General features: G+C 44.5%; 4 protein-coding genes and 2 non-coding genes across 23 annotated transcripts; 3 read left to right on the forward strand and 3 right to left on the reverse strand.

The window, feature by feature from the left end:
- On the forward strand, positions 11,442-19,497 carry LOC100525099 (L-amino-acid oxidase-like). Its single transcript, XM_005661160.3, has 6 exons — positions 11,442-11,747; positions 11,988-12,100; positions 13,378-13,579; positions 14,001-14,069; positions 15,661-15,797; positions 17,835-19,497. The coding sequence occupies exons 1-6, from the start codon at positions 11,520-11,522 to the stop codon at positions 18,664-18,666; spliced, it is 1,581 nt and encodes a 526-aa protein (XP_005661217.1). The 5' UTR covers positions 11,442-11,519; the 3' UTR covers positions 18,667-19,497.
- Positions 35,287-35,358, reverse strand: TRNAE-CUC. Its single transcript has one exon. It is a non-coding gene; the product is annotated as a tRNA-Glu (tRNA).
- TRNAL-CAA lies at positions 35,645-35,750 on the reverse strand. The gene is made up of 2 exons: positions 35,713-35,750; positions 35,645-35,690 (listed from the first exon to the last, which is right to left on the reverse strand). It is a non-coding gene; the product is annotated as a tRNA-Leu (tRNA).
- On the forward strand, positions 52,346-60,860 carry ZNF692 (zinc finger protein 692). Of its 8 annotated transcripts, none has more exons than XM_021083389.1 (13): positions 52,346-52,497; positions 53,123-53,310; positions 53,623-53,654; positions 53,987-54,010; positions 54,155-54,250; positions 54,780-54,828; positions 54,921-55,046; positions 55,379-55,600; positions 55,688-55,765; positions 55,863-55,941; positions 57,388-57,502; positions 60,133-60,232; positions 60,375-60,860. In XM_021083389.1, exons 2-13 carry the CDS (start codon positions 53,135-53,137, stop codon positions 60,670-60,672), a joined length of 1,395 nt encoding a protein of 464 aa, XP_020939048.1. In that variant the 5' UTR covers positions 52,346-52,497; positions 53,123-53,134; the 3' UTR covers positions 60,673-60,860. The 8 variants fall into 8 exon arrangements, with proteins under 8 accessions (XP_020939048.1, XP_020939050.1, XP_003123649.2 ...); XM_021083391.1 differs by having other exon boundaries at positions 55,382-55,600; XM_003123601.5 differs by having other exon boundaries at positions 53,987-54,250.
- Positions 61,373-76,996, reverse strand: ZNF672 (zinc finger protein 672). Of its 9 annotated transcripts, none has more exons than XM_005661164.3 (5): positions 75,789-76,982; positions 75,302-75,424; positions 71,908-71,963; positions 65,498-65,619; positions 61,373-63,945 (listed from the first exon to the last, which is right to left on the reverse strand). In XM_005661164.3, exon 5 carries the CDS (start codon positions 63,719-63,721, stop codon positions 62,327-62,329), a length of 1,395 nt encoding a protein of 464 aa, XP_005661221.1. In that variant the 5' UTR covers positions 63,722-63,945; positions 65,498-65,619; positions 71,908-71,963; positions 75,302-75,424; positions 75,789-76,982; the 3' UTR covers positions 61,373-62,326. The 9 variants fall into 9 exon arrangements, 7 of the variants coding, with proteins under 7 accessions (XP_005661221.1, XP_005661224.1, XP_005661222.1 ...); XR_001306970.2 differs by lacking the exon at positions 61,373-63,945 and adding an exon at positions 64,659-64,820 and having other exon boundaries at positions 75,789-76,996; XM_005661167.3 differs by lacking the exon at positions 75,302-75,424.
- SH3BP5L (SH3 binding domain protein 5 like) lies at positions 86,714-100,903 on the forward strand. Of its 3 annotated transcripts, none has more exons than XM_003123598.6 (7): positions 86,714-86,843; positions 87,309-87,921; positions 93,796-93,858; positions 94,028-94,156; positions 96,188-96,349; positions 98,221-98,394; positions 99,005-100,903. In XM_003123598.6, the coding sequence occupies exons 2-7, from the start codon at positions 87,739-87,741 to the stop codon at positions 99,449-99,451; spliced, it is 1,158 nt and encodes a 385-aa protein (XP_003123646.3). In that variant the 5' UTR covers positions 86,714-86,843; positions 87,309-87,738; the 3' UTR covers positions 99,452-100,903. The 3 variants fall into 3 exon arrangements, with proteins under 3 accessions (XP_003123646.3, XP_005661226.1, XP_013850053.1); XM_005661169.3 differs by having other exon boundaries at positions 86,730-86,853; XM_013994599.2 differs by lacking the exons at positions 86,714-86,843; positions 87,309-87,921 and having other exon boundaries at positions 93,793-93,858; positions 93,947-94,156.

Below are 121,647 nucleotides of genomic sequence, written 5' to 3' on the forward strand. Positions count from 1 at the left end.
TTTCCCTTATTTCATCACTTCAATTGCACCATATTCCCAGAGGCGTTTAAGGTAGCACAGAGCCTGGTACCTTTGTGGATGGCTTGCTCAATCACTGTTTAACTGTAAATTAAGAAATGCAAGGGAAAACAGACCATCCAAGAAAGACGACAAAGTTTCCTTTAGGCCTATTTCCAGTCCACCAACCAGGAAGACAGGTACTTTTCCTGTCTTCCCCAAGTAAACTAGTCCTTCAAGTGCTTCAGAAGAGGGCATAGTGGAGTCAACTGCGATGGAGAGATAGGGAGTCATCTTCCTAATAATGGTGAAGAGTGTCAGTCAGTGTCCCACCTCTTACTTCCTGGTCCTCTCTGTCTGGGAAGGGAGGTCCAATTTCTCCACTCACACCAATGTCATCTTCAGGGAAAGAGCCCTTACAGAGGTTTTTGAGGCTATGGCTCCCTGCCTGAGAGGTCAAGGGAGGAAGGTCTCAGGAGACAGCTGGTGGAACGGAACTGACCATCTGTCTACCTGAACTCTCCCTCCACAGCCAGTCTTCCAGTGGAATTTTGGTATCCTGGCCTCTGGATACCTTGGGAGGGGAAGGATATCCCGCACCCCTCATCTCATCCTCACCAAGGCACAGCTTCATTCCTGAAGAGGTTCAAGAATGATAAAGGGACTCGTTAAAAAGCTGAGGTCTGTCAAGGCATTACCTCTGCTCTGACATCCCAACAAAATCCCCAGAAGCAAGTCTAGCCCCACCTCAAGGGCGGTGGTACCCATTTGCCCTTACTCCTGAGATTTGCAAACAATGATTTTGCTGACTTTGTAATCCAAAGTAGAATCTGAATACTTATCAGTGAAAAAGTGAATAGGTAAAAATGGTATATCTATACAGTGAAATGTGATTCATCCTTAAAAAGAAGGAAATTCTGACATGCTACAAAACGCATGAAATGTAAAGACATTATTTACATGTTCACTTACATTGAGTGAAATAAACCAGTAACAAAAAGACAAACACTATTATTTCCCTCATATAAGGATCCCAGAATAGTCATATTCACAGAGACAGAAAGGAGAATGGTGGTTACCTGGAGCAAGGCAGAGGAGGAATGAGGAATTAGTATTAACAGGTACAGAGTATCAAATTGGGAAGAGACAAAGATCTAAAGATGTAGGGTGGTGATGGTTTCACAACAATGTAAAAGTACTTAATGCCATAGAATGCACACTTTAAAATTATTAAGATGGTAAATCTTTTAAGTTATGAGTCAGAGGACACACAAGAGGCTTTTATCAAGAATGATAGAGGGACTTGTTAAAAAGCTCCATTTTACCCACTACCAGGGGAAATGGGAAATGTTGATGCAAAAACTGAGGATGGATGTCACATAGCTGGTCACAAGTCAAGCCAAAGTTAACCCTCAGACTCCAAAGTTTCAACCTTCACCCTCAAAATCTGTGCTCTTTACCTAGGACATGAAACACATTGCAGGTTCATCCTTCCAGGGGCCACAGAAGGAGAAGGCAAGCTTGGAGCTCAGGATTCATCAGTTTGAACTGATAGAAATTGAGGAGAAGTTGGGATGAGGATGGCTGTAATCTGGGGAAGATGAACAGGACTCCTGGGGCGCAGGCACTCTGGGGTCAGGTTCCTGATCCTTGTGACTTCCCATTAGCTTCACCCCAAGAATGCAAGATGCTTCCCAACAGTCAGGGAACCCTCGGCTTCCAGGGAAATGAGAGACTGAGCAGCACCTCCTAGCCTTCCCCAACCTGCTGCATCTCTGCTCCCAGAGCACCTCATAGGACAGAGACACAGTCTTGCTTCTGAGCTCCTCAGGGTTAGGAGTGCCACTCCACATAGAGGTGGTATTTTAAGAGAAAGGGAGACAAAATAAACCTCACTAAGCAAGCAGAAAACCTACACCAAATATATAAACTGATTCATAAGCAATTAATTGTTCATCTGCAGCTTTTTTTTTCATTTTTTATATTTTTTTTTCTACTATAACATGGTGACCCAGTTACACATACATGTATACATTCTTTTTTCTCACATTATGTGTTCCATCATAATTGACTAGACACAGTTCCCAGTGCTACACAGCAGGATCCCATTGCTAATCCATCCCAAAGGCAACATTCTGTATCTATTTACCCCAAGCTCCAAGTCCTTCCCCCTCCCTTCCCTTCCCCCTGGGCAACCACAAGTCTATTCTCCAAGTCCATGACTTTCTTTTCTTTGGAAAGGTTCCTTTGTGCCATATATTAGATTCCAGATATAAGTGATATCATATGGTATGTCTTTCTCTTTCCAACTAACTTCACTCAGGATGAGTCTCTAGTTCCATCCATGTTGCTGCAAATGTCATTATTTTGTTCTTTTTATGGCCGAGTAGTATTCCAATGTGTATATATACCACATCTTCCTGATCCAATCATCTATCAGTGAACATTTGGGTTGATTCCATGTCTTGGCTATTACGAATAGTGCTGCAATGAACATCAGAGTCCATGTGTCCTTTTAAGTAGAGTTTTGTCCAGATATATGCCCAAGAGTGGGATTGCTGGGTCATACGGTAGTTCTATGTATAGTTTTCTAAGATACCTCCATACTGATCTCCATAGTGGTTGTACCAGCTTACATTCCTACCAACAGTGCAGGAGGGTTCCCTTTTCTCCACACCCCCTCCAGCATTTGTTATTTGTGGACTTATTAATGATGGCCATTAATGATGGCCACCATACCACTGGTGAGGTGGTATCTCATTATAGTTTTGATTTGCATTTCTCTAATAATCAGAGGTATTCAGCATTTTTTCATGTGCTTGTTGGCCATCTGTATATCTTCTTTGGAGAAATGTTTATTCAGGTCTTTTACCCATTTTTCCATTGGGTTGTTGGCTTTTTTGCTGTTGAGTTGTATAAGTTGCTTGTATATTCCAGAAATTAAGCCCTTGTCCATTGCATCATTTGAAACTATTTTCTCCATTCTGTAAGTTGTCTTTTTGTTTTCTTTTTGGTTTCCTTTGCTGTGCAAAAGCTTTTCAGTTTGATTAGGTCCCATTGGTTTATTTTTGTTTTTCTTTCTGTTGCTTTGGGAGACTCACTTAAGAAAACACATGTAAGGTTGATGTCAGAGAATGTTTTGCCTATGTTCTCTTCTAGGAGTTTGATGGTATCTTGTCTTATATTTAAGTCTTTCAGCCATGTTGAGTTTATTTTTGTGCATGGTGTGAGGGTGTGTTCTAGTTTCATTGCTTTGCATGCAGCTGTCCAGGTTTCCCAGCAATTCTTGCTGAAAAGACTGTCTTTTTCCCATTTTATATTCTTGCCTCCCTTGTCAAAGAGTAATTGACCATAGGTGTCAGGGTTTATTTCCGGATTCTCTGTTCTGTTCCATTGGTCTGTCTGTCTGTTTTGGTGCCAGTACCACACTGTCTAGCTTCAGCCATCAGGCAAACAAAAGAAATCAAAGGCATCCAAATAGGAAAAGAAGAGGTAAAACTGTCACTGTATGCAGACGACATGATACTATACATAGAAAACCCTAAGGACTCAACACAAAAACTACTCAAACTGATCAACAAATTCAGCAAAGTAGCAGGATATAAGATTAACATTCAGAAATCAGTCACATTTCTGTATACCAACAATGAAATATTAGAAAAGGAATACAGAAATACAATACCTTTTAAAATTGCACCCCAAAAAATCAAATACCTGGGAATACACCTGACCAAGGAGGTAAAGGACTTATATGCAGAGAACTATAAAACATTAATCAAGGAAATTAAAGAAGATGTAAAGAAATGGAAAGATATTCCATGCTCTTGGGTTGGAAAAATTAACATTGTAAAAATGGCCATACTACCCAAAGCAATCTATAGATTCAATGCAATCCCTATCAAATTACCCATGACATTTTTAACAGAACTATAACAAACAATCCAAAAATTTATATGGAACCACAAAAGACCCAGAATTGCCAAAGCAATTCTTAAGAACAAAAACCAAGCAGGAGTCATAACTCTCCCAGACTTCAGGCAATATTACAAAGCCACAGTAATCATCAGCAACTTTTAATAGAAGTTCAAAATGGGTAGGGACATGAATCCTCGTGTTAGAGCAAAATGGGATTCAGAAACAACACACTAATCATGTCATAACCAAAGGACACAGCAAGTCCAACAAGGCTCAGAGCCAAGAAAGACAAAGGGGACATGTTCCATCCACCTTCTCCAACCCCCCACCCATAATAGGGTGGATGACACTGACCCCAGATGTGCAGGTGGAATGAAAGGGCAGAAAAGATGGGTTTCCAGGAGGAAGAGAGCATCCCAGAGACAAGGTGGCAAGGGCAGAGTGGGGTCTGGGCTACAGGTACCACCAAAATGGTGGACCTTCCATTGCACCCCGCAATCCCTCCAGAGGGCAGCTAAATGCTGATGGTCAAACCAGAACTTTTCCTCTATGCATAGTTCTTGAGAGAAGGAAGACCAGGTTTCAAGGTGGAGAGATTAGTCATGCATGGGACCACCTCAGGGAACCCCAAACCACTCCTATAGGATTTGCTGGAAGATGAGCACAGGACCTGGATGGAGGGATGTGATGAGAGGTAGAAACCAAGGGTCTGCCCCACCCAAGCTGCTCCAGTTTGCCTGGTCCTGCTGGGCCACTGACTGGAATGCTTTTGCACGTGCATCTATTGCATCAGAAGGACTTCTTGGACATCTGCTGAGGGAAGAAAACAAGTCTCAGCATTTGGTTTTCGCTAACAGCCCTGAAATCCAACTCTCTTCTCCCTGCACTCCAGCAGTGTCTGCCAGTGGAGAACTGAAAAACAAGAGAAAGTGAGACCAGGGAGCCTATCAGCATGGGGACAGGAGCACGACAAGCACATCCCTGTCCAGGACTCTGAACTCTATCCACCCTCCCCATTGTTGACAGGCAGGCTCTGGCCCTGACCTGTGCACATGCCCTACCAACAAGCAGGCTCTCAGGTATGTAGTCCCTCACCTTCTCTCACAGCACAGCCTTTAGGATGAACTTGAAACACCCTGTAAATAACCCCTCCACTAACCAGCCTGCTACCCCCAAAGGGAGTATGTTCACATCTTTCTGGCTGAGGCCTGGTTTCCTTCCATCTGGTCCAGCACACTTCCCTGGCCATATCTTCCATGGGGCTGGCTTTTGGTGAGCTGATACAAGGTCTGGGGCAGGAAAGGACAGATCCCACATCTGTGAACAAAGGAGGGACCCCTTCCCCTGCATCCTGTCATTTTGCCTTCTCATAAGGGTGAAATCGTCCGGAGTGGACCCAAGTACAGACTGTCTCCCTTTTACCTGGGAGTTGATGCAGACAGAGGAAGACACATTTGGCAAGCTGGGTCTCTACCCTCCTGAAGGGTGCTCCAGGCCTGGAGTTCTGTGGCAGCCCTTCCTCAGCACTGCACACATTTGGAAGCTGATCTGCTGGTTGGGTCTCAGATGTGTTCCTGTGTGCATATCTACGTGCATGTCTACATGCACACCTGTGCTGTCAATGCAGTACCAGGGCTTGAATCAGCTGTTGGTCACATTTCTTCCAGTCCGTAGCCTTGTGTGGGTTTCCCCCAGGAAGTGTGTGCTCAGAAGACAGGCAGGGCTGGGCTCACCCTCATCTCATTTATAGTCTGCCAAAACAATCAGGCTTGCTTAGAGATTCCCTCACTTCCCCCTTCCCACATGAGTCTTGGCTTCCTCATTGGAAATAGCCTCCAGGTGTGTGGGTGGGGAGTGAGTTCTATAACATCAGAGCTATATTAACAGGAGTGATGTCAATCCCACACCCTGGGCCCTGGAAATAAGGGGACACTCACCAAAGAAGGATGGATGTTCCCCAGAAATTCAACAGTGGATATTTTTAAATCTAAAAATCAGAATTTTTTGAACACTCTTCTGTTGCAATTTGGCTATGTTTTTCTGAGAATTTCACTTATCAGTGCTTAGGGCTTCTAAGGCTGTAATTACCTCCTAGAAGTAACACGAATGCGCTATGGGACAAGGAGGTTCTCAGCAGATGTTAGCCTGAATCCCCATCAGCTTTACACATGACTGCCTGTTCCTCCTTTCCTTCTGGGCTCCAGCACCTGCCCAGATCTCCTTAACCCTGTGCCCTCTTCTCTTACTCCAGAATGCTTTTCATCACCTGACATACTGTATAGTTATTCTGTTTAGTTTCCCTCTCCTCTGCTATTATCTCCCTTCTCCTTTTTTTCTAACTTAGAAAAAAAAACAATTTTACTTTTAGCATATGGGTACACTGTTACGGTTTAATTTTTTTAATTTTTACTTGGGTATGATTTTGTATATAGCACAGTGCAGATATCTCAATAGACGAGTTGTATGCATTTATAAACTTGGGTGACAACTACCCAGGTGATAATATAAAACATTTCCATCATCCCAGAAATTTCTCCTATGCTCCTTTCCTATCAATACCCTCAAGAGATAATCCCTACTGTTACTTTTATCCCCAGTATTTACTTCTGAATGTTTTAAAACATTGCGTATAGTTACATAATATGTTTCTTTTGCTCAACTTTAGGTCTGTGACATTCACCCCTGTGTGATGTATTATCAGCAATTAATTTCATCTTAGCTGTTTAATTGCTTTTTCTGCTGAGTAGTGTTGTAGGAATATATTTTATATACATTGTTTATCTTTGTGAGTTTGAGTTTGGGGCCATTGTGAACATTTCTGTCTATATCTTTAATGGACATATGTACTCATTTGTGGATATATACCAAGGAGTGGAATTTCCAGATCATAGTGTATACATATATGTACCATTAGTAGATAGTGACAAACAGTTTTCCAAAGTGATTGTACCAAGTTACCATCAATGCTGTGTGAGTTTCCATTTGCTATGCATGCTGGCCAGCACTTCCTATAAATCCTAATTAAATCTTTTAATTTTAGCCATCTCTAATGTCTAAGGGATGGGAAGAGGAATCTCACTGGGGTTTTAATCCACATTTCCCTGATGACTAATGATGATGCCTATTTATTTGCCTATCCTCTTGTAAAGTTCTGTGTGTTTTGTTCCATAGGGAATCCCAAGCACTGGAGCAGGGTGTTTAGTAAAGATGTGCTGAATGAATGAGTAATAAATGAATAAACAAATGAATAAGATCCATCAGAATAAGAGATGCTTAAGCTTGCCCTCACCCCTGGCTGACACTATTCCTATTTCCAAAGATGTTCAGCACTTTGAAGATTTGACTACTTTGGTTGTTGAGAGTTGTGGTGGAATAGGGGGCACTTTGGGAGGTGATTAGAAAGATCTGAAACAGGATGCCAGCATTCCTGCTGAACAGCTTGGCTAGAGCATTGCTGAATATTGCCACACATGAGGCACCCCTCCATGGCTCTAGGTTTCATAGAGCAAGTTTGTTGTGTCAGAAGCAGGTACTGATACATTTACACATTCACTACTGCTCTCCAGTCTGTATTTTCTACTCAGTCAAATCCTACTCCTTCTCGCAACCCCAGGCTGCCCCTGGCCTTTGTGCTCTCGTCACACTCTGGGCCACCCCAAATCTGCACCGTCCAGCAAAAATGTGCCGAGGAAGGTGACAGTTCCCAGAACAAGAGGGCTACAGGGAGTATAGCAGGCTTGAGCCCCCAAAATCAGAGGTATGCATGGAGAACAAAAATACAATGGGGACCCAAAAGAAGAGGAAGTACAGGGCTCACACCCAGAGTTAAGAGCAAATCTATCCTGAAAATCTTGAAGCACAGGAGTAGGGGGTAAGAAAGGGGCCCTTATGGGAGGAGACAAGTTTAGGGTGGAGGTGAAAAGAAGAGCAAAAACACCTCCTGAATTTAAAATGGTAGGTAATAATTCTCTGGCCTCCCTGCTGGCTGTGATGGGTATACAGCCCCACATCTCATCCCTGCGTTACTGATGAAGTATTCTTTGAGCACCACTACATACCTGCACTCCACTAGGCATCCTAGATAAATAAAGAAGCAAGTACCCTGATACCATGTAGTTCACAGGCCAGCCAAATAGATAAAGGCATATTTGTGCAAAATCAGAGCTTTAGTAGAGACAAGGGCAACATATCCCAGGAGACAAGGGGGTTAAATCAAGGGGCTGCCATACCCTAACTTGCACTTAGAACCCTCACTCTGGTGGTAGCCAAGGGAGAAAAGAGGAGAGCCTGATGCAGTGACTATTGTGAGGGATGTGGAGAGAGCACTTTAGTTAGGTTGGGAAGGGCCTAGTGAAAGACCGTGGGGACGCAGAGTGAGGGGGCTGGAAATCCTGGAGGTGAAGACTCAGAAGAAGGAGGACTCGAATCTACATCAGGGTTTCTAGTCAAGCAAACTGGAGAGGCAAGGGTTCACTCAATCCAGGTATGGGAGACAAGGAGAAGCAGATCTGGCAGCAGGTGGAAAGCACAGGATTTTGCCTGATTACCACCCCCCAAGCCTAGCCTCCCCTCTCCAGCATCTCCTCGAGGCCCCCAGAGCTGATGCAATTAAAGGGGTGGTAGCCAGGAAGTTCAAAAGCAGGAGAGAATATATGTCCTGGCTCTGCCCACATCTCTCAGACAGACCTGAGCCCCAGCAAGACTGGCCTGTTGGGCTGAGCTCTCTCCAGAGACCTGAAACCCAGGCCAAGTATCTCTGAGTACCCACAGCTATCCTGCCAGGTCAGGGATCTAGGCTGTACCTCCCCTACTGCCCTGCCCCTGGAAAGTAGAGCAGGATGACTCTGCTTTTCAAACCAATAACAGAAATGTACAATATGTGTAGTTTGGAGAAGACAAAGGGAAAGAATTTCTTGACGTTAAAGACCTAATGTGAATGGTTTCCATGGTTTCACTCACATTTTTTCATTCATTCAGCAAATAGTCACAATGGAGCTGCAGCTGTACCAGGTGCAGGGCATAACCAAGGTGGACAAGGCAGACTGGGTGTCTGACTCTCAGAGCAGGCCTCTGGACTGCTCAGTGGAGCCCCCACCCCAGAGACGAGATGCAGCAGATCTTTAAGGCAGTGGTTGATTAGCACAGGAAGGTAAAGTGTATATTGAGGGCTCTGGGTCTGGTGTCAACTTAGCTTGGTAAATAGTGAAGATCTCTGTGGCACCGGGGCCAGCACAGGCTCCCTAGCCTGGTTTCTTCTTGGCGAAATCTAGAGCTCTGTGGGGTAATTTAGGCAGACGCGTAACTCAAAGAAGTATTGTTCTGCTCTCCTCTTTAGCAAGGGAGGAAGACTGATTTTCCAGGGCAAGGCAGCCAGCCGATCAGAAAGTATGAATAACTGTATGCAAATTTCCTCCGCTCAAAGCACTTGTGTTTCCTAGAAGGCCCAGCTCTGCATCTTCTGATTTCTTAAATGGCTGAGCACAATGATGGAATTGCTTACAATTTTCAACACTGTTTCCCAGCAACACAGCTTTATGGTTAAAATATAAGTATCACAAAGGAGTGAAGAAAAAAATAGACAAAACTTGTGATTTCAGGATGGGTCAGATTCCATTTCTCAACTCAAGGAATAGAGGAGGGATAAGACCCACTCTTTTCCCTTGAATAAAAAGTGGATAGCAGAGGGTAAAGGAAGGCTGAATTCTGAAATGTATGTACATATAGTAAGATAAATTATAAAGTCAGGAATGTGGGTTCTCAGAGGGAGGCTGGAGAACCACAGGAGGGCAAGAGAGAGAGAGCAAATAGAGTCTACCTTTAGATAGGTGGACTAAAGGACATAGAGAAAATCTGAACTGGGCACTGCCCCCAAGCCTGAAATCTGCAATGAAATGCAGAAGCCAGAGAGAGGCACTGGAGAAAGCCTCAAAGCATTTGTCCATGCATCCTTTCTTTCCTATGTCCACCCATACATTCATTTATTTGTCTACTCATCTTTTCATCCATTTGTCCATCTGTCCATTTGTCTACCCCTGCATCACATGAGTATGTCACGTGTCCACTATAAGCCAGGCTCTGTGCAAAAGGGATTGATATCCAGTGCAAAATGGAGAAGACAGGAGACTGAGCAACTGCCTCACATTTTATTTTGTATGAGAATAGGAAGAATCACAGAAAACTGTTGATGGTGATGAATGGAATGGGGTAGGGGAGTGAGGCAGTGGGTGTACCAATGATTTGTCCCTTCATGATTTTCTTTTTCTGTAATGCCACTATACCATCACAGTCACAAATGAAGGGGGAAAGTTGGCCCAAGTTAAACACAAATCCTAACATTGGAACCAAGAGTACATCCATGCATTGCCTGTGTGGATTCATATAAAAAAAAATGAATGCAGTTTCTAAAGGTGTGTTGGGGTGAGTCTGACCTGAGAGCCAGAACTAGACCCTCTCTTCTCTCTGCTATAGGGAAAAATGTAGAGGGAAACTCGATGACAAGTATTAGTCTACTCAGGCTGTCAGATCATAATACTACAGACTGGATGACTGAAGCAACAGAATGTCTCACCATTCTGGAGGCCGGAAGTCTGAGATCAAGGTGTTGGCAGAGTTGGTTCCCCATGAGGCCTTTCTCCTTGGCTTGTACATAACCACCTTCTCACTATGTCATCACATGTTCTTTCCTCTGTACACACCTCCTGGTGTCTCTCTCTGTGTTGAAATTTCCTCTTCTTGTATGGATACTAGTCAGATTACATAGGACCCATTCTAATAGCCTCATTTTAGCATAATCACCTCATTAATGGCCCTATCTCCAAATACAGTCATAATTTGAAGTAAGATTAAGATTTCAACACATGACTTGATGGAGAGATACAATTCAGCCCATAACATTGAGTTTAGTTTCAACAACAACCACAAAAACAATGGCAAGAAAATGAGTCACAAAACACACATCTTTCATAGGCTCTCAGAGGGAAAGTATAAGTCAGAACAAATGGAACCCTGCCCTAGACAGGAATGGAAATGTAGGCTCACAATCAGGCAAACTCTTTAACTTCATAGTGAGCCTTGGCTATCTTTGGGAGACTACCTCACAATGTCTCTCTGGGACTTGGGAAGCTCGTACCCTGCCATGCCCATCTCAGAAACGGTTGACATTATTAAATGATCCCTTTATACTCTTTATCCTCACCTCCATTCTTCCACACCACTGAGTTAGGTCTTCTCAATGCAACAAACAGTCTATCAACCCTAAGGGGGAAATGGGATACCCAATGTGGTAGGAAGGTCCACCTTACCTGACCCCTGTTGGGCTGAAAGCTTGGCCTCCCAGATGCCAGTACAGCTGGCCATGGGCAGGCACCTCTGGCAGGGGTATATCATGCATCATTCCTTGAGAGAGGGCTTCAAGGGGACAGTGCTAACCATCTCAGATTCTGGGGATGACCTGGTAGTCCCAGGGACTAAGTCACACTCTAGTACGGAAGGAAGCATAAGGGAGTGTCAGGATGTTGCATCACAGCAATATAACTATTCATCAAAGCAAGGTTTAAGACCAGCAGGACTTCTTGGTCCCCAGCTATTTGCCAGCCATCTCCACAGCCATGTACCTAGGCTGGCTGGCCCTCACTCTCCTGTCTGTGCTGAGCCTGTGTAGCCAGGCCTTCAACAGTCAGCTTATCAAGTGCTTTGAAGACCCCCAGTATGAAGAGTTGGTACAGCTGGCCCAAGATGGGCTTGGGAAGACGGCTGAAAGGAAACAGATAGTGGTGATTGGGGCAGGCATGGCTGGGCTCACCGCTGCCAAGACCCTGCAGGATGCTGGCCACCAGGTACATGATGGGGTGATGGAGGGTCCTGCATGGGTAACTTGGGAGAGAGGGAAGTAAACAGTCTCAGAAAGCTGAGGGGGGGGGCCCTAGGTGGGGGTAGAAGGGCTAGGAAAACTGGGTGGTTTGACCCTATAACAGAGGGAGGAGACCTGGGAAGAGGCAGGAGGGCTGTGGGAGTTAGGCATGTTAGGAGAGGATGTGGCCAACCTCAATGAGATAAAGAAAGGGCTGTCTTTCTAGGTGACTGTCCTGGAGGCCTCAGCACGTGTGGGTGGCAGAATAGAGACACACAGAGTGCCTGGAGCACAGTGGTATGCGGAGCTGGGTGCCATGAGGATACCTGCCAACCACAGGTACAATGGGGAGAAGAAGGGGTGGGTAGGGAAGGCTGTTGTCTTATTTGTACCCCTGGGATTTTAGTTTATGGTAGTGATGAGTGGCCACAAAGAGGCTATGCTGCTGAGAGAATTTCTTACATTTCCAGGGAGAAGAGAACACACCACACAGCAAAGGGCATCAGGGATGCATTGGCATGGTCAGGAGGCAAAGACAGGAGCAAAGAGAAAGCACAGGCCATGGCTTTTATTGCAGTTTCTGAAGGAAAGGCAAGGCAGAACAGAGAAGACAGCTTAGGATTGGCTGGTTTGAATAATTACAGTGGGCTTTGGGATTTAGGAGTAGTCTCTAGTTGGCTGGTACCTGGTCCTGGTGAGTTAGGGCATGGGAAATATTGATGGGAGCACGGCCCTGGATCAGTCAGTATGTAAACTGAAAGGAGAGTTCTAGACAAACTGATTTGCAAGAGAGATAAACACTTTGGTGATGGTTCGGTCCTGTGAATAATGAATGTCAGATAGAATCTAAGAACACACAGAACACACAATTGGAACATACAATTAGAACATTAGTCAACACTGAGGCCAAGACAGATAATGCTGAGTGGGATTTCTCTCCTGGAAGTCAGCAGGGCTGGATCTGCCCCAACTCATTTGGAGGCTCAAATCATGGAACTTCTCCCAACCTCAGTATTATAATGAACATACTGGGCATAATGGTAATCACCCTGCCTGCCTAGAAGTCCACATGGAGGATCACAAAAGATAATTGGGATGGGAGAGCATCTTGAAAAGTCAAAAAGTGGCTTGCTAGCTTTGCTAATAATGGGCATAATGAGTGCCCTTGGGAAGGGTGTGGTATCTGGTGGGAACTGCAAGACCAGAAACTGGCACCAGGCTGCATAGGAGGGACATCCTGAAAGAGGATGCTCCACCCTCCAGGTGGAGGATGCTACCTGGAGGCTTGAGAAGGATGCACATGGCCTCAGAGAGGATGAGCTCCGAGGACCCTGCAAGTGTGTTCTTCATGTCATTTCCAGGATCTTGTAGCCAGAAGTCTCCTGCAAAGTGAGAGCAATCTTGCTCAAAACAGAGAACTGGCCTGGTGTGATATAACAACAAAAATGGTGGCCTTTTTCCCTCATGGCCTGCTACCATTAGTGTCTTATAATTCTATATTTGGATAGAGGCTAGTGGCTCCAACAATCCATGGGGAGCAATGACCACAGCCCCTGGAGCAAGAAGGGCTGGTAGCTTCCTTGTCCCTGCTGAGCTTCCTCTGATTCACCCTACAGGCTCTCTCGTGAGTTCATCAGGAAGTTTGGGCTAAAGCTCAGTGAGTTCTGCGCCTTCAACAACCAGACCTGGGTGCTGATCAACAGGGTGCGACAGCACACAGGGGAGGTACAGGCCAATCCTCACCTGCTGGGCTATCAAGTCAGGGCAGATGAGGAGGGAAAGACAGCAGAACAACTCTTCCAAGAATCACTGCGGAAGGTGAGCCCCAGCAGAGAGTGTGAACATACCCAACCCTCTGACCATGTCCAGTCACTCAGTGGGGCCAGGCTTTCCTGCCTCATCCATGCCATTCACAGTGGCCTCATTGGCCTACAGAATTGTGTCCAGCACTGGACAAGAAGATAGACTTCCCACCTCTGTAACTCCCAGGTTGATGGGGGAGCTCTGGCCCCTACATTTACAGTAGTATAGTCTGTCCAATTGACAGACTGACACTAGGACATTCAAATTAGCTGCAGAACATGGTCTTAGAACTCAGGATAGAGCAATAAAGCAAACTTTGGACAAACACACAAGTAGAAGCACAGGTGAGCGAGTGGGAGTATGGGGGCTGGACTGGGTGGTGATAAGTATCGAGTTGGGGTGGAGTTTGGTTCTCACCTCCTTCCTCCATGCCCAGGTGGTGGAAGAGCTGAAAAGCAGTAGCTGCAGCCAGGTACTAGAGAAGTATGACTCCTTCTCCACCAAGGTCAGTCCTGGAACCCTCACTTCCTGCTGCCCACAACCCACAGAAACTATGGTGGGACCTCCTGCCCTCTTCCCAGCTTATAGCATCAAAAGCATGTTAACCCTTGACCCAACCTCCCCAGCAGGCCAGAGGGAGCCTGGGCACAGACCCTACTCCACACCCTTCTACCCATGGCTCAATGCTGCCCAAGAGGGAGAGGGAATCCTTCCCCACCCACGTCGCCCAAATTGCTGCTATTTATTACTCAGCCAAGCACATCCTCAAGGCCTTGGCACTGGCTGTTCCCTCTGCCTGGAATGCTCTTCCTGCAGATATCCACATGGCTTTCCCCTATGTCATATCTCTTTAAACTGAGATTCCTCCCTTTCCAGCCTGGCACTCTCCCATCTCCTTTCTCTACAGTATTTTCTACCATAAGTCTTATCAGACTATATTTTACTTGTATAATTTGTTTATGGTATGCTTCCCCTGTTAGAATGTAAACTCTTAGAGGACAAGGGTAGGGGGAGGAAGGAAAAGGAAGAGGGGAAGGGAAAGAGGGAAGGAGGGAAGTAAGGAAGAAGGAGAGATATAGAACTTGGAGAGTAAGGCAAGCTAGAGAAGATTCTCAGTCTTCCCCCCAACTCCCTTAATCTTCCACAGGCCCCCACTCACAGAGGTGGGGTACCTACCACCCTCTCTGGGTTCTGGTTGTCCACACTGCAGGTTTTGCAATGTGTCTCCAAAATTTTCTGATGTTGCTTTACATGGGATAACAAAAAGGTTTAATAGAGGCGTTTTGCCCCAGTTAAGGCTATGCCAGCCATGCCCTGTCATCTTGGCAGTCCTTGCCATGATTGACCCATGAGTGCCCAGCCTCCAGGGCTGCTTGCACTGGTGGCAAGAGTACCAGCTCAGCCCTGGACACCCCTCAGCCCTTGGAAAGCTGTAAACTTGGCCGCCCTAACAAGTGAACCCCTCCAATGGGTTCTGTTGTGTGCACTCTGGCCTTGCCTGGGAGAAGGGAGCAGTGGTAAAGCCCAGGGCACAGCCCTTGATGGGAACACCAGAAGCAGAACCTCAGGGTCACTTGATGATGGGCTGGCCAGGACTATAGCATGACAGTGAAGAATGAAGGCAGAGTGAGAAAAAATTCTCAGTACTCAGATTCTTCCAGGTCAGTGTAAGAGTCCCCTTACAGGGAAGGACAGCAAAATCAGGCTAGGCCCAACATACTTGCACATTGACCACAAGAAAGGGCCTCAGTTTCTTCATCTGTAAAACAGGAGTGATAAGCTATTTCTCAGGATTTTATATGACAGTCATGACAGGTGAAAGGCTCATCAGAGTGCATGTACATGGGAAGTGGCACTGAGAGTTAGCTATCTTCCTATTAGTAGGGCTGAGGAGAACATTTTGAGACTATCAGACCCCAGTATGCCAGGCAGACTTTTGGCAGTCCCCAGGGGCCCAGCAGAATGAACACCTGTCATTCCACTCTGCCCAATTCTATTCCTCCGGGCCCCTAGGCGAGAAGCAAGGACTCTTACATTGGCTTCCAGACAATCTGACTCCCCTTCCTTATCTCCCTGCACATGGTCACCGGCTGCAGGAATACCTGATCAAGGTGGGGAACCTGAGCCTCGGGGCTGTGCAAATGATTGGGGACTTGCTGAATGCAGATGCTGGCTACTACGAGGCCTTTATGGAGACCCTTCGTGGCATCATCTCCTTCTTCCAGGAGCCCAGGTGGGAAATGGGGTGGGGAAATGGACATGAGTTGGCCAGTCACTAAACCAGAACAGTGATAGGTAAATGAGGTGGAAAATCTCAAAAGAAATGGGAAAGGGGAAATCAGGAGTTACCAAATTCCAGTGAGCCCCAGAATCACTAGGGGACTTGTAAAACACATATGGTCGAGCCCTACCCTGAGTCTTTGATTCAGTAGATCTGGGCTAGGATCTGAGAACTTGCATTTTTGACATATTCCAAGGGCTGCTGCTGCTTTATATCTTTCTGTCTAGGAGCCCCACTCTGAGAATCTCTGGCTAAGAGAGTCACATCAGGAAGCTACAGGTCTGCTTTGCTCTGGGCCTCACCTGCTCTCTCATTACTGATATGAGGGTCCTGAGAAGGGGCACTCACTGTCTTTCAGCCTAGGAAGATATAGCACGGGTGTTAACTCCAGACCCAACCGCCAAACCCCTGGCCACTGTCAGGATGATCTGGGGCTGCAAAGACAAAATAAACATCAATTTACCCTTCCTCAGGGTTCTGTGACCAGACTACTGCTTAAAAAAAAAAAAAAAAGGCTACAGATATTCACAAGAGGACAACAGACCCTGCAAGTCTTCAGTGGCCAAGGGAACTAGTTCAGTTATTTTAGCATCTAAGCTTCTTTTCCCACTAACATGTTTTTCCTACCTCCCAGAATTTTCATTCAGAATAAATCCATTAAAATTCAAACCAAGTACCCTCTTAAAGGGAGAATGGAAGGAAGTGTCTTAAGACAGATTGAGTGGGAGAACTTAATGATGCTGATCTCAGAGAGAGAGCACTGAGTGATGGCTTGAAATGAGATATTAATTTCCTGCTCAGGAATTGAACCTGGGCAGCCTAGATGGAAACCAGGAATCCTAGCCACCAGACCAACTAGAGACTAGAAGGATAAAATCAGAGTTCCCCTGATTCTTGCCCCCAACACCCCCCACCACCTCTACACCAGCCCCCCACCCCCCGGCTAGTTGAAAGCAGGAATTTTTCAAGGAGGCAAAGACTGTAAAAAAAACAGGTACACAGTTTATTATTGGAGACACAATACAACATGTGGGAGAGTACGCAGAGAAGTAGCTTATTTAATTAAGACAGAAGCGAAGCAGTAATACACACCCAAAAAAGGAGTGCTGGTGCAAGTGTCCTCCTAAGTAAAGAACATGCTGTAGAGGTGATTTAAATCACTTATATAGGACAGTTCTTCCAGGTGTTTTTCTCCTTTGGCCAATTATCTTGTTTTATTTCTCATACCTGATGGGACCTAGGGCCTCCCAATAGTCACACATATTTTTTGGCCAAGGTGGATTCCAGAGCAAGGGGTTATGGGGCAGTTAACAGGACTTACTGCTGCCTAGTATACCCTCCATTTTTGACCCCTAGGAATCCTTCTGCACATGTGTAGTCAGGGACGTCTCCTTGACCCCAGGAGTGACTGACATGGTCATCTTACCTTTTTATAGCTGCAGAGCTCAGTTCCTGCCATTAGCTTTCTCCTTAAAGCGCCAAAGAAAAACAAGCTCTAATTTACTTAGCCTGACAAGTCCCAGCTGTTCTCAGCTCAGGGGTCCATCTACCTCCTACCTCAGTAGTTCATGCCTTGAGGCTGGGTTCTCGCCAAGGGAATTATGAAAGGAGCTGATAGAGCCTGTAAGAGCCCTCATTCTTTGTCAACCCTCCAGCCAGGCATCCTGTCTGGAGGTGACCACTTGCGGAGGAGAGAGTGTGACTGAGAGTCAGGCATGATCCATGTTTCAAGCCTGGGGCTCTGACAGGTGGCTGTACCTGCCTATCCCTTTGAATGCATTTTTCTGATTTTTTCAGCCCCAAATGGCATTTATTTCTAGTCCCCTGGAGCTAAGAGCCACCCTGCCTGGCAAGCCCTTCTCTTGCCCGTGACTTATTTCCCTAGTACATAGGCCAGAGTCCCAGGCTTCATACAGTACAAATCCATCCTCCTCCCAATCTTGTCCATCAACCTGCTGCCCTGTCCCTCCCTTTCCTGCTCTCTTTCAGGTTCGATGAAATTGTTGGGGGCTTTGATCAGCTCCCCCAGGGCCTGCATGCTGCCCTCTTGCCTGGAACAGTCCACCTCCACTCACCAGCAGAGGAGGTAGAGTCATATGGAGACAAAGTCCACGTCACCTACCGAACGTCTGACCCTCTGCAACCCAGAGCACATCTGACCGCGGATTATGTGATTGTGGCCACCACAGCCAAGGCTGCCCGGCTCCTCCGTTTCCAGCCTCCTCTCTCTCTTGGTAAGGAAGATGCACTGCGATCCGTCCACTACAACAGCGCCACCAAAGTGATCCTGGCCTGCACACAGCGTTTCTGGGAGCGTGAAGGCATCTTTTCGGGCAAATCCATCACTGACCGGCCTTCCCGCTTCATCTTCTACCCCAACCATATCTTCCCCAATGGCACAGGGGTCATCCTGGCCTCCTATACACTGGATGATGATTCCTCTTTCTTCGCTGCCATGGACCATGCCCAGGTGGTCAACATTGTCCTGGATGATCTGGCTGAAGTCCATGACCTCCCCAAGGAGGAGCTGAGGGCCATGTGCCCCTACTCCAAGGTCAAGCACTGGAGTCAGGACCCCTATTCCATGGGAGGTTTTGCTTCCTTCACTCCCTACCAATATGTGGACTATGCCCAGGAACTTTTCAAGTCCGAAGGGCGGGTCTACTTTGCGGGTGAGCACACAGCCCTGCCTCATGGCTGGATTGATACTGCCATCAAGTCAGGGCTCAGGGCAGCACAGAGCATCCAAGAGGCTGTGGGCCTGGCTTTGAAAAAGGGCCCCAGAGACCCAAAGGAACCCCACTCCAAAATGGAGCTATAGCTACACCTGAAACTAACACAGTGTTATAAATCAACTGTACTTCAATTTAAAAAAAAATGGAGCTATAGCCAACTTCATGACACTAGGAACTGGAGTAATTCTGGTCACCATAGTCCATTAGGAAACATCTCAAAATCCACTGTCTCACTTTATCTCTGGCTTTTCCCAAAGATACCAATCAAGAGGTGGCATATAAGGCCAAGGAACTGAGTCTCTCTAATATTTGGCCACCCATGGATTTATTGGCAGTGACTCAACAACAACAATATGGAAGGTAGTGGTTAAAACAGTAAAGCATTCATTAAATTTAAAGCTATAACTGTTTTATCTATGTTCTGGGTGGCATCTGAATAATTATAGAATTGAGCACAGAGAATTAGACTTTTGATTTCCAAGGGACTTTTCTGGGGTCCTTGGCTCTTTTTTATTCCTTTAATATGAGTCTAGCCCTACCTCCCTTCCCCATGTTTACTCCTCCACTTCCTGGGACTGAATTTTAAGAGAAGTTGGGAACTTATATGTAGGTAAATTTGTGGCCAGCAACATGCTTGATGCTTTTCCATACTATCAAAGCAACCCTTATGTAAACATTCTAACATTAATCCACTTTATAGATGAAGAAAGCTGATTCTCCAAGAGGTTAAATAACTTGCCTGAGGTCCCATGTGCTGGTCCAGAGAGATCAAAACCTAAGTCATCTTACTCCAAATCTTCTTGATTCTTCTATTCTCATTGACTCACTCTTTTGTGTTTCTTAAACAATGATTCACCTTGGAGACATTCAGCAATGAATACATTGAATGTTTGAGTTAATAAAATTCTCAGAATGCACAGCATCAAGGCTGTATGATCTGTCCTGCATCCCCTTCCCATACTCCTGGATCTTCTTTGCCTGGCAGCCCTGACAGTTGAGGAGGCAGATAGATGGAGTCAATAGAACATTCAGGCAGACATATTCATGACGTCTAAAGAGGTCCATCATTTGGCAGTGACCTAGACTGAATTATGTCCCTAAGGGACCTCTTGTGAGTTTGAGTACTCACACAGAGGAACACAGGAAGGGGTCTTGAGGTAAAAAGACAGTTCATTACCAAAGGCAAAAATGTGCCTTCAAAATCAGCTGAGAAAGTGCCATTCTCCTTAGAGTTTGAGAGTGGGATGGAACAACGTTACCCAGGAGGGGAAGGCAAGATGGCAGAAGAGTAGGGGGACACACTGGCCCTCTTCCACAAACACAACAAAAACAACCACATCTACAGGTTAAAGGACTCACACAGAACAGCAATTAATCGCTGGCAGAAGAACCTAAACTCCAATAATGGCAAGAATCTCATGACATAACTGAGTAAAACAAGAGAAAAGAGGAGAGTGAGAGAAGGGGAATCGGGGCTGAATGGGCATTCCCAAAAGGGAACTGTGGAGAAGAAAGGAATCCCACACCCTAGAAAGTCACCTTCTCGATGGAAAGATCAACCAAATCAGAGGGATCTCCAGATGCGGAGAAGAGTGCAGCAGTTAAGTCTGAGATCTGAAGAGCAGAATGAGAACCGAACAGATCATCTGAACTACTGGCACAGTCACCAAAAACTGAGATGCGTGGGTGGGGGCTGGGCACCGAGACCTCGGCTCTGGAGGTTAGTCCCCGGGAGTGGGCTGGGGTGGGCGGTGCGGAGACTGCTTGGGGGAACAGGAACTGGCTTGGCGGGGCAGGGACTGCCTGGAAGACTAGAAAGCTGAACATCGTGGGTGGAGGGAGCAATACACTAAGGGCTGGGGAGTGCAAAGCCACATCAGAGGGAACCTGGGAGAAGAGCTGGATCTGCAGGAGAGACAAGGTGCCAACGTTGGGGAGGGAGAGGGGGAGGGGTGGGCCACCCATAGAATACTCCCCACACCATAGTGAGCTCACTTGTCTGCCAGCTATCAGAAAGCTGTGCTTCCCAGTGCATCCCACTACCCCTGCCTCGCACACACACACATCAGACCTGAGGCTGCTTGCCATCCTAGAGGACTGGCCTCAACATTTGCGGGAGGCTGACCACTGCAGAGGCTTTCCCTGCCTTGGCCTGCCTGCCCTATGGAGGGGCTACACCCCCGCGGAGCAGCACCCAGCACAGCCAGCCCCCTGGAAAAGGCCTGCAGCCCAAAAAATATAGAACAAGCTCAGCCCAGCTGTGTAAAATCTGCCTCCATTGCGGGGCAGTCCTGCCAATTACAGCTGCACTGGGGAAGAGCCCCTTGGGTTCTCAGTGGCCCAGCTAGCCCTTCCAGTCCTCAGGGGCTGCAACATTCCCATGGAACAGCTGTCCAGCACCATCAGCCCCCTGGAAGAGCCCCACAGCCCAGAAACACCAGAGCAAGCTCTGCCTGACTGCGTGAAATCTGCTTCCATCGCGTTGGGGACCTCCCAGTCCCCTCTGCCCTCAGGAGGTCCTCCTTTGCTTCAGAGAGACCCTGTCAGCCCTGCCCATGCTCAGAAAAAGCCACACTGCCTCAAAGAAGACCGACAAACAATGCCAGCCCTCAGGAAATATTCCACAGCAGTACCAAGGCAAACCCTGCCCAGCCACAGGGAATACAACTCCACCAAGAAAAAGAAACAGGGAGTTCCCATCGTAGTGCAGTGATTAACAAATCCGACTAGGAACCATGAAGTTTCGGGTTCGATCCCTGCCCTTGCTCAGTGGGTATAGGATCTGGCGTTGCGGTGAGCTGTGGTGTAGGTCACAGACGTGGCTCGGATCAGTGTTGCTGTGGCTCTGGCACAGGCTGGCAGCTACAGCTCTGATTAGACCCCTAGCATATGGGAACCTCCATATGCCACAGGAGCGGCCCAAGAAATGGCGAAAAGACAAAAAAAGAAAAAGAAACAACAAGAAAGATGAAGAAGCTGAAAACCACTCCCAGTTAAACCAACAGGAGAACTCACCTAAAGCAGCCAACAATGAAACAGAGCTCTGCAGTCTGACAGACTTGGAGTTCAAAAAGGAAATAGTGAAAATACTGAAGGAATTAAGAGAAGATATGAACAGTAATGCAGATGCCCTCAGAAAGGAACTAGAAAATAGAAGGAGGAGCCAAGAAAAACTAGAAAATTCATTTCCAGAGATACAAACTGAGCTAAGAGCAGTAAAAACCAGAATGGATAATGCAGAAGAACGAATGAGTGATGTGGAAGATAGAATAATGGAAATCACCCAAATAGGACAGCAGACACAAAACAATGTAAGAGACCTATGGGATAATATAAAGTGGGCCAATCTATGCATAATAGGAATTCCAGAAGGAGTAGAAAAAGATAAGGGGATGGAAAATATATTTGAAGAAATTATCGCTGGAAACTTCCCAAATCTAAAGGATACTGAGTTCAAGATACGGGAAGCACAGAGGGCCCCAAACAGGTTGAACCCAAATAGACCCACACCAAGACACATTATAATAACAATGGCAAAAGTTAGTGATAAAGAGAGGATCCTAAAGGCAGCAAGAGAAAAGCAGAATGTTACCTACAAGGGAACTTCCATAAGGTTATCAGCTGATTTCTCTACAGAAACACTACAGGCCAGGAGGGAAAGGCAAGAGATATTTAAAGTGCTAAAAGGAAAAAATATGCAACCTAGAATACTCTATCCAGCAAAAATAGCATTTAAAACAGAAGGGGAAATAAAAATTTTTTCCAACAAACAAAAGCTAAAAGAATACAGCAATACAAAACCCAGGCTAAAAGAAATATTGAAAGGGCTTCTCTAAACGAAAGAGAAAGGAAGGAAAGAAAGGGAGGAAACAGGAAAAAAAAAAAGAGGAAGAACTAGGATTGAGGAAACCACATTCAGAGAGCAGTCACTCAAATAAGCCAGCATACAGTTTTAATCATGAACATGTTTAAAACAAAATTAAATTAAAAAGAAAAAAAGAGGCATCAAAATCATAAAATGTGGGCAAGGGAAGTAAGGAAATAAATAGAATCATTTTAGAAATTTTTTCCTTTTTTTTTTTTTGTTTCTCTTCTTAAATTTAGTATAGTAATGAAGTGTTTGAACCTACAGGACCATCAGGCTAAAACACACAATTATGGGGTTAGCATACTTAAAAAGCAGGGAAACCACAAATCAAAACCAAACACTGCATTTGCAAAAAATGAAAAAAAAAAAAAACTCAAGCAGAAAATAATCAAAGACCATCCAACCAAAAAAAGAAAGGAAGAATGGAGAACCATAGAATCAACTGGAACACGAGGTTTAAAATGGCAATAAATAAGCATCTATCACTTATCACCTTAAATGTCAACAGACTGAATGCACCAATCAAAAGATACAGAGTGGCTGAGTGGATAAAAAAGCAAAAATCTTTAATCTGCTGCCTACAAGAAACTCACCTTAGGACAAATGACACATATAGATTGAAAGTGAAGGGGTGGGAAAAAGTATTTCATGCCAATAGACATGACAGGAAAGCAGGAGTTGCAATACTCATATCAGAAAAAATAGACTTTAAAACAAAAGGCATAAAGAAAGACAAAGAAGGACACTATTTAATGATTAAGGGATCCATCCAAGGAGAGGATATTACTATCGTCAACATACATGCCCCAAATATAGGAGCACCCAGATACATACAACAAGTATTAGCAGACATAAAAGGAGAAATTGATGGGAATACAATCATAGTAGGAGACTTTAACACTGCACTCACATCAATGGACAGATACTCTAGACAGAAAACCAATAAAGCACAGAGACCCTAAAGGAAACAATGGAAAAGTTAGACTTCATTGACATCTTCAGGACACTACATCCAAAAAAAAATAAGAATACATATTCTTCTGAAGTGGGGATGGAACATTCTCAAGAATCGACCACATATTGGGACACAAAGCTAACCTCAATAAATTTAGGAGCATAGAAATTATCTCAAGTATCTTCTCTGACCACAATGCCATGAAACTAGAAATCAACCACAGGGAAAGAAATGAGAAAAAACCTACTACATGGAGACTAAACAACATGCTACTAAAAAACCAATGGGTATGAGGAAATCAAGAAGAAATTTAAAAAACACCTTGAGACAAATGATAATGAAGACACAAGCACTCAAAATCTATGGGATGCCACAAAAGCAGTGCTCAGAGGGAAATTCATAGCGATACAGGCCTTCCTCAAAAAAGAAAAAAGATCTCAAATTGACAACTTAACCCTCCACCTAAATGAATTAGAAAAAGAAGAACAAAAAAGACCTAAAGTGAGCAGAAGGAAGGAGATTATAAAGATCAAAGAAGAAATCAATACAATAGAGATTCAAAAAACAATAGAGAAAATGAATAAAACCAAGAGCTGGTTCTTTGAAAAGGTAAACAAAATTGACAAACCTCTGGCCAGACTCACCAAAAAGAGGAGAGAAAAAACCCAAATAAACAAACTTAGAAATGAAAAAGGAGAAATCACAACAGATACTGCAGAAATACAAAATACCATAAGAGAATACTATCAACAAATAGATGCCAACAAATTTGACAATCTGGAAGAAAAGGACAATTTTCTAGAATCTTATAGCCAGCCAAAACTGAATCAAGAAGAAACAGACCAATAGAACAGACCCATCACTAGAATTGAAATTGAAGATGTCATAAAAAACACTCCCTACAAGTAAAAGTCCAGGACCAGATGGCTTCACAGGTGAATTCTATCAAACATATAAAGAGGAATTGGTGCCCATCCTCCTTAAACTCTTTCAAAAGGTTGAAGAAGAAGGAACACACCCAAAGACATTCTATGAGGCCACCATCACCCTAATTCCAAAACCAGACAAAGACACCACCAAAAAAGAAAACTATTGGCCAATATCTTCGATGAATATAGATGCAAAAATTCTCAACAAAATTTTAGCCAACCAAATCCGACAATGTATCAAAAAGATCATACACCACGACCAGGTAGGGTTCATCCCACGTTCACAAGGATGGTTCAACATACGCCAATCAATCGACATCATATACCACATTAACAAAAGAAAATTCAAAAACCATATGATCATCTCAACAGATGCAGAAAAAGCATTTGACAAAGTCCAACATCCATTATGATCAAGACTCTCGCCAAAGTGGGTACAGAGGGAACATTCCTGAATATAATCAAAGCCATTTATGAGAAACCCACAGCAAATATAATACTCAATGGGGAAAAACTGAAAGCCTTCTCACTCAAATCTGGAACAAGACAGGGATGCCCACTCTCACCACTGCTGTTCAACATAGTTTTGGAAGTCCTAGCCACAGCAATTAGACAAACAAAAGAAATCAAAGGCATCCAAATAGGAAGAGGAGAGGTAAAACTGTCACCGTATGCAGACGACATGATACTATACATAGAAAACCCTAAGGACTCAACACAAAAACTACTCAAACTGATCAACAAATTCAGCAAAGTAGCAGGATATAAGATTAACATTCAGAAATCAGTCACATTTCTGTATACCAACAATGAAATATTAGAAAAGGAATACAGAAATACAATACCTTTTAAAATTGCACCTCACAAAATCAAATACCTCGGAATACACCTGACCAAGGAGATAAAGGACCTATATGCTGAGAACTATAAAACTTTAATCAAAGAAATCAAAGAAGATGTAAAGAAATGGAAAGATAGTCCTTGCTCCTGGGTTGGAAAAATTAACATTGTAAAAATGGCCATACTACCCAAAGCAATCTACAGATTCAATGCAATCCCTATCAAATTACCCATGACATTTTTCACAGAACTACCACAAACAATCCAAAAATTTATATGGAACCACAAAGACCCAGAATTTCCAAGGCAATTCTGAGAAACAAAAACCAAGCAGGAGACATAACTCTCCCAGACTTCAAGCAATATTACAAAGCCACAGTCATCAAAAGAATGTGGTACTGGTATCAAAACAGACAGACAGACCGATGGAACAGAATAGAGAACCCAGATAAAAACCCTGACACCTATGGTCAATTAATCTTTGACAAGGGAGGCAAGAACATGAAATGGGAAAAAGAAAGTCTATTCAGCAAGCATTGCTGGGAAACCTGGACAGCTGCATGCAAAGCAATGAAATTAGAACATACCCTCACACCATGCACAAAAATAAACTCAAAATGGCTGAAAGACCTAAATATAAGATGAGACACCATCAAACTCCTAGAAGAGAACATAGGCAAAACATTCTCTGACATCAACATCATGAATATTTTCTCAGGTCTGTCCCCCAAAGCAACAGAAATAATAGCAAAAATAAACCAGTGGGACCTAATCAAACTGACAAGCTTCAGCACAGCAAAGGAAACCAAAAAGAAAACAAAAAGACAGCTTACAGAATGGGAGAAAATAGTTTCAAATGATGCAACGGACAAGGGCTTAATCTCTAGAATATACGGGCAACTTATACAACTCAACAGCAAAAAAGCCAATCACCCAATGGAAAAATGAGCAAAAGACCTGAATAGACATTTCTCCAAGGAAGATAAACAGATGGCCAACAAGCACATGAAAAAAATGCTCAACATCACTGATTATTAGAAACATGCAAATCAAAACTACCATGAGATACCACCTCACACCAGTCAGAATGGCCATCATTAATAAGTCCACAAATAACAAATGCTGGAGGGGGTGTGGAGGAAAGGGAACCCTCTTGCACTGCTGGTGGGAATGTAAACTGGTACAGCCACTATGGAGAACAGTTTGGAGATACCTTAGAAATCTATACATAGAACTTCCATATGACCCCACAATCCACTCTTGGGCATACATCTGGACAAAATTCTACTTAAAAGAGACGCATGCACCCATTGCATGCATGTTCATTGCAGCACTATTCGTAATAGCCAAGACATGGAAACAACCCAAATGTCCATTGACAGAGGATTGGATTCGGAAGAGGTGGTATATATACACAATGGAATACTACTCAGCCTTAAAAAAGAATGACATAATGCCATTTGGAGCAACATGGATGGAACTAGAGACTCTCATACTGAGTGAAATAAATCAGAAAGACAAATACCACATGATATCACTTATAACTGGAATCTAAGATATAACACAAATGAACATTTCCACAGAAAAGAAAATCATGGACTTGGAGAATAGACTTGTGGCTGCCTGGGGGCAGAGGGAGGGAGTCGAGCGATTGGGAGCTTGGGGTTATCAGATACAACTTGGAATGGATTTACAAGGAAATCCTGCTGAGTAGCATTGAGAACTATGTCTAGATACTTATATTGCAACAGAACAAAGGGTGGGAAAAAAATATATACATGTAAGTGTAACTTGGTCCCCATTCTGTACAGTGGGAAGAAATAAATTATAAAAAAAAAACCTGTATCCCAGTGTTCACTGTATCACTATACACAATAGCCAAGACATGGAAGCATTGACAGAGGACTGAATCAAGATGTGGTACATATACACAGTGGAATATTACTTAGTCATAAAAAGGAATGAAATAGTGGCATTTGTAACAACATGGATGGACCTAGAAATTATCATGTTAAGTGAAGTTAATCAGACAGTGAAACACAAAGTCATAGACTATCACTTACATGTGGAATCTAAAAAAAAAAAAAAAGGATACAATGAACTTCTTTGCAGAACAGATACTGACGCACAGACTTTAGAAAAACTTATGGTTTCCAAAGGAGATAGGTAGTGGGGGGAGGGATAGGCTGGGGGTTTGGGACGGAAATGCTGTAAAATTGGGTTGTGATGATCATTGTACTACTATAAATACAATAAAATTTATTTAGTTAAAAAAAAAAAAGGTATCCAAAAACCCTCCTTCAGCTGGGATTCTGGGATCCTCTACTTGCAAGTTAACAGGTTAGCTTGCCACAGTTTCATGGATGCTGGCAGAAGATATGAAACTCAAGAGTCAGAAACAAAGGACTTTAATACTCATGGCATAGCAAATAGCATAAGCACCCCAAGCCCCCAGGTCTTAATGAGGGCAATGCAGAGGGACCCAAGTGGACACCATGCATGCAGTGGGCTTGCACTGCATCTGAGGAACAATGAACGCAGAAATTCTACCAATTGTATACTAAGCAGTAAACAAGCCTCCTCTTTATTTAGAGGAGGTGGGAGTGGGGAGGAGACATTACTTCATCCCTCAAGGCTGCTCACTAAAACAAAACTCTGAGAAATAGCCCAAGCAAAGAGTCATCAGGGCCTTGTATTCTAAGCATGTCCAATAGGAATGCACAGAGATTCAGGCCTCATTGGCAACTGACTGACACATACTCCAGTCACCTCCCTACATAATATGCTTTCTGTCTCCTTCCTCACATTCAGCCCAGTTCTACAGAGGCTGACACACCCAGTCTCACTCTATACCACTCCACACATGTAGGTTACATGGATTAAATAAGCAGTCTGATAGTAGTTCTGAAATCTGGTTCATCATATCTAAGCCCTGCCCTCTGTGAACTTGGAGACAAGCTTAGGAACTATCTTATTCTGTAAGACCTGCCATAGCAAAAATACCATAAACTGTGTGGCAACAGAAATTTACTTAAAACTTAGACTAAACAGAAATTTAGTCTAAGTCCAAGATTAAGGTGCCAACAAATTTTGCACATTTGGGCCTGCCTATGGCCCAATTTTTTTGTTGTGTCCTTATATAGTAGCAGGGGCAAGGAAGTTTTCTGGGGTCTCTCTCTCTCTTTTTTTTTTTTTTTCTTTTTCTAGGGCTGCAACCACAGCATATGGAGGTTCCCAGGCTAGGGGTCCAATTGGAGCTGTAGCCACCGGCCTATACCAGAGCCGCAGCAACTCGGGATCTGAGCCACTTCTGTGACCTACACCACAGCTCACGGCAATGCTGGATCCTTAACCCACTAAGCAAGGCCAGGGATCGAACCTGCAACCTCATGGTTCCTAGTCGGATTCATTAACCACTGAGCCACGACAGGAACTCCCCTGGGGGGGGGTCTCTTTTACAAGAGGACTAATGACAGGGTCTCTTTTATAAGAGGACTGATGACATTCATGAGGCCTCAACCCTCATGACCTAATCACCTCTTAAAGATGTCACCTCCAAATACCATCACATTGGGAATTAGATTTCAACATATGAATTTTGGGGGCAACATAAACATTCAGTCCATAGCAGAGACTACGACATATATCCAAATAAGTGTGACAAGTGACAGATGATGGTGTTTGTCAGAAATAAAATAGAACCTTGAGAAGATGATGGTGTTTGTCAGAAGTAAAATAGAAAGAAGCTAGAGATGCCAGAGCTGGACTTTTTCCTGGATTACATCTGCTGAAAGCTAATATCATCCACTATGTAAGGAGTAATTTTTTTTTTCCTTTTTAGGGCCACATTCATGGCATATGGAGGTTCCCAGGCTAGGGGTCTAATCAGAGCTACAGCTGCCGGCCTATGCCAGAGCCACAGCAATGCTAGATCTGAGCCATGTCTGCAACCTACACCACAGCTCACTGCAACACTGGATCCTTAACCCACTGAGCGAGGCCAGGGATTGAACCCATAACCTCATGGTACCTAGTTGGATTCCAGGAGCAAGTAATTAAATATATATATATTTACATATATATAGTTCCCATCATGGCACAGCAGAAACCAATCTGACTAGGAACCGTGAAGTTGTGGGTTCGATCCCTGGCATTGCCGTGAGCTGTGGTGTAGGTCGCAGAGGTGGCTCAGATCTGGCTTTACTGTGGCTCTGGCGTAGGCGGGCAGCTATAGCTCCCATTCCACCTCTAGCCTGGAAACCTCCATATGCCATGGGTGCGGCCCTAAAAGGACAAAAGACAAAAAAATAAAAAAATAAAATATAGATTCACAGGAAATTGCCAAAAGAGTACAGACAAGTCCCAATGTGCCTTTCACCCAATTTCTGCCAATGGTTACATTTAACATAACTAATACCAAAATAAAAAATGTAACATTGATACAATGTGTATTGGTAGTTCTGTGTAATTTATCACATGCGTATATTCTTATTAAAACCACCATAATCAAGATAAAGAACTATTTCATCAGCACAAAGATCTTCCTCTTGCTATCCCCCCCCAAAGTCATCCCCACCTCACTCCCTCCCCTAAACATCCCCAACACCTGGCAACCGCTAATCTGTTTTCCATCACTATAATTTTATAATTTATAGATTGTTGTGTAAATGGAATTATGTAAATGTGACCTTTTGAGATTGACTTTTTCACTCTGCATAATTCCTTGAAGTTGTCTGCATCAATAGTTCATTTGTTGTTATTGCTAAGTAGCATTCTATGGTAAGATGATACCACAGTATGTTTAACCATCCACCTATTGAAGGGCATTTCAGTTGTTTCCTGTTCTTTAGCTGTTATAAATATAATATAAATGTGTTATGAACATTTGTGTATAGGTTTTTGTATGAACATCAGTTTTCATTGCTCTGGGATAAATACCTAAGATTTTAATCATTGGGTCATATGGTAAGTACATATTTCATTTTGTGAAAAATTGCCTGACACTCTCTTTGCTAAGTGGCTAAACCATTTACATTCTCACCAGCAATGAATAAGTGGTCTAGCTTTTCTCCATTCTCATTAGCATTTGGTGTTATTGCTATTTTTTATTTTAGCTATTCTGAAAAATGTTTGGTGATATCTCATTTAATCTGAACTTCAACAGTTTGGCCATCAATGTTTGGTCCTGTCATTGGCTCATTTTCTAATTGGATTGTTTTCTTTTTTACCTTTTTTTTTTTTTTTTTTTTTTTTTTTTTTTGCCTTTTTAGAGCTGCACTTGCAGCATATGGAAGTACCCAGGGTAGGGGTAAAATCAGAGCTGTAGCTGCTGGCCTACACCACAGCCACAGTAACAGTAACATGGGTTCCTAGCCATGACTATGGCATACACCACAGCTCATAGCAACACTGGATTCTTAACCCACTTAGTGAGGCCAGCCAGGGATCAAACCTGAGTCCTCATAGATACTAGTCAGTTTTTACCACTGAGCCAAGACAGGAACGCCCTTCCATTGACTTTTGAGGATTCTCTATATATCCTGAATATGAATCCTTTGTCAGATATGCGGTTCACAAATATTTTTTTCTGTTTGTAGCTTGTCTTGATATGCTCTTAACAAGGTATCTTGCAGAATAAGGTTTTAATTTTGATGAGGTCCAATATCATATTTTCTTTTATGGATCATGTTTTTTTGTCATTTTTTTTTTTTTCCTTTTTAGGGCCACACCTGTGGCATACAGAAGTTCCCAGGCTAGGGGTCAAACTGGAGCTGAAGCTGCTGGTATATGTCGTAACAACACAGGATCCAGCAGATCCTTAACCCCCTGAGGGAGGCTGGGATTGAACTTGCATCCTCATGGATACTAGTTGGGTTTGTTGCCACTGAGCCAAATTGGGAACTCCCTTGCTGTCATTTCTAAATATTCATCATTAAGCTCTAAGGCCTGAAGATTTTGTCCTATGTTTTCCTTAATGGTTTTATATTTTTATGTTACATTTAAATCTATGATTCATTTTTGAGCTGATTTTTGTGTAAGGTGTGAGAACTTTTTCAAGTAAACTGTATTATCTTTCAACTAATAAATGTTATATACCCATGGTAGAAAAATCAACAGATGCATGAAATCACAAAGAAAATTTAAAATTTTCATAATCCTACCACTTACAGAAAAACAATTACATTTATATATCCTTGCAGCTTTTTTTTTAATCCTTTGTTTTTATATCTATAGATTTTTTCAAATTCCTTTTAAAGATGAGGGAAGATTTCAAAATGAAACTTAAAGGTTAGAGTTTCATTCTTTCTTCTTCATCCTTGGATTGGCCAGTCTTACCAATGGGAAAACTAAAGCTTAGAGAGGGTATATACAGCTTGCCTTCTGAAAAGTCCACTTAAACTCTTAAAGTCCCCACATAAACTCAATTTAAACTGACTACCAGCCATCATTCCTTGTGTTATACTCCACACAAGGGTGGACAAAAGAAAGAGAGAAAGAGAGAAAAGAAGAAAGGAAGAAAGGAAGGAAGGAAGTGAAATAAGAGTTTTAACTTAAGAACAACCCCCCCACTTGGCTAAAAATGCAGCTGCAAGCCTTTCCAGCTATGCTGGTCACTATACCACCCTTCTTGTAACAATGTAACAACTGTGTGCCCTATGTCCAAGCCAGCAGCCCTGCTAATCTTGTACCCAGCATTGCTTATCAGTTCCGCTTCTGTAACCTTGCTTGCTCAGTTTCTTAGGGAGGAACACCATCTGCTTGGGGAAGGGGGGTAGGTCCAGGATGCTTACATGGGAAAATCAAGACCTTGTAATGTATAAAAGTTACTGAGAACAAAGACCTGGTGCTCAGACTCTGGAAGTGACTCCTCTGAGCCCGAACCGGTGCTGAATAAACCTTGCTTTTCCATATCTCTGAGTGCTGTTTGTCTCCTTCCACTGCCACAGTTTTTGTGGTTTCCGCAACAGAAGAAAGAAAGAAAGGACTGTTAGTGATGGGGATGGATTAGGATAGTTACACAGGTAGCTGTGTTACAGCAAGAAGATAGTCATGAGCAAAGAAGGAGTGCATGGGGCCAGATGGCAGGAAACCACACATCACAAACAGCAGGGTCCATGGGTGGATAAAGAAAAGCCAAACCTCAAGACTGATAGAAAACCACACCTTTTTTGGTGGTAAGTGCCCTGGGGGCAGACAAAGAAAGGTGGAAAAGAGCACAAATCTCCAGTGTCCAGATGTAACCTGTTGCTCACTATGTCCTCATTATGGTGAAATTATAATAAAGTTAGCTACGCAGATAAGAAGTACCCATCATACATGACGCCATGACACTTCTTATAAAACTATATAAGGACAAAAATCCTTCCTCCCTTCAGGAAAATTAAGGAATATAACCCTCAAACCCCACCTTCCCAGTGGATATCCTGCCCATATAATTAGATGCCCCATATAACTGGTGTGCCAAAAAATGCAGGGCAGCTGCTCGCCTCTCTGCCCACTTCTCCTTAAGAGGTGTAGTTCTCACTTAAATAAATCCTCAATTTTCTTTCTCAATTTCCATCTCATTTCTGAATTCTTTCTGCTATAAGACAAGAACCTAACCTTTGGGAACAGTTTTAGACCTCCCAGTAGGGGACCACATATAAAAGGGCGAAACCTAGGGAATTTGAGAGACAACTGTAAATTAATAATAACTCAAGAAAGCTATCAGAACAAAGCAGTCTTGCTTAACTGTAAAACCATAAATAAAGCATGAGATATGCCTCAGGTCATTAAATGAATGATAAAATGAGGCCTGCATTCAAGTTCAGGAAGATAATGATCCTTAGGGCTGTTGCCAAAATTTGGCCTCTGTCTACTTGTGCTGAATAGACAAATGCAGACAGAGTTTTGGGTGAAGGAGAAAAAAATAGCTTTCATTGTTTGCCAGGCAAAGGAGGCCACAGCAGCCTGATGCCATAAAGACTGTGTCCTCTATTGGGAAGAATTGTAGAGAGTTTTATAGTAAAAAGGAGGAAATAGGTTTTCAGATAGAAATCAGGATTGGGGCGGGCATGCATTCTTCTTTCTCTGGGGGAATCTTAGTCACCAAGGCTGACGTCAGATCTCAGCATGGTCATGAGGCTGGTCTTCTGGGTTATTGCCTAGAATAATAGTACTTGTGAAAATGGTATATTGATCAGATATTAGAACAAACTAGCAAAATTCCTGAAAAATATCATGTGCTAATAATCTTCCCACAGGCAATTGTGCTCAAGGTGGCTAAGCTGTAAACACAGCTTACAGCTGATTGTGTTTAGGGTACAAATAAGCCAGGGAGAAGAACAAGGAAAGACTCTAAGCTGTTCAATTTTAAAGTATTCATTTCTAAAAGAAGCATAAGGAATATAACTTTTCTCTTAGGCGTATAAGATGCCAACATCATTATGTGTATCCCTTGAGAGGGAACCAGGATCCTGCCTCAAGGATTATTATTATTTCCTGACTGTTCCTCCCTGGTCGTTGCAGCCCCTTCCTTACCTATTCAGCAACTATCTCAACAAGTTCCTAGGAGCTCAGGGAAGTTCATGGAGGGTGAATGAGGTCCATTTCCTAAAAGCAAGAAATGGGGGACACAGAAAGGCTTTTGTGCCCAGGAGTCCCAGAGGGCCCTAGCTTGGTTACAGGACAAAGGACCGGAATTTAAAGGAAAGATGACATTCCAAAGTAAGAGACGCTCATTATACAGAAACCTGAGATGATTCAGCATATTTTAGCATAAGTCACCACCTTTCTGCTGATTTGAATAAGCACCAGGACAGTCCCAGTTTGACCTCCTAGGGTCAAATACTGTCTTACTCAGTAGGAAGGAGGAGCTAATGGTGTAAACCTGACATCTACTCAAAGAACTAGGAAGAACTGGGAAGAAGGTGGTCTTTTCCCCTTCCCATTTTCCTTGGACCATAAAAACGTAGCCACCCAATCCTAGGGGCAGTGCTTTTTTGCTCTCTGCTTTTATCTCTCACAAGTGTCCTGTCTTAATAAATCTGTTTCTTGCCTATCAATCTGTCTCTTGCTGAAATCTTTCTATGCTGAGACACAAAGAACCTGAACTTCAGTAAGTCTAGACACTTAGGTGAGTGATTCTAATCAAAAAACTGTGGGTTCAAATCCCAGTTTGGGCTCTTGGTAGGTCCAAGTCATAAGTGTTGTCGTTTCACTAGGACACAGGAAAGCAGAGGCAAAATTATTTGTCCAATACCTGGGATCTTTTGGCAAGCCAGGTTGTAATTAAAATGAGTTAGAATACATCTTAGCAGCTCTGCCTTGGAGGTCTAGAAAATGTACCCAGAGAGAAATAAATACTTTGAAAAACAACAAATTAGGCATAAAGGGTCAGAATAGTATACAAATACTAAGATTCAACTTAAATGTGACCAAAGTGTTTTTATTATTAAAACAGGTAATTTTCCACAGGTGTCACAATAGAAAAATGGGCAATGAAAACTCCTAAAATAAAAATTTTGAAAAAGCAGATATCAATGTTATTTTGAGAAAAATTATGGGAAATTTGAATGTGGACTGGCATATGAAGACATTAACATTGTTTTTTCATAGTGTAATGAAAGTCATATGCAATTTTCAAATGGTTGGGAAGCCAGGGAAACTCTATAGAGAAAGAGAAAATGTAGCAAATACCTTATGTCATACGTAGGTAGAAAGAACACCAATGTTCATTGTGTCATTATTTTAATTATTTAAATGTATCTTCAAAATAAAAAGACAGATGTTGCAGTGGAGGAGAATTACCTGATTTCTGAGCAAGACTTGCCTGAGTCATTGTGAGGAGCAAAGACCTTCCTGAGTCACCCCTCTAGATGACATGTGCCACTGTAATGGTCTGTTGGACATTCGTGGAGATTTTTTAACCCAGAACATTAGAAGATCTGGCATTTGCGGCCACTCCTGGGTTTACTTTTTGGAGGATTTTGGAGATAAAGGATAACGATCGCACACAGCCGACACTTATTAACCACGATCATCTCTGATAATTAGTTTCCCCCGAAAGATAAAGTTACCAAATAGTTTTTTACTTTTGCAGTAGAAAACAGAAGGAAAGGAAAACATCACGTGCTTCCCTGACCGGGAATCGAACCCGGGCCGCGGCGGTGAGAGCGCCGAATCCTAACCACTAGACCACCAGGGAAGTTACAGCTTGTCTTTTCTGTAATGTACTAGACTACATGTAAAAAGTGTGACGAAACGTGTAAGTAAATCTAGTAACAAGATCGTCTAGTACATTAAACAGTCTCCCTCTTCCCTCTCGGCAGTCGCTAAACTACTGCGAATATGAAAAAACAGCGGAGACAAATGAAGCAATGGGGAAAATCTGAGTATGGCCGCCTTCCCGGAAGATCCAAAAAAACAAAACATAAAAGCCAGCGGCTCCAGCATAGCTTAAACGAAGGGGTTAAAAAACAAAACATATCACATGTCAGAAGTGGGATTCGAACCCACGCCTCCATCTGGAGACCAGAACACCCATAGGCAAGGTACACACCTTGAGTCTGGCGCCTTAGACCACTCGGCCATCCTGACACGCTGCTAAAAGAAGGCCCTGAAAGAGGTCTGTTTTCTGCGGCAGCCTGCTGCTCTGCCCTACGTCACCAGCCAGGCCCGCAGTCGCCAGAACCTCCCGGCCACAGAGCTAGAGAACCGCCTACTGAGCGCCTGCCAGGAGCCACGGAGTTCTGGAGGACTCGGTGTTGTCATGCTCTCCAGACCGCCCCGCCTAGCTGGGCGGGAGATCCAACCCGATCTCCGGAACAAGGACAATCCTGCTAAAAACCCAGAGGGGTTAGTAACCCCCCGACTCAGCAGAGAAAAATAGTAGCAAAGGGAAAGCGCCAAGCTGCTCCCAGACAGGTGACCAGCCACTGACAGAGCTGCTCCCAGACAGGTGACCAGCCACTGACAGATTCAGGCACATTCCTGGCCCTTGCTAGGGAAACTGGCTAGTGGGTGAATACAACGAAAGCACTTGGAAATACGCTTGCTACAGAGTAACCAACAGTGGTTGCTATTGTTTCATTATTAAGGCCTTATTGTCTCAAGCATCTGCATCTTTCAAGGTCCACTCCTCTTCTTGTGCCAAGTTACACAGCTGTGGTAAGAGGTTAGAGATAATGCGGGATCTATGCTAAGGAAAAAAATTATTCATTCATGACACTTGCTAAAGCACGGTAAGAAAGACTATTCAAGGGGTCTATCAAGATAGGTGCGGGTACCATTACACTCGGATCTTGAATGATTGAATTCAACGATTGAATTCAACTGAGTACAAGGTTAGTGGAAATTTATAGCCAAAGAGAGAGGCAGTGAGTGGGAAGAGCAGGCAGTGTCTGTGGATCGAAAATTACTAACGGGGAATTCTGTCTAAACCAGTCTAATAGAGTTTTTGTTGAAGGTAGGCCAGGTTATCAGACATCCCCTGGGGGATAGCAGAGGATGAACAAACTCTATATATTATTTATGTATCTAATCACCCATTATATATTCAGGGTGATCAGATATCAAAAAGGGACATTCTGGCTAAACATATTTAGCAAGATTCTTTCTAAAATTGAAAAATGTAGAGACAAGTATGGAAGTCCAAAAGTCAAGCCTAGTGGAAAAAGAATTCAGGGGCTCAGTTAACAAGAATGCAAAAACAGCAAGAGTGCTTTAACATCAAATGTAAAGTCCCCACTCCTGTGCTCCAGACTGCGTGCCATTCACTCACTCATTCATTTGCTCATTCATTCATCTATTCACTGTCTTTATTGATAGAGCTTGAACAAACACTAAAACCTCTGCCCTGGCAAGCTGACTGCTAGTGAAGGGAACAGTTAGCACAAACAGACAAGTCAGGTAGTGAGAACAAAACAAAAGTAGGGTAATTAATTGGTAGAGTTCTGTTTTTAGATTAGGGTGGTCAAATAAGACCTCATTGAGGTGACTTTTTCAAAAAATAATTTTAAAAAAGTAAAACACATGACTCCCATGAAAACATAAATGATGCACACACTTCAAGATTTTAATTCAACTATTAATGAGGGACATTGTATGATGTTATAACCAATTCAAAGGAGATTTTGATGGGGTTTATTTAAATAATTGATGTTGAAAAGAAATTGCTAACAGATGGAGGGCAGGTTAATATACATAAGAGTATAATAAACTGTAATGTTTAAGGTATGGTTTATACCTCTGGTTTGTTTCTTTCTACCGAGATAAAGTGGGGGCCTCCCTTGACAAATTTTATATATATTGCTATAAATATGAATCTTTGACCTTGCTGCCACACAGAAACCATCTGCATTACTATCAGTTTTCTTCTTCCTCTTCCTCTTCCTTTTCCTCTTCTTCTTCTTCTTTCCTTGTTCTTTTTAGAGCCACACCTTCTAGGAGTCAAATCAGAGCTGCATCTGCTGGCCACAGCCACAACCACAGCAACTCCAAATCCTTAACCCACTGGGCAAGGCCAGAGATTGAACCCACATCCTCATGGATACTAGTCAGGTTCCTAAAGGAAGCCACAAAAGGAACTTCCTCAGTTTTCTTTTTTTTTTTTTTTTTTTTTTTTTTTATTTTCCCACTGTACAGCAAGGGGGTCAGGTCATCCTTAGATGTATACATTGCCGTTACAGTTTTTTCCCCCACCCTTTCTTCTGTTGCGACATGAGTATCTAGACATAGTTCTCAACTCCTCAGTTTTCTATAAGTTAATTTCTACCCATACAGGATTGTAAAATAGTCAATAGAAGTCAATCAAAGGTGTACATGGAATCAGATAAGCTGTCAAAGATCTGTCGGACAATGCTAAGCACACCACTGTAAGCACACCTTGCAGTGTGTCAGTGTAAGGGAAGCGAGACCTTATGTAAAATTGGGCTCAATTCCAAATTCAGTAAGGAAAAGTGGGGATTTATAGCCAAGGAGGAGGGTGGGGGTCAGTGGCTGGAAAATGACTGAGAAGTTATCAAGAGTGGAGAAATTCTTAAAAAAAAAAAAAAAAAAAAAAAAAGAGTAAAGAGATTCTGGCTAAACTGATTTAATAGGATTTCTGCTGAAGGCAGGCCAGGGCCATCAAATATCACCTGGAAGGTTGTGGAGGATGAGAAAATTTGGTAAGCTTTGGAGAGTGAGCAGATATTAAAGGTTAGGGGACTGACTGACCTAGCATTCTTATTGCAATTAGACTCTCCAAGGCAGGACATGGAAACCACTAGAGCAAGGCCTAGTTATAAAGAGGGCTCGGAGGAGCATGACTAAATTTTGGTCAAGAGGGAACTCTCATCACTAATAATCTCTTTTCTACTTCCAAGTTTTGCATAATCATTTCTTTCACATTGAAGCCTTAATCAAAGGGAGGCACTGAGAGAAGGGAGGGTGTCTTCCTCAACCCTCACAATAATATCCTAATTCCTCTAGTGGCCTACTTGGCCTTCAGGAACTTCTGGCCAGCTTGACCTTATCTCACAATCACCATGTGCCCCATGAGCTTCCTGCCTTTACCTCAACATGCTTGATCTGCCTTCATTCCTTTCTAGCTCACCCAGGAAATCCTCTAAGATCCTGGAGGGCAAGGACTAGGGATGAACAGAGAAGAAAACAAAATAACTGTGCTCAAGCAGCTCACATTCCCGCAAAGAAAGACAAAAATAGGAGTTCCCGTTGCGTCTCAGTGGTAAAGATCCCTGGCCTCCTTCAGTGGGTTAAGGACCTGGTGTTGCCATGAGCCATGGCTGTGACTGCAGCTCTGATTTGACCTTAGCCTGGAAACTTCCACTATGCTGCGTGGCCCCAAAAATAAAGGAAAAAAGGCAAAATAAAGCAATTATATTTTGAGATTGATAATTATGGTGAAGAAAAATACAGAAATAAGATCAGAAGGAGATATAGGTAAAAGAAAGGCAGAGGGAAAAGTAGATGGTTCAGAAAACCTCTAAAGATGTAACTTTTAAGGAGAAATTTGAAAAGAGTCAGGAAGAAGCCAGATGCCATCTGGGGGAGAGAAAAGAGAAGATGCCAAGGCCAGCAAGGAATATAAAATAGACTATATTTATATTTATATAGTTGGAACTGAGTGAGAGGGCCTGGTGCCAGCCTGGATATTGACTTTGAGTAGAGAGGAGAACTGAGGTGTGTAAGATATAGCCTGATTTCCAAGGATCTTCCGCCTACCATATGGAGAGTAGACTGTAGAGCATAAGACTGAAGCAGGACCTTGGACCAGACCACATAGCAGCTGGCCAGGTTGTGAGACATAGTCAAATTCTGGATATACTTCAAAAGTGGAGCAAATAAAATTGATGTATAAGAAGTAAAGAAGTGGCATATAACCAGAGGAATTTGGGCCTGAGCAATTGACCAATAGGAAAGGCAGGGAGGAGGCAGATTGTGGCAAAGGGAGAGTATGGTTTTTGATACCTATTAAAGAAGTCAAGTAGCAGATAGATACCAGCATCTATCCAGTGTGAGGTCCAGTGGGAGATGTAAAGTGAAAGGTCATTGGCCAATAAATTGTATTTAAAACAATGACACAGGATGAGCTCACCTGGAAAGTGGGTGTAGAGGTCAAAGACCAGGCCTGGGATATTCCAATAAGTTGAGAAAGAAGAAGCAGCAGCATAGCAGGCTGAGGGAAAAAAGGCCAGTTTTAAAGAAAGAAAAAAAGGTAAGTGTGGTATTGTAGAAGAGGTGAGTGTGAAAAAGAGAAGAAAAAGATCAACCATCCAATGCTGCCAAGGGAAGTAAGTTGAGAACCCAGGGGAACAGGGCTCTGGTGAGGTTGGAGGACAGACTGGAAGTGATGATGGTATATATTGATATCCTTTGGGAGGTGTTCTGCCATAAAGGGGATCAGCAATACGGAATGCTAACTGCAGGAGCCAAAAGATCAAAGATGGGTTTGGTTTTGTTTGAAAACAGATGTTTCATAGTGTGTTATATTGATAGGAATGATCCAGTTTTGTTAGGCTTCTCTGCATTCTTTGGAATCTTCTCACCATGTAGTGAAGGCTACTTCTCATGTTTTTTGTTTGTTTAAAAAAAAAAAATGAAGTGAGGAGTGGTTAACGAATCCAACTAGAAACCATGAGATTGCGGGTTCAATCCCTGGTATTGCTCAGCGGGTTAACGATCCAGCTTTGCCGTGAGCCGTGGGGTAGGGCATTGCCGTGAGCTGTGGTGTAGGTCGCAGATGTGGCTTGGATCCTGCAATGCTCTGGCTCTGGTGTAGGCCGGCAGCTACAGCTCCGACTCGACCCCTAGTCTGGGAACGTCCACATGCTGCGGGAGCAGCCCAAGAAATGGCAAAAAGACCAAAAAAAAAAAAAAAAGAAGTGAAATTGAAATAACGTAAAATTAACCATTCAAAGTAGCAGTTAGTACATTCACAATGTGGTACAACCACTATCTCTATTTAAGTTCCAGAATATTTTCATCATCCCAAAGGATACCTCATACTTGTTAAGCAGTTAGTTCCCATCTTAGCTTGGGCTCCTGTAATAAAATGCCACAGACTAGGTGGCTTAATAAAAGTTTGCTTTCTTGTGGTTCTGTGGGACTTACTCTCATGACCTTATCTAAACCTAAATATTCTCAAAGGCCCCATCTTAAGATACCATCACATTGAGAATTAGGGCTTCAACATGCAAATTTGGGGTGGCACAACTCAGTCTCCAGCACTCCCCAATCTTCACTTCTTCCAGCCCTGGCAACCACTGATCTGCCTCTGTGAATTTACCTATTCTGGATATTTCATATAAATGGAATCATATTATACGCAATGTTTTGTGCGGTGCTTCTTTCACTTAACACACGCCAGGTGTGCACCATATTGTAGTATGTATCAGTACTTAATTCCTTTTTATGGCTAAATTATATTTCATTTTATAGATATACCACAGTTTGTCCATTGATGGATATTTGGGCAACTTCAGCTGTTGTGAATAGTGCTCCTATAAACTTGCATGTACATGTGCTTAAGTACCAGTTTTTAATTCTTTGGGTAAATATCTAGGAAAAGAATTGCTGGGCCATAGGTAAGTCTATTCTGGGTCACTGGAATCTATTTTCCACAGTCCTTGAACAATTTACATTCCCTCCAGCAATGTAGAAGTGTTCCAATTTCTCCTTTTTTCCTTTTTTTTTTTTTTATTAATAGCCACACTACTGTGTGTGAAGTGCCTCACTGTGGTTTTGATTTGCATTTCCCTAAAGGCTAATATATTTTCATGTGCTTGTCGGCCATCTGTATATTTTCTTTGAAGAAATGTCTATTCCTGGAGTTCCCATTGTGGTGCAGTGGTTAACAAATCTGACTAGGAACCATGAAGTTGAGGGTTTGATCCTTGGCATTGCTCAGTGGGTTAAGGATCTGGCGTTGCCGTGAGCTGTGGTGTAGGTCGAAGACGCGGCTTGGATCCCAAGTTGCTGTGATCTGGCGTAGGCCGGTGGCTATAGCTCTGATTAGACCCCTAGCCGGAAACCTCCATTTGCCACAGGAAGTGGCCCTAGAAAAAGCAAAAAGTCAAAAAAAAAAAAAAAAAAAAAGAAAAAAAGAAAGAAAGAAATGTCTATTCCTTTGCATATTTTAAAAATTAGGTTGGTTAGGACTTCCCATTGTGACTCAGCAGGTTATGAAACCTATTAGTATCCATGAAGGTGAGGGTTCAATCCCTGGCCCTTCAGGTACAGCTTGGACCTGGTGTGGCTGTTGTTGTGGCATAGGCTGGCAGCTATAGCTCTGATTCAATCCCTAGCCTGGGAACTTCCATATGGCTGTGAAAAAGCTAAAAATAAAAATTGGGTTGTTTATCTTTTTGTTAGTTCTAAGAGTTCTTTATATATTCTGGATACTAGATCTTTATTAGCCATATGAGTTGTAAATATTTTCTTCCATTCTGTTGGCTGTCTTTTCGTTATTTTTAATTTTGATTAAGTATAATTTATATATTTTTCTCTGTTGCTCTTGCTTTTAGTATCCTAAGAATCCATTGCCAAATCCGAGATTACAAAATTTATCCCTATTTTTTCTTAGTAGTTTTACTATTTTATCTCCTATATTTATGTTGTTGATCTAGAGTTAATTTTTGTGTGTGGTATTAGGTAGGGGTCCAGCTTCATTCTCTGCATGTGGATATCCAGCTTTCCTAATACTATTTTTTCAAGAGACTATTCTTTCTCCATTGTTCAAAATCTACTGACCCTAAATATATGGGCTTATTTCTAGACAATCAATTCCATCCCAGTGGTCTATGCCAGTACCACACTGTTCTGATAACTTTTTTTCTTTTTGTTTTGTTTTGTTTTGTCTTTTTGCCTTTTCTAGGGCCTCTCCCGTGGCATATGGAGGTTCCCAGGCTAGGGGTCTAATTGGAGTTGTAGCTGCTGGCCTATGCCAGAGTCACAGCAACACGGGATCTGAGCCACATCTGCAACCTACACCACTGCTCACTGGCAATGCTGGATCCTTAACCCACTGAGCAAGGCCAGGGATCAAACCCTCAGCCTCATGGTTCCTGGTTGGGTTCATTAACCACTGAGCCAGGACAGGAACTCCGTGATAACTTTTGTAAACAGTATTAAAATCAGGAAGTGTGAGTCCTACAATTTTGTTCTTTTTCTTCAAGATCGTTGAAGCTATTTAGGGCCCTTGAAATCACAGAGTATTGGTTTTTCCATTTCTAAAAAAAAAAAAAAAAAGCCATTGGAATTTTGTTAAGATGGTATTGAATCTGTATATCACTTTTTGTGGTTTTGACTGAACAATATTAAGTGTTCCAGGCATGAATATGGGATAGCTTTCCATTTACTTGCTCTTTAATTTATTTCAGCAATGTTTCATAGTTTTCAATGTAGAAGTTAAATTTATGCATAGGTATTTTATTCTTTGGCGGCTACAGTAAATGGATTGTTTTTTATTGTAAATAGAAATGCTAGTATATAGAAACACAACTGAATTTTGTGTTTTGGTCATGTACCCTACAATTTTACGAAACTAAACTTGTTTCTCTAGTAATGTGTGTGTGTGTGTGTGTGTGAGAGAGAGAGAGAGAGTGTGTGTATTCACAGATTCTTTGGGATTTTTAAAATATAGGATCAGTGATGACAGAAAGTTTTACTTCTTCCTTTCCAGTTTGGATGACTTCTCTTTGTTTTGTCTAATTGCTTTGGCAAGAATTTCACAGCACAATATTGAGTAACAATGGTGAAAGTGGACATTTTGTCTTGTTTATGATCTTAGAGGGAAACCTTCCATTGGCTATGTTGGTAGCTGTGGATTTTTAATACATGCCCTTTATCATGTCATGAAAGTCCCCCCAGAATATTTTTAAATACATAAAACAAAATACATAGGGTTACAAAGGAAATTATGTTGAAATTATTATCAAAATACTAAAATTAGTTTCTGCTATAGTAACATGTGTGCTTATTTATTAACACATTAAATAACAAGGTACATTAGCATTTTGAATTACTGATAAGTATAAATGACATTCTCAAGTATCTGCAGCAAACTGTAATGTAGCATGAAAATATCTATGATTTTACTTGTAAAAGTAGGTCCTGCTAATATTACTGTGTTTTGTTGTCTCCACTGTTAATGGAAGGAGTTGCTCACTTTTATCTAGAGGCTAGTGAAGATAAAGACGTAAATTGTTTCCCATCCAAATTCATGCGCCCTTGAATTCTATTTACTGGAATGCTAGGTTAAGAACCCCTGAAGTTGGGAGAGAATTGGTGATAGAAAAGATGGACTTGGCTGGAATGGGGATGTGGGGAGGCTGCAAGCTGTTGTGCCCTCAGATTTCCATATGAATGCTACAGGGACAGTAGGAAACTTTTCTGGCCAAGTGATTAAGACTCTGGGAGAGGGGGTAAGAACATAAGGATATGTGCCAGGGGAGCAGCTGCAATGCTAGAACCTGGACTGGTAGCTGGGCAAGGAGAGGAGGAATAGAAGTGGAGTAGGTCAGTGACAAGGTGGCAGGATACCTAGGATATCCTTTGAGAGGAGCTGAAATGCTGCCAGGCAGCAAGATGATGTAGCTTTTAGGACTAAAGAAAGCTTCAAAGAAGATGACATTTGGCTAAGTTCTACTATTGCTATAATATTTATTTTCTAGATTCCTTTATTGTAGATTTTTTAATTTTTAAAAAAAGCTAAAATTCAATAAAATATTTCACGCATAAACTAAAATCTGTACTTAACCAAACATATTACATTTTGTAGTTCACAGTTTTACCATTTTATCTTCCAACCAAGCAGCGATGTAGAATGACAGAATTGTGTGACTCAAGTTGATTTATAACCACTGTGCTACGGTTTATTTCAAATCCACTGTTTAAATGCAGGCATATGTGGTACCTTAGACTATGAAAATGCCATATGTGCCCAAAGTGAGCGCAAATGGTTCCAAACCAAACTGTTAGGAACTTACTGGAAGTGAACATGTGTGGCTGAGTGTGCCAACTCAATAATAGGAGTTCTCCAAATTAACTTCCATTTAGAATATAATGTTTATTAAAGGATAAATAAGAATGTGCAACTTGAAACATAAAGATTTTGAGATAGACTAATTGAACCATAATTCTACAACTCTTTAGAATTTAGACCACCAGGAGATTTTACCTGGGAGAAGTGTTTTATCACTGACATTGTTTATGGTTGACAGGGTATGGTGATAATAGCACTGACTGATTTGTTGTTATTGTTGTATTTATTTTTTTTATAGGCAATGCTCCTGGCTCTGGTTCTAATTCCACTGGACTGCCTTCTTGCTGTTTCATCTCCTGAAAGGAGAAGCACTTGTACAAGGCAGCAATACCCTGGGACTTCTTACCTTGTTGTAGGGAGCTAGGTTAAGAATGATCATCAGAGCAAGAATTGGGGGTAGGCTGAGGAGGGAGTGATGCCAGGCTAGGACAGGGTAGGAGTTGTGGGGTAGAGGATGGAAGGATAACGAAGAGTTAGAGCCATCTGATTTGGACGGGGGTCTTTTCTTCATGCTTTCAGAACTTCATCTCCTTAGGGCCTTAGGGTTCATCCCTCAAGCTTCCCAGGTGTTTCTCAGCTCTCCTTTGACATTCCTTTTCCCCTGTCCTGCCGACCCCCAAGACAAGATTTCCCCAAGATAAGCTGAGCTTTGATAGGTCAGCATGGCAGAGACTCTCAGGCTTTGGAGATACTGGAGGGCTCACCAGCATCACATCTGCTATCTTCTAGGCTCCAATATATGGTATTGGCAGGGGATGCAGGATTCGCTAGGTCTAGATGCTCAGGTTACAAAGATGATCTTCTAGTAGGCTCTAAAAGTCTCCCACAGTGCTCTGCTATCAGTTTCTCTTTCCATATTGGACTGCGGTGGTGTACGTGTCAAGGGAGAGAATGTTTCCTACAAGCCTTTCCCCATGACAACCCACATGTCATTGTTCATTCTGTCATCACCTTAAAGTGCTCCAAGAAAACAGACTTACTAAGTCTTAGTGGACATGTGAAACACCTCGCTTGTCTCCAACAATGTTCTTGTAAGCCCCTTGAACACCACCCACTTTTTGCTACCAAGCAACTTTCAGATTCCATCTCCTTTTCCTAGTATCCCCGAAGAGTTCAGTTTGTTTTCTATTCTGAAATTACTGCCTCAGAATAGCAAGACTTCAGTTAATAAACTTGAAATAGTCATCTCAACAGATGCAATAACCAGACTTGGGTTTTCCTGGTGGGGAGGGCTGAGGGGTAAGCATTTTGTTTTGTGCATTATGCTGGGAGTCTTTACACCCCAGGGAGAGGGTTTGCATAACCAGAGGCAAGCTTTACAACAAAAGTTTTTCCCAACACATCTTCACCTACTAAACGTGTTTCTCACCTTACTTTACTGCTGGGGCTGTTACCTCTTTCCTCCTTTTGTGGCCTTCCGGATAAATAAGGCTATGGGAAGGACACTGATGGGGACCATCTTTATGCACAGCTGTAGCAAGCTTCTGGGATTCTTAGGAGTTGCTTTGTGATCAAATCCTATCTACTTAGTTCTCAAAGTAGAGCATCTTTCATTAGGATGTTGGCCTAGAGGAAGAGGGATGGTGTGGTTAGCCTCTGAATTTTGGAGAAAGCCTAAAGGGTGTCAGAGTTGATGAGGCATGAAGCCCATCACTCTAATCCACCAGACTGCAGTCTCTCCTTAGGGCTCCAAATGAGAAGTTTAGACATAAGCTTCATTAGCTATTACTGGAGAGAGCAAACTGAAGACATATGAGGGAATCCCAATCATGTTTCCCAGTTCTCACTGCTGGAAGTGGCTTCATGTCTCACCAGTTGAATAGGCAGTCTGAGGAGGGCAATATTTACTAGGTGCTAGTGGGTGGCAAAAAGGAGAGATGGCTCATTTTGGGAACCATCCAAATATGATCTGGTGAGTGGATTGAACAGATCAGAAGAAGAATGCAACAAGAACAGAACTAGGAGAAATGACTTCAGAATTTTGGTAACTCTCAAATTCTTTGTATTAAAAACCTGATGCTGGAAGATGGCTGTAGAGGATTGGTTGGATCCATTTTTGGCCCAAATGTAAAACTTTCTAGGTACAGAGGAAGAAAGATTAAAGACTGAGGCAAGGAAAAGGGCAGAAAACAGACAACTGGGCCAAGAACATGCATTGAGAGCCAGAAGAAAAGGAGGTAGTTAGAAATAAAACAGAAGAAATGACAGTAAATGGAGAGAATAAAACAGGAATGAGAGCAAACACAAAGTGAAAGAACAAACACGGTTAGTAGAACATGATGAGATGAAAGCAGCAGGGAATTCTAGGGAGCTTGTCAGGAAATAGCAGAAGAAAAATGTAGGGGCCACTGGAACCTGGGGAAGTTGTAGTGGAGACTCTTTCTTGCCCTCGTTCCCCATCTTGGGCTTCTTTTCCCCTAGTAGCCTAGCTTAGGTGGATAGTGTTTTGTCAGCACCCTCTACTTGCTCTCCTGGCTTCTTCACTTCTCATCTCCATTTGAATATACAAGTGCAACAGTACAAAAGGCCTGGTACAGGAGATGAAGATGAGAAATACTGTACTGGGGATGGAGGGGAGAAGACAGGGCACTTCATCTATCGGAGGAACCCTATCTTTGTCTCAGCTTTCCTTACCCACCACATCTAGTCAGTGAAGAAGACCTGCACTCCACAAAGCAGGACATAAAAACCAAGTTCTACTGAGAGCAAGTCAGATTTCCCTTTATTTCCATCTTTACCAGGTGGTGAGGCATCTTTACCAAGGAGTGTTCTAGGTGCCTGGATTCTAACTTCCCATGTTTGCTTGGACATTTTCCTGAGCCCATGACATCTGATTTTTAAACGTTTCTTCCTTTCCTGGGTATTTACTCTGGAAACACCTTAATTTCTTCTGTAACACATCAAAGGCCCAGGTGCACGTATCTCTGCTACAGCCTGGATGATAACCGAGCTATATCTGTAAATCCGCGATTTTCCTCAAGCATTTGGCAACCGAGCCTGTTCCAGGGGGACCTCAGGCAGAACCTGCTCCTCCGGACCACGGCGGGTAGGGCGCGGGACACCCGCCGGCCACGCGCTAGGAAGGAGGACGCGCGGGCACGAAGCGCAGCTCTCCCAGACAGGAGCGACCCGAGCGCGACGCGGATTACAGCACTACCAGCGGCCCGGCGCTCGCTGCGCACGTCCAAGCCCTCCCGCCTGAGCCGGGTCATCCCACGCGCGATCTGGTTGAAGAGGTCCCGCTCCACCACATGCAGTACGACCACAGCGTCGCTGGACAGCTGCTGCTTCAGCACCTGGAACGTAATGTCGCCCCGCGACCGGAGGCGAATGGCTTGCTGCTCCCGCTCACCCTGCCCGGAAGGCGAAAAACACCCCTGCTGCTGCAACATTCGCGTCCGTAAGTCTTCAGGCTGCCAGATTCCTTCTCAGTCATGTCCTCCGCCCTCCCAGGCTGGAAGCTAAATCACCAAGGGCAGGGCGGGTGGCCTACTCAGCCACTGGAGAAGAGGCGTGGGGAGTCTCTTATATACCGTCCTGCCCCGCCCACATGTCGTCACAGAGGGCAACCGCCATTGCGCTCCTGGAGAGGCTAATTGGCTGGAGAAAACAGATGCAGACTGATTAAATAAGGGGGAGACAAAGGGCCGGGAGGCCTTGTGCAGAGATGGGGTCTGAGCAAGTCTGATGGTCTGGGCCTCACAGTTTAGGTCTTAAACTGCTGTGGAGGGCTCCTTCTCCACTCCAACTGAGTCTTCTCAGGATTTCCGAGCAGCAGATTAATTACAATGCTGTAGCAATTTGGCCCATCTCTTCTTGGACCAAGGGAGTGGAAGGTGGTTTTGCTGTTTGGAGACAAGATACTGAGAACTCAGAGGGTACAACAATATTACTAGATTTGTCTTTTCCCAAGGCGGAAGATAAAGAGGCTAGGGTGCCATTTAGAGTCCAAGAAGTGTAATTGTCATGAGGATAAATATAATCACGTATTTAAAAGAACCCCAGGTGGACTTCTACAAGAAGCTCACAAGTTCTTCATGGGGAGACTTGGGAACTTAACCTGTAAAAAAGAATTTGCAGTTTCAAGAGGCTGTAAACTCTGTGTAATTCAACAGAGATAAAGCTACAAAAACTTAAATTTAATCCTAGCTTTTGAAACAAAGTGATGAAATGGAACTCTTTTAGTCTGATTGGTTAGTGCACTAACCACAGAACAAAAATACACAATCTCCCTTTCCTGTCCATGCCAAAGAAGTTAGTGCTTCTCTTCAGGATTTTCAAAGGAGGGTGACTATTTAGAGATACCTGGGGCTCATCCTTTACTTAAATGTAAGAAACTGAGACGCTGAGAGAAAAAAAAAAAGGATTTTCTGGGGAGAGGGTTATTGGAGTTTAGAGTTTTATTATTTTTGAATGATGTGAGACTGAGAGAACCAAAAGTGTTCTTGTGTCTCAAGAACTTGTTATTACCTAAGAATGAGAATTATGGAAACTGCTTGTGATTTCATCCACAGGATAGAGGAACTAGGATTTTGCAGATGTCTATTTAGGGACCATGAGGTGAAATAATAAAGTTTTTTTCTTTATTCCTTACCCTATGGAGTCCTGCTCTTTTGATTAATGAAGGGCTTTAATTAATAAGTAAAATTTGTGGAATAGGGTTGGTGATCTTTCTTCTAAACTTATACTAGGCAGCTAAGTATCATATTAAGTGATTGGTACCATAATTCAACAGTATGGTATGAGCAGGACATACTGGGTTCATCCTAAGGATAGCTTATCATTGGATAACATGTCATTTAGGCTGTTTAGGCCATGGAGGAGAAACTTCTGATAGCCAACAATAAGCACACAAAATTAGTTCCTAAAATGATTTCAGAGCACAGTGAGTGCTCTGAAGGTGATAGAGGAGTTCACAGTGGGGCAGAGAAGGACAAAAATGATCCTTCTGAGTGGGTTATCTTGGAACTGAGGTATATAAGAAAGGACCCCATGAAGAGCTGGGGATGGGTACTCCAGAGAGAAGGAATTCTCTCTAACATGTTTAGCAAACTTGAGAAATAACAATAAGTTGGGAATAGTAAGACAGAGTAGACAAAATGAGGAAAGGTATGGGAGGCCAGAGAAGAAGCCAAGGGCCGGATCATATAGGCCTTGAGGTCATGGTAAGGCTATATTGCACTGGTGACCACTGAAAGGTTTTAAGCAAGAGATTTGATCCTCCCTGCTTTGTGAAGGTGAGAGCGGAAGGAAGCAGATTGAGCTGGCAAACAATCTGCAGATATGATTCTTTTACGATATTGAGATGGGGAAATTACTTGGTTTATTCAGGTAGGTCCAAATGCCTTCACACATGTACCTATAAAAGAGAAGCAGGGAGTTCCCATTATGGCCCAGTGGTAACAAATATGACTAGTATCCATGAGCATGTGGGTTTGATCCCTGGCCTCAGTGGGTTAAGGTTCTGGTGTTGGCATGAGCTATGGTGTAGGTCACAGACATGGCTCAGATCCAGTATTGCTGTGGCACTGGTGTAGGCTGGCAGCTGTAGCTCTGATTCAACCCCTATCTTGTGAACTTCCATTTGTGACAGTCATGGCCCTGTAAGAAAGAAAGGAATGAAAGACAGTGTGAGAGAGAAGCAGAGGAAGATTTTATACAGACAAAAGTGGAAGTAGTGGTGCTAGCAATGAGTTTAGAGTGATATGGCCACAGGTCTGGGAGTGCCTGGTCACCACTAGAAGCTACAGGAAAGAATTTTCCCCTGGAACCCTTCTAGGGGTAATGGCCCTGATGACACCTTGATACTAAGACTTCTGGCCTCCACAACTATGAGTGAAAACATTTCTTCAGTTTTTAGCCACCAAGTTTGTGGTGATGTTACATGAACCACAGAAAACTAAATAGGTGACTCAGAGTAATATTTTAGCCATGGATGGAGAGGGCCACAAGTGACTGGATTCAAGATGTTTTTGCAGATAGTATCAGCAGGACTAGCTGATATATATGGTGTTGGTATCACAGAATAGTCAAGGTTGATTCCTAAATTTTTGTTCTGAACAAGTGGGTGGATGGCAACATTTACTGAGATAGGAGAGGGGGCAAGGTTTGTTAAGTGTTATTTGTTGGCCACAGTCATGTTTGAGAAAATATCAACTAGCTTTTGCCACCGCCCTCTTTGTCACTATCTGGCACTAAGGTCTAAACTCAGTTATCAGTGTAGAGTAAAGCAGGTAGTTAGATATCTGAGTCTGTAGCTCAGCTGGAGATACAATCTGAAAGTCATCAGTGTTTTTTTTTGTTTGTTTTTGTTTTTGTTTTTTTTTTGTCATTTTGCCGTTTCTTGGGCCACTCCTGTGGCATATGGAGGTTCCCAGGCTAGGGGTCCAATCGGAGCTGCAGCCACCTACCTACACCAGAGCCACAGCAACATGGGATCGGAGCCACGTCTGCAACCTACACCACAGCTCACGGCAACGCTGGATCCTTGACCCACTGAGCAAGGCCAGGCATCGAACCTGCAACCCCATGGTTCCTAGTCATATTCGTTAACCACTGAGCCATGAAGGGAGCTCCTCATCAGTATATTTAAAGCCATGGCACCAAACAGATCAAACAAGAAGAAAGAAAAGAGAAAAACTGATCCAGAAGAGAAGACTTGATCCAGGGCCCCAGCTCAAGCCAGGGGACCCTCAGTCTGTTTTGCTGGGACAGGAATGAGTATCCAACAAAGGAAAGATGGAGTTAGTGAGGAGGGGGAAAAACCAGTTATGTGTGGCTTCACAGTCACAGAAGCCAACCGGGGGTGGTGGTGGGAGACTGTGCATGGAGGCAAATATCTACATCGTTAGATGTTGCTCCAGGGGTAGAGGGGTAGCAGAGAACTGACCACTGCCATTAGCGCCATTGCAGTAGCTCTGTGTAGAGAAAACCTCCACTGGAGTCAATTGAATAGTGAATGGGAAGTGCAAAAGAGTTCACAGGAAAGTTCCCCTTCCTGGCATGGAGGAAGCGAATCCGACTAGGAACCAAGAGGTTGAGGGTTTGATCCCTGGCCTCGCTAAGTGGGTTAAGGATCCGGCATTGCCATAAGATGTGGTGTAGGTCGCAGATGCGGCTTGGATCTGGTGTTGCTATGGCTGTGGCATAGACCGCGGCAACAGCTCGGGTTAGACCCCTAGCCTGGGAACCTCCATATGGCGGAGGTGCGGCCCTAAAAAGACAAAAAAAAAAAAAAAAAAAGAGTTCACAGAAAATATAGGTTACTTCTTTTCAGACAGCTTTTGACAGGCACAGAGGGAATGGGCTATTGCTGGTGATTACCTTGGGGGAGTCTAGAGAAGGCTCTAATTGGTTTTGAAGGTGGCTAATTCTGCAGCATGTGTTTGAGTGTCTGCGAAAATTGTGAGGGGAAACTGAAGGTCAAGTACAAAGTGGTAAGAATTGCAGAGGCCAAGTCCTTAGGCGGGCTGGGGGGGGAGGCGGCGGTCGGTCCGGGCACAGGAAGAGGGCTTGGCCTTATTAATTCCATTTTCTCAAGTCTTTGGTCACCAAGGACAGGTACTCGCTGCAGAAGCGACCCATCCACAGCCCTACGGCCTCAGCGACAAGCCGGGGCTTTTAGTGTGGAAACGGCGGCTCCCAGCAGGCTTTGCGCTGGGCGGCCAGTGCGCAGGCGCGACCCGCTGGCCTCCTACTCTCCCCTCCCCACTAAGCCCCGGCCCCATTTCCGGGCTGGAGCCAGCGACGCAAAGGGGGACGGGTTCTTCTTAAAAGAGAAACGGCGGCGGCGTGCGCGAGGTGGGCCCCTGTCCTCCCGCGGCTCTCCCGGCCTGAGCGCGAGGCGGGGGGAGGCGCAGGCGCAGTCGGGATGAGGGCGGGTGAGGGGACGCGCAGGTAAGGCCAGGGTTGGGGTGGACCGCGGCAGGAGCTCTGGGCGACCTGGGAGCTGTCTTTGGAATTTACCTGTCCAACGATTGTGAGCATTCAGTGGGGCTGCCCGAGGTCGGGAGGGGGGCGCCCTCCAGACCCCCGGCCCCCGGCTCCACCCACATCGACCTGTGTGGAGCTCTCCCAGTGCACACGATCTCTCCTTCCCCTATCAACCCTTTTCAAGAAGAAACTGTTGCCTTACCCTCTGCCCCACCCCAGTTGAAATTTCCTTCCCCTTAGCTTCAGGTCTACACTTCAGTGGGCAAGAGATCAGGCCATTCTGACTTTGATGCTGTCCCCTACCTCCTACCCCCACGATACCCACCCCATAACGCTAGTTTACAAGCCCCGTTATGTAAACAGGTGCTTTGGACCCTATGGCAGCAAATACTCTTGCAGTGGTTTAGTTCTGCCCCAATTCACACGTGGGGAAACAAGAGGCACTCTGGCCACAGATCAGGTCGGCCCACACGTGTGTCTGCTCACCCTACAGGCCCTGGTGCTCATGGCTGCCTCTCTTGGGGACACCTCCCATAGGCGGCGGGAGAAGAGGCGGCAGCTGGACGCCCGCCGCAGCAAGTGCCGTATCCGCCTGGGCGGCCACATGGAGCAGTGGTGCCTCCTCAAGGAGCAGCTGGGCTTCTCACTGCACTCGCAGCTGGCCAAGTTCCTGTTAGACCGGTTAGGGGCAGGGTCAAGGGCTTTGGGGGAGGGCACCTAGGCTGCAGCAGTTAGCACTCTCCCGCCCTCCACCCCTCACCACTACCAAGGGCTGGCTGGCTGCTCCTTCCCACTGGCAGATTTCTCACTTCAGCAGTAAGGCCAGTGTGCTTTGTGGCCTCCCAGGGTCCGGACAAAGCCCCCACTCCTCCCTTCCCTGTGCCCCCCACCCCCAGTCCTCAACAAAAAGGGAACCCCTTAAGTGAGTACCCAGAGCTGAGGGCATTTGGCCACATGGGTCCCCACCTGACCTGTCTCTTGTACCCCTGGCAGGTATACTTCTTCAGGCTGCAGACTCTGTGCAGGTGGGTAGGGAATGACTAGGGGTAGGGAGTCAAGAGCCAGAGAGGGAAGAGGGGTAACAGGGAGTGATGTGACCCAGAAACACTCTCCCTAAGGGAACTGGGTCAGAGGGAACCTTAAGTGAGTTTGGGAAGAGATGGGGGAGTTGGGTAGTTTGATGGGGACAGCCTGTGGAGAAGGGTAACCTTGGGGTTGTGGCTTTGGAGAATGGTAAAATGGATTAGGGACCATGGTGGCCCAGGGATTCGGGGTACAGGACTGTTTGGGTGTGGCTTTCCAGAATGAGAGTAGAGGACCTCCCAGCTCACCTTGACTGTTGCCTTCACTGTTGCAGGTCCTGAGCCTGTGCCCCCCAAAGGTCTGCAGTATCTAGTGCTCCTGTCTCATGCTCACAGCCGAGAGTGCAGCCTGGTGCCTGGGCTGCGGGGACCTGGGGGTCAAAACGGGGGGCTTGTGTGGGAGTGTTCGGCTGGCCACACCTTCTCCTGGGGCCCCTCTTCAGGCCCTACACCTCCAGAGGAGCCCAGTCCAGTCCCGCTTCCAAGTACTGACCAGAGAAACTGGTGTCCAGAGGCTAGGAGTGGACAGGAACCTGCAGGTAGGCTGGAGAAAAGATGAGTTATGGAGGGAAAGAAGGGAAATGGGTTCCCACCTCTAGCTAAGAAGCCCATTCTTTAAAAATAATCGTCTCAATGGAAAAACTCTATGCTGACAAGGAAAATACATCCTCAAATGTATTTTTAGGTCCGAAAAGCATAATATAGAATACAATGTTTATGTTACCTTTGGTGGAAAAATAAGAGGAGAGGGAATATATATTTTTATGTACTTATGAGTACAAAATCTCTAGAAGGGCATGTAAGAAACCAGGTTACCTGTAGGAAAAACGAGGTGAGTGGGGTACAGTATTGGAAAGGAGACTTTTCACAGTGTACCTTTTTATACTTTTTTAAAAATCATGTGAATGTACCATATCTAAAATAAAACAACATCTCCCACTCCAGTAGCCTCTGCCCCCTCTTCCTCCTTGTTTCTGAGAGTCCACCGACCACTAGTGACCTTAGAACTCCTGTCCTCATCTCTCCAGTCCAGAGATTCTTCCCCTTTGACCCTACCTATGCTAACAGGTTTGGAATCTGAGCACGATGACAGGACTCAGGAGGCCAACTTAGCCAGGTGAGTTTGGGATGGGGAGGGACAGGATGGATGTGGATAGATAATGGGGGTGAGGGATCTGGACCTCAGGCCTGCCTTTCTTGGATGTGCAGAGGAGTGGAACCCCCACTGGAGACCTTCCCACCCATAGGAGAAGAGGATGGGGAAGAGGAAGATGAGGATGAAGAGGAGATGCTCAGTGATGCCAGCCTATGGACCTACAGCTCCTCCCCAGATGAGCAAGTTGGGGCTGAGGGAGGATGCTAAGCAGAGGAAGAGGAGGGAGAGGAACCCAGAGTTTTGCAGACTTGAGGGAAGGGGTTGTTGGTGGAGATGGCAGGGTAGGCTTTGGGGAAGGCAGAAAAAACTAGAGGCTTTGAATTGGTTGAAAAGCGGTAAATTTAGGCACTGGGGGAGAATGAAGGCTGAAAGCAGATATGAATAAGGAGCCTGGGGTATGGATAGAGTTGTTCTGAATTTGGGATATTTGCAGTTTAGGGGTTGGGATTGGGCTGGAGCTGGCTGAGGACCCATGGAGATAATGCCCTCTTCCTCTTCATTCTTCTTTCAGCAGTGAGCCAGATGCCCCCATACTACCCCCTTCCCCCGTCACCCATGCACTTAAGGAGGGGGAGATACCCTCAGCCCCTGAAGCTGTCCCAACTCCTCTTGCTGTGCCATCCTCATCAGCATCCTCATTGAGTTCCGGAGCTCCTCTGCCTGTGGAAGTCAGGATACAGCCGGAGCTCAGTGGGACCCCTCAAGCAGCCCAGCAGACTGAGCTCCTGGCCAGGTAACCTGATGGCTGTGACAGAGGGCAGGGGCATCCTGGGACATGGCCCTTCCTCGAGGCCCTCTGCTCCCTCTTTGCTGCCCGTAGCCCTGGGAGTCAGGCTAAGTCTGCTCTGGCCTCGGCATGTGATGAGGACACTGCTCAGATTGGACCCAAGAGAATTAGGTAGGTCTTGGGGAAGGGGCTGTGCGTAGGGAGGGGATAGGAGGTAGGTGGAAGAGAGCCTGCATGAATCCTTCTGCTTCCTATTCTACTTCCCCAGGAAAGCTGCCAAAAGAGAGCTGCTGCCCTGTGACTTCCCTGGCTGCGGACGGATCTTCTCAAACCGACAGTATTTGAATGTGAGGGATGTGAGGGACACAGGGTTGGGTTCTTTGTAGCCTCACAGGTGGAGGAGAAGGGCTGAACATGCTGAGGCAAAGAAGCCTGGGATGTGGGGGGAATTCAAAGCCAGGAAGAAAAGAGTTGGAATGGACCTGCAGAGCTTGACTGTAGTAATAATTGCTCAACCAGACAACTGGTAGATAAAACAGAAAACCAAACACCTGCCTACTACTGCTTGTTACACAGGCCCTCTAAGGACTGCATGGAGATGATGGTGGTATTCCTCAGGCTTTTGGGGTGGGGTGCTAGTAACTGTTCTAGGCATTTGATGTGTGTCAAGTCTTTTGATCTCAGTATTTCTTTGGCATGGATGCTGATACTATTCCCACTTTGCAGATGAGGAAAGCAAGGAACACAGAGGTTAAGCACTGCCCAAGAATCTTCAGCTAGTGCATGATAGAGCTGGGGTTCCCTGGGCTATTGGAGTGCCACTCCATACTGGCTCAAGTGCACAGGCCTTGCTCCAGGGTGATTGGGAGACAGTTCTGTCCCCAGCCTCACTACAGGGGAGGTTTGAGGCACAGAGAGGGAAGAGCCCCAGCTCCACTTCAGCCAGAGACCTCAGACCTCACAGGATTCTGAGGCCTGGGGAAGGAAGAGCCAAGACTGGAGGGACGGTGAGGCCTGAGTGGTTGGGATTTGGGAGAGGGGGAAGGTCATCAAGTGGTGGCAAAGCTGTGGGTTGAGAAGAATATTCAGCAGGATTGGTCAGACCTACTTGAGCCTATGAATGGAAGAAGCTGAAATAGCCCCAGCAGCAATTTAATTACAGGAAAATGGAATTATGGAGGAGAAAGCTCCCACATTTTAGTGAGGCAGGATGTGAAGTTAGGCCAAATAAAAAGAGAAATAATTACCAAAAGTACTTGGGGAGTTAAAGTTGAAGAAGACAGTATCCTTAAAAGTGTTTCAGACTGAGAGAGAGGGAGTGTGTGTATTGTGTTGTGTTTCCAAAGCTGATTTAGAAGAAAATGACATAATCTTATAATCCTATGGTGAGCTATCAATAAAAACTAGGTGATCTGAGTGATACAGATTATACATTAATATTAATACCAAAGAGAATAATCATACCCACCCAAAATGTGTTTCCATCCCCAGCAGATGGCAAGTCCATGGTTAGGAAACCAAGCGTGTTACCAGAACTGCGCTTTATTCAGGGAATGAAGTATTGTGAGGTTCTGACAAGGAGGTGAGATAATGGAAGTTGAGAACAGAATAAGGTGAGGGCAGAGTTTGGAGTCAGGAAAGAATGGGCTCAGGGTGCTCATGTGTAGGTAAGGACTGGCTAGGATGATGTGGGCTGGTGGTGACAAGAACTTCCAGGGGAGAGGGGAGAGGAGCCTGTCTGCTGGATCAGCTCTGGTGGTCTTGCTGAGGAGACCGTCTGCTTCCTTCCCTAGCATCACAAGAAGTACCAGCACATCCATCAGAAGTCCTTCTCCTGCCCAGAGCCAGCCTGTGGAAAGTCCTTCAACTTTAAGAAACACCTAAAGGAGCATGTGAAACTGCACAGTGGTAAGTAGTGGAAATGCCTCCTCACCTCCCCACAGTAGGTCTTATCATCTCCCTCTGTGGTTTCTGTCATCTCCCTTTGTGGGTTCTGTCACCTTCCCCTGCGAGTCCCTTCACATCCCCCTGTAAGGCCCATCATCTTCTATCTGCAGGTCTTATCACATCTTTCTGGGATAACTCCCACACTCATCCTGAATTTCTCTGTGTGTTGAGACCCTGCCTGCTTGAAACTTCTCAGTGCTGGGATATAGCAGGCAGTCCTCACCTTGTAAGATAGGGCTACAAAGAGATGTGAAAGCAGGAGAAGGGAGGAGAGTGTGACAGAAGAGTTGGTGTTGTAGAGGGGGAGGGTGCTTTTAACAAAGACCTCAGTAAAGGGAGGAATGGAGGCTTAGCCACATCCATAGGCAACATGTTGTGGGGCCCTAAACTGGCATCTGTATGGCATGTTCCAGGAATGGAGAAGAGGCAAGGAAGTTAGGAAGGAAGAGAGGTCAGATAGGTGGTAGGGGCCTCCAAGACCATGATCAAGATGGCTTGGCTTTCAACAAAATGTGATACACACTAGTGTAGTGGAAGGGAGGGACACAACTGATTTTAAAAGAAGCATTGTGGCTGCCATGTAGAGAATGGGACTGCAGGAATATGAAGTGAGCAATGATGCCGACCTGGACAGTCCAGTTAGTGAGAAGTGGCTGGAGGCTGACACAAGGGTGAAGATGGAGCCACGGTTAACTATGGGAAAGACAGATGTCAACAGATAGGACCAGCAGGTAGGAGTTGGGATGGCTTGGAGGATTCCAGCCTGAGCAGCTAGCTGGGCAGAAGGTGATGTGATTTCCTTAAAGTGAGGAGGAAACAGGCTTCAGGAAAGGTAGGTGACATTTTGTTTGGGACACACTAATTAGGTATCCCAGATAATGTGAATCTGGAGTCCAGGGAGATGTTGGGGGGGAAGAAAGCTATTCATCATGAGTATATGAATGGAGGTATAGATGGAGTGTTCCTATAAGGAAGGAGTGAATATAGGTAGAGAAGAGCTCTGAGTAGGGCAGGTGGGAAGGGCGGCTACAAACAAATCAGTGAGGTAGGTGAAAAGATGGGTATCTGAGGAGCCAAGTGAAAAAAGTGCTTCAGGGAGGAGGAAGGGTAAGCTATGCCAATGCCACAGAGCCAAGTAAGATGAGGTTACAGATGGTCCACCAGACAGGGTGGTGGGAAGCCATCCTTAAGCACATGACAAAATGGTATGTGACAAGGGAAATGACAGCCAGAATGGAGTGGGTTCAAAGCAGAGAGGAGCTTGCAGTGAAGACAGCAAGTGTGGACACCTCTTTGGAGTTTCTCTGTGAAGACAAGCTGGAGGGCTGTGCAGAGGTGGGAATGACCACACAAGGAGGAAAGGCTTACTGATGCAGGGTGGGTTGGGGAACCTCAATCAGTGAGGAAGAGTATGTCCAGGCACAATTGGAAGGCAGCCACAGGGGAGCAGGAACTATTCACATGTGTAGGTACAAAGTAAGTCGGCTGGTAGATTAGATTGGGGGGCAGATGTGGACATTCTTTCCTGGCTTCTCTCTTCTTGGTGACTTATAAAACGAGGTCAATGCTGAGTGAGGCTGGTGGAAAGAGGATGTTGTATGGAAAATGCCCTTCTGGACTCTAGAAAGTACAGTGAACTGACCAAGAAAATGCAGAGACATCATGGCACGGGAGGGACTTGAGACTTGTGGTTGTGGATGAAAATAGAGCATGGGTGGGGGTGTTTGTAGTTTATGTTTCTGCTCCTCTTGGCAAATGTGTGCAGGTCTGGAGTAGGCCAAGGGTTGTATTTATCCTGAGTTGGATTTTAACCAAGCAAGTATGGCAAAGGGAGAGACAGTGAGTTGGTAGTGTGAGTGAAGGGACGCCTTCATTGTGAAAGATGCCCTGGAAATGAATTTGATGAAGAGGGGGCAGTGGGGGTAGTGGAAAGGCAGTGGGCAATCATGGGATTAGTGTGAGAGGACAAGGTAGGAGACCCTGGCTGGAACTGGGATGCTTGAAACTGTGATTTCAAGGTGTTGCAGTGATGGGGCATGACCTGGGAATGGTGGCTAAGAAGGAAGGGTGTGGGTCAGTGAAGGTCAGGAAAGAGGGGAGTGGAGTACTGACAGTAGTGGTAGTAGCTGAGGAGAGAGTCTGGAGCCAGAGTTGTGTGGAGTACATGAGAGTGATGGGGATGAAGTTGTAGGTGTGTGTGTGTGTTCTGATGGCAGGATATACAGAGCAGTGGTGGGACAGAGGTCTAAAGGCTGCCATGAAAAGCAAGGACACTTCCTCTGGTGCAGGCCTGAGACTTGGAGGTGTAGGAGAAAAACTACAGCAGGCCCATGAGAACTGCTAGAGATGGGAGACAGGCAGGTGTTGTTAGAGCTGGCAGGGAGTGGGAGCAATTCAGGAGAAAAGGAGAGGGGGTTGGTTGGTGACACTCACAGGGCTACTGACTGTTCACAGGGCAGTTGGGGGTTTGGAGGAGTGTGATATGCAGGCTGAATGGGTACAGTACTCCTTTGGGGGTCAGTGAATGTGGTGGGCCAAGGAAGGGCCACAACTTGGGGATGGATGCTGGGATAACCCCCATGTGCCCACAGATACCCGAGACTACATCTGTGAGTTCTGTGCCCGATCTTTCCGCACCAGCAGTAACTTGGTCATCCACCGGCGCATCCACACAGGAGAGAAACCCTTGCAGTGAGTGTGGGGAAGGGAGATGGGGCTCAGGGGAAGTGGGGAGGTGCTGGCAGGATAACTGGGAAGCTGGGAGCAGGAGGAACCCCTAGGGAAGTCAAGATGGACTGAGGCCCCTTCCTTCCCTCTATTGTCACTGGCTCAGGTGTGAGATCTGTGGGTTCACCTGCCGCCAAAAGGCCTCCCTGAATTGGCACCGGCGCAAGCATGCAGAGACAGCGGCTGCCTTGAGATTCCCTTGTGAGTTTTGTGGCAAGCGTTTTGAGAAGCCAGACAGTGTTGCAGCTCACCGCAGCAAAAGCCACCCCGCCTTGCTCCTGGCCCCACAAGAATCATCTGGTCCATTGGAATCCTGTTCCAGCATCTCTGCCCCTGCATCCCTGGAGGCCAGTGAGGGGTCTAGGCCTTCTATGGCTCCTCAGGCTCCCACACTGCTCCCTTAGCAGTAAGCATTCCCCAAAATCTGGGGAGCCAGGCCCCAGGAACTGAAAAGGAGCAAGAAGGGCCGGATGCCTGGTCCCTGGGAACTAGAGTGATGGGGAGTACAGGGCAGGGGCAAGAGTGGGCTATAGGGGAGCCAGGATACTTCAGTCTTCCTAAAGGACAGAATAAACCCAGTATTTTACATGAACATGTGTGAGCAGATGATGTTTTGGCATCTGAGGTGTAGGAACTTCAGTTCTTCAGTTCTTTTAGAAGCAGTTTCTGCTAGAATGTGCTTGAGTGCATGCTAAGTGCAGCCCCCCATCTGCCCTCACCCCAAGGACCCAGCTTTCTTTCTGAATTTGTTTGGCACTTTGCAGCCCTTTTCTGTGGAGCATCATACCTACTCTTGCATTCAAGCAAGGCAGGCTATGACAGTATGGAGAGCACCAAGTCATTCCAGAGGGATGGGTGGGAGTAGAAATAGAGGTATGTGAACTTGGGCCACATTTGTACTCTCCATTAACCAAGAAAACTAAATGTAATGGGGCCCCTGAAGAGTCTCGCCTTCCAGTGCAAACATGAGGGGGCCATACATTGCAAGATTACTGAGCTACCTTGAGAAGGGACCACAGACCTTGAAACTTTGAAAGACTCTCAGGTGATTCCTGAAGTCTGTGAATACATTAGCCTCAGGTTTGACAAAGGGAACTCTTGGCATTTGGAACCAAACAAATTCTTTATTTCACCACCTGCAAACAAAAAAAATCACTGACAATTCCAGGTAATTTTCCACCCTGCACTGTTGCCTCTGTAGAGCTCAGTTTCTCCATGGCTCCAAGTTTGATTTGTATATATCATTCTCTTACTCTAGTTGGCAGTGCCTGGCTTTGTGGACCCATGTAGTCTTGCCCAGGTCCCAGGACTAATGTCCTCCACCTGGTTGGAGAACATTGTCCTGAGAGGCACCTTGATCTGTACACCAGCAGATCTGTCCCATAGGACAGGTAGGTGCCATGCTGAGGGCTCCTGCCCACCTTTACATGATGTGAAACACTTCTTTGGTTGTTTCTGGTATGGAGATCTCTTTCAGTGATGTGAGCTCTCTCACTATCTCTCTGCAAGTTTCCCATCTCTCAGAAGCTACGGGAGAAAGCTGCAAAGAGACTAACAGTCAAGTAGAAGGAAGAGGCAAGAAGACCACAGGGCAAGAAGACTACAGAGATAAGAAGACCACAGGAATTTGACCCTGGCCAAGCCTGTGATCATTACCTGAAAAGGAAGGATACCGAAAGTACCCAGAAAGGAGAGGTAGAGGAGACTCAGGCTGAAAAAAGAGATGGGAGAAGACAGAACACTGGTGGGAAAACAGGAAACATATGAGCACAGCAGCAGGGATGCAACACACCAATACTTGGGCATTCTTTCACTGAGAGGTCTGGGAGGTTTCCCCTGCACCTATTCCCCAGAGAGGGAAAAGGAAGGATTGAGAACAGGCAAAGAGCTAACAAGTAGATGAGGGGCACAGCAAGAGGCCAGGTGAAGGGGCTATCAACAGAGATGTAGGAAGGTAACAGGCCATGCTGTCTTTCCACAGACCTCCACCTGCCAGTTGCCCCCACCAGCCCTGTGGCACTACATAAGTGCTTATCCAGCCCACTCCAGGGAGATCTCTCAGCAAGTCTCTTTAAACTTAGGCACAGAAAATCCCAGCTTTTCCTGTCTTGCTTGCTCAGCAAAGATGAGCGCAGTGCTTGCCTTGTCCTGAGTGGCAGTGGCAGCAGTAGTTGCTGCACGAGCACGGGTATGAGCCCGCTGGTGCTGCGACAGCGAGCGGCTGTGGCTAAAGCATTTGCCACACTCTGCACATTCTGCTGGCCGCTCACCCAGATGTGTCTTGCGGTGTAGGGCCAGCTTGGAGCTCACACTGAAGGCTTTGCCACATTCAGGGCACTTGTGGGGCTTGTGGCCAGCGTGATTGCGCAAGTGGACGTTGAGGTTGGACACGCATGTGAAGCGCTTGCCACACAGCTCACAACGATAAGGCTTCTCGCCTGTGTGTGTGCGCCAGTGCTTAGTGAGGTCTGAACGGTCGCTGAAGCAGCGGCCACACTCAGTACATGGGAAGGGCCTTTCGCCCGTATGGATGCGCTGGTGCACTATGAGGTCGGAGCGCTGACCAAAGCCCTTGCCACACGTGGCGCATGCATGTGGTCGCTCTCCCTGGTGGCTGCGACGATGGCGTAGCAGTGTTGAGCTTTCGCTAAAGCGGCGCCCACAGTCACCACAGGCATAGGGCTTCTCGCCTGTGTGCGTGCGCTGATGGCGCACCAGCGTGGCACTCTCCAAGAAGCCCTTACCGCACTCAGGGCATTTGAAAGGCTTCTCGCCTGAGTGCGCCTGCAGATGTCGTGTTAACGTGGAACTCTTGGCAAAGCTCTTGCCACACACACCACACTGGTGTGCGTCCAGAGTAGCTGGCTGCTGGAGTGTGGAGTCACCAGGGCTCCTGGCCACGTGGACACGCAAATGCCTCCGAAGTCCCACGCCACTGCAGAAAACCCGTGAGCACTGTGTACAGTGGTGGAGCGTGTCAGTGGGCACAGCTGGTATCCCCCAGGGATGCGCCCGTGCTTGGTGGAAACGCAGGGCGCTCTGCCGGAAGGCGCGAGGGCACAGAGGACAGCGGCAGGGCCGCTCGGGAGGGTGCCAGTGACGCCTGTGCAGTAGTAGGGCCGGGAGGTGTGGGAAGCAACGGCCACAAGTGCGGCAGCGGCAGGAGCGGCCACGCCGCCTGTGCACACTCTGGTGCAGGTCAAGGCGGCCGCTGTGGCGGAAGCTCTGGCCACATTCGCTGCAGATATAGAGGGTCTGGCCGGCATGGACACGTCGGTGTGAACGGAGGTCTGCAGCCTGTGCACAATGCTCACCACACTCTAGACAGCGCAAATGGCTATCACTGCCATGGGCGCGCTCATGCCGTAGCAGCACTGAACTGTAGCGGAAGCTCTTGCCACATTCACTGCACGTGTAAGGCCTGCCCACTCCTGCCTCTGATGCAGCAAACATGGTGAGCGCTGGGCCGGTAGCCCTCAGGGTGCAGTGTGGCACTCACACTCCAGGGTCCACGTCCTCAAGCTGACAGTTATTTTCAGTTTTCTTAAGGCCTGGAAAGGTAACAAAGGGAAAACGGGGAGGCCTGGAAAACTGGTCTGTAGATTCCAGTGTTCCTTCTCTCAGGGGCAGGTGCTACAGCCTTTTCAAGGTGGCCAGCAGAGAGGTTTGCCTGAGTCCTGTAGGGAGAAGGTCACTGTGAGTGCCAGTAACAGCTACACCTTGGGGAAATGGAGGGGCAAGCATAGGCTGTTTTCTGTAACTTCCTCAACTAGGCCATCTTCCGAATTCCATTCTCCAAGAGAAGGCAAAGCCATGGGAGTCCCACGAATATGAGGGGTTCCTTGTGCCACCAGGGAGGGCAGAGGGACTCAGAGGGGAGCTTGCCTCCAATACACTGCTTGGAAGAGGAGGAAGAGTGCCCAGTTTGTTTTATGGCCTTAGACCGAGGATCTTGACCTGGAGATACACTAAGAAATGACCAAGGAGTAATGGGGAGTGAGAAGTACCCTGGGCCTAAACCACACCAATGCCTTCTTCTGGAGGCCCGGGTTTCCTGAGTCACCAATGTGAACCCAGCTGGGCTTGGCTGGAAGGACAAGAAGGGCATTAGATGAAGTATAATGCCCTTCCAGCAGCAGCAACCTGGGCAAAAGGCTCAGAAAGGGTTGGATAAGAGAAGATATCTGAGAAACCCTAAAGTATTGCTCTTGGGCTTTGGACAGGACCTAACAGATGATCACTCCACACCAGTACACAATCCCAAAGGTCCCTAGCCTAGCCTTGAGAGAGCAACCTGAGGCCGAGGAACAGACCAGTTTTCCAGGCCTCCCCGTTTTCCCTTTGTTACCTTTCCAGGCCTTAAAAAGAAGCATGAATAACTCACAAAAAATATTATCAAAAGCTGATACTATTATTCAAGAAGTGCTTTTGCCATTTTTAGGAAAGTCTGGGGAAAAGGAAGGAACATTGTTTCTAATTCTCTGGGCATTCAACTTCTTTGCAAACACTCTGTAGACTTTACTCCTTTGCTCCAGCTCCAAGGATCTGAAAACTTGGAGTAGCAAAAAGAAAAAAAAATTATGAGGATGGAATCTTCTCTGCTATTCTCTTATCACAAATGCTATCCCTGAATTCTTCTGATAAGCTGGTCCAGGTAGCTGTCCAGGAGCAGCAGCAGCAGCTTCTGTACACAGAACCTCCTATGCCCTCTATTTAGAGCACAAATAGTGCTACTCTGACCACCTGGCTGGCCTAACTACTGACTCCTTCCCTCAAGACCCATAGAACTGTCCCCAGCTCAGTTCAGTGGGACACTGGAGATTAGGTATAGTCACATAAGCCATGTCACCCAATAGATCAGAGAGAGGAAGTGAACAAAACAGTTAGCAGTCATTTTCTTTTTCTTTTTTTTTTTGAGGGCCAAGCTGATGCATGTGGAGGCTGCCAGGCTAGGGGTCTAATTGGAGCTGTAGCTGCTGGCCACAGCTACAGCAATGCCAGATCCTTAATCCACTGAGCGAGGCCAGGGATCAAACCCACAACCTCATGGTTCCTAGTCAGATTTGTTTCTGCTGAGCCATGACAGGAACTGCACCAGTCATTTTCTTATTAGCAAATGGAAACTCATCCTAAATACCCAGAACTGTGGTTAAGACATCACATAGTTGGGGTCCTCATTTTTTGGATGCTAATAGGTTCAAACTAAAAATAGCCCTTAAAACTACAAACCTGCAGGTATGGGCTCTGGAGCTTCTGCTACCCTCTGCATTTGGCAGGAGTGACACATTAGGTGGGAATTGCACATGTACAATGTTCTCTTCCTATGCCTCTGGAGCAGGATGTGCTGTACCCTGTAGGATGGGTGAAGTAAGAGACAACATGAATTTAAACTGAGCAGAGGTGACGGAGGAAGAGAAGAAGAGAAAAATATTTCCTGGAAGAGGACTTTTCTTTTTTTTTTTTGCTTTTTAGGGCCGCACTCATGGCATATGGAGGTTCCCAGGCTAGGTCAAATCAGAGCTACAGCTGCTGGCCTACACCACAGCAATGTGGGATCCGAACCTCATTTGTAGCCTACACCACAGCTCATGGCAATGTCAGATGCCTAACCCACTGAGCGAAGCCATGGATCGAACCCACATCCTCACTGGTACTAGTAGGATTTGTTTCCACTGCACCAGGATGGGAACTCTCTGGAAGAGGTTAGTTTTTAAATAGATATTTTTAAATATAAAAAAACCCCACTCATGTCAATGGACAGATCTTCTAGACAGAAAATCAATAAGGTAACACAGATCCTAAATGGCACAAAAGAAAAGTTAGACTTAATTGATATTTTCAGGACATACATCCAAAAAAATCAGAATATACATTCTTTTCAACTGCACATGGAACATTCTCAAGGATTGAACACACACTTGGACACAAAGCTAACCTCAACAAATTTAAGAGTATAAAAATTATTTTAAGCATCTTCTCTGACCACAATGGCATAAAAGTAGAAATCAACCATAGGAAAACTGACTACATAGAGACTAAACAATATGCTATTAAAAAAACCAATGGGTCAACAAGGAAACCCAAAGAGAAATTAAAAAATACCTCAAGACAATGATAATGAAAATACAACCATTCAAAATCTATGGGGGAGGAGTTCCTATCATGGCTCAGTGGTTAACGAATCCGATCAGGAACCAGGGGTTGTGGGTTTGATCCCTGGCCTCATTCAGTGGGTTAAGGATCCAGCATTGCCATGAGCTGTGGTGTAGGTCGCAGACGTGGCTCAGATTCTGCATTGCTTTGGCTGTGGCATAGGCTGGTGGCTGCAGCTCCAATTCAACCCCTAGCCTGGGAACCTCCATATGCGGCAGGTGCAGCCCTAAAAAGACCAAAAAAAAAAAAAAAATTCTATGGGATGCTACAAGCAGTGCTTAGAGGGAAGTACATAGCAATACAGGCCTTCCTCAAAAAAGAAGAAAAATCTCAAGTCAACAGCTCAACCCACCACCTAAAAGAATTAGAAAAAGAATAAATAAAACCTAAAGTCAGCATAAGGAAGGAAATTATAAAGATCAGAGAGGAAATCAATAAAAGAGATTCAAAAAACAAAAAAATAGAAAATCAATAAAACCAAGATCTGGTTCTCTGAAAGGGTAAACAAAATTGGCAAGCCAATCTCACCAAGAAGAAGAGAGAAAGAACTCAAAACAAAATAAGAAATGAAAAGGAGAAATCTCAATGGATATTGCAGAAATACAAAATAACCATAAGAGAATCCTATGAACATTTACATGCTAACAAATCTGACAACCTGGAAGAAATGGACAAATTTCTAGAGACATACAGCCCATCAAAACTGAATCAAGAAGAAATAGATCAACTGAACAGACTGATAACTAGAAATGAAATTGAATATGTAATAAAAACACTCCCTAAAAACCAAAGTCCAGGCCCAGAGGGCCTCACAGGAGAATTCTACCAAACATACAAGCAAGAACTTATACCCATCCTATTTTTTTTTTTTAGGGCTGCACTAGCAGCATATGGAGGTTCCTAGGCTAAGAGATGAACTGGAGCTGCAGCTGCCAGCCTATGCCACAGCCATAGCAATGCCAGATCTGAGCCATTTTGTAACCTACACCACAGCTCACAGCAATGCTGGGTCCTTAACCCACTGAGCGATGCCAGAGATCAAACCTGCATCCTCATGGATACTAGTCAAATTCGTTTCCACTGAACCATAACAGGAATCCAATACCCATCCTTCTTAAACTTTTCCAAAAGGTTGAAGAATAAGGAATAATCCCAAAGACATCTATGAAGACACCATCACCTTACTACCAAAACCAAAGATACTACCAAAGAATAAAATTATAGGCCAACATCTTTGATGACTATAGACATTAAAATTCTCAACAAAATTTTAGCCAACCAAATCCAACAATGTATAAAAAAGATAATGGGAGTTCCCCTCATGGCTCAGCAGAAATGAATCCAACTAGTATCCATGAGGATGTGGGTTTGATCCCTCGCCTCACTCAGTGGGTGGGGGATCTGGCATTGCTGTGAGCTCTGGTATATGTCACAGCTGAGGCTCAGATCTGGTGTTGCTGTGGCAGGTGCGAAGGCTGGCAGCAGCTATAGCTCTGATTCGACCCCTAGCCTGGCAACTTCCATATGCCACAGGTGCAGCTCTAAAAAGCAAAAAAAAAAAAAAAAGGAAAAAGAAAAAAAGATCATATACCACAACCAAGTGGGATTCATCCCAGGTTCACAAAGATGGTTCAACATATGCAAATAAATCAACTTCACACACCACAATAACAAAAGAAAAGTCAAAAACCACATGATTATCTCAATAGATGCAGGAGCAGCATTTGACAAAATCCAACAACCATTCATGATTAAAAACTCTTACCAAAGTTCCCATTGTGGCTCAGCAGGTTCCAAACTTGACTAGTATCCATGAGGATGTGGGTATGATCCCCAACCTTACTCAGTGGGTTAGGGATCTGGTGTTGCCCTGAACTGTGGTGTAGGTCTCTGGCATGGCTCAGATTCCACATTGCTGTGGTTGTGGTGTAGGCTGGCAGCTGCAGCTCTGATTCAGCCCCTCACCTCGCCTGGGAACTTTCAAGTGCCATGGGTGTGGCCTTAAAAAGCAAAAAAACAAAACAAAACAAAACAAAACAAAACAAAAAAACAGAACTCTTACCAAACTGTGTATAGAGGGAAAACACCTTAACATAGTAAAAGCCATTTATGACAAAACCCATAGCCAATATAATACTCAATGGAGAAAAGCTGAATGCCTTCCTACTAAAATCTGGAACAAGACAAGGATAATCACTCTCACCATTTTTATTCAAAATTCTCTTGAAAGTCCTAGCCACAGCAATCAGACAAACAAGAGAAATAAAAGTTATCCATATTGGAAGAGAAGAGGTAAAACCGTCACTCTATGCAGACAACATGATACTATACTTAGAAAACCCTAAGGATTCCACACAGAAACTGAATTCAGCCAAGTAGCAGGATACAAGATTAACAATGAGAAATAAGTTACTAACAATGAAAAATTAGAAAAGGAATATAAAAATACAATACCTTTTAAAATTGTACCCAAAAAATTAAATACCTAGGAATAAAGGTGACCAAGGAGGTGAAAGACTTATATGCTGAGAACTATAAAAACTTCATCAAGGAAATTATAGAGAATTTGAAGAAATGTAAAAATATTCCATGCTCGTGGATTTGAAGAATTAATATCATTAAAATGGCTATACTACCCAAAGCAATCTACACATTTAATACAATCCTTATCAAATTACCCACAACATTTTTCACAGAACTAAAACAATCCAAAAATTTATATGGAGCCATAAATGATCCAGAATTGCCAAAACCATCCTGAGGAACAAAAAACAAGCAGGAAGCATAATTCTCTCAGACTTCAGACAACACTACAAAGCTACAGTAATCACGACAGTGTGATACTGATACCAAAACAGACATATGGACCAATGGAACAGAACAGAGAACCCTGAAATAAACCCAGACACCTATAGTTATTAATCTTTGACAAAGGAGGCAATAGCATAAAATGGGAAAAAGACAGTCTCTTCAGCAAGAATTGCTGGGAAACCTGGATAGCTGCATGCAAATCAATGAAGCCAGAACACACCCTCACACCATGCACAAAAAATGAACTCAAAATGGTTGAAAGACTTAAATGTAAGACAAGACACCATCAAACTCCTGGAAGAGAACATAGGCAAAACATTCTCTGACATCAACCTTCCAAAAGTTTTCTGAGGTCAGTCTCCCAAAGCAACAGAAATAAGAGCAAAAATAAACCAATAGGACCTAATCAAACTGACAAGCTTCTGCACAGCAAAGGAAACCAAAAAGAAAACAAAAAGACAGCTTACAGAATGGGAGAAAATAGTTTCAAATGATGCAACCAACAAGGGCCTAATCTCTAGAATATACAAGCAACTTACACAACTCAAAAGCAAACAAGCCAACAACCCAATTGAAAAATGGGTAAAAGACCTGAATAGACATTTCTCCAAAGATATACAGATGGCCAACAAGCACATGAAAAAATGCTAAACATCACTGATTATTAGAGAAATGCAAATCAAAACTATAATGAGGTACCACCTCACATCAGTCAGAATGGCCATCATTAGTAAGTTTACAAATAAATGCTAGAGAGGGTGTGGAGAAAAGGGAACCCTTCTACACTGTTGGCGGGAATAGTTGATACAACCACTGTGGAAAACAGTATGGAGATGCCTTAGTAAACTAAATATAGAACTACTATAGGACGCAGCAATCCCACTTCTGGGCATATATCCAGACAAAACTTTCATTGAAAAAGATATGCAGGGGAGTTCCCATCGTGGCGCAGTGGTTAACGAATCTGACTAGGAACCATGAGGTTGCGGGTTCGGTCCCTGCCCTTGCTCAGTGGGTTAACGATCCGGCGTTGCCGTGAGCTGTGGTGTAGGTTGCAGATGCGGCTCGGATCCTGCATTGCTATGGCTCTGGCGTAGGCCGGTGGCTATAGCTCCGATTGGACCCCTAGCCTGGGAACCTCCATATGCCGCGGGAGCGGCCCAAGAAATAGCAAAAAGACAAAAAAAAAAAAAAAAAAAAGAAAAAGATATGCAAAACCCTATGTTCAATGAAGCACTATTCACAATAGCCAAGACATGGAAACAACCCAAATCAACAGATGATTGGACTAGGAAGACATGTTATACATACACAATGGAATACTACTCAGCCATAAAAAAGAACAAAATAATGCCATTTGCAGCAACATGAATGGAACTAGAGACTCTCGTCCTGAGTGAAGTAAATCAGAAAAAGACAAATACCATATGATAACACTTATATCTGGAATGTAATATACAGCACAAATGAACCTTTCGATGGTAAAGAACAGAGAGAACAGAGCTGTGGTTGCCATGTGGGAGGGGAGGGAGTGAGATGCACTGGGAGTTTGGGGTTAATAGATGCACACTATTGCATTTGGAATAGGTAAGCAATGAGATCCTGCTGTATAGCACAGGGAACTATATCCAATCACTTGTTATGGAAAACGATGGAGGATAATATGAGAAAAAGAATGTATATTCATGTATAACTGGGTCACTTTGCTGTGCAAGAGAAATTGACAGAACATTTTAAATCAACGATAATTTTTTTAAAAAGTAACAAGAATAGTATTACAAATCACTTACCTTCAGCATCTATCTATATTTTGCTATTCTGTTTCATCTATAATGCTTCCACACCCCATACACTTTCCTTTCTTTTTGGTCTACAGTATTTTAATCCCAGACATCTTACTCAAAGAGGATGAGTTTTGTTTTTGTTTTTATTTTAAGCCCACACCTGTAGCATACGGAAGTTCCCAGACTGGGGGTGATTCGGAGCCACAGCCTCGCCTCCGGCCTACTCCACAGCCACAGCAACGCCGGATCCAAGCCACATCTGTGACCTACCTGGCAGCTTGCGGCAATGCACATATCCTTTAACCCACCAAGCAAGGCCAGGGATCAAACCCGCACTGTCATAGATACTAGTCGGATTCTTTACCTGCTGAGCTACAATGAGAACTCCAAACCGGGTGAGTTTTAAACAAAATCTGCAAGCAGGGCAAGGGCCGCTGTGAAGACCTGAGAGCAAACTTTTAGAGGAAGATCTGGTTCTTCCAAAGGGAGCTTTCAGCCCCCAAGCTTGCTGATTCTAGCTAGTTAAATTCAAAGAAATGTCTACCCTCGTGTAAATAAAACTTGCTCTCCAGAGTCAGTGATTGATTCCAAATGCCAAAGAGAGCAATCCTTATGCCTTGGTGAGTATCCCTCCTCACCTGAGGGTCTCTGGAGATTATGGCATCTCTCAGGCCAAGTTTCTGGGAATGCACCCTCTGCCAAGCTACTGCCTTCAAGGGCATATGCCCAAGGAAGGTAACACAAATGCACAAACATAAACATGCACATATAAATGATTTATAAAAAAAATACCACTTCCCCCATTACAGAGGTGGAGTAAGAGACCCAGGTCTAGGGTGCAGGTTTGGTGCTTGAGTGCCAGAGTGTATCATTCAAGTCTCTCTTCTGTACCTCGCCTCATGTTGGAGCTTGCCCTGAAAGGAAAGAGTCTATGCCTAGGATGAAATCTGAAAGAAAAATAAAATATTAGTGTGCCAAAATAACTATTTCTAGACTGTCCTAACCACCATTTTCCTGATTTTGAGTTTTGAAGTTGCTATACCATCAGATTTGATTTTGGAGAGAAAAAAAAAGTAGGCTTCAATAGAGGGAAGGAGGTAATTATGTGTGACTGGTGAAAAGTTCTAAATGCTCAATACTTTTTTTGGATAATTTTCAAGTATTTAATATGAACATTTATAAATACTATATATAACTAATAAAAAACAGGTACTAAGAAGATAAGCTAATGGCAAAAATTTACAATAAAGATAAATTTCTGAGCTTCATCTATTTTTATTCAATAGACACTGCAGACATTTCATGCCATATCTAACCATTCACAAGAATTTTGGACTTATTCAGGATTTAGCACATTTACTAACAATCTGCTGTGAGAGCAGTGCAGTTCTTTTTTTCTGAGTTGTATTGTTCAGTCAGTATAAAAACTTTTTTCCCTGGTTATCTTTTCTGCCAGGCCAGCATTTCTGGTGCATGATGAAGAGGCAAGGGATCATCTTGCAGTTTCTTCATATTGAAGCCAGAGTTGGACAAAACTGCTTTGGGCTACAGAAGCAGGGATGAGGGCTGTCCAGGCTGTGCTGTCCACTAGAGTAGCCACAAGCCACATCTGGCAACTGAAACTTAAAATGTGATTGGACCAACTGTAAGGGCAAAATACACTGCTAATTTCAAAGAGTATGAAAAAAATGTAAAATATCAATAATGTTTAATATTGATTATGTTAAACATAATATTTTGGATATATTGAGTTAAGTGAAATCTATTTTTTAAATTTCACCAGTTTTCAAGAAAAGTGAGGATTTCAAATGTGGCTCACATTTTATTTCTATTGGGTAGTGTTTGCCAAATAGCCTTTCCAAATCTTGCAGCAATATACAAAGGGAGAGGAGTTCCTGTTGTGGCTTAGCAGGTTCAGAACCCTACCGTCCATGAGGATGTGGGTTTGCTCTCTGGCCTCATTCAGTGGATTAAGGATCCCCATTGCCATGAGCTGTGGTGTAGTTCACAGACACGGCTCAGATCCCACATAGCTGTGGCTGTGGTGTTGGCTGACAGCTGCACAGCTCCAATTTGACCTCTAGCCTGGGAACTTGCATATGCTGCAGGTGCAGCCCTAAAAAGTAAAACGAAACAAAAATAAAGGGAGCCTGGCCCACCTCAAAGTACCTGGACAGTTTTCCCTGGGAAGAGGTCACGGACTGCGCTGACCCTTAGAACCTCAGTAACCAGAGAATAGAACAACTCTTATCTCCCAAAATATGGGTCTCTGGCCACCCCCTCCAGAGGGTCCACTTGCTCTTCAGGAAAGTCAATGTCTGTACTGCCATATAGGAAACCCTGATGGGACTTGGGGTTGTGACTCGTGAAGTGCCTATCACTGCTACTCTCCCAGTTGTTAATACCATCGGTATGCCATGGCTCTCATATGTTCCTGTGTATACACCCCTTGTATCACCCAGTACTCTTTTGAGTAATAGTGGTTCTCCTGCAGTGTGAACTTGTCCAGAGCCACAAGGGCGGCAGGTAGGTCCAGGGATAGGAGGGGGATGGCAGGCCAGGTGGCCATCTCTAGCTCTTCTGGACAGTCCTGAACCCTTCCCTGCCCTAGCCAGCTGGCAGCAGTGCACCAGGAAGGCCCAGGCAGCCCCAGGGACCACCAGGGGACCAGGGGCTCGCTCTATGGGCTCCTCCGTGAGTCTCGTGGCCCTGGTAGGGGAAAGGAAACAGCTGCCAGTGTTAGGAGTGGTTGGGGGAGTGGCAGCTGCATTTAGGAGAGGATATTCTTCTGCTGGCCTCTCTATATATCCTTAACTCATAACCCTGCCCCTGCCCTAAAGTCTATTGCCCCAGCCTTAAAGACATTGCAGTCTCCAGGACTCTGAGACACCCCTAGACACTGCTGAAATTTATATCCAGATAGAAGCAAATGATCCAATTCTCACTCTGCTGGGGGTTGGAATCAGGTAGATGGAATCTCTGGGCCTTTCCACTTGTAGTCAGTTCTTTCTGTTTGAAAGCCCTTCCACCAACTCATTCAGGGCTCTACTCCAATAACCCCAGCTCAGAGAAGCCTTACTCAGCACACTCACCACCCACCCAACCAGACCCGTACTTGGCTTTATTTTGAATAATTAGTGAAAATAACAGGAAACAGTGATTCCTGGTCCACTCTGAAAAGGTTTCAGCCTATTTTCTAGGTGAGGATGGGGCATGAAATCCAGAGCACCAGAATGGCCACTCGTCACTTCCATCTTCTCCATAACAGAAACACGGTTTCAGTTTAAAGGAAGTGGTCCTTCCCAACTTCAGATCAAGTCAGACACGTTTAAAGAGTTGGTGGAAAAAGGAATGACAGTGAGCTCCCTCCCACTCCAAGTGCCCAAGCCTGATCATGATCCAAATAGACTCTTTTGCAAGTTTGTTTTTTTTTTTTTTCTCCACAAAGATTTTCCTGTGAAATCTAGGAAGTGTGGAAAAGATATCTGTGTTGAGGAAGAGAGAACATACATAGTAGGATAGTTTATTATTTATGTCCTTTTGACATATGGGCAGGACTACAGTCTAGAGGGACAGAGCAGCACAGAACAAGGATGAAAGAAGGAACTATATGGTGTTTTGCACCCTCCCTGGGCCTAGCAAGAAGCTTGCCTCACATAAGGCATCCAATGCTTTTTTAAAATGATGTTATTAATCTAGAATAAAATTCTTTCAAACATTAGTTTCCTGGAGGAGAGGGCCTCTTCCTAGTCAACTGATCCTCCACAGCCCTATCTACTGCATATACTGTGCCTTGGTTTACTAAGTCGGAATTGCAGTCTATGCAGGGCAACCAGAGAGGCAAGTGTCCAAATTCTGGATCCTCCATTACCAGTTGTGTGATCTAGGACAAGGGACTTCAGGTGTCTAATATTCTTGCCTGAGAAAACTCAGTAAAGGAAGATATTTAATGTTTCACATGAAAGGTGGGAAAATATTAAGTCTGAGAATTGCAGTTGCCGAGTTTTCAGGATTTACTCTCCCCAGGACAGTTCCTAAATAAGGGGTCTGACTCCTTCTCCTACCTCCTAACCATCCTAAAGGTTATGCAAGAACTTTTAAGTCCCCCCACCCCCATCCCGACTCCCCAACGAACCCTATTTCACAGGATTAGAGCAGTGTGGGCCTTTTGTAGACCCTGGCTTCGAGAATAGGTAGTGACTTTTGCGTTACTCGCTTTAAGACCTGATGCCTATTATTTAATGGGAACTGAGCACAACTATTCGAGAAATGAGGAACGCTGCACCTGAGCAGGTCGCCTTCCCTGGTCCCCTCGAAGTGCAGCCAATCCCAGGTGCCTCAGTTTTCCTCAGGAGTTGCTGGTCAGATTCTCCTTGGGCGAAATTTCGCCCTTAAAGAGCCAGCCCACCTGAAAGACAAGACAGGGCACCAAAAACATAGTGGAGTATCGACGGATCCTGGTGGCAGTCGCTCCGTTTTAATACGGCTCAGCTTGGTGATGTCTGCATCGTCGGCCGCCAGCCAGGAAGGTCCCAGAGGGAGAACTAGCGAGGACAGAAAAAGGGCAAGGCCTGGAAGAAGCAGGCCACGCAGCAGCAGCGTGCGAGCGCCGGCCAATCGCGCGCTGCGCTGAGGCCGACGTCATTGGTTGCGGGAGCGGCGTCCTCCACCTCCGCAGAAGAGAGCCGCCCAGAGCGGAGGGTAGAAGCTGGGCGACAGTTGGGGACCTCTGCCCGTGCCAACCCTCCTTCCCGGGCCCTCGGTCCCCTCACCGGTCGCCGACTAGCTCCTCGGACACCGCGAGGGTCCCACTCAGCTGGCTCGCCGAACCCCGCCTCCCGGACTGGAGGACTGGGACGAGGAACGAAGGGAAGGACCTGACCGAGCGCTGGGCCGCCAACTGGGGGGAGCTGCGAGGCGTCTCGTGATAGGGGGTCACGCTCTAGTCCCGTTCTCCCGGGTTGGCCAGTGGTCGGCCTCATGCTGGCTGCGTCACGGGTTGCTGGGAAAACTAGGAAACGAAAGAAAACGCCTCTAACGGTTCAGAGTTGCAGGCCCAGGCAGGAATCCCACTAAGGGGGCGGAGCTAATGGGCTCTCAGGGAGACTCTGGTCCTGCCTCCCTCCTTTGTCAAGGCCCCGCCTTCTTCTCAGGATTAACCAATCCCTGCCTCCTCCTTTGTCCACTCCCCGCCCTGAGGAAAAAGCATTGAACCTTGCACACCGCCTGGGTGCCCAGTGGAGGAGTCAGTACCCTGGTTTGATGTTCTTGTGGCTTACGTGAGCCCACTGGCCACCAAAGGGTGTCCCTGCAGGTGCTGCAGTCGGGGTAGTGGTCCCCGGAGCGGAGTAGTTTTCGGGGCCACCCATTTGACTAGTCCTTGCAAGTAAATTATGATTTCTTACGGTGAGGTCAGACTTAGCTTAATCCTCGCCACAGCCTTGCCACTGGAGGCACCCACAAGTTAATGACCATCCAGGGTCTCACTGCCCGGGTTGTGGGGACTCCTGGCCAGCTGTTGCTCCAAGAGCTTGCTGGCTGAGCTGTCTGCAATGTTTTGTTCCACTGAGATGTGCTATTAGTGTTGTTTTCTGGAAACACAAGGGAAGGAGACCATTCCCTCTTCAGGGCTGCCAAATGATGGTTCTCAGGACCCTTCTTTACCAGTTCTAAGCTTCCTTTTGAAGTCACTTGTTACCACATATCCTGTCACCCATCCAGAGCTTCTGCCCCTCTGCTCTGCCCCTAAATCATTGTACTTCCATCCCGCAAGCCTTTCTGCCGGCTTTTCCTAACAAACCTATGCAACCAGCTCCCATATTATGAAATGGAATATACCAGAACCCAAGAAAACCTTTTGGACCACTTCTTGTCTCTACTATACAAAGAGTAACCATAACCCCAATACCATAAATAGTATTGGCTAATTTATAGTTTTGACTTTATATACATGGACGCATACTCTGCAATTTTTTGAGTCTGATTCATTTGCTTAAATTTTTATTAATTCATTTTGAGTATGATTATAGCTAGTTCATTTTTGTTGCTGTATAGTATTCTATTGTGTGAATGTACCATAATTTATTCACCCATTTTACTGAATAAATACAGCTGATGGACATTTGGGTTGTTTCTAGTTTTGGGCTTGTATTGGTTTCCTAGAGCTGCACAGTAAAGTGCCATAGACTTTGTGGCTTAAATCACATAAATTTATTTTCTCTCATTTCTGGAGGCTAGAAGTCTGAGGTTGAGTGTCAGCAGGGTTGGTTCTTTTGGAAGGCTATGAGGAAGAATCTATTCCTTGCTCTCCGCTTAACTTCTGTTGTTTTTGGAACACTCTTCTACTCTGCTTTTAATTCTGCCCATTCTTAAAAGTTTAGTCAAATGCCATTTCCATAAACCTATGCTGGAATGCCCTTCTTCCCCATGGTTTAAGGGAAAGGCTTTGCTCTACTCATAAACAGTGCCCTGAATCATGAGCACAGTGCCCGCTCATCACAGATGCTGACCCACATGTAGAGCAGCATGATATAAGGAGTACATGTCTGGCAGCAGCAGGCAAGGAAGTGGAAAACAGAGACCTAGGATGCAGACTTAGGGTGATGAGGGCCTGAACCAGGAAGAGATGCAGGTAGGAGATACAGAAGTGGAAAACATGCTTGAAGTAAAGTACCATACACTTTAAGGTAGTATTGTATAGAGGATGACTAGTTGAGGATAATTCCAAAACCTTTTAAGCCAGAGAAATAGACTAATAAAGATATTTCTGGACTCACTGTGCAGTATTGAGGGACACTAGCCAATTTCAAAGGAGCGACTAGGATGGTGACAAATACGTTACTTAACTAAATGGGCTGAGAACATATAATCTGGAAAAGAGAAACCTGTATACCATGCCTGACTACAAAGACTGTTCATCCAATGAGTCTGTATTTATTTATTTATTTATTTATTTTTTTTGTCTTTTTGTTGTTGTTGTTGTTGCTATTTCTTGGGCCCCTCCCGTGGCATATGGAGGTTCCCAGGTTAGGGGTTGAATCGGAGCTGTAGCCACCGGCCTACGCCAGAGCCACAGCAACGCTGGATCCGAGCCGCGTCTGCAACCTACACCACAGCTCACAGCAACGCCGGATCGTTAACCCACTGAGCAAGGCCAGGGACCGAACCCGCAACCTCATGGTTCCTAGTTGGATTCGTTAACCACTGCGCCACGACGGGAACTCCTGAGTCTGTATTTATTGAGAATTTGTTCTCTCAGGCCACAAGGAGCATAAGACATTGTCTCTATATTTGCTGTCCTTTACCATATAATTTAGAATTATGTACATATCTCCTCTACTAAGTTGTAAGCTATGGGCAGAGTCTTACTGAGTGCACATTTCTGAATCCCTGCTTATGGACAAGGAAGTGAGCTAAGAATTGGAGAAAAACAGAGACAGTCTTTTGAGAACATGCTATGGGAGGACAGGCCTCTAGACTCTGCTATCCTACCATGTGCCATGTATAAAGTGGTATAAATGTAGAGTGGGAAGAACAAGTTATTTCTGCTATAGGTCATCTGCAAACTTCAAAGATTCAACATGCAACCAAGACTTTGTATTAGGGTCTGTGGGTGATAGTGACAGTGATTCCCATGCCCTGGGGGCTTTCCGCCAATGTAGGTTCTGGGATTGGACTGGGGCAAAGGGATTGGATGAAAAGGACATAGCTCTATGTCCATAGCTCTAGGCTAAGGACATAGTGTGTATAGATGAAGGTCAGAATCCTGAGTGGGGCAGGGCAGGAATTCTTGGAAGTAGATGAGGTGGAAAGGAAACTCAAAGAAATTTGACTAGTTCGAGGAATCTCCTTTCTATAAGCATTTATCAAGGGCCCAATGAGCCTGCATTGGCTGGGTTATGGGTATTTAAGGATGAATAAAACATCACGTGCCCATCATGTGCCCTTATAGTATGGTTAGAGGGATCTATGCCACATTCAAGAATTTGGGTTTTCCACAGTGGGCTGGGGAGAAGCCACGGTGCATCAGGATTTGTAAAGACTAGGAAGTTAGTGGTGAAAAGGTGAAGCTGTGGAGTTCCCTGGTAGCCTAGCAGTTAAGGATTTGGTGTTGTCACTGCTGTGGCTCAGGTTCAATCTCTGGCCTGGAAACTTCCAAACTTCCACATGCCACAGGTGCAACCAAAAAAAAAAAAAAAAGTGAAGTTGTGAGAGTGGATGTCATTGAACGGCTATAGGTGGATGAGAAGGAGGCTATAGACCACAGTCTCCAAAACAAAACAGATGCAGGAGGGACCAACCAGGAGGAGGAGGATCAAGAATTGGTGGTCAGCGCCTAATGCTGAAGTCAAATAATATTATGGCAGGTCAGTCCATTGGGTTTGACTGGAGAGCACTGTCAGTGGCTTATAAAGAGATACAGGGACAGAAAGGAGGGGTGTACAAGTAAAAATATTTATTAGTTATGCGCATGTGGAATAATCACATAGCACATGCTTCGCATTGCAGTTTAGAGGCAACTGAAAGAACTAAGGGTACAGACCACTATTTCAAATTCCTTATTTGAAATGTGAACCCAATCAGTACTCAAAATATCTAAAATCAGGAGTTCCCGTCGTGGCGCAGTGGTTAACGAATCCGACTAGGAACCATGAGGTTGCGGGTTCAATCCCTGGCCTTGCTCAGTGGGTTAACGATCCGGCGTTGCCGTGAGCTGTAGTGTAGGGTGCAGACGCGGCTCGGATCCAGCGTTGCTGTGGCTCTGGCGTAGGCCGGTGGCTGCAGCTCCGATTGGACCCCTAGCCTGGGAACCTCCATATGCCGTGAGAGCGGCCCAAAGAAACAGCAAAAAAACAAAACAAAACAAAACAAAACAAAAAAATCTAAAATCAGATTTGGAAGTCTTGCTATGTTACTAGTGTTATAAAGATGGGGCGTACTGTTTTCATTCTTCAAGAATTCCAATTTCAGACCCATTGGCCTCAAGAAAAAGGTAGCTTCTCTGTCATTTTCCAAATAATTTCACAAATGACAACTGTAATACTAGATACAGGTAAACTGGATAAACTTAGCACAGTATAGCACAAAAAAAGAATTATTTGTTGAGAAGATATTTAAAGATCAACTTTCTTTAAAACAACAAACTTTTTCTTAGTCCTTAGTGATGTCCTCATCCTTAATGATAAATTTCTTATTCCTTAATAGTATTTTTAAAAAAGTATGTTAGATAAAAATTATGTTCAGAATTCTATCTAGGAATCAGTGTTTCACAAAGTAAGATGTAGAAAATGAGCTTAAAATTAATGAAGCAGAACTTGCAGGGGAAAGTCATTTTCAAAGTAGAATACAAGGTAAGGATAAAATCAGGTTTAATGATTGAAAGGCTAAGTGCAGTAGTATATATAACGCTAATATCACATGCAAACTTGAAACACATTTTTAGAAAATATTTTGATTTTTGTTATTTTCACACATTAGGGTATTTAAATTTTAAGTAGATACATTTAAATTTAACATACAATGTGTTCTTAAAAAGATTTTAAATCCTTATAAAGCTTAATTGAGGCAATGTCTAGAGGCCTGGATTATCTGAGTTGAAAGCCTGGCGCCACTATGACTAAGGTGCTGGGTGTATGACCTTCCTTAGACAAGTTATTTAACCTCAAGTCTCTCAGTTGTAAAGTGGAAGTATAATATACCTCAGTTAGTTGTCATTAGGATCAAATGAATAGATATAAACCACTCAGAACAGTGCCTGGTACAAGATAAACATTGCATAAGTGTTTGCTGTTTTTATTATCAGATGAGCAAGTCAGGGAAAGTAATTTACTTATGGAAAATCCAGTAGATATAACGAAGGTAGAAATAATTCAGGGATCTGAGTAATATATGTGTCCCATTTATTAACCTTTATTAGCAGATTTTACATTTTATGTTTCTGGGAGCAAGTATTCAACCAGATTAAAAAAGTGTTATTGAGGTATAACTGACATACAAAATTTAACATATTGAAATTTATATTTTGAAAACTTCTGACATACCTATATACACAAATCAAATCCTTACTACGTTTAATAAAGTGTTATTAACATCTTTATATGGCTTTCATATTTTTATATTCCATTCATTAGCTTAGTCAATAGGAGTTAGTTGGTTGTTTATTTGATTCAGGGCCTGGAAAGGTGTATACTTATGGTGAGATCATTGGACTTGTGCTACAGATATATCAGTCACTACCCATGTATAGCTATTTTTTTTTTTTTCTTTTCACAGCCACACCTGTGGCATATGGAAGTTCCTGGGCTAGGGGTCAAACTGGAGCTGCAGCTGCTGGCCTACGCTATGGCCACAGCAATGCCAGTATCTGTGAACTTCATCACAGCTTGCAGCAATGCTGGGTCCTTTAGGCTAGGGGTCGAACTTGCATCCTCACGGAGACAACGTTGGGTCCTTAACCTGCTGAACCACAACTGGAACTCCCACCTATGGCTGTTTAAACTTAAATTAAAAATGTAGTTTCTGGAGTTCCCATCATGGTTCAGCAGTAATGAACCCCACTAGTATCCATGGGGATGTGGGTTTGATGCCTGGCCTCACTCAGTGGGTTAAGGATCTGGTGTTGCTATGAGTTGTAGTGTAGGTTGCAAATGTGTCTCAAATCCTGTGTTGCTATGGCTGTGGCATAGGCTGGCAGCAACAGCTCCAATTGGACCCCTAGCCTGAGAACTTCCATATGCCTCAGGCATGTCCCTATAAAAACAAAAAACAAACAAAAAAAGTAGTTCCCCAGTTCACTAGCTGCATTTTAAGTTCCCAATCATCCCACATATGGCTAGGGGATACCATAATGAACACTGCAGATACAGATATTTCCATTGTCACTCAAAATTCTATTCTACAGAACTAATTTAGAATACTACTGAAATATACTATCTACAGTTGGAGGTGAGGAGGGTCTAAACTGAAGCAATGGCAGTGAAATAAAGGGGAGGGGAATCTCTCTGACACTTAATGTGATGCAGAGGGATTAATTTAGGATGTCTTCTAGGTTTCTCCCTAGGGTAAATGGGTAGATGACTATTCACCAACAAGGTATCTAAAGAGAAGCAGGATTTGGGAAAAGGGGATGATATCAGATTTGTATCCAGTGAGTGAAAGGAAGCCCTGGACTGGCCAGTGGTCTGAGAACCTATAGGATACCAGAATGTGATCTGTAGGGAATCTGGGTAGAGACAAGAGTTCCAAGGAAGCAGCAGTAGCTATGGGTAGGAGAGTGAGGGCTTTCAGAGAAATTAGGCTGCATGAGAAGGTCAGAGGTTAGCATCAGGATCTGGGAAAGCAGTAACATTCAGGGCAGGGCTTTCAAACTGTGAATGGCTCATAAAGTCAACAGAATAGATCTTTACTAGCATTAAAAAAGTAGTATAGCAAATATTGACAAGCTTTGCATAATGAGTAAACATCTTTCCCTGAAATTTTTGTTATGAATATATTTACACATATATGTATACTGGGTCACAAGGTAAAAAGTATTTCTGGGTTGTAGTCTATTTAGTTTGAATATCACCAGTTTATAAAGAGCACCATGACTATCCAAATTCTTGGCATGTACCACTTAGTAAACACACTGCATGAAGGAATTAACCAACAGGCCAGAGAAGTAAGAGGAAACCTAGGACAAGGTCACTCAGAAGCTAAAGAAGGATGACAGAGAAGAAACAACCCAGTGTCAGATGTCAGTGATTTGGTGATTTCAGAGCTCATCCCTGCAATTTCTGTGGACTGGCAGAAACAGATACTGGGCTATGGAAATTAATGAGATGTGAGGAAGGGAGAAGTGAGGGTGGAGATTGAAAGACATTTATTTTGTTTTGTAAAAACAGAAGTTCAATATGTTCCTGGAAGAGATTATATAGGAAAAGCATGCTCTAGAATTGTGCTGCTCAATAATGGAATCACTAGCCACATGTGGCTATTTAAATTAGAATTAAGTTAAAAATTCAATTACTTAATAATACTAGCTCCATTTCAAGTGCTTAATGGCAACATATGGCTAGTGGCTACCATATTGCACAAAGCAAATTATCAACAGAACATCTCCATCATTGCAGATAGATCAATCAGACAGTGCTGCTCTAGAAAAAATGTTTTAACTTATCATGTCTAGGCTGGCTTCAATAAAACAAGCCAGTGTACAGTGCTCCCCAACCTCTTTATACATGAAACATTAGCCAAGCTCAGCAGAAAAACTGCTGAGGATTACATTCTGATCTCTACATGATGAGATCACATTTGGTCCTGGTGAGTGAGTTAACCCTGGGAAAGGCCAGTGGAGACATTAGACTGATCTAGGGACAGTCTGGGCATTACATGTGTTCAAGATGTTTTCCCACCAAATGCAACAGATATGTGACAACTTGAAGCTCATGATTGCCAAGGAACGAATGTGCAGGGAAAAGAAGTTTTGGGACAAGATATAAGGATGATAGGAGTCCCCTTGTGGCTCAGCAGGTTAAGGATCTGGTGTTGTCACTGCTGTGGTGTAGGTTCCTTCCCTGGCCTGGGAAATTCCACATGCTGTGCCCCCGCCCCAAAAAAAGATATAAAGATGATACATATTGTAGTAGTACTGAAGAGGAAAGTTTCAGAGAATTCAAACTAAGGTACACAGAAGATGGTAAGTAAAAGGAAATCATTACAGTGAAGCTTCCATTTTACAAAATGAAAGAGATAGACAAGTAAATAGTTTGATTTATATATGTAATTTAGCTTTTGTATGGTTGTATTGATTTATATTGTAATTTATATTTATGTTTAAATTATACTATAGTTTAATATTATAATTTAATGTTATTTATATCATAATTTAGTCTTGTATGCTTTTTTTTTTTTTCTTTTTAGGGCTGCACCTTAGGCAGATGGAAGTTCCCAGGCTAGAGGTCGAATTGGAGCTGCAGCCTTTGGCCTATGCCACAGCCACAACCATGCTGGGTCTAAGGCACATCTTCGACCTACGCTGCAGCTTGTGGCAATGTCAGATCCTTAACCCACTGAGTGAGGCCAGGAATCAAACCTGCATCCTCATGGATACTATGTCAGGTTCTTAACCCCCTAAGCCACAACAGGAACTCCACGTGTAAAACTGAGGCATTATCTACCAGATCTGTCCACTTAGAACTGTAAGGCAGGGTCTTGCTAATTTACTGGAAAAAAGTCACTTCCAGAATTCTAAAAATAAAATTCCCAATTTTGTGGGAAAAAACCTCTTTTAAATCACCTTTAAAAGTGATTTGGGGAGTTCCCATTGTGGTGCAGCGGAAATGAATCTGACCAGTATTCCTGAGGATGCTGGTCCCATCCCTGGCCTCACTTGGTGGGCTGGGGATCCAGCGTTGCCTTGAGCTGTGGTGTAGGTCACAGACATGGCTTGGAGCCTGCGTTGCTGTGGCTGTGGTGTATGCTGGCAGCTGTAGCTCTGACTTGAACCCTAGCCTGGGAATGTCCATATGCCAAAGTCTCCCCCCTCCAAAAAAAAACCCCAACTTGTGGTTGTCAAGGGAGTAGGATGGAATGGGATTTTGGGGTTAGTAGATGCAAACTACTGCATTTGGAGTGGATAAGCAATGAGATCCTGCTTTACATATAGCACACGGACAGTTGTGATGGAACATGATGGAGGAAAATGTGAGAAAAAGAATGTATAAATATATGTATGATTGGCCACTTTGCTGTACAGCAGAAATTGAAAGAACATTGTAAATCTACTATAATTAAAGAAAAAGTTACTTGGCTCTTCTTCTTATGAGGGGGGATCCAAAAGGAAGAAGGAAAATTAGGTCCATTTGCCTTCTTCACCTCAGGGCAAATCTTAAACTGGCTCAGAGTAAATTAAGTCTTTTGCAAAAATAAAACATCCATCCTGAATTCTTCCCTTAGGCCTCTCCTGGTGACACCTAGAAGTGACTTCAGGTCAGGTCCTTTCACTGATATACAAAGCCATGTAACAAATTCCTTGCAGGCTTTTATGAATGCACAAGAGCACTGAGTTCAGATTAACTAAATTTCTAATTAGTGCTCATAGAGTAAACAGTACCGTACTGCAACGAACTTCAGTGGGAGAGGGCCTGGCTTGGGGAGGGGTTGGTGAAGCACAACCACAATGAGGCTGTGGTGATGGCACCAGCAAGAGTCCTTGAGAAATGGAGTTTGGCACTTGCCATCTGCCTCTATGCAAAATGAACCAATGCAGCTGCTGACTCAAAACACCCCTTCAAAGTAGCTCCAAGTGGAGATCAGGAGTGAGGTAATCTGTGCTCTAAGAAAACTGGGAGAACAAGTCTTCAGATAGATATTTTCAGATTTTATGAGCTCATTTCTTACATCTCCTCATGTCTAGAAAAGCACTAAAATCCTTCATGGTGACGTTGTTCCTCCTGACTAGCAGCAAACTTCTGTATAATGTGTGCTTGGTTATATGTACCTCCCCCTTCACCAAATTCACATATATGCTAACCTTCTCCACTATCTCTCTCTTTTTTTTTTTTTTCCTATTCTAGGGCCACTTCCCACGGCATAAGGAGGTTCCCAGGCTAGGGGTCGAATCGGAGCTGTAGCCACCAGCCTACGCTAGAGCCACAGCAATGCGGGATCCGAGCTGCGTCTGCGACCTACACCACAGCTCACGGCAACGCCAGCTCCTTAACCCACTGAGCAAGGCCAGGGATCGAACCCGCAACCCCATGGTTCCTAGTCGGATTTACTAACCACTGCGCCAAGACAGGAACTCCCCCACTATCTCTTTGGAGCGGTTTTTCACAGGTATCTGAAATGCAGCCTCTCTGGCTATAGCCCGCATCTTGCCCCAAATAAAGACTTAACTGTAAACTCTCAGGTTGTGCTTTTTTTTTGGGGGGGGGGACACCTGCTGCATAAGTTCCCAGGCTAGGGGTCCGATCAGAGCTACAGCTGCCAGCCTACACCACAGCCACAGCAACCACGGATCCGAGCGGCGTCTGCGACCTACATCACAGCGCATGGCAAAGCAGGAGCCTTCTCACTGAGCGAGGTCAGGGTTCTTACCCGCATCCTCATGGATCCTAGTCTGGTTGGTTAACCACTGAGCCATGAAGGGAACTCCCAGGGCATATATTTTTTTTAAATGACAGCCTTAAGCAGAGAGATTTACCTATCAGAGCTGCCCTTTAGATGCTGTTACTAACGGTAGAGCTGACTTCACTTGACCAAGGAGAATCACGTCTGGAAACCACCCCCAGGTCCCAGCAGCGTATCCTTTAGATGCTACACACCAACTGCCAGGACACCGCAACCAGCCCTTAAGCTCACTTCCGACTTCCTGGGCAGAACCGGAAGCGGTTGTGGGGGCAGTCAGATTTCCCCTTGCCGTAAAGCAAGATGGCAGCCCCCTCCTTAGGATGATTTCCAATATTCGTTTTATTTCTAGCGCTTCCCTATTCAGCAGGCACTTTCAACTTCCATTACCAGATCTAGTAGTCCTTAGAACAATATTCTCATACTTCAGTTTCATTTATCCTTAGTGAAGCGTGGGCTGGAGGCCCTGGGAAGGTGAGCCTGAACCCCCGGAGGGGGGCACCATTTTGTACGGAAACCGAAGCCGGGCGAGAGTTGAATCTAGACGTGGCCTAGTTAGGGGGCCAGCGTGGGAGGGAGGGGCGAGAGGGCAGGAGGGCGTTGCTACCGGATTATGTATTTCCGCTTCCTTTCGGCCTCGTTGTGTTTGGTTCCACCGGCTTGTTGCGGGGAGGGCGGGGGAAGATTGTTTGCGGTGGTAGAGCTCTGCGCACCAGAAGGTAAACTGAGGTAAAGCCGGGAAATGGGGCGGGGGTAGGGCTTGCGCCCAGTTGTGTAGGAAGTCTGGGTCCTGGGTCCTGGGTCCTTGGGATTGAGAAAGAGTGGGGTTGGAGACGTTAGGCTCGGATTGTCCTCTGGGTTGGAGAGAGAAGAGGAGGTGGGGTGGGGCTGGGGGTTTACGAGGTAATTTGCAAAACCGGGTGGGGGGTGGAATGGGGCTGGCAGAAGAGAAGGAAGGGGAGATGGTGGGGAAGATGAGAGCACGGAGGGAAGTCGGGCAGGCGCTGGTGGGGGAGGGGCTGGAGCGAGAGATCCTGGGACGCGGGAAGAAGTTGAGGTGGTTGGTCTGAATGTGGGGATGTGGGAGGAAGAGAGTGGAGTTCTTGGGAAGCTAAGAGGTTAGAAGAGGCTAATGGCCGAAGTTCTGCTGCTGACCATGTACTTGGCCTTTGTTTCCCTTGCAGCTCCCTGAAGACTCTCATCCCGCAGCCTCTGCTCAGGCCCTGCCTTCTCTCTCCAGTTGCCACCACAGCCTGGAGGCGCCTGCCTCCGCCCTCCCGAATGGTGCTCCTCCTCGCAGGCCTCGGCCCAGGATCCAGGCCCCCTCTGCCCCCTTCCTCGGAGCTATTGCTCTGGGTCTCTCCTGGTGGACTCCCTCTAACGGGAAGGGAAGGACTTTTGCACACACAAGGCTGTAACTTTAGGAACCCTGCCGACAACTTGAATCTCAGCCTCTAACCCAGTGTGAGGTTCTTCCTGTGCCCGCTTTTTTTCCACCCTTTGAGAAGAGAAACACTTCTTGCAAACTAGAGCCCAGGAAGCCCCAAGCTGGGGCCCTGGTCCCAGCATGCCAGTCCTCTCTTATGCCTAGGGCTGTGCCCTCTCCCTCACAGCATGGCTGAACTCAGGCAGATTCCTGGGGGGCGGGAAACACCACAGGGGGAGCTTAGGCCTGAAGTGGTAGAGGATGAAGTCCCTAGGAGTCCAGTTGCTGAGGAGCCCGGAGGAGGTGGAAGTAATAGCAGTGAAGCCAAATTGTCCCCAAGAGAAGAAGAAGAACTGGATCCTAGAATACAGGTGAGAAGATTGAGCTAGAGGAGTGATAGGGAGTTAGATTCCAGCTTTTCTTAATAGCTGTCAGATAAATGAGGGGTTAGATTTACTCTTTTCCCAGTGCACTGGGGCAGGAAAGGAATACAAGTTTGTCAACAATTACTGCAATATAGTGTGATAAGCGGTAAAAGAATTGTGTGTAGTGGGAGTACAGAGAGAGGTCTAGCCTGAGTGCCTTGGGTGTGTTGCTGAAAGCTTCACTAATGAAGTGACACATTGGCAGCAGATGCAGGAAACACACTTTAGATCAATAGAGAGTAGAACTATTGTTTCTTTTCCAAATAAGCAAAGGGGCTGTTGATTCAGAGATGCAGCATGAGTGGGATGTGAGAGAAGATGACTTTGATATCAGGAGGCTTTCTGCTCTCTCACTTTCTCATCATTGCCTCCCAGGGATGTTCACATTTGTGATGGGTGAGACCTTTCTTTCATGTTTTACAAAGGTGGCATTAGGCTTAGGCCTTTAAGAATATCTGATGTGTTCAGAGAGTTACATCACTTGTGGTCAGTCCTTAATACAGATGTCTGGCTTTGAGGATGCCGGGTTTACCAAGTGAATGGAGCATTTGCAGGGTAGTTGATAGAGGGGTAGAATTTTGTGAAGAACTTGGAGCAGTGCATGAGGAGGACAGGCACCATGCGGAATAGTTGAGGCTGGATTGCAGTGGCAGGAAAGGGTTCCTGGAGAAGCTGTTTGGGCAGGAGAGGGCCAGGATGCTCCTTTGTGTTTGGGGCTTGAGTCTGCTGTTTGGTATGGTAGCATCTCTAAGATTCTGATCTGGAGGTGACTCACCTCTGTAGGTGAGTAAGAGCATCCTAGGGCTCTCATTCCTGGGCTTCGCTGTCAACAAACCTTTATTAGATTACTTCAGTGAGTCATGATGAAATCAAAGCTGGTCCTCGCATCCTTCCTGATCTCTTTTTGTGGGGTTTCCCTGGATGTGTTTGGGGAAACTGTGTACATAGTGGAGTGGTGGTAAGCCATTTGTTTACTGGCATGAGTCAGTAATTTATTTCTGCTGTGTTTTTGTGGGTATTGCGTTGAAAACAGCTACATTTTTCCTGCAAGTTCTAAATAGATTTGTTGTCCACCGAAGAAACAAATCATAGTGAAAAAAGCCATGGACTGAGATTCAAGCAACTTCTAGTGTGATGATTTGTGATTTTCATGTAAGTTATGTAGTCTTTCCAAGCTTCAGTTTTTTCATCTGTGAAGAGTTGGTCTATCTGATTTGTACAGCTCCTTCTAGCTCTGCTCTGACACAGTCCTTTGATCCTTTTCTTTACAACTTTTTTGCCTGTTTCTGGTGAAAGCTTGTAGGTTGTGCTCTGGAAAAGAGACCCCTGTCTGTTTGTCCTGGAGGGGGGCCTTGTTGGTGTCCTTCCTGCAGCCCTATGCAACATTCCTTGCCCTACTCCAGAGGCGAATCCTTTGAGGTTTCTTTGCTCAGTCTCCTGCTCCTGTGTATTTTTCCAGTGCCCACACAGGCAAAAGTGGTAGTATGAAAAGGCAACTCTCATACCCTCCTGTCCAGTAAAGTAGCCACTAGCTACATTTACATACTTAATTAAGAATAAATGAAAATTTAAAATGCAGTTCCCCCTGTGCTACATACAGGAATTCAGCATCTTCTTGCCATGTGGGAAAGGCAGCCTGGTGTGAGGGGCACCCTTCATGGAGGAGGCCAGTGGCATTTAGACCTTCTGGGTTTGGACTCTTCTGGATAAGAAAGACATTGCGGTATGTGTCTTTTGAGGTTTAGTGTTGACAGTGTGCCAGATTATGTTATCCTATGTTTCAGTGCTTTAAAATGATCAGTGCATTCAGTGGGTCTTTACCCACAAATCTGTCAGAACCTACTAAGGAGCTTTAAAAACACACATTCACAGCCCGGACATATGAATTCCCCCTTCTGGTTGGGGCAAGAAGTAGTTCTTACATGCAGCCTGGGTGAGCCCACTGATCCAGGGGTATCCAAAGGTGGAGACCTTGGTCAGGTATATTCTGGAACTCCCAGAAATGGTGTGGTGGAGCCAGGCTCTTGCTGATATGGGGACTGGGGACTCTTGGTAGATAGGCAGCTTGTGCCCCTGTTGTCTGGTGGGATCCCTCAGAAACATGGAGGGAAGCCAGGTGGAGGCCAACTCCAGGCCTACCTGGAGTGCTCTGACCCCCAGGCAAATCCACTGGATGTGTCTTGACCTCCTTGTCTGATGCCTCCATGCTGGTCCTTGGCTTGCTGAGAGAGACGGGTCCCCAGTGGTAGGAAGGAGTGAAGGAGGGTGGTAGTAGGATGGGCTTGGGTCTCCTTTCCTGTGACTTTTCTTACACTCCTTTGTGATGGGCTCATTCTTTCCTCAGGTAAGTGGATCTATTCACTCACCTACTCTTGCTTAGACTCTTCGGAGTCTCTTTGCAACCTTTGCATTGTCCAGAGTGTCTCTCAGGGCAGTTATTTTTACCTTATTTCTGAGTCCTTGGGTCATGTGTCACCCTGGCTTTGCTAACTGACTATAGGCTTGAGTGTTTTTGTTTTTTTAATTGATATATTGTTGATTTGTTTAATATTTATTTAATATTATGTAAGTTTCAGGTGTATAGCATAGTGATTCACAATTTTTAAAGATTACACTCCATTTTAGGCTTGAGTGTTTTAATGACTTGCACAAGTTGGGCAGGAACATCTGTAGCCTGAGTGCCTCTGCCTTTGACTCAGTGGCCCAGCGTCCTGGGAATGCACCCAGTATGCTCCGGGAAGGTCACCCTCCCTTCTGGCTATAGGCTCAGTGATGGATGATGCACGCTGACTCAGACTTTATCCTCCTCGAATTCCATTTCAGCTGGGTGCCAAGAGTCCTTGGTAGAGCAGAACAAATGGAATGTGTTGCCGGTGGCCCAAAACAGAGCCCTGGGTGCTTGTTGTCTTCCTGCTCTGCTTTGCCCTGGGTCTGCCAACCCCCCCCCCCCCCGACTCCTTGTCCTACCTTGCCCTCCAGCCTCCTCAGCTCCCCAGTCTGTTCTGTTAGAAAGAGCTTTGTGATACTGAGGGGCAGACCTCAAGAGTTAACAGAAGGCTTTTTTTTTTTTCAGTTGCTGGAGGTGCTTCTCAGGTGTGTTTTTTTATAGAAAGACATGCCTGCTTCTGTGGGCCAGTAGCATTCACGTTCTTTTTCCAGTGAGGATGACTTGCCTAGAACTATTCTCGACTCTGATGAGCTTGTCAGGGTCTGGGAGCACTTTGGTCTGTGGAACCAAGTGGAATCCAGTCTTGGACCTTAGTTTTCCCATAGGAACATTGCAGGGTGCTCTTTACCCACCTCCTCCTTTTTTCCCCAGAATCAGTGTTTTCCTACCAGGACCATGGTTTTCCTAGGTGCTGGTACTCCTGTTTTTGAGACATTCATCCAGGGACATCCTTAGTCCTAGGTAGGTGGTCACCAGTAGCAAGAAAGCCAGATCAAAGGTCGGGTCCCTGATTCCTTGCCTCATTGTTTCTTATTTATTGAATGTGAATGTGCTGAGAAAGAATATTTCAGGGAGCTGCTTGAAAGGACTGGTTACCTCCTCTCTTAGATTATCTGGAAACCCCCCTGTGGGCCAAGTTCAGCCAAAGAAGTCCGGGCCCTCAGGAGGAGAGGTTGCCTCTCACCCTGCCTTTTTTGAGGGCCCTTTGTGATGGTCTTCTCAGCTGAAGGTGATATCCTTGTTAGGAAGGCACTGAAATTTAGAGCTCTGTATTGGGTGGTGTTGGTAGGAACCTGACCTTCTTCTAGGGTCCTCTGAACCGTGTCGTCTACCTGTGGTTCCACAGTAGCCTGCAGCTACCTTTTGAACATTGGGTTGTTTTTCTTCACATGCACCAACTTATAGCTCTGCACTGACCAGCACAGGAGCCACATGCTACCATTCAAGTTGTGATGTACCCTAAGGTCGCGTGCACATGGATGTCGAAGATGTAGTTAAAAAAAAAAAAACTAAAAGTATTGGTAATAATTATGTTGATGACAGGTTGAAATTATATTTTGGATATACTGAGTTAAGTGAAATGTATTGTTACAATTTGGTTTTGCTTTTTTTTAAAAAAATGTCTTCTAGAAAATGAAAACTTCCATGAGGCTCATATTATATTCATGTTAGACAGCACTGTTCTGAAAAGTTCGGAGTCAAATTTGTGGCCCTCTTTGAGTCAGAGTCTCCATGTTGTCGCATCATTGTTCCTAGTTTTGTTATATATTTCTTCCTTTGTTTTCTACCTTTTACTATAATTAGGGCACATAACTTGGCTTATTGGAATCTTACTTGCTGACTCAAATCTTTCAGGGCTTGAGTTGGGGTATAGAAATTAAAGGATTAAGTTCCCTGGTGGACTAGGGGTTAAGGATTTTGTGTTGTCACTGCTGTGGCTCAGGTTTGATCCCTGCCCCAGGAACTTCTATATGCCATGGTGTGGTCAAAAAAAGAGAAAAGGAAAGAAAGAAAAGGACTAAAGGGGGATCAGACACTAGGCTGTTGAAAAGGCCACAATGAGGTATGTGGGAGCAGTGATGGCAGTGTCGCTCACTGCCAGGTGCAGGTTGTGTCTAGGCCGTGGGCCCCTGGCAGACACCAGGCTGGCTACTGATGGCCTGCACAGGGGCTGCAGGGCTCCTGGAGGAGGATCCCGTAGCTGAGCACCAGGCGTCTGTCCCGGCAGTGCTCCTGCTCAGGAGTGTCATTAGCTCACTAGGCCCTGAGAACTTGACCAAGGGGAGGGGAGGATGGATGCTAAAGGCCAGCACCTTCCCTGCTCTGCCAGGTCACTGAATGGCCTGGGTAGTTCTGTTGCTTCTTTTTGTCAGTCCTGGGGCCAGTGAGGGGCTCAAGCCAGTGTGTCTGTTAACTTGGTCCTCATGTCCCCCCCCCCAATAGGATCTACTGTATGGGGACCTGAGGGTCATTGTCACCACTGCCCAAGCAGGCCTAGAGGCCTCCTGAACCATGCATTCTTCCCTAATCTTGACATTAATTGTCTACAAAGCCTTAATGATTCTGTGTCTTGTATTTCCCTGGCATCTGCCCACTCCTCTCCCCACTGGAATACTACAGACAAGCCTCCACTTTGTCTCCCTGGCCCCTCCAAACTTTGCCTACATTGCCCTGGTCCAAAACCACAAAACAGGTGGCCCAGTCTCTGACGTTTTCCCCTGCCATTGGGAGAAGTCCTAGTATCCTCTCCCCTGTGCCTAAGCCTTTCTGGCTTCTCACCTGAAAACCTGCCTGCCCTGGACACCTGCTCTCCTTTTGACCCCCAGCCCCTACCATGCTCACCCCTCACATGGCTCCTCACACCACTGAGGCCTGTTGCTTACTTCCTGGGGCGTGAGCTGCCACCTCTTTTTGCTCTGAATTCTCAGATCTCATGGTGCTGAGCTTTGATAAGTGTGTAGTAAATGTGTGCTGAATGAGTGGCCCAGGGTGTTGTCCTCTCTGGGAAAAAGACGGTTGGCTCTGAGGAGACTCCTGGCTGGAGTGTGAGGAGGAGGACGTTGTGCAGTCTGAAGGAGAGAGCCCAGGCTTGTCACTACTCTGTGTGCTTATGAGTGTTCCATTCTCTGAACCTCAATTTCCTCATCTTTAAAATGGGGGTTTACTGCCGGATACACAGATGGAGTTGTGAGGATTATAGGAGGCTGTATATTAGGTCTCTGACAAGGAAGCATTTGATGGTGACCTTTTCCTCCATTTCTTCCCTTCCCTGGTTGGCTGGGCTTTCCCTCTGTGTGCTGTGTTCTTGCCCTGCCTTGTTCAAGTGAGGCTGCTCACTTCCACTGCTCTAACTTTCTTCCCCTCTCTGGCAGGAGGAGCTGGAGCATCTGAACCAGGCCAGCGAGGAGATCAACCAGGTGGAGCTGCAGCTGGATGTGAGTGTTGCTCCTTTTCCTCACACCTTTGGGCTGGTTCTGGAGGTGTTTTTGTCATTTTCCCTCATTTTTCCATATGATGGCTCAGGACAGGGCATGAATGAGAAACAAGAGGGGCTGGGACCCACACGCATGCCTCCCTCAGCCCACGCACCTGTCTCTTTGCCAGGAGGCCAGGACCACCTACCGGAGGATCCTGCAGGAGTCAGCGAGGAAGCTCAACACACAGGGCTCCCACCTAGGGAGCTGCATCGAGAAGGCCCGGCCCTACTATGAGGCTCGGAGACTGGCTAAGGAGGTATGCCCCACCGACCCACATGGGGGTGGAAGGGTGGGCTGCATGCATGTATCCTTCTGTCTGTATGGGGTATGAGACAAAATACCTTTTCTAGTTTCTTTTCTGTCTTCTTTTCCCTTTGGTTCATGTCTCTCTTCATTTTGCTTAACCCTCTGCTATCTTCCCTTTTTCCTTTTTTACTTTACACAAATAATGTAGTTCATTATTGGCAGACTGTAATTGTAACCTGTAACTATAAAACAAGATAAGAGAACCAAAATCTCTCCAAATCTTACTATGTGAATGTTTCATGATTTTTTTTTTTCCTTGCTTTTTAGGGTCGTACAGTGGCATATGGAAGTTCCCACAGCTACAGCTGCCAGCCTGTGCCACAGCTGTGGCAACACGGGATCTGAGCCTGTCTGTGAACTACACCACAGCTCATGGCAACACCGGATCCCTGACTTACTGAGTGAGGCCAGGGATCAAACTCACATCCTCATGGATATTAGTCAGGTTCATTTCCACTGCACCCACAAGGAACTCCCTTTTTCATGATTTTTGTGCCTGGGATTTGTTTTCGTCAAGTATGGTAAGGTGGCAGATGGAGAGACAACTGCCTTAAAAGAAGAGTTTATTACTTACAGTTTCTAAGAGAAAGGACATCACCCAGGGCTATGTAGGGAAGCACCTGAGTGGGTGAGGAGGCAGAAAATGTGAGTTTGATCCCTGGCCTCACTCAGTAAGTCAGGGATCCAGTGAGGGAAAAACTTGGTGAGGGAAAAACTTGGCCCAGAGCTTTTATTGTGGTTTTCATGGGAAGCAGTGGGTAAGGCAGGGTAGGAACTTTGAGCAATGTTAGTATCCACTAGTTTGAATAATTGTGGGGGGCTCTGGGCTACAGAAATGGTCTCTAATTTTCTGGTACCTGGCCCTTTAGTGATTTAGGTTTGCTAATATTGGTTTGCTGTGTGAGAGTTAAAGGATTCAGATTTGTTGATTTTCATATGAAGGGTGTGCTCAAAGAGTTGACTATCTCTAGGAATTAGCTAGCCCTAGGAAGGCCAGCAAGGCCTCTAAGATGTCAAAGCATCATAAAACATAGAAAATAAAAAGTGTGATTAATATAGCACAAATAATCCCTTAGTTTTTTTTTTTTTTTTTTGTATATATCCTCCCAGAATAGGATTACACATATATGACCTCTATTCCTTTGTTTTACTTATAGTAGGACATGAGTCCATGTTAATAAATATCCATTAGTGCTGTTATTTATTTATTTATTTATTTGTTTGTTTGCTTTTTAGGGCTGCACCCATGGCATATGGAAATTCCTAGGCTAGGGGTCAAATTGGAGCTACAGCTGCCAGCAACAGCCACAGCTACGTGGGATCCAAGCCACATCTGCTCACGGCAGCCAGCAGCGCCAGATCCTTAACCCACTGAGCAAGGCCAGGGATCAAACCCATATCATCATGGTTCCTAGTCAGGTTCTTTAACCACTAAGCCATGAAGGGAAGTCACATGCTGTTATTTTTAAGATCTATTTAATATTTCATCATATGGATGTCCTATTACTTGTTTAACCAATTCACTGTAACTGAAAACTTAGGTTTGTTTTCATTTTTTTTTTTTGGTAAATACGGTTGTGATGAATATCTCCAAGCACTTGTCTGATTATTTCATTCAGCATATCTGCTGGACCAGAGTAACCTGTCTCAACCATCAGCTAACAACTTTTCTTTCGTTGGGTGTGGATTTTTTTATTTTTGGTTCTCCCTAGGGCATAAGGCCAACAGCCTTTGAGAGTGCTGGATTTTACACTCAGCTTCCACTGGCAGAATCCTTTTATTTCTACATGTATTTCTTCTCTTAACTATATCTTCGCAACATATTCTTCATTGTTTTGGCACTTATCCTTAGCACAGTTTGGGAAGTGAAGCCAGCATTCCAATGGGCCTTCTTCCTTCTCTTGTCGTTGCCAAGGGTGGGTCTCCTTGGGGAGTCAGGGGTCTTTTGAGCTTCACCGTCCTGATGGCCCTTTCTACCCAGGCCCAACAGGAGACACAGAAGGCAGCACTGCGGTATGAGCGGGCTGTGAGCATGCACAATGCTGCCCGGGAGATGGTGTTTGTGGCAGAGCAGGGTGTTATGGCGGACAAGAACCGGCTCGACCCCACATGGCAGGAGATGCTCAACCACGCCACCTGCAAGGTGAGCCAGGCAGTGGTGGCAGGTCCCCTCCAATGGTTCCAGTACTTTGTTTGCCATCCCTTTATCCTGTCACCTTTCTCATTCCTTTTTCTCTCCTCCCCTCAGCTTTTATTCTGTTCCAGGCAAAACCTGTTCCTTGCTCCCTGCCCTAATTTGGCCTCCAGTGTGTCCCATATATACTTCTTCTGCCTTCCTTCTGGCCTCTTCTTGAACTTTTGTCTCCAGGTGTGGAACTAACCCAAATACTTCATTCCTACCAAATACTCTATATTCAACACTCTTTTGTTATGTTTAACTGTGACCCCTCACTTTTGTTTTCAGAATGTTCTTGCTTTCTTGTTTATCATTTCTCGCTATACATGGGGACAGGGGAGCGGGAGGATCTCTGGCATCAGCTCTAGTCTGTCACCTTCACCTTGTGAAGGGCAAGTGTCTTAGTCCATTAGGGCTGTTACAACAAAATAACATCGACTAGGTGGCTTAAGCAACACATGTTTATTTCTCACAGTTCTGGAGACTAGGAATAAGTTTAAGATCAAGGCATAGGCAGATTTGGTGTTTGCTGAGGACCTGCTTTCTGGTTCCTAGAGGGTCAACTGTCTTTTCAGCTGGTGTTCTCATATGGCTGAAGGGGCTAGGGAGCTCTCCAAGGCCTCTTTTATTTATTTATTTATTTATTTTTTCTTTTTTCTTTTTTGGTTTTTAGGGCCGCACCCTTGGCATATGGAGGTTCCTAGGCTGGGGGTTGAATTGGAGCTCCAGCTGCTGGCCTACACCACAGTCACAGAAAGGCCTCTTTTATTTTATTTATTTATTTGTCTTCTGTCTTTTTTTAGGGCCGCACCTGCAGCATATGGAGGTTCCCAGGCTAGGGGTCTGATTGGAACTGTTGTTGCCGGCCTACACCAGGGCCACAGCAATGCCAGATCCAAGCTGTGTCTGTGACTTACAGCCACAGCTCACAGCAACTCTGGATCCTTAGCCCACTGAGCAAGGCCAGGGATTGAACCCATAACCTCATGATTCCTAGTCGGATTCGTTTCCGCTGCACCACGATGGGAACTCCAATGCCTCTTTTAAAGAATGCTAATTCCATTTATAAGAGCTCCCCCCTCAAGACGTAATCATCTCTCAGGGCACACCTCCAATACCATCACCTTGGGGGTTAGGATTTCAACATTAGAATTTTGGGGGAACACAGTCTGTAGCAGTGTCAGCTCCTGCTGAGTGGTCATGTCTCAAGGATCTTTGTGTGTGCTTCAGCCCAGGCCCATGGCCTTGCACAGAGCAGGAGCTCCATTTCTACCCTGGAACTCGTACCAAGGAGAGCACAGTACTGGGGGAGGGGTTGTTGAAGCTGTGTGTGGCAGAATGTGATGGAGTTCTAGTGTGCATCTGCCCAGGGTAGGGTGAGATTGGCCCATTGATCCTCATCGATAAGATAGCTGGAGCCCTTGCCTGCTCCTTGCTCAGGCATAGAAACCTGAGAACACAGTGCAGAGCTGTGGCTTCCCACTGTGAGGCTCCTTCCAGCTCCCAGCCCCCGGCACTGAAGCCTCATTGAGGACAGTGGCTGTGGCCCATGTATTCCCATATAGACATTTCCTACATGCTTGTGAGTGGTCCAGAGGGCCCTAGCACCTTCTGACAGCAGCAGGGCTGAGAGGTGGGTAAGGCAGGCAACAACAGGCACGTGCAAAGAGTCACTGTTCTCTTTTGTGTCTTGGGAGCTCACGAGCCTTGTCAGACTCTGTAGACATTGGGGTATTCCCACCAGTGTAACATTAGGAGTGGCAGCATGGGGCAGGCTATAGGGGCAGGAGTGTGGGTCCAAGTTCAGTGATGTGTGTCCTCTGCCCAACCTGGGCCAGGTGAACGAGGCAGAAGAGGAGCGGCTTCGTGGTGAGCGGGAGCACCAGCGGGTGACGCGGCTGTGCCAGCAGGCTGAGGCTCGGGTTCAGGCCCTGCAGAAGACCCTCCGGCGTGCCATTGGCAAGAGCCGCCCCTACTTTGAGCTCAAAGCCCAGTTCAGCCAGATTCTGGAGGTAGCTGAGTGGGAGAGGGGGAATGGGTGGACAGTGGGGAAAGGGGCAGACATAGAAAAAGAGGGCAAGTAATAAGAGGGGATGTCAGTCTGCTTCTCTGGCCATCCAGCAGGCCAGTATAGTGGGACAGGTGTGCTCATAATGACCCTGAAGGAGTGGGAGGTGGGGTTAGGTGGTGGGTGCTGGCAAAGAAGGGAAGTAAAGGAGAAAAAGAATCAGAAGAAACCAGGGAGAATGGGGAGAGCAATTGGCCAGATGTGGAAAGGGAACAATGGGGAAAAGGGGAAGAGCCAGTGGGCATGAAGACCTGGGAGAAAGGCCCTGGTCAGGCAGGAGCAGGACAGGTTGCTGAGGAGGGAGGACCTAAGGAAGAGGCAGGGGGAGGGAGGTGGAGGGGGGGAGGAGGAGGTGGTGGGGAGGAGGACTGAAGAGGGGCTGGGTGGGAAGGGTGTGGAGCACAGCAGATTAGTGTTTGGTGGTGAGCAGTGCTGGGGCCCCGGGTGGGGTAGCTGCAATGCAGAATGCTAAGTGAGGCTGACAGGACCCAGCAGCTCCAGGGGCCTGGGAGAGTTGCCCAGAGAGTCACCTCACTCTGTCCCTCCCTCTACAGGAGCACAAGGCCAAGGTGACAGAGCTGGAGCAGCAGGTGGCCCAGGCCAAGACTCGTTACTCTGTCGCCCTGCGCAACCTGGAACAGATCAGCGAACAGATCCATGCACGGCGCCGGGGCCAGTCACCTCACCCCCCAGGCCAGCGGCGCTCCTCCCCAGTGGGGGCTGAGGCTGGGCCTGATGGTGGCGAGGATGGGGACAGCGGGGTCATTGAGGGGGCTGAGGGCGGGGGTCTGGAGGAGGGTGTCAGCCTGGGGCCTGGCCCTGCCCCTGACACGGACACGCTGAGCCTGCTAAGCCTGCGCACTGTGGCTTCAGACCTGCAGAAGTGCGACTCTGTGGAGCACCTGAGGGGCCTCTCGGACCACACCAGTCTGGATGGCCAGGAGCTGGGTCCTAGGAGTGGGAGCCGTGGGGGCCGCCACCAGCGCAGTATCAGCCTGTAGCCCTGTGCTCAGGGAGGCTGGTGCGACTCTTACCATCACTGGCCCGTTGAGGGCTCTGCAGGCTCCTAGCTCCCTCTCCTTGGGTCCTTGCTTCCCTCAGAGAGGTGGTCTCGTCTGAGTCTGTCCTGTCTGTCCTGGCTTTCTTACCCTGCCCTGCCCCTCACAGGTGGCAGCTCTCTTTGCCTTACCCCTTCAGAAGGCTTGTCTTTGGCTCTCACATCTCCCCTCCCCCATGGGTTCCTCACAGTTTCTCTGATACTCTTTGCTGTCTTCTTTCTGACTTCTTTCATCTGTCTGGTTTTTCCCCTCAGGGAAATTTGTCTAGAAGGCACAGGGAAGCCATCAGAGAAGGTGGGCACTGGGCCTGGGTCCTGGCACCTTGTTTTCCCGGCTTGAGTAAATGGACCAGGTGCCCCTCCCACCTGCCTGTCTCCTGAGTGGGCCCTAGGGATGCTGCAGAGCCCTTCTGGCGGCCCAGCACCCTAGTCCTCTGTCCTGCCTGCCTGAGTGTAACATATAAGATGCTCTGTAGGACTGTGTGCCTCTGGAAGACACCACCTGTCCCTTTAGTGCTCCTTTATCATGACCTAAGCCACTTTGCTATGCGTGCCTCAATGCAGGACTTGAGGGATACTGGTGTCAGGGAAGGTGAAACCCAATCCCAGTGTCAACAAAGGGGACACCACCAACTCCAAATAGGCTTCTGTGTACATGGTGTTTCCCCAGCTGGGCTGGGTCCTTAATGTTGCAAAGGTGCTAGAGGGTCCATGTTGAGGGTGGTGATGTAGTGAGGTCCTAATGCTGAAGCCCTTACCATTCCTGCTATGGAATTAGGTTTATTTACTTTTTTCTGGGTAGAGGATGCTGAACCAAATCTCAGCATCCTCCTGTAGGGCGGAGTTAGGGAATTTGGTGCTCAATTGCTCTCCCTCACTCTTCCCCAAACCAAACAGTACCTAGTCCAGGATCCCTTGGGGGATGCTCAGGTTTGGCTGCAGAGCCTCCGCTGACATGGGGAAGGATTGGCCTGGGGCTGAGGGAAACTGCCCTACATAAGGAGCAGCTCTAAGTGTCTGGTGGTACTCCCATGCTGTGTGGGGGGAAGGTAGGGAAGCCACACTGCATCTGGGTGCCTTGGTAGAACCAATCCTTCTGTCCTACCCCAGGAGGGCTGAGAGCTGGACTCTGGACAGGAGAGCTTGTGCCTAGGCCTGCGTGCTGCTGCCGTCACCTAGGGGAGGATTGGGCCTTCAAGTGGAGGGTGTCTCCCTGTCTGTCCCAGGGTTGAGGCAGGATGGTCATGATGAGAACCGCCAGGTTTGAGGTGGCCATGGGTGGAGGGAAGAAAGGGGAGGACGTGGGTGTGGGTGCGTGCGTGCATGTGCTTGTGTGTATGTGGGAGAAGGGTCTACCCTTGACCTTATTTAAATAAAATAGTTTATGTAACAGTAATGTTTATCATCCCTTTCAGGGGAGGGAGGAAGAAAAGGGAATGAGGATGGAGAGGGAGGAAGAGCGGGTGAAGTGGGGTGTTGTTTTGGTGGTGTAGTTAGGGAATGTATCCTGGGAGGTGAAGGATGGGATGGGTTGAATCCAGGCGAGGCTTATGGCCACAGGACTGGGGTGAATGTGCTCCAGGTCAGGGGTGCTTTGTGGTGCCCTGCAGCTTGCTCCCCCCAGCCTGCCAGCTAAGGAGGGTTCTGCCGGGTGGAGTAGAGTTTGGGATTTAGCAAATAAATATATAGGATGCCCAGTTAAAGTTGAATTTCCAATAGCATTTTTGCCCCCTGTAATCTTTAGAATATACTCTTAGTTGTTTCTTGTGTATCTGAAATTAAATTTAACAGATAAAAGGTAACTCACAAGTCGGCTTGGCCTATTGCGGATCAGGAGGGGTTTGGCTACATTTGGAGCCACAGTCTGTGAAACATCTGATGGAATCAGGTCAGGGAAGAGACGAGAGAGAAGGCTTTGGACCAAGCCTCATCAGGGGTATGCCTACTTTTATAGCCAGGTAAGGAGGGAGTCTGCTAAGGGATGGAGAAAGTGTTGCCAGGGATTGGGAGAGACCCAGGGATTGGGAGAGACCCACTGGAAACCTGGTGGGAAATCGGTGTCCTGAAGAAAGGTGAAGGTGAGGATTTGGAGGCAGAGGTGTGACCCCAGTGACCTCAGATGTTTGATGGGCAATTTGGAGCCACTGTGTATCTCTCTCTCTCTTTTTTTTTTTTTTTTTTTGTCTTTTTGCTATTTCTTGGGCCGCTCCCGCGGCATATGGAGGTTCCCAGGCTAGGGGTCGAGTCGGAGCTGTAGCCACCAGCCTACGCCAGATCCACAGCAACAAGGGATCCGAGCCGCGTCTGCGACCTACACCACAGCTCACGGCAACGCCGGACCTTTAACCCACTGAGCAAGGGCAGGGACCGAACCCGCAACCTCATGGTTCCTAGTTGGATTCGTTAACCACTGCGCCACAACGGGAACTCCCTTTTTTTTTTGGCTGCCTCACAGCATAAGGAATTCCTGAGTCAGGGATCAGGTCTGAGCCAAGCTTCAGCAGTTGTGACCTAAGCCACAGCTGTGGCAACACCGGATCCCTAACCCCACTGTGCTGGGCTGGGGGTCAAACTTACATCCCAATGCTTCCAACAACACTGATCCCATTGTGCTAGAGGGAACTCCCCTGACCTGGCTTCTTAATTGAGAAATAAGTATAGGGTAATAAGGTAGATGGATGGCAAAATATTTCCTTTATCACTGGAGAAGCTGCAGTGAGTATGGCCTGTGTCCTTTGCCAAGTGGGCTTGTGGGATGATTCCCCAGGGTCATACTTCCCTACGCAGGCCCTGGCAGTATGGGACCTGTAAGGCTCCTTATGCGAATCAGTCCCAGAAAAGAAGGACTGGCTACGCCTGTCCGCCCATCTTCTCCATGCAGAATCATTTACCAGATATGCAGTAGTGGAGAGAGAGCAGGAAGGTTGGAGCTTTAGGGCTAATGGCACTTTATGTGAAAGAAAGCATGGCATCAGTTAGCCCTGTGGTCACAATAGTGGATTGCAGTCACCAAGAGTCTCATGTGCCAGCATGTGCACGGTGATCCGTTAAGTACTCAGAACAACATTATGGGGTAGATAGCACCACAACTGCTTTTTCACAGGTGAAAATACAGGCATCGTGGGGTGGCCACTCTACCTTTAGCCTTGGAGAAGGTAATAAGAGGCATTTGGACTTGGTACTAAAAGTGAGAAACAGACTCTTGAGCACTTGAGTGAGGGAGCTCACAGGAACTAGAGGTAAGAAAGTAGAAAGAATAGGTTTAGTCAACTCTTAGGAAGTTTTACCAGGGAGTGGAGCTGAGAAATACCAAGATAGTCAAGAAATTTTTTTGTTGTTGGCTGTGTCTGTGGTATGTGGAAGTTCCCAGACCAGGGTGGCCAGGGGTCTGGCTTTGCACCATGGCAGCGACCCACTGCTGCAGTGACATGACCGGATCCTTAACCTGCTGCACCACAAGAGATCTCTTAAAGGAATTTTAAAATAAGCAAGAGATAGTCAACTTATGGGGGATATGGAGTCTCCTTTTCCATGTTACCATACCATACCATGTAATATAGTGGTAATGACTGTACATGCCCAGCACCTAATAGATGCTCAGAAAATGTACTTTTGTGTCTCCCTCCTCCCCTACAACCCAAATCTATGTAACAGGTCTCTGACCTATAACAGTTTGACTTAATGATTTTTTGACTTTACAGTGGTGTGAAAGCAATGCACATCCAGTAGAAACCATACTTCAAATTTTGATCTCTTCCCAGACTAGTGATATGCGATGTGATGCTGTGCTACGATGCTGGGTAGGGGCAGTAGGCTGCAGCTCCCAGTCAGCTATGCAGTCACAGGAATAAAAAGATAAACTTGCAACCATTCTATACTCATATAACCCATTCTATTCTGTTTTTCACTTTCAGTACAGTATTCCATAAATTACACAAGATATTGAACACTTTATTATAAAATAGCCTATGTGTTAAGGTAATTTTGCCCAACTATAGGCTAATGAAAGTGTTCTGAGCACCTTTAACGTAGGTTATGCTAAGCTATGATGTTTAGTAGGTTAGGTGTAGTAAGTGCATTTTTTGAGCGATGGGTTTATCAGGATGCAATCCCATTGTAAGCCTAGGAAGATCTACACTCAGTTACTACTGCAGTTAGATCAGCATCTGTATCCACAGTCCTAGAATCTCTATGTCTTCAGCGAGGAGTTCTCAAATTTTATGACCTGTAAAATGAGAAAATTTAGGTGTGCTTAGCATGGTCAGTGTGTACTTAGCTTGGTCAATGGATGATAGCCACAGTGATCCATGTTAGCAGTTCTCTGAAGCTCTAGGATGTGATGACGTTCACGAGAGGAGGCCTGGTCCCATCCTGTGCTAGACAAGGAAACCATTTATAAAGACCCCACGGAGGGAGGGCTGGGTTTCCCCTCCCTGCCTCCTGAGGAGGGGAAATGGGCTTCTTGGACTGTTATGGTCCTTCTCTGTCGGCAGGGGGCAGCAACCACCAGAAAGCTGGCAAAGTTGGATCATGGTGTTACTGTATTGTCCTGGAGATTCGCCTCCTGGACTCTGGGCAGCAGAGCCTGGGAACGTGGTGCAGGGTGGGGGTGGGGTGTCCATACCCCCGAGTCAAACTCCATCTTACATCCCTGCATGTGTTTGGAATCACCAGCTGTGTGAAAGCTGAGCCTGGTCTGCTGGGGCTGCTTCCATTTAACACCAGATGTTCTGTGCCTGCTGATGTGCCCAGTTCTCAGAGCTCACCCCTTTTATGGTCCTCCCTATTGTCCTATCCCTTCCCTTCCTCATACTCCTTCCATATTACCTTCTTGAGAAATCCCTTTGGCTTCTTCCCACCACCATTCCTGAGCCCAAGATCACACAGTTAGTATTGTAGTCTGATCTAAAGGAAACGGGGTGGGGATGGGGTGGGGGCATTTCACTGGCTGGCAAAGGATGTGTGTAGTTTATTGAGAAATATTTTAGGAAATATTTTTCTGTAGTGGCTCAGCAGGTTAAGGACCTGACCTCTCCAGAGGATGTGGGTTTGATCCCTGGCCTCACACCATGGGTGAAGGATCCAGTGTTGTTGCAAGCTGCAGTATAGGTTGCAGATGTGGCTCAGATCTGGTGTTGCCATGGCTGTGGTATAGGCTGTAGCCGTAGCTCTGATATGACTCCTGGCCTGGGAACATCCATATAGTGCAGATGCAGTCATAAATAGGAAAAAAAGAAAAAAGAAGGAAATATTTACCAAGGTCTTTCAGAGTGCAGAACACAGTGGTAAGGCTTGTTGGGAACACTCGAAAATATAATATCATAATGGGACATCCAGGTAAGGAATGTGGGGGTAATAGGTGATGCAGCGCAGTTAAAAAAGATAATTAAAGAAGGATGAAGTCAAGAGGGCTCTGGGAGGTTAGTGGAGATGGAGGCTACTCTGAAGTTCTGAACCAGCCCCTGGCCTTAAGCTAGAGAGGTGGTAGCAGGAATTCCTGTTTCCTCATGCTCCATACCCCCGAGTCCTCCTGTCCCCATGACCCACTCTTCTGAAATCCATCCTGAGCTCTTCCAGCCAGGGCCTGTGTCTGCTCCATCTTGGTGTTTTCAGGGCTTGGCACACAGAACTCTCCACCAGACATCTGCTCACAGATTTGCTTATACTGTGCTATCCTTGACAAAATTTCCCCCTGCTTAACCTGTTAGACTTGTGCCTGTGGCTTGAGGCCCAGTTCATGTGGAATTTTGACCAAAGGGCTTTCTGGCTTCTCAGCTTTCCAGCCAGATGTGAATTAATCCCACCAACCAAGTTCCCCAAGGCTCTTTTGACTTATTGTAGGGCCCAGTGTCACCCCTGGGATTATCCCTGACTATGTCTTGTTCAACACCTAACATGGTACAATAGACACTGTGACTTTATGTCACTTATGACTGACAGAGTGACTGTATGTCATATATGGTCTAAATTGGGACGTTTGAATGTGAAAGGGGACATATGTAACCCAGGACTGAAATGCAATGACCAGAGAGTGTTACCATTGACTTGCCTTTGCCACAAGGGGCTGTGTGCACATGCATGAGCCACTCAGCTCGTCTGGGCTTTGGTGTTGCAATCTGCAAGACGGGGGCTATACTTGGGTAGGTAATCTCTGAGGTTATCTAAAGAACTATGATTATATGCCCAGTGGAGGACGTTGGGACCTGTCAGAAGTGTTTTGGTGGAGAATGTGAGATAGTGGCTGTGTGTGGGGTCAGAGCATGAGAACTCCGAGTCTAGAGTTGAAGGCCTAGCCCAGAGGCAGTGGAGGGCTGCTTTGGGCATGAGGTGATGACTGTCTGCTGTGGTCAAGGAACTTGGAATGCAGGGTAATGGTTTCTTCTTCCCGATGGCAGGTGGTGGTTGTCACAACACAGAAGGAATAAAACAGCTTATTCATCAACATAGTTGGGAAGAGAGGCTGGCAAAATGAGTTTCTTTCCCATTTAGAGAATGGAGATCAGGGCCATGGAAGTTGGCAAAAGAAGACAAACTCCTTTCTCAGCTGCTGCTTCATCTCGCATGCCTTCTGTGCCATCCTCTCCCCTTTCCCCTCTTGTGATTTCTGTGGTAACATGCAAGGACAGGGTCCTTCCCTTATCCAACAGGAGGCAATTTCGGTCATGCCTTCTTACAGGAGCTGGGGGCTGGGGGAGGAGTGGAAGGAATAGTGGAATCTCTTGGCATAAAGGGTTTCCTGGCAGGAGTCTCTCAGGGGCTGCTGCTGTATAGGAGAGAATGAGAGGCCCTTGCTTAATGTAACCTCTCCTTTCGTCTAACCCCAGTGTTGCTCCTTGGAGAGAGAGGCCAGGATCCCACCTACCCCTGCACCCAGTGTGGGAGTGTGCATTCCTGCTCTCCTCCCATTTGTCCTTCTTCCAGCTGATCTTTGCCCAACCCATGCTTCCATCTTGGGAAGGGTTTCTGAAGCCTCTGATCGAAAGCCCTTGCTTCTCTCTCAAACAGTTGCATTTAGCAGAGGGACTGTGACTACCTAGTTAGAAAGGACTTGTCAGTAACAAGAAAAGCATACGAGCTTAAACTGGTCTCTTTTAGAGAGAGGGGAGCTATGTCATCACAGCACCAACAAAAAACAAACTCGTAAAAAAAATACAGAAGTTCCCATTGTGGCTCAGCAGCAACAAACCTGACTAGTATCCATGAGGATACAGGTTTGATCCCTGGCCTTCCTCAGTGTTGCTGTGAGCTGTGGTATAGGTTTCAGACAGGGCTCAGATGCCTCATTGCTGTGGCTGTGGCTTAGGCCAGCAGCTGTAGCTCTGATTCGACCCCTAGCCTGGGAACTGCCATATGCCCATATATTGCAAGTGTGACCCTAAAAGAAGAAGAAGAAAAAATGCAGCCAGGTATTTAGTTCACCTGCCATCGTGGATATACTATTCATTTTTTTCCTGAATTGAATTATTAAAAAAATCATATATACATTTTAAAGACACATCCAGAGAGAATGTGACAAAAAGGCAGAATCTGAAAGAAAGACAAATTAATCTGGAAGCATACATGGAAAGGGGTCAAAGGAAAACACTGCAACTACAGAAATCACAAGAATTGGAAAAAGTAAAAGAAGTGGAGTAGATGAGATATGGTGAAGATATTCATGTGCACTCAGCTGGAGGGAGGGACCTCAGTGATAAGAGGAAAACACCCCTCAGGTGACTGAGCTGGTAGCAGAGATGTGCTCAGAGGTAACTGGACACTAATTGAGCCAGGTCAGATTTATAGCCCTCCCTTATCTTGAGCTGTCTAGGGGTGAAGCCATTCCTGGAGCTGCCTGCATTCTGCAGCCATCTGCTGGCCAGAAATTTATGGCTCTGACATCAGGAAAATCACTGATAAATCTTGTCTCAGACATGTTCCACCCTCCATTGGCTCCAATAGTGTTTGATATCCAGTAAATAGGAAACCAGATCCTGTGAATTGTTAAAAAGCAAAATTCAACTGAGTAAAAACATTAAGACCTTATAAGCTTTATTTAATAATTTATGAATCAGGTAGTATTCCTTCTAGCAGATGGAAAGAAGCTCCAAGGAACTGTACAAAATGAAAGATTTTTTTTTATAGGCAGAAGGGGGCAGGAACAGGCAAGACATACTAGCAAAAACTGGGCTTGTGGTGGTAAGATCATCTTCCTTTAGGGGGCCACAGAGGTCTATCAGGCAGATTATTTCACTAGTGCTGACCAGGTAATTAATTCCTGGTTGACCCGGTTTAAAATTCCATTCCTGGGAGAGCCTTAAACTGTAATTACATTAAGAATTAAGTCTATGGGCCTTTGCATAAGTGACTCCATTTCAGACTTTGTCTTGCTTTTAACAAGAGTAGATTCAAAAAATAGGCAGAGCCCATGCAAGACACAGGAGAAAGGGGTTGTCATCCTAGGAAATTCTTGAATTCCTTCTTGGATATAGCTAGCCTATTACCAGGTAGCAGAGGAAAAAGGGGAATGTGCCTCAGCATGTGCCCAAGGGCCTCTTGGCAGCTCTGCAGCATTAATTCTATGATGGTATGTGTGCCTAGAACCCAGCCAAAGCTCAACAAGCTACTCTCTAATCACAACAGTGCAATATTCCTGAGGACTTGTGGGTTCTGAGAATTTTATGCTTTGTGGGACATACTCTTTGAGTTTTGAGCATGAAGATCTCAGTGCAATGGGGACAGAAAAAAATATTTGCTTCTCACCCATCCTTCATTTTGAACATATCTCAGTAGGGAAGTATCACTCAGAGATGCTGCCCCAGAGAAGATTCTTCTAGAACCATGGTTCTGAAAGTATATTCTCCAAACCAGTAACATAAACATCACCTGGAAGTTGTTAGAAATGCACATCCTCAGGCTCCCCCCAAGGTACTGGATCAGAAATTATGGGGATGGCACCCAGGACCTGCTTAACAAGCCCTCCAGGTGATTCTGGGGCACACTGGAGTTTGACAATAGGCAGGTATAGGAGATGTGGCAAACATATCCAGAACTCCTAAGACTTGTGCTTCATTCACTTTTTAGCTACCAAAACAGATCGCTCGGCCTAACTTCAAAGGAGTGGAACGTGTAACTTACAACGTGCCCTAGAAGAGGGAATTCCAGGTATTTTAGGCCAGAGATAGTGTTAAATAACCAAAATTCAACTGAGTAAATTTGCAAGATCTAATTGACTTTATTGAATAATTCATGAATCAGGTGGCATTTCACCTAGCAAGTAGGAGCTCTAAGAATGGAAGAATAAATATATATATTTTTTCTTTTTAGGGCTGCACCCATGGCATATGGAAGTCCCCAAGCTAGGGGCTGAATCAGAGCTACAGCTGCTGACCTATGCCACAGCAATGCCAGGTCTGAGCCACATCTGCGAACTATGCCACAGCTTGTGGCAATGCCAGATCCTTAACCCACTGAGTACAGGATTGAACTTGCATCCTCATGAATACTAGTCAGGTTCTTAACCTGCTGAGCCACAATGGGAATTCCCAAAGAATTAATATTGTTAAAATGGCCATACTACTCAAAGCAATCTACAGATTTAAAATGATCCCTATCAAAACACCCATGACACTTTTTTCCCAGAACTAGAATAAGTAATCCTAAAATTTTATGGAACCATAAGATACCCAGAATTGCCAAAGCAATCTTGAGGAAAAGGAACATAGCAGAAGGCATAATCTTCTCAGGCTTCAGACTACATTATAAAGGTACAGTAATCAAAATGGTGTGGTATTGGCACAAAGCAGACATGGCTCAATGGAACAGGATAGAGAGTCCAAAAATAAACCCACACACCTTTGTCAAGTAATTTTTTTCCTTTGCTTTATAGGGCCATACTCACTGCACATGGAAGTTCCAGGCTGGAGGTTGAATCAGAGCTACAGCTGCCAGCCTAAGCCACAGCCACTGCAACGTGAGATCCAAGTTGTATCTGTGACCTACACTACAGCTCATAGCAACGCCAGATCCTTAACCCTCTGAGCAGGGCCAGGGATTGAACCCATATCCTCATGGTTACTAGTTGGGTTTGTTACTGCTGAGCCACAAAGGGAATTCCTGTCAAGTAATTTTTATCAAGTCATTTGTTAAGTAATTTTTGACAAAAGAAGCAAGAATATATAATAGAGAAAAGATAGCCTCTTCAGCAAGTTGTAGTCAGAAAGCTGAACACACCCTCAAACAATATACAAAAATAAACTCAAAATAGCTTAAAGACTTAACTATAAGCCATGACATTGTAGTTCCCTTGTGTCTCAGTGTGTTCCGGACCCCATGTTGTCACTGCTGCAGCTCAGGTTGCTGTTGTGATGCAGGTTCAATCCATGGCCTGGGAAATTCCATATCCTGCAGGCATGGCAAAAAAGGCATGGCAAAAAAAGATGTGACACCATAAAATTCCTAGAGGAGAACATAGGCAAAACACCCTCTGACATAAAGTGCACAAATACTTTCTTAGGTCAGTCTCCCAAGGTAATATAAATAAAAGCAAAAATAAACAAATGGGACCCAGTCAAACGTACAAGCTTTTGCACAGCAAAGGAAACCATAAATGAAAAGACAACCTACTGACTGAGAGAAGACATTTGCAAATGATGTAACTAAGAAGGGATTAATTTCCACAATAAACAAACAGCTCATACAACTTAACAAAAATGAACAATCTGGAGTTCCCGTCGTGGCGCAGTGGTTAACGAATCCGGTCCCTGCCCTTGCTCAGTGGGTTAACGATCCGGCGTTGCCGTGAGCTGTGGTGTAGGTTGCAGACGCGGCTCGGATCCCTTGTTGCTGTGGCTCTGGCGTAGGCTGGTGGCTACAGCTCCGATTGGACCCCTTGCCTGGGAACCTCCATATGCCGCAGGGGCGGCCCAAGAAATAGCAAAAAGACAGAAAAAAAAAAAAATGAACAATCTAATCAAAAAATGGGCAAAAGACCTAAGAAGATATTTCTGCAAAGAAGACATACAGATGGCTAACAGGCACATGAAAAATGCTCAGCCTCATTAATTAGAGAAATGCAAATCAAAACTACAATGACGTGGCACCTCACACCTGTCAGAATTCCTGTCATTAAAAAGTCTGTGGATGTTCTCTAGTGGCAAAGAGTGCTAAGGATCCAATGTTGTCACTGCAGCAGCTTGGGTCAATGCTGTGGTGTGGGTTCAATCCCTGGCTTGGGAACTTTTGTATGCCTTGGGCACAGCAAAAAAAAAAAAAAAAAAAGAAGGTTTAAAAATAGCAAACATTGGAGAGGGTGTGGAGAAAAGGGACCCCTCTGGGATTGTAAGTTGGTGTAGCCACTATGGAAAACAGTATGGAGGGTCCTTAAAAAACTAAAAATAGAGTTGCTGTATGATCCAGCAATCCTACTCCTGGATATGAAATCCAGACCAAACTATAATTCAAAAAGATATATGCACCCCTAAGTTCATTGCTGTTCTATTCACAATATCCAAGACAGGTAATCTAAATGTCCATTGAAAGAAGAATGGATAAAGAAGATGTGGCGCGCGCGCGCACACACACACACACACACACACACTAGCATATTACCTAGCCATAAAAAAAATGAAATAATGCCACCTGCAACAATATGGATGGACCTAGGGATTATCATACTAACTGAAGTAAGTCAGACAGAAAAAGATAAGTACCATATGGAATTGCTTATGTGTGGAGTCTAAAATATGACACAAATGAATTTATCTCTGAAACAGAAACAGATTTACAGACACAAAACAGACCTAAGGTTGCCAATGGGGAGAGGAGTAGTGTGGAGGAAGGGTTGGGAATTTGGGATTAGCAGATGCAAACTATATATTTTTTAGGGCTGCGCCTGGGCATATAGAAGTTGTCAGGGGTCAAATTGGAGCTATAGCTGTGGCCTACACCACAGCCATAGAAAAGCAGGATGAAATTCACATCTGTGATCTACACCACAGCTCATGGAAGTGCTGGATCCTTAACACACTGAGTAAGGCCAGGGATTGAACTTGCATCCTTATGGATACTAGTTGGGTTCATTACCACAATGGAAACTCTGCAAACTATTATATACATGTATGGTTGAATCACTTTGCTGTACAGCAGAAACTAATGCAATATTGTAAATTAACTATACTTCAGTGAAATAAATGAAAAGACAGAATAAGAAAGAAAAAGAAAGGTGCACAAAGAAGCTGTACAAGATAGAAGGCTTTTATAAGCAGAAGGGGAAGCGATAAGGAAAGAGCAGATTACCTCATCTTCCTTTCAGAGATAGAAAGGTTCTCTGTGGCATATTACCTCACTGGTGCTGACCAGAAAATTCCAAATTGACTGATTAAGATCACATTCCTGAGAAAGGTTGAAATTGCAAGTAGATCAGATGTTAAGCCATGGTTTGGTGAGGTGGGCTTAGCAAAAGTGACTCCATTTGGGTCCCATTTCTTTGTAACAATAGGAAAAGAACAGTAGTCATGAACATTGTTGGGGAGGTTAGAGAAGCTTGGGTTTTCTCTTTCTATTTTCATAATGCATGTCTGAAAAATAGGGACTTTGGAACATAAGCACAGTGCCAATATAATTTCTTGCTTGTATCTACTAGACCAAATTAACTTTCTCCAATTGCCTCATAAATGCCCCTTTTTAACAAGTGATCTTTAGTCTTTAATTTGTGTATTATGGATAAGTGGCTTTAGTCTGGTCTGTGCCTCTAAGACTGTTATTTCTACAAATTACATGGGGACATAATTAATACCCTGTGAAGTAAAATTCATATTTTATGGCAAAACAAAACTTAAACATGAAAAATTTTCTGTCCTCTGGATTTCTTTCTCTCTACAGTGCATTGTGTATCTGAATTATGTATCAACCAAATCTCCTGCATTGGCAGAAATAGCTGCTGGAGTTCCCATCGTGTCTCAGTGGTTAACAAATCCAACTAGGAACCATGAGGTTGCAGGTTCAATCCCTGGCCTCGCTTAGTGGGTTAGGGATCTGGCATTGCCGTGAGCTGTGGTGTAGGTCGAAGATGTGGCTCAGATCCTGCATTGCTGTGGCTCTGGCGTAGGCCAGCGGCTACAGCTCTAATTCGACCCCTAGCCTGGGAACTTACATATGCCATGGATGTGGCCCTGGAAAAAGACAAAAAGACAAAAAAAAAAAAAAAATAGCTGCTCAACCTTAAAGAACAACATTTTCCTAGCATCAAGACAACTCCTTAAAATATAACCTACCTTCTTTGGAGTTCCCTGGTGGTTTAGTGTTTAGGATTCGGTCCTTTCACCACTGGGGCCTGGGTTCAGTCCCTGGTCTGGGGAGTGAGATCCCACATCAGCCATTGCATATCACAACCAAAACCAAAACAATCTCACTTCTTAATCTTGAAAGGGGTCACATGACCCTGGATCTGGAGTGTGTAAACTGTCCATAATACATTATTTCATGTACAGTCCTCTGTCTCAAAAAACTTATTTATTTTATTGTTATTATTATTATTGTCTTTTTAGGATCACACCCACAGCATATGGAGGTTCCCAGGCTAGGGGTCGAATCAGAGGTATAGTTGCTGACCTATATCACAGCCATAGCAATGCAGGATCTGAGCTGCATCTGCAACCTACACCATAGCTCATGACAACACTGGATCCTTAACCCATTGAGCAAGGCCAGGGGTTGAACCTGCATCCTCATGAGTACTAGTCAGGTTCATTAACCACTAAGCCACGTCGGCAACTCCAAAAAACTTATTTAAATGTGCTTTGACTTCTAATGGACAGAACAGTTCTCCCAGCTTTCTGGGATGCTGTTTCCAGGTTATATTCCTCAATTTGGCTCAAATAAAATTTTCAATTTCTTTCATAGATCATCTGATTATTTTTTTATTGACAACATTGATTCTGATTTAGTGGGTCTGAGACCAGAGTCCCTGTATCACGGCATCTGTTTCACACCTGGAGAAGTGATGACTTAAGTCCTCCCCAGAGCCCCATTGCAGTGCATGCAACAAAGTTCCTGCTAGCAAGGAGCTTCCACCTAACTGCGTCCCACACTGCCTGGTTTATGTTATTAAAAAGACTCAGGTCTGGGAATATATTTGTAGACAAAAAATATCACCTACCATTTCAGTAAACAAAGAATACTGTGATCATAAAATCATCAGCCACTTGCAAGGTGCACCCTGAGGGAAATTAGAGAAAAATAAGGTAATGGCTCCAGATAGTTAAGTTGTATATCAAATACAGATATCAGATACCCAGATATCAAAGGACTAATTTCAATGAGCCCAAACTCATGCAAGTTCCCATACTTAGAAAAGCACTAACACCACTAGCTTGAGATGTATGTATTTGGTAATTAGACATAATCCTTTGTTGTCTGACTATATATTTTTTTCAGCAAAAACTCCTATCTATCCTTGTTCCTCCCTTATCTCTTTGGACTACCCCTCAGAGAAATCTGAGAGGCTGTATCCTGGGCTTAAAGTCCTCAGTAAGTCTGCTGAATTAAACATAATTCTCAGCTTTTTGGCTGTATATTTTTTTCAGTCAATGTATTGATTTTAGCTTTTGTGATATTAGGATTTATATATAATATTATATAACATACAGATAATTATATAATATGTAATATACATGGCTTCTTCTGTTCCTGGCACAGAGCTCCTAAAATTCTTGGAATTTCCTAAGTGATAAGATCTATAAAACTATCTTTTGTTATACTGATGTGATGAGTTGGAAAGCCCCTAGGTAACCCAAGGCAGGGGGCTGGTTGCCAGAGGAAGCAACCCACTATCATTAGAGTTGAAACTTTTAGTCCAGCTCCCTACCCCCACCTCCAACCTTCTAAGAGACGAGAGGGACTGGAGATTGAATTCAAGCACCAGTGGTCAATCATGCCTATGTAGCAAAGCCTCCATAAAAACCAAACAGGATTTTTGGAGAGCTTCCAGGTTGGTGAACATGTGGAGTTTTTGGGAGAATGCAGATTCCAGAGAGCATGGAAGCTCTGCACTCCCTCCCACATACCTTGCCCTATGTGTCGCTTTCATCTGGCTGGCTTTTTCTGAGTTATATCTTTTTATGATAAACTAGTTATCCAGTAAGTAAAATGTGTTATTTGAGTTCTATGAGCCACTCTAGCAAATTAATCAAGCCCAAGGAGAGGCCATGGAAACTCATCCACAGCCAGTGGGTCAAAAACTTAGGTGGCAACCTGGACTAAGGACTGGTATCTGAAGAGGAGATAGGGGCAGTTTTGTAGGACTGAGCCCTTAACCAGTAGGATCTGATGCTATCTTCAGTTGGATAGTGTCAGAATTGAGCTAATTGCTTGGTGGTGTTGGAAAAAAATACATATCAGAGTTTTGTTCTTCCAAAAATTATATTTTGATTTAAAAGAAGCCTAACAGTTTCAAAAATAAATTGATAAGTTAATAGAATTCTTAGAAATATATTGATTCTGGGAGACTCAGAACTTCCATATGCTGCAGGTGCAACCCTAAAAATAAATGCGTAAATAAATAAATATTATTAACATGTTAAATGCTCTAGTGAAAAAGGTAGACATCATGTAAGAACAGGTGGATAATATGGAAGAAAGAGGGAAAGAAGAATTAAAACAAAAGGCTAGATGTAACAGAAAAATCTAGCAGAAAGAATAAAAAAGGAAAGTAATGTAATAGAAATGAAGAATAGCTCATCAGTAGTCTTGACAGGGCTGAGGAAATGTGATCTTGAAGACAGGTCAGTAGGAACTTCTCAAATTGAAATGTAACAAGAAAAAAGAAAAACATCCACAACACCAGGAACTGTAGGACAATTTCAAAGCATTTAACATATGCATGCATAATTATAATATCAGAAGAAATAAAAGAGAAGAAACAGACTGAAGCAAAATAAGAATTTGAAGTAATGACAGAGAACTTTACAAAATTGATGGCAGAAATTAAATCACAATTCCAAGAATCAGAGAACACCAAGCAAAATAGTTACTAAAAATACCTACACTCAGGCATCATATTCAATTGCCTAAAATCAAATAGGAGAAAATCTTGAAAGAAGTCAGGAAAAAAGGAAAGCCCAAACAACCTACCTTGTCTATAGATGAAAAAGGTAAAGAATTAAACAGACTTCTCATCAAAATGATGCAAACAAGAAGAGAATGGAGTGAAATATTTTAAGTGTTGAAAGAAAAAAAAATCCTAGAATTCTGTATCAACATAATTATTTTTCAAAAGTGAAGGATAGATTAAGACTTTATCAGACAATTAAAAAATGAATATTTTCTTGAGGTAGAAAAAATGATAAAGTATAATGAAACATAATAAAATTTGGATCTACATGAAGAAAAGAAGAACTCTATAGGAGGAGTTCCCATCATGGCCAGCAGAAACGAATCTGACTAGGAACCATAAGGATGCGGGTTTGATCACTCAATGGGTTAAGGATCTCGTATTACTGTGAGCTGTGGTGTAGATCACGGACGTGGCTCAGATCCTGCATTGCTATGGCTGTGGTGTAGGCCGGCAGCTGTAGCTCTGATTGGACCTCTAGCCTGGGATCCTCTATATGCTGGGGTATGGCCATAAAAAAAGCAAAAAAAACCCCAAACCAAACCAAAACAAACAAACAAAAAAAACACTGTAGGATAAATGTATCAATTTAAAAGAAATCTTTTTTTATAATTTATCTAAAGTTAACAGTTTAGAATAATAAAATAGTACAATATAATTGATGATTAAGCATATGGATAATTCTGTCATCCATGATCCTGCACTATGCATAAGGTGGAATAGTGTCATTTGAAGGTGGATTTAAATTTGTTAAAAACATATATTGCAAGTTCTACATCAAAAACTAATGTTTTAAGGAAATAGAAATGAGAGAGAGGAGACCCAATAAAATTATTTCAAAAATGCTCCATTTAAACTAGAGAAGGAAGTTAAGAAGCCAATGGTAATGAACAGAAAAATGTTACAGGGGTTCCTGTAGTGGCTTAATGGGTTAAGAACCTAAGTAGTATCCATGAGGATGTAGGTAGGTTCAATCCCTGGTCTTGCTCAGTGGGTTAAGGATCCAGCACTGCTGTGGCTGTGTCATAGGCTGGCATCTGCATCTCCAATTCTACCCCTAGCCTGGGAATTTCCATATGCTGCTGGTGTGGCCCTAAAAAAGAACAACAACAAAAACCCAAAAAATGTTACAAACATGTTTGCATGGTTGGTATTAATTCAAATATGTCAATAATTACTTTAAATTGTTATTGATCTTAGAATACCAATTAAAATACAAAATTGTCTTTTGGATTAAAAAAAGAAAATAGACCCAAAGTTTCCACTGTGGCTCAGCGGGTTAAGAATCCAACATAGTGTCCATGAGGTTTGATCCCTGGCCTTGCTCAGTGGGTTAAGGATCCAGCATTGCCACAAACTGTGGCATAGGTCACAGATGTGGCTTGGGTCCGGAGCTGCTGTGGCTACAGTGTAGACCTTGGCTGCAGCTCTGACCCCAGCCTGGGAACTTCCATGTGCCACAGGTGCAGCCTTAAAAAGAAAAAAGAAAAATACAAACCCAAAATATGCTCTTACAGAAAACTCATTTAAATATAAAGACTCTGATAAGTTAAAAGCAAAGAGATGGAGAAAGATATAGGATGTTAATTTTGATCAAATGAAAGATGGGGCAGTTATATGAATTTTATTATTTTTTAATTATATGCACTGAAGCCTCTAGTGAGCAAAATTCCTTCAATTTCTGCTGTCCAGCAGAGTGACCCAACCACACATACACACCCATTTTTTCATTTTCCATCAGGTTCTTAGGCAAGAGACCAGATACAGTTCCCTGTGCTGTATAGCAGGATCCCATCACCCAAGGCCAAACTCCCCATCAATTCCACTCTCTCCCCCCTCCCCTCTAGCAAACACAAGTCTGCTCTCCATGTCCATGATCAGTTTTTGTTTTGTAGATAGATTGTGCCATATTTTAGATTTCATGTATAAGTGATATCATATGATATTTGTCTTTCTGGCTTACTTCACTTAGTATGAATCCCTAGTTCCATCCATGTTGCTGCAGATGGCATTTTTTTGTCCATTTTATGGCTAAATAATATTCCATTGTATAGTATTCCATTGTACCACATCTTAGTCCATTCATCTGCTGATGGATGTTTAGGTTGTTTCCATGTCTTGACTATTGTGAATAGTGCTGCAATGAATGTACAGGCGCATGTATGTTTTTCAGTGAAAGTGTTGTCTGAATATATGCCCAGGAGTGGGATTGGTAGTTCTATATTTAGTTTTCTGAGGTAATTACATACTGTTTTCCATAGCAGTTGTACCAACTTATGTTCCCACCAAACAGAGGGAGAGTTCCCTTTTCTCCACATCCTCTCCAGCATTTGTTTTTACTCTAACTTGTGTGAGGTGGTATCTCATTGGAGTTTTGATTTGCATTTCTCTAATAATTAGTGACGTTTAGGATTTTTTTCATGTGTCTTCTGGCCATCTGTATGTCTTTGGAGAAATGTCTGTTTAGGTCTTATGCCCATTTTTCTCTTGGGTTGTTTATTTTTTTTGAGTTGTATGAGTTGTTTGCATATTTTGGAGATTAAACCTTTGTCAGTTGAGTCATTTGCAAATATTTTCTCCTTTTGTGAATTGTCTTTTTGTTTTTTTAAATGGTTTCCTTTGCTGTGCAGAAGATTTTGAGTTTAATTAAGTCCCATTGGTTTATTTTTGTCTTTATTGTTATTATTGTAGGAGGTGGATCAAACAAGATGTTGCTGTGATTTATGTTGAAGAGTGTTCTGCCTATGTTTTGCTCTAGGAGTTTAATAGAATCTGGCCTTATACTTAGGTCTTTAATCTATTTTGAGTTTATTTTTTGTGTATAGTGTTAGAAAATGTTCTAATTTCACTCTCTTACAAGTATCTGTCTATTTTCCCCAGCACTATTTATTGAAGAGTCTATCTTTCCTTCACTGCATGTTCTTGCCTCCTTTGTCATAGATTAATTGACCAGAGGTGCTTGGGTTTATTTCTGGGTTTATTTCTATCCTGTTCCATTGATATAGATTTCTGTGTTTTTTAGCCAGTACCATACTGTTTTGATGATTTTAGTTTTATAGCATAGTTTGATGTCCTGGAACCTGATTCCTCTAGTTCCATCTTTTCTCTTCTGTATTGTTTTGGCTACTTGAGGTCTTTTATGTTACCATAAAAATTTTAAAATATTTTTTTGTAGTTCTGTAAAAAAAAAAAATCATTGGTAATTTGATAGGGATTGCATTGAATCTGTAGATTGCCTTAGGTAGTATTGTTATTTTGTCTGTATTGGTTCTTCCAATCCAGGAGCATGGTATATCTTTCCATCTATTTGTGTTGTCCTTGACTTCTTTCATCAGTGTCTTATAGTTTCCGGAGTACAGGTCTTTTGTCTCTTTAGGTAGGTTTACTACTATGTATTTTCTTCTTTTTGATGCCATGGTAAATGGTATGATTTCATTAATTTCTCTTTTTGATCTTTAATTGTTTGTATATAGAAATGCAATCAATTTCTGTGTATTTATTTTGTATCCTCCAATTTTACCAAATTCATTGATGAGCTCTAACAGTTTTATGGTTGTGTCAGATATACCTGGATTTTCTAGGTATAGTATCATGTTATCTGCAAACAGAGATAATTTTACTTCTTTTCCAACTTGTATTCCTTTTATTTTATTTTTTATTCCCTGATTGACATGGCTAGGACTTCCAAAACTATGTTGAAAAACATTGGTGAAAGTGGACATCCTTGTCTTGTTTTTCTTTTTTTTTTTTAGGGCCACACCTGTGACAAATGGAGGTTCCCAGGCTAGGGGACAAATTGGAATTATAGCTGCTGGCCTACACCACAGCCACAGCAATGAGGGATTTGAGCTGTATATACAACCTACACCACAGCTCATGGCAATGCCAGATCCTTAACCCGCTGAGTGAGAACAAGGATTGAACCTGCAACCTCATGGTTCTTTGTCAGACTTGTTTCCATTGTGCCAGAATAGGAACTCCTCCTTGTATTGTTCTTGATCTTAGTGGAAATGCTTTTAGTTTTTCATCATTGAGAATGATGTTGGCTGTGGGTTTGTCATAAAAAGATTTTATTATATTGATGTAGTTCCCCTCTATGCCCACTCTGGAGAGTTTTTTTTTTTATTTAATCAGGAATGGGTGTTGAATTTTGTCAAAAGATTTTCTGCATCTATTGAGATGATCATATGGTTTTTATTTTTCAGTTTGTTGATGTAGTGTATCACATCGATAGACTTGTGGCTATTGAAGAATTCTTGCATCCCTGAGATAAACCCTACTTGATCGTGGTGTATGATCTTTTTAATACATATTTGGGCATGGTTTGCTAATATTTTGTTCAGTATTTTTCCATCTATGTTCACCAGTGATATTGGCCTATAATTTTCTTTTTTTGTGGTATCTTTGTCTGGTTTTGTTTTCAGGGTGATGATGACTTCATATAATGAACTTGGGAGTGTTCTTTACTCTGCAATTTTTTGGAAGAGTTTCAGAAGAAGAGGTGTTAACTCTTCTCTGAATGTTTGATAGAATTCAGCTGTGAAGCCACCATGTCCTGGACTTTGGATTTTTGGAAGGATTTTAATCACATTTTCAATTTCAGCCCTTGTGATTAGTTTATTCATATTTTCTGTTTCTTCCTGGTTCATTCTGGTAAGTTGTACATTTGTAGGAATCTGTCCATTTCTTCTAGGTTATCCATTTTATTGGTATACAGTTGCTTATAGTAGTCTCTCATGATCCTTTGTATTTCTGTGTTGTCAGTTGTAACTTCTTTTCATTTCTAAGTTTATTGATTTGAATGCTCTCCCTTTTTTTTTCCTGATGAGTCTGGCTAAAGATTTATCAATTTTGTTGATCTTTGCAAAGAACCAACTTTTGGTTTCATTGATCTTCTCAATTGTTTTCTTTGTCTCTATTTCATTTTTTCCCCTGTTCTGATCTTTACTATTTCTTTCTTCCACTAATTTTGGACTTTGTTTTTCCTTCTTTAGATGTTTAAGATGTAATGTTAGGTTGTTTATTTGAGTTTTTTCTTCTTTCCTGAGATAAGATTGTTTTGCTATAAACTTCCCTCTAAGAAATGCTTTGCTGAATCTCATAGGTTTTGGATTGTTGTATCTTTATCATCATTTGTCTCTATGTGTCTTTTAATTTCCTCTTTGGTTTCTTCAATGATCCATTGGTTGTTTGGAAGCATATTGTTTAGCATACAGGAATTTGTGTTTTTTGCTGTTTTTTTTCTTTTTCTTTTTTCCTTGTAGTTGATTTCTAGTCTCATAGCATTGTGGTGAGAGAAAATGCGTGGGTAATTTCAACTTTTAAAGATTTACCAAGGCTTTATCTGTGACCCAAGATGTGATCTATCCTTGAAGATATGCCATGTGCACTTGAGAAGAAAGTATATTTTGCTGCTTTTGGGTGAAAACTTCTATAGATATCAACTAAGTCTGTTTGATCTAGTGCATCATTTAAGGCCTGTGTTTCCTTGTTGATTTTCTGTCTGTATGATCTGTCCATTGCTATAAGTGGGGTGTAAAAGTCTCCCACTATTGTGTTACTGTCAGTTCCCCCTTTTTTGGCTGTTAGTAGTTGCCTTATATATTGTGATGGTCCTATGCTGGGTGCATATATATTTACAATTGATATATCTTCTTGGATTCAACATTTAATCATTATGTATTGTCCCCCTTGTCTCTTGTGACCTTCTTTTATTTTAAAGTCTATTTTGCCTGATATGAGTATTGCTATTCCTGCTTTTCTGTAATTTCCATTTGAATGTAATATTTTCTTCCATCCCCTCACTTTAAGTCTGTTTGTGTCTTTAGATCTGAAATGGGTCTCTTGTAATCAGTGTATACATAGGTCTTGTTTTTTGTATCCACTCTGTCAGTCTACGTCTTTTAGTTGGAGCATTTAATCCATTTGCGTTCAAAGTAATTATGGATAAGTATTTACTTATTGCCATTTTCTTATTTTTTTTGGATTGTTATTTGGGGTCTTTTCTTCTCTTCCTCTTTTTGTTGTCTGCTCTTGTGATTTGATAACCACCT

The sequence above is a fragment of the Sus scrofa genome, chromosome 2 (assembly GCF_000003025.6).
Source record: "Sus scrofa isolate TJ Tabasco breed Duroc chromosome 2, Sscrofa11.1, whole genome shotgun sequence".
NCBI lineage: Eukaryota > Metazoa > Chordata > Mammalia > Artiodactyla > Suidae > Sus > Sus scrofa.

Coding starts and splice junctions, on each gene's coding strand:
- LOC100525099 (XM_005661160.3), top strand. CDS start 11,520: ATGTACCTAGGCTGGCTGGCCCTCACTCTCCTGTCTGTGCTGAGCCTG. Junction 11,748..11,987: donor TGCAGGATGCTGGCCACCAG/GTACATGATGGG, acceptor CTGTCTTTCTAG/GTGACTGTCCTGGAGGCCTC. Junction 15,798..17,834: donor TCCTTCTTCCAGGAGCCCAG/GTGGGAAATGGG, acceptor GCTCTCTTTCAG/GTTCGATGAAATTGTTGGGG.
- ZNF692 (XM_003123601.5), top strand. CDS start 53,135: ATGGCTGCCTCTCTTGGGGACACCTCCCATAGGCGGCGGGAGAAGAGG. Junction 55,047..55,378: donor TACAGCTCCTCCCCAGATGA/GCAAGTTGGGGC, acceptor TTCTTCTTTCAG/CAGTGAGCCAGATGCCCCCA. Junction 55,601..55,687: donor CAGACTGAGCTCCTGGCCAG/GTAACCTGATGG, acceptor TGCTGCCCGTAG/CCCTGGGAGTCAGGCTAAGT.
- ZNF672 (XM_003123597.4), bottom strand. CDS start 63,721: ATGTTTGCTGCATCAGAGGCAGGAGTGGGCAGGCCTTACACGTGCAGT.
- SH3BP5L (XM_003123598.6), top strand. CDS start 87,739: ATGGCTGAACTCAGGCAGATTCCTGGGGGGCGGGAAACACCACAGGGG. Junction 96,350..98,220: donor TCAACCACGCCACCTGCAAG/GTGAGCCAGGCA, acceptor AACCTGGGCCAG/GTGAACGAGGCAGAAGAGGA. Junction 98,395..99,004: donor AGTTCAGCCAGATTCTGGAG/GTAGCTGAGTGG, acceptor CTCCCTCTACAG/GAGCACAAGGCCAAGGTGAC.